General features: G+C 39.2%; 3 protein-coding genes across 5 annotated transcripts; 1 reads left to right on the top strand and 2 right to left on the bottom strand.

Annotated features, from left to right (window-relative positions):
* Window positions 1-43,710: 43,710 nt before the first annotated feature.
* Window positions 43,711-92,743, bottom strand: rnf144a.L (ring finger protein 144A L homeolog). Of its 3 annotated transcripts, none has more exons than XM_018264000.2 (8): window positions 92,662-92,743; window positions 69,992-70,137; window positions 61,266-61,370; window positions 59,818-59,878; window positions 51,060-51,267; window positions 47,599-47,746; window positions 46,512-46,601; window positions 43,711-44,779 (listed from the first exon to the last, which is right to left on the bottom strand). In XM_018264000.2, exons 2-8 carry the CDS (start codon window positions 70,124-70,126, stop codon window positions 44,648-44,650), a joined length of 879 nt encoding a protein of 292 aa, XP_018119489.1. In that variant the 5' UTR covers window positions 70,127-70,137; window positions 92,662-92,743; the 3' UTR covers window positions 43,711-44,647. The 3 variants fall into 3 exon arrangements, with proteins under 3 accessions (XP_018119489.1, XP_041419472.1, XP_041419471.1); XM_041563538.1 differs by having other exon boundaries at window positions 47,599-47,731; XM_041563537.1 differs by lacking the exon at window positions 92,662-92,743 and adding an exon at window positions 92,040-92,203.
* An 18,353-nt stretch (window positions 92,744-111,096) lies between these two features.
* rsad2.L (radical S-adenosyl methionine domain containing 2 L homeolog) lies at window positions 111,097-120,208 on the bottom strand. Its single transcript, XM_018263999.2, is given in 7 exon segments — window positions 111,097-111,549; window positions 112,754-112,786; window positions 114,013-114,162; window positions 115,213-115,442; window positions 117,959-118,120; window positions 119,354-119,706; window positions 119,708-120,208. Coding segments are annotated over 7 exon segments (1,383 nt in total). The 5' UTR covers window positions 119,998-120,208; the 3' UTR covers window positions 111,097-111,384.
* Window positions 120,209-122,282: 2,074 nt separating this feature from the next.
* cmpk2.L (cytidine monophosphate (UMP-CMP) kinase 2, mitochondrial L homeolog) lies at window positions 122,283-134,079 on the top strand. Its single transcript, XM_018263998.2, has 5 exons — window positions 122,283-123,146; window positions 127,494-127,608; window positions 129,254-129,455; window positions 131,196-131,429; window positions 133,863-134,079. Exons 1-5 carry the CDS (start codon window positions 122,421-122,423, stop codon window positions 133,981-133,983), a joined length of 1,398 nt encoding a protein of 465 aa, XP_018119487.1. The 5' UTR covers window positions 122,283-122,420; the 3' UTR covers window positions 133,984-134,079.
* The last annotated feature ends 10,100 nt before the right edge of the window (window positions 134,080-144,179 follow it).

The raw sequence follows: 144,179 nt of genomic DNA, 5'->3' as shown, positions 1-144,179 counted from the left end.
ATATTCTGAAACAACATTCTAAATTGTTGATTATTGACTAAATTCTAATTTGAAACTCATATGCTCCTTGCTCTTTCTCTGTCCATAACCTAGCATCACCAAGGGGCATGTTTACTAACATTGGCGATAAATGTCTCTGGAGATGTTGTCCATAGATCTTTGTTTTTGTTTTCTAACTGATACATTAGATTGCTTTAAGAAGTAGTAGTTAGTAGTTCAAGCCATTCCCAGGTCCTTTCAGCTGCTACTTCAGAATACTTGGGTGTACCTTTTGTACCTGCTGTCAAGGCTAAGGCAGTATAACATGAAAATCCTCATTTCAGTTGGACCCTGGCAGAAGTAACGGAGGAATGGTCTCCAGGCTGAAATATAATGATCAACACATTCAGTTGTCCAGGCTGATACATTAGATTGCTTTAAGAAGGGGTTGGAAGTCTTTTTAGCAAGGGAGGGAATACAGGGTTATGAAAAATAGCTCATAGTACAAGTTGATCCAGGGACTGGTCTGATCTTGGAGTCAGGAAGAAATTTTTCCCCCTCTAAAGGCAAATTGGAGAGGCTTCTAATGGTTTTTTTTTAACTTCCTCTGCATCAACTAGCAGTTAGGCAGGTTAAAATAGAGTTAACTTGATAGACCTGTGTCTTTTTTCAACCTAACTTACTATGTTACTATGTTACTTTTACATGGCTGCCATTGGATCTTATTCAAGAACCTAATAATTTGTTGAAGAAATAAAAAAAGACATTTCTATGTTGCTAATATCACATTATACCATGTTCACAATGGGTATTAGTCACACCACAAGTCTCTTCTTCAAGTCTACCAAAAATCCTTAAAGGGATTTGCCATAGTCATACCCACTGTAGTTCTTGCAACTTCTTGAGTGTCACCAGGGACCTTCTCGGCACCAAGCCTCCACAGTGGAGCCAAAGTTGCTCTTACTAGCTCACACTATCCCACTCCTAGATTGTTCGTCATGAAGGCCTTGGTTACAGTAGAGTTTAATCTTTTTGCCGAGGCCTACTTCAGCAGCATACACTTCTTCCTGAAGTTGAGTCCATAGAGACAGACCCACATGATTCCTCCCCTTATAATGACTAAGGAACAAGAATTACAATCACTAATCTTGGGCCTATTTGAACACAACCCCCCCCCATCTGGGCAGAGTTACACTTCCTAACGGTAGAGATGCTTAACTCCTTATATCACCTACACTGTCTTAGGCATCTTCAGCCAACCTCTCCCAATTTGTTTCTAAACTACATCTTGGACCATCATGTTTTAGCAGATCACATTTTAAAAAAAACACTCAATCAAGAAGATTTTTCTCTCCTATATAATTTAAATCAGTCAAGGTTTGAAGAAAAAACAATTAATTTTTTTCTTATTTTTCTGTTCCTGTATTTCTAAATTCAAAAAGATGTGAGAATATTTCAGATATTATTTTGTTGCTAAAAAAGCGAAATACATGAAGACTCTGTAAGACCTTTTTCTTTAACTGGAATTATGAAATGATGCCTACATGACTCTTTATTAACAGCAGTGAAGTTTAAAAAGTTTGAACAGTAGCAGTAGATAGAATAGCACTATAATGATTTGTTACGTTTTTGTTATAACTTTGTTTAATGCGCCATCTAGTGAGCACAGAGCAAACCTGTGGGATAAAAAAGAGGGTTATGTTACATGAAATGGATATTTCAGCTTTACAGAACTTCCTTCATGGAAACCAAATACGCATATTTGTTTTTGCATAAATTTGCAGGAATCTGTGGGGGGAGAAACACCTGTTGCAAATCCGCTGGCAGAGAAACAAGTGTTCCACAAGGTCACACCTGCCATCTGGAGGGAATGAGAAACCATTGGTGGGATCAGGGTGAAACTTGTGGTGAATTCGTACTAAATATATCCTTGGAAAAAAAAGAGTGTGGTGATGGTTTCAACAATGTTAATATCAAAAAGAAGGTCTTAAATTCTGTGATGTGCAATGGTTAGCACAGTGGTGTACTGGATAGAACCGCTGCCTTGAAGCCTTGTGTCCTAGATTCAATTCCAGCCAGGGCATTATCTGCAAGGACTTTGTATGTTCTCCCCATGCCTCAGGTTTTGGTCCCTAATTAAGAAAAGACAGGTGCATGCGTGTGAGGGACCTTAGATATTGCTGCAGAATGTCTTGGGCTACATAAATATATTAATATATATTTATGTAGCCCAAGGATATATTATAGGATATATTGGTAAAGAAAAACATTTCTGGGGGCATAACAATTTTCCTTTCCTTGGATACCAGCAAACCAAAAGCTGACTTTCTATATGTACGGCATGGAAAAGAGTCCCCTGGAGTTAAAGTGCTACACGTTCCATCAAACTAAAATTCAGCCTTCCAGGGGTCATTACATAGACCAAAAGAAGTAAATAAATATAAACACTAGTATTCCAAGTATTTCACAGTTCCATTAATATAACAACAATCACATTACACAGTTCACTACAGATAAATCCATACTAAAAATCAAAAAAGCTGTCAACAAGCGTTTTTTAAAATACATGAAACCAGCACTACAAGGTATACATTATAAACAGATAACAGGTGAACAAATAACCAAAAGCCACCCCTTCAAAATAGAGGAAAAGAACTTTCATTTGAAGCAACGTAGGGGGTTCTTCACAGTGAGGACAGTGAAGTTGTGGAATGCACTGCCGGGTGATGTTGTGATGCTGATTCAGTTAATGCCTTAAAGGAGAAGGAAAGCTCCAATACAGTTTATTGCCAACATATTAGCCACAATAGTGCAAGCTAGAATGCTATATTAATTCTGCAGAATGTTTTACCATACCTGAGTAAACAGCTCTAGACACTGTCTCTGTTTGTTTAGGATAGAAGCTGCCATATAAGCTTGGTGTGACATCACTTCCTGCCTGAGTCTCTCCCTGCTCACTTACAACTCTGAGCTCAGATTACAGCAGGGATGGGAGGAGGGAGGGGGAGAGGAGCAAACTGAGCATGCTCAAGCCCAGCCCAGAAGGTTTCAGCTGAAAACAGGAAGTCTGAAGCCCATGAGTACACAATTGAAGGAAAGAAATGCTGTGTTTCTTTTGACAGAGGACTCCGAGCAGCATTACTCTGAGGGTTTACTGGTGTATCTATATAGACCTTTCTGATAAAGCTTACTTAATTTTAGCCTTTCCTTCTCCTTTAAGAGGGGCTTCGATGATTTCTTGGACAGACATGATATCCAAGGCTACTGTGATACTAAATTCTATAGTTAGTATAGGTATGGGTATATACTGTATACGGTATGTGAGGGTATGGAGAGGTCAGTGTCAGTGTGTGTACAGTATGTATAGATGCTGAGTTTTCATTTGGAGGGGTTTAACTTGATAGACTTTGGTCTTATTTCAACCCAATTTAGCTATGTAACTATATAACTATAAACAAGATTTTGCCATGATTGAAAACTTGCCTTAACAGCAGTATCCACAAAATGGTGCCTGCCTACTTGCTGCGATTGTAAATTCCAAAACTAAGAGAAATAAGATTTCAATAATTTATGTAATGAAATGTAAGTTTATTTTCCTTGATTAACATCATAAAATATGATTTGGAATTATTTTTAAGGGTTACAGGTGCCCTTTAAATAGTATCCCAAAACTTTTTGTATGATCTCTTCCAACAACATTTCTATCTGCCATGTTAATGAAGTGACTGGTAAATGTATTCCCATTTACTTGGCATTACGGAAAGATTGTGCCCAAAGGGGACCCTTAGTTAAGAGAAGGAGTAATTCCTCATTTCCTGGTATCCCAGGTTTGGCTAGGTGGCACTGTGCTATAATACAAATCCCTCCTGAGCCCACACCATGTGGGTTCAGGAGGGATTCTGCCAAAGGCTTTTTGCCTGCACCTCTCCTAAGTGGATTTGGGCCTACTGTGGAGTCATTCTTAGTCGGGGCTATTAAGGAATATCTAGAGCCTGTCCCCTTATTCAGAGACTTCTGTATCTTGAGTTTTGTGGATAAGGGATGCCATATCTGTAGCATAAGACAGTGCTAAGAACGTACTGTCTCGTTTCAATTCACCGAAAAATTTCTGATTTTCCCACGAAAATTAGCATCAAAATTATTTTGACGCACACCAATTTCGACGTCTGTGGCAATTTTTATACATGCCAACTGCATTAAAATCAATGGGTGTCCGAATAATTTTTTATGCGTGTGGTGATTATTCTGACGTGCGCCCAAATTTTTTTGACACAGTTTCACTAATTTACTCTCTGGCGGCGAAATGTGGTAATTCACCGCAAATTCACGCCTGCGGAATTTATTCGTCCATCAGTGACAAATATGGGAGCAACTGAGAGATCTGCAGAGTTGAATTGATATGGATGCAAATGTTGCAAGTTTTAACACTATTCATTATAGGTACGTGCATCCTAAATATCCCTTGCACTTCTGTATTGAAATAGGGCCAGTGTAGATGCTTATATTTTATTTCTTCCAATAAAAATTGTTTTTAATTCCATATCTGTGGCCCTGTGGATTCCCTAGAGTGCCAGAAGGCCCATTTCTCTCTGTTTGCATAGTCATAATTACCAAAATGTATTGTTATTGTGGTTAAAAAAACATTACAATTTGCATCCATAAATTGCACTTTTCAAACTGCATTGCTAGAATAAACAAACTTTTTTGTATTTTGTATTATGTTTTTAAAGTAGATATCTGTGGAAAGTTGTCTGTCTCCATTGAATCAATACCGATTAAAATCTTTTTAGGTCTAGTATAATGTAGCATTATTGTTTTTTATCCAAAACCTACATGAGGAACACACTGAAATAACATACACAAGAAATAATTATGTATTAGATACACAGGATTTATCCCTTGGATTAAGGATGGGATTATACTATGAAGCCCTTAGAATATGGAGATTTTACCAGGTTAGGTTCATTTATAAAAGGTCGTATTTTAGTGTTATTAGAGCTTTTTGAAACCACGATTAAACTCTATTTCTCTAAAATCATGAATGCCATAAAAGTTATTAAAGGATCATAATATAAAATGTACAAATGGAAAAAAGCACTGATTGATCTGGGAAAAATATAAATATATCAGTTTTTTGGAAAATTACTAGTGAAAAAATCAGAAAATGTCTGTGGGATCAGAGCAGCTCCTATTGATTTCTATGGGACCTTCACTGCTTTTACTTGCCAAAGCTTTGTATTACAGTTTTTGTGGTTTTTACACTTTATAAATCTCAAATTTGTAGCATTTAGAGAAATTTAAAAAAAACTAAAATTTTTAGACAAAAAATGCAATTTGTTAAAAAAAAATCACAAATAGGACCCTTAGTTTTGTCTGCACGTGAAACTATTAGCAGTTCTAGCAAAGAATTAATATATATACTGTATATATTTATATATATTATAGCCATGGACGGGCAAATTCAGGGCTGCAGATCTTGCATATATTGTTGTACCTTCAAGAAGTACTGAAACTTGCATCGCAAATATGAAAGAATGGAAACAAATAATATTAAACTAACATTATTTTCAAATCTAATCAAAGAGGTGATACAATGTCTTGAAATAAATATTTATTTCTAACAAAACTGAAAACTGTATTTTGCCTTAATATGTTTTCATTGGACTATTAATTGCCTTATTCTTTTAATGTAACAGAAGAAGTATCATCTGTCATTTTTGTTTTGGCAGGTTTTTCTCAAAGTAATCAGAGGGCACAAATTAATTTCAGTCCAATCTCTTTTTAAATAGGCACCATATTCTGCAGAGACTATTCAGCAGTTTGTTTGACACTGATAGTGTAAGATGTTTTGCCTGACTGATTATAGTCATAAAAAGTCAAAATAACTTACTTTTAATTTTCTTAAGTTTTGAAGTTTTAGTGGTAATAATAATTATCAAAGAAAAAGCACTTATTGTAGCACCATCATTATGGATAACATTCTGCATAACAGATCCTATACCTGTGTACATTTAAGTTTTCCACAGCATGCATGTGTCTACCTTAGTGAGACTTTTTAGGGATTTAATTTGCGACAAAATTGCAACAATTTTGAATATGAAAATACTCTAGCTAAAACCTGCCAAAATTATGTCGAAGTCAATGGCAGATATACCTTTTAGAACTTGAAAATCTGGAACTGTAAGGTTTTGGGGTGTTTTTGAGGCTAGTTTTTGTGAGACAAAAGATAAAAGAGATTCGTAGTTATGCAACAAAGCAGCAGTTTTTGGGACTTTTCTGCGACTTTTCCCATTGGTGCTATTTCAATTTGATTTTTTTTAAGAAATGTATGACATTCGTGGTTTTAGAGAAACTCTCTAAAACTGTGAAAATTAGGCCTTTAAGGGGGTTATTTATTAAAGGTTGAATGTTAGCGTTTATATACTTAGAATTAACTCAAATGAATGGTTTCTAATTTTAAAAAAAAAACTCAAATGGGAAAACTCAAATCAGCGAGTTCGGGGTTAACAACCCCAGGAAAAAAACTTGAATTGCTCGAATTGAGTTTTCGGGCAAAATCATTCAAAAAAAGATGATCATGAAGGCTATTAACATCTTCAAATGGTTCAAGGGGCCTCTGCCATTGACTCCTAAATGACCCTGGCAGGTTTTAGATGCCAATCAGGGCAGACTCTGCCCTATTTAAGGGCAGTCCTCCTCACCCTCCTGGCCTGAGCATTGACTACCTATCCTAGCACTGTGGCATCACCCCTAGCTAAAGGTTCCTGCTCTAGCCTCCTTTCCTTGTCTTGTCTTGCCTTGTCCTGCATTGTCTTGCCTTACTTTGAAACTTGCCTTGTTACTTTGCCTTGTTTTGATCCTGTCTTGCCATAACCTTATTCTGCCTTGTCCTTACCTGACCTTGACCTGCCTTGCCTTCCCCTCCTGGTTTTGCTCTAGTCCTGCTTTAAACCTTGCCTTGCCTTGCCTGTTCCTACTCCAGTTCCAGTCCTGCTTTGACCTATATATTGCCTTGCTTTAACCTTGCCATGACCTTGCCCCACTCCTTGCTATTTTAAATCTTGCTCTGTTCCTTGCTCCTATACTGACCATGACCTTACCTTGCCGTATTTTTCCTTCTCCTGTCTGAATCTTGTCTGCTTAACCTGATCCTTAGCTATCCTGTCCTCCTGCTATTGCTATCCAGTCCTCATGCTATCCAGTCTGCTCCCGATCTACGCCTGCACTGTCCTGCCCTATCCGATCCATCTTGTCCCGATCTACGCCCGCTCCTTCCTGTGTCGATCTACACTCGCACCGTCCTGTCCCATCCAGTCTGTACCTGTTTTATTCCTGATCCATCCTGCTCTTACCCAGTCTGCTCCTGTCCTGACTCCTCGCCCTCATCTTCCTATCCCGTTTAACTCATCACCCTCTTCACCCGGTCCAATCTGATTCATTGCCCTCTTCATCCTGTTCCTGCATTTCCCTTTACATATTCTGTTTGCACAGCCAGTCCCTGCCTAAAGGACTCATCCTCCTCCTCTGCCTCCACAGTGCCCCCTGCCTAACCCTTGACAGGTAGAAATTATATTATTTCCCTTGCTAGTTCTTGTCTACTGTGCCAATCTGTTCAGCTTTGTATGTGACATAAAAATTACAAATAAACCCCATTGTGCCCAAAAAAAAGTTCCATTTTAGGTGGTAAATTAGTGCCACTAAATAAGAAAAGGAATTTCTTTTACCATTTGTTTGTTGTTCCTCATGTCCTTTCCTTTTTAGTGTCTTCCTATTTCTCTTTTCCTAATATTGTGCAATATAAATTTCACTTTGCTCATGTAAAAAGCTTAAATCATATCAGGGCCAGCCTTTGAATATAAATACATGAACATATACTCAGAGGGAAAAATTCAAGCTCTCTTTCATCATATGGTTGCCAAAAAAAGATGATATCATTGAAGTGCCACTCTTTCCTCCTAGGAATATCTCCCATGCCTGGGAAATATAATTCCAAGTAATCCATATACACGCATATTTAAATATAGAATTATCAGGATGTTAAAAATGTGTGCCTCATTATCAGGAAAAAACATGAGAAGGCTGAGATAAACCTATAGCACTGAAGGAGGAAGATGGGATGAGACAATAATCCACCAGCATTGGCACTGAGAGATATTGGCATGGGAACAAGTATCCTATTCATACCCCCTTGAACAAGGAGACAATTAAAGATTGCATTCGTAATAATAAAACATATTATAAAAGGGATCATTACATGACTTGTCATATCTTCACAGAACAGACTACTTTCCTGTGTATTTTTCAAATTAGCAAAATGAAGCACATTAAAATGATTACATGCTATATGGATTCAGGATTAACCAAGCTTAAAAAATGGGTTGCATCTGCAAAGCAAGTTCTTCATTTCTCAGTATGGTAAACTTTAGCATAATATGCTTCTCCCAGATAGGGTCCTTAACATTCTATGGAGCCTTGCCTAATAAACACATAGGTAGACTTTTCGTGATTTATTATATCCCGAGACTGCTAAAAGTCAGAATCTGAAAATACTCCATCTCCAAACTGTCGGGGTCCTGTAGAAGTCAATGGCAAAGGTGCCATTTCAAATTTGAAGATATTAAGGTCTGCGTTGAGTTTCAGACAAAAAACCAAAAGATTCAGGGTTTTGAGCGATTTCTGGCATAAAACCCGAAAAAAAATTTTTTTTATTACAAAAATCTGAATTTTTAGAGTTTTTTTCTGAACCGTTTTTATTGAGTTTTTACAATGACAAATAAGGTCAAATCATGAATTCGGTCAATTTTTTTTTTAATTAAAAAATCCGAGAAATTCGGATTTTGATAAATATGTGGAATATGAAACTTAAAAAGTAGTTAGAAATGAAAAGGACAACCAAAGCCCTATAACAATATTGGATTCAAAAGTCACATTTATGGTACTGAGCAGCTTAACAAATTACCCTGTACATTGACAATTTTCAGACAATTCAGACATTGTCACCTAAATAAAATGCTTGGAAAAAATGTAAGGTTACTCCATGTATAAAAGTCTTAGGGGTCCATTTACTTGGGTTTGAGTGAAGGAATAGAGGAAAAATAGTTCGAATTTTGAATGGTCGAATATGGCTATTTCGACCATCGAATGGGCTACTTTGACCTTCGACTTCGAATCAAACGATTCAAACTAAAAATCGTTTCGACTATTCGACCATTCAATAGTCGAAGTACTGTCTCTTTAGAAATTTCTTCAACCCCCTAAAACCTACCGAGGCTTCCTAACAATTTCCTGATCGAAGGAATATCCTTCGATCAATGAATTAAAATCCTTCGATTCAAAAGATTTAATCGTTCAATCGAACGAATATTCCTTCGATCGTAGGAATAGCGCAAAATCCTCGACTTCGATATTCGAAGTCAAAGGATTTTACTTCGACGGTCGAATATCGAGGGTTAATTAACCCTCGATATTCGACCCTTAGACTTTGTCCATGTTATTTCTGTGTTTATATATATATATGCACACTTCATAACACTCAAAATCTATAAAGTATACATAGAAATGGTAACCAGCAAAGATAGTACTGCTGAGAAGTCCCTTAATGATTGCTTAAAGCCTTAATGGTCATGCAAGGCTTTTCACTGAGCTACAATAGCGTCATGTTAAATACAGATCCTGTATGTTTTTGGGTCAAAAAAGAGAAAAAGTCAACCCCTCCAAATATACACACACATACATAATATACAAGTATGGGACCTGTTATCCGGAATACTTGGCACCTGTAGTTTGCCAGATAAGGGATCTTTCCTCCATACATTCTCCTTAAAATGCATCTAAACCCAATAGGATTGGTTTGCCTCCAGTAAGGATTAATTATATCTAAGATTGGATCAATTACAAGGTACTGTTTTATTAATACAGAGAAGAAGAAAATCATTTTTAGAAAATGTGGTTATTTGCAAATTTTAGTCTATAGGACATGGCCTTCTTCTGAACTTTCTGGAAAACGGGTTTCAGGATAATGGATCCTATACCTGTGTGTGTATGTGTATTTATATATATATATATAGTTTTATATTCATATAAACCGTCACATATATACAAATAGATACACATACCTATACTAAGGTAACTATAGAAATCATCCAAGCCGGCCTTGAAGCATTAATAGGATCTGCCATCACAACATCACCTGCCAGGGCATACCACAATCTCACTGTCCTCACTGTGAAGAACCAGCTACATTGCTTCAAATTAAAGTTCAGATCCTAAAGGGGTGGCCTCTCTGTCTTTGTGTGAGAAAAGATCACCCCCATCTATTTGTAATAGACCTAATTGTCTAATTGTAAAGAGGAATACTTCTCAAGTACCTTTTCTCCAGATAAAATTATCCCTAAGCTTGACACTCTTCTCCTCATCGTTTTATTTTCCATTTCTTTTAACCAGTCTAGTTGCATTTCTCTGCCCTCTCTTCAGCTTATGAATACCCCTAATATGGCATTGGAGCCCAAAACTGCTCTGGCTACTCATAATAAGGCCTTACCAGAGATCTATAAGGAGGCAAACTTATGTTTCTGTCACCTCTTCTGGCAAGGTAACTCAAACCCCCTCTGTTAGATACATCTAAATTGAAATCAGGCCATCCAAGAGTCGCATACATAAACTTGGGAGTCAAACTTGGGAGTCAAACTTGGGAGTCAAACTTGGGAGTCAAACTTGGGAGTCAAACTTGGGAGTCAAACTTGGGAGTCAAACTTGGGAGTCAAACTTGAGAGCTGCTGTGAATTCAAGATGGAACACACTCTGTATTGTGAAAGTTTGCAAAAGTCTAACATGACTTCTGTCCATCACTGCCAAGTGCAAAAGATGTGTCATTGCTAAATAAAATCTGCTTCATGTATAATTTAAAGGATATAAAATCTATATTTTTCACGGTTAAATTACTTTTATAATGGTTATCCTGGTTACTAAAAGACTTTGAAACTGTTAGTCCCAATACTTAAACCTTTAAACCTGATTCTAAAGTAAGTGCATTTTTACACAGGTTTAAAGGCTCTATAAACTGTTACGGTAACCAAACCAAGGATACAAATATGTGGGTAGAGCAACTGATAATCAAAAAGGTAATCATCTTGGGGCCCATTTACTTAGTTCGAGTGAAGGAATAGAATAAAAAAAACTTCGAATTTCGAATGTTTTTTTTGCTACTTGGACCATCAAATTGGCTACTTCGACCTTCGACTACGACTTTGACTACGAATCGAACGATCCGAACTAAAAAACGTTCGACTATTCGACCATTCGATAATCGAAGTACTGTCTCTTTAAAAAAAACTTCGACCCCCTACTTCGCCACCTAAAACCTACAGAGGTGCAATGTTAGCCAAGGGGAAGGTCCCCATAGGCTTCCTAGCACTTTTTTGGTCGAAGAAAAATCATTCGATCGATGGATTAAAATCCTTCGAATCGAACGATTCGAAGGATTTAATTGTTCGATCGATACTATTTGCGGTAAATCCTTCGACTTCGATATTCGAAGTCGAAGGATTTACATTCGGCAGTCGAATATCGAGGGTTAATTAACCCTCGATATTCGACCCTATGTAAACCTGCCCCCTAATGTTTCTTGAGGTTGTGTAACAAAAGCCCCATTACAACCAATAGGCAGGAGACATTTACTGCAAACATCCTATTGGTTGATCTGGGTTACTGCACCTTTGAAAACATAAACTGTTCTATGGTCAACTCTACTAGAAAATACTGTATGCCAATACAGGAAGATTCATATTCATGTTTTCATGTTCAACTACAAATGCAACTAAAGCCCAGCATTCTTAGATATGTTATTATAAATAAAAATAACATACTGATCAGAGGGGTTCTTCAAATGCACAAATATTTCTGTAGAACAGAATTCTTCCCCTTGACAATATGTGCAGTAGTTCACTTGCAGCCTCCCTCACAATCCACCTGACAGTTGGTCAGAATACCGAGCCACACAAGATAATGAGATCCTGAATCCATCTATACGAGGCACAATTGTCTCTGGAGTATCACAGAAGTTATAAAGCAATTTTTCAGATGTTTTAAGATGTATCAATGTGCAGAGTTGCAATGGCACACGATTTTCATCTTGTATATGAAGGAAAGGATAACTGTAACAAAGTGCTTTCTCTTTTTAACTGTATTTCCTTCCACATTTTGCTTTGTTGTTTGTATTGTTGGAATTGACCCATTGAAAGAAAGGAATGTGCAAGTACTAGGGATGCATCGAATCCAGGATTCGGTTTGGGATTCGGCCAGGATTCAGACTTTTTCAGCAGGATTCGGATTTGGCTGAATCCTTCTGCCCGGCCGAACCGAATCCTAATTTGCATATGCAAATTAGGGGCGGGGAGGGAAATTGCGTGGCTTTTTGTCACAAAAAAAGGTTTCCCCCTTCCTACCCCTAATTTGCATATGCAAATTATGATTCAGATTCGGTATTCAGCTGAATCTTTCACGAAGGATTCGGGGGTTCTGCCGAATCCAAAATAGTGGATTCGGTGCATCCCTAGCAAGTACTGTATAAAATGAAAACAAAGAGGAAATCTGACTTGTATTTCATCCTAAAATTAAGAGCCAAATGAGCTTAGAGAGTAAAAGAAAATAAGGAACCTATCGGCTATGATGATTGATGAGGTAGAAGAGATAGTGTTCACTTAACACTAGTGATGGGCGAATTTATTCGCCAGGTGCAAATTCGCGGGCAATTTGCCAGTTTTGCCGCCGGCGAATAAATTCGTGAATTTGCAGAGAAAATTCGCTGGAGAAAACTTGCCGGATTTTCGCGGGGGTCAAAATCGCTGTTTCGTGAATTTTTCGCCAGTTTCGCGGGAAATTCGTGGCGAAGCGAAATGGGACAAATTCGCCCACCACTACTTAACACCACCAAGTATGGCAGATTCTGTTGTGCGCTGCCTAAATGCTATTAAAACAGACAGAACCATGTGAGTCCTCCCTAGCCCAAGGGTATAAAAGACAGGCAAGGGTCCAAAGGAAGCTAATCAGTCAGACATTTCCATCTTATGGCTATATAGAGAAGACCTTAGCTCCATAGAATAGAATTACTGGAGTTACCAGTATAGGGACCTGATGCGCAAAGGGTATTGGTAAAAGCTAACGAGGTAAGTCTTGATTTGACACACTTTAAAAGGAATTCTGTCACAATTTTTATGATTTATTTTTTACTTCTAAATTACACTGAAAATAATTCACTCTAAAACATAAAATTTAATTCCTGAACCAGCAAGTGTATTTTTTTTTACTTGCAATATTGGTGTGTAGACAGCCCTCTCAGTTCATTGGGGCTGGTCATGTGCTTTCAGAAAGAGCCAGTGCTGCACTATGGAACTGCTTTCTGACAGGCTGTTGTTTCTCCTACTCAATGTAACTGAATGTGACGCAGTGGGACCTGGATTTTACTATTGAGTGCTGTTCTTAGATCTACCAGGCAGCTGCTATCTGGTTACCTTCCCATTGTTCTGTTAGGCTGCTTGGGGGAAAAGGGAGAGGGTGATTTCACTCCAACTTGCAGTACAGCAGAAAAGAGTGACTAAAGTTTATCAGAGCAGAAGGCACATGACTTGGGGCAGCTGGGAAACTGATAATATGTCTAGGCCCGTGTCCGATTTCAAAATTAAATATAAAAAATTCTGTTTGCTCTTTTGAGAAACGGATTCAGTGCAGAATTCTGCTGGGGCGGCACTATTAACTGATGTGTTTTGAAAAACAACAACACTTATTTTCTGCCCTACCTTTTCTTGCAACTACTGTATGGCTATATGGCTGATACACATATATTTTTCTACATCTGTAAACTTGTTATGAAATAATTGGGGCCCTGATGCATTGGTTGGACTGCCAATAGAGGCTTAAACTGATTTTTAACACAATGACAATTTGGGCATTTCACATTAGGCAGCTGTGGCGGAACTACCGGGGGAGCAGGGGGTGCAAGCGGGCCAGGGCCCGCACCCCCTCAGGGCCCCCCGGCAGTCCACGCAGTCCGCACGCCGCTGCGCACATTACCAGACAGTTTCCGGGTGTACGGAGGGGGGCGGGGGCCCGGCTGTGCGTCCTGCGTCAGGGCCCGCCCCCCTCTAGTTACGCTTCTGTTAGGCAGAACCCGACTGAGACCCCTATACTCCTGGGCCCTTAAATGATCTACTGTAAAATATTACAAATATTATTCCAAGTTTATTGTGAGATAAACAATTCCACAAACATTTCAAGCCTTAGATACACATACAACATGTCCTTAGCCATGCTATAGTAAAGGATTAATGATGCTATAGTACATAACTCCTCTGTAGTGAAATAAGTGGTGTTCAAATAGTTATGGAATCTTCCCATGCTTCGTTGTACCATCTGTTACATCTTGCAGTTTATCAGGTCAAAACATTGGTTATTTGGGGGCAAGAAACATTCAAACAGTAGCCATGATAATAATATACATGCATAGATAACATTTCTTAACAACCCTTATAAAGACTTTAAAAACCATCTGACACCTATTACACTGCATTGTTTTCTCTACTAAAAGAACTTTATCATGCCTGACAAATGCTAATACAAAGCCTATGGTTTGTGCTTAGGCTGGCGCCTGGCCAGATCATGCACCTGCATTGCAAAAGCCAAGCTCTTCTGAACACTTCTTTCCTAAACAGCTTGCTTTTTCCCCCACTCATAAGGCATAATTTTTCAAATGTTATTTTGGAGAGTTCATTGGAGCTAATTGTGAGCACCCCCAGAGAGGAACAGTAAGACTGGCCCAAAATGAAGCAGAAATGAGAGAGTTCCAGCAAAGATAGCAGAAGATCTAAAGCCACCTGTCTCGCCTGAAGGGTAAAGCAAGATTTTGTTGAAAAGGAGCAGAGCGAACATCTGTTTTTTGCTCAAGCCGTTCTGACAGTTCCTGCTGTACCAGAAAATCCTGAGTTATCAATCACTAGGAGATAAACCAAATTTTTGTACTCATTTTACTCTAGCTTCTCACATACCTTTGCATTCAGGTGTAAGGTAGCAAAAGACTTTACAACTAAAATGAAATTGTAAATATTAAAACAAAAGGCAAATATAATTTGCAATTGGCTGTGAACCTTTAAAATTAAATTGAAAAACCTTACTTACAACAATGATCTTTTTGTCTGTAAAAACGTTGTTGCCCGTAAAGCTGTTCTGTTGAAGAAGACAAGAGGGGCTAGTAGACCAGTGATACAAATGCTATGGGGATCACTATGCTAGAGTATTTATAGCCCTTAATTTAAAAATAGAAACATAATTTGGGGGACATTTAGAATATTTTGATAAGAGTTGGACTATAATCAGAATATATACTAAGTCTACTATAATAAGTCTAACATTGGCGATTGCAGGTAGGTCTGTAGAATAAAGGAATACATTGGCCATTCTAGCAGATGAATTACAGTATTCCTACAAATAATAATTTCCAATATTAGCCCTTTAATGACACTGGCCATACACTGGCCAATAAAGTCGCAGAGTTTGCCCCTCTAGACTGACTCAACAACTTATCGGCCCCTAAACGGGTTGCTTAGGATTTCCTGCCTGACTGGTATCTGCCTTCAATTTGGGCAGATTTATATTGGGCAGATTTCAAATTCTGATGTAGACCACCTTGGCGCATTAACAGTATGTGGTCTTTTTCTGATGGGTCCCTGTACTGCCACATTATGATACGAATATTGGCCTCTGTGCTCAAGGTCAGACTGGGGCATCCAGAGCCCAGTGGGGCTGTGATTTCAGGGGCCCTCCTTGTGAACACAAGTGCCCTTCTCCCAGTGTCCGCCCCTCTCCCCGGAATACCATACAAAGGTCTGTCATGCAGGAAGTAATATCTAGGTTTTAATTTCCAAAATAACCAATTCAGATGGTTTACTTCCAAGACAATGGCCAGAAAGGCATTCAAAAGCATCTCAGTACTTGTCTAAGGGCTGGACTCCATGAGTGTTCTTGGTAGGATTGACGCCCACTGACAAAACGCACGCGACAAGTCGGATGGAGTTGCATGCGTGAAGATTTAATTGGACTGAATGAAAAGTCGGAATTAACAACTACTCGGTCTGACTGTTGGATGAAGATGCTGCTTTCTGTGTCTACATCTGACAGTCACGTCCCTTCGGATTTAATGTAGTTGTTACCTCTGACTTTTCATTTAGTCTAATTATATCTTCACGTGTGCGACTCCATCTGACTTGTTGTGCACATTTTGATGGCGGGCGTCGACGCTTGTGGAGTCCAGCCCTAATATGAATCCAAGTGCTTTGATTAGACAGTTTGCAAGCAATACATCTGTATTTTCTAATGCTGATTTCTTCTTCTAAGTTAAATACTTAATATAATAGAAAGGCAGTACTTTTGGAGAGCTCAAAAAAACAGCAAGAAAAAAATGAAATGGAGGGGATCTAGCATTTCCTACCAAGGCTAAACAGTGATTTTGCAGGTTTCATTACTGGATCAGTCATTTTGAGGTTTCAGTTATGAAACAACAAGCAAAACAAGTGTTTTAACGAGTTTCAGTAGACAGTGTTTCTGTTAAAGAAGTGAGGAAACCATGCGTTCCAAATCTTCTAAAAGCTATTTTATTTGCTCCAGCTTGTGGGGGCACAGAATCTGGACAGTCCTATGGAAAATGGCACAGTTAGCAGTTTTGGTATCCAACTATACCACAGCTGCGGAACAGTAAATCGCTGTTACATTGTGGACCCTCTGTCACAGCTAAGTTCTCACTAGAAGTATCTGGAGTAAAGGTGGTATTGCTGAACTGTAAACTATAAAGTGCCAGTTCAATATAAAGAATGAAAGGAATGGGCACCAATGTCTCCTAACCATGAACTGACGGTTTATTGAACAGAATAGGTACTTCGAATTTGAATCAAGTTTTACCTCTGAAAAAACTCAAATATCAGGAAGGCAATTAACATATTCAAATGGTTCAACAGACCTCTGCCACTGACTTGTAAATAAACTCGGCAGGTTTTAGGTGGCGAATATTCAAATTAGAACTGGTTCCATTGTGATAAATCTCACATTTAAAGTTACATTCAAATTGATTGATTAAAATTTGAATGTGTGAGTTTTGACACCAAAAAAATTTGAAAATTCGAATTTACTATTCGACCATTAATAAATCTGCCCCAAGATGTTCTCCTTAGTTTTTGCAGAAACTTCCACTGTGTTACACAACTTTAAGGAATGTCCAAGATAACCCTGTCAGATCCCCAGTTCCTTAAATTGCAAAATAGAGGACAAGTGATTTACTGCATCAACTGGAATTCGGCCATTTGTCTTCTATTAGTAAAAATTAATTAGACTTGGAATTAAGTTTTAAGCTGATGTGACACAAGTTACTCCTCAAATAGCCAATAGCTTCTGCTGGAGACAATGGGGTAGATTCAATAAAGGGCGAATTGTCGCCAGCGACCGCTTCATCATACCTTGCACAACTTCGCCAGGCGCAAATGCATTACGAATATGCTAATTCATTAAAATGCTAAGTTTCGTCCCAGGCGCCGTATGCTGGGGACTTTCCACTAGCGTTACTTTGACTGTACGAGCATTTCATAGTGAAGATGCGCTATCACTCCATTTGTGCCTAAAGAGAATTCGCTAATGATCTTGCACTTAGGTCAATTTGCATATGGCGGGTAATTTAAAGTTGTATGGAGGTCTTTATTATAAATGTTGGTGCAAATGCTTAAAGTTACCACCTTTTCAAATACATGTCCAGGGAACCTTAATAAAGACAAGAGAGTTTATATAATGCCCTACACATGAGCCCACTGTAAAATTAATGTTCCATATGTTATGAAATGTCTGGATACAACCGCTTACCCAAAAAAAGTTTGTCAGCCAAAAAAAATTTTGTCAGGACTTTTGCAGGCAACTTTGCTTCAAAAAAAGGAAAAGTCACCAGCGTTATTGGAACTTTCATGTATTTTTATCTTACAGGATATGATGTAAGTGACAGAAGATTGAGGAAGATCTAGCTGCTTTTAAGCACTTCGTCTGGTCTGAGATGGCGATGTCAACTCTGGCGAAAGAGGTAACGTTCATTAAAATCCGCACTTTAGTGAATTTGCGGAGTAACAATCGTTCGCCAAAGCGAAAAGTGCCTGGCAATAAGAGTGCAAATGAACCCCAACTTTTTTGGATTATCCAGCGCAGATCAATGTCAAGAAACTACTTTAGGCACATCTACCAATGACTTCTACATGACCTCAACAGGTTTGAGATGGAGTTTTTCTGAGTTTTTCTGAGTTTTTCTGAGTTTTAGCAGCTTTGGGGTATAATACATTTCCAAAATTTTTTATTTTTTTTCCACAAAAAATTCACGCTTTCCCCTTCATAACCTCAACCAGATAAATTTGAGGTTTAATAATTGGGCCCCTAAGACTGTGAGCACAGCGAATAATACGCTGCAAAAAAAAAAAGTTGTATACAGAATAAATAAAATTATTCGGAAGGTCATTGACTTTAATGCATTTGGACAAAATAGTTGCGCGTATAAAAATTGTCGCAAATTTTTCGGGGAAGCAAAATGGCACAGATTCACCCATCAATAATGAGCACCTAATTTCTACACTATTCATAGTCTCAATGCAAAAAAAACCCAGTATAGTAGCAATCTTTTGTTATCAGTAAAGAATAAGGGTAAATAATTGATGTGGAATCTATATAACTAATTGATGGTGCTTAGTGATAGGCGAATTTCTCCCATTTCACGAAACGGCAAATTTTTTTTGGAAAAATCTTGAAATCGGAAAGTTTAGCGAAAATATTGTGAAATGCGGATTATTATGAAAGTATGAAATTTTCATGAAAAAAACGTGAAAATCAGACATTTTCACAAAAAATCGTGAAAAACGGAAATTGACGCTTGCCTCCAAGCTGACGCTGGTGTTAAATTCAATGGGCACCCAAACAGTGTTGATGCGCGCCTATTTTGACACGATGCCAGCGAATTTTTTAAGGGAAATTCACGACTTTAATCACCGGAGGTGAAACGAGGAAATTCACCGTGAATTTGTGCCAGGCGAATTTCTTCGCCCATAACTAATGGTGCCCTGTACTTGGGTCTATGCACTAACAGTAACACCCAAAAACTCAAACATTAAAATGTATGTTATTACCAGAGGGATGAAAACAACTTCAGCGGCCAACATTCTTCCTAAGCAATTAGGTAGCAGAATAATACAAATATTGTTTATATTAGGCATCTCTGTTTCGTAGCATTTTTTCATGAAAAAATTATGAAAATCTAACATTTTCATGAAAAAAATCATGAAAATCTGACATTTTCACGAAAAATCGTGAAAAACGGAAATTGACGCTGGTGTCCAAGCTGACGCTGGCGTTTAAGTCAATGGGCAGCCAAATAATGTTGATGCGTGCCTATTTTGACGCAAGTGACTTTTCGGATGCGTGACCAAAAAATGTTGATGCCGGCTAATTTTTAAGGGAAATTTGCGTATTAATTCGCCGAGAGGAAACGCGGAAATTCACTGTGAATTTGTGCCAGGCGAATTTCTTCGCCCATAACTAATGGTGCCCTGTACTTGGGTCTATGCACTTACAGTAACACTCAAAAACTCAAACATTAAAATGTATGTTTTTGTATGTTGATGAAAACAACTTCAGCGGCCAACATTCTTCCTAAGCAACTAGGTAGCAGAATAATACAAATATTGTTTTGATTAGGCATCTGTTTCCTAGCATTTTTCCTTTAATTGTGTAATATTTTCTAATAGCTTCTACACTATTCTGTCTCACTTATTTTTAAAGTAAAGATGACAAACATTTTTCCCTGCCATTATTCTTGTGTAGGTTAAGGACTCGGCCATATGGTGCATTTAGAATGCAAAGCTTTAGGCCAACTTTTAGCATGGAGTGAATATACTTATTTTTGCATCCACTGAGCATATGCTGCCACCTATTGCATCTGCAACATGGAACCTCAAGCTGTTTTAGCAAATCACGCAGCAATTTTCCCCCTACAACTAGTTTATTATTCCATTAATAAGGGAATTGCAACCGCTAATGCCTTCTGTCATATTTTACTTTATTTGCCTTTTTTTTCTTAGTTGATTACAAAAAAAAAAGTACTTTTAAAGTTTAAGTGTTCCTAAATAAGTCAAGTGGGAAATTTTAATTAAACCTTATGACAACAACATTAGCCCTGTAGTCACGTTAAAAAAACAAGAGCGCACTAATCATCCTTTAGGGAATATGGTGTCTCTACTAAATCTGCTTATTTATCCTGGAGGTCTTTAAAGAGGCTGTTCACCTTTAAATTAACTTTTAGTATGATGTAGAGACTGCTATTCTGAGACAATTTGCTATTGGTTTTCATTTTTTATTATTTGTGTTTTTTGAGTTAATTAGCTTTTTCAGCAGCTCTCCAGTCTGCAATTTCAGGTTGCTAGGGTCCAAATGACCTAGCAACCATGCACTGATTTGCACAAGATACTAGAATATGAATAGGAGAGGCCTAAATAGAAAAATGAGTCATAAAAAGTAGCAATAACAATACATTTTTAGCTTAACAGAGCATTTGTTTTTTTAAATGAGGTCAGTGACCCCCATTTGAAAACTGGAAAGAATCAGAAGAAGAAGGCAAATAATTCAAAAACTATAAGAAAGAAAACATGAAAGCCAAATGAATATTTGCTTAGAAAAAGCCAGTCCATAATATACGAAAAGTTAACTTAAAGGTGAACCACCCCTTTAAACCTCTCATAAACCTACAAGGTCTCTTTCTAGTTCAGTCCTTGAGTCCTTCCTCTGAGAATCCCGGTACTAGCCACACACACCACGAATACCAATTCTGGGCACTAGTGATGGACAAATAAATTCAACAGGTGCGAATTCATGGCGAATCTCGGCGTTTCGCCGCCGGCGAATAAATTCCGCCGCTAAAAATTTACAAAAAACATTGTCACTCGTCAAAATTATTCGGACGCCCATTGACTTTCATGCATTTGCCAAAAAATAGGCACGCATTTCGCAACCCACCCAGGGCACTTAATCATGGGCTCATGATAAGAGCCCATGATTAAGTGCCCTAGGTGTGTGCGAAACGCGTCAGGTGGATGGAGATGCAGATATACATTTTTAACTTTGTATAAATAAAATCATTTTTTAACTAATTTTTCCCGGTCCTGTGGATCCGTTTGAGTGCCAGTCGCCCCTGTTTTTTCTACATATCCTTTGCCATACTGCTCCCTAAAGCTGGGGGGCTGGTGCACCCGGACCACTTTCACTATTTGCTGAGTCATTTACATTTTATTCTGGAGCACCTTGTTTTCTCCCAACTATTGAACTGCATGGGTTTGCACCTCTCTCAAATTATCAGTGCACTATGGCTATCTATATTAGCAGCCACATTTTAAAAATATCCAAGCCATCAAGCTTCCTGACACTATATTATTGTGGCCCTCACCCCCAGACACATATAATTAGCTTATTCAATAAGAAATTGTAATATACAACAAGTACATCAAAAATGTGATTTCATTCTTCTTCCTACAACTTGCTAATAAATATAATTGACTGGTTGTTATGGGCTACTGCCCAGGTGTAAATATGGCCACTGTCTATAAATGAGTCCCCGATCATTCAATTTAAAAGCTTCAAATTACAGGAACGGGCCATCCCTCATAGAGTCCATTTTAAGCATATACAGGTTTCAGGCAAATACAGGCATTCAGGACCTGTTATCCAGAATGCGCAGGCCTAGGGTTTTCCAGATAAGGGATCTTTCCGTAATTTGGAGATCAGAAACCATTCAGTATAACAAATATGCAATAAAAGAGGAAATGAGGAAGGGGCAAATATGTTGTAACATCACTATTTACTGTAGGAGCTGAAGTACCAGACTTGGTCCTCACCTCACCCACTGTAATGGGCCTGGTGGGGTCTTGGGTCTTGGCATCCTATCTGGTACTCAACTCACCCACTGTAACACAATCTGTCTATCACTAAATATCTCTATCATTCCTTAACACCGGCAGCCATGGACCTGTAATACCTCGAAAAGAGGCAGGGCCTCAGGAAAGACCTTGAACACATGGTGCTAAACCCTTTTATACTTTATACTGCTGCCACATAGTGGACAAACCCTTTAATTACTGTGGACCCAGGAAAAGGGACATAGCTGAATGAGTTAAACCAAAGGACCATTAGGTGTCCTATTACCATGGGGAGACTGCCTGAGTAAAAAGTACCCAAACCTCAGGGTCCCCACATAGATAACAAAGTATGGGTATTTATATACAGTATCTCTTCTAGTGTAGTAAATGGAGGGACCTGTCATTCAGGGGGCTTCTTCATTCAGGACTAGGGATGTAGCGAACCGCCGAGTATGTGTTCGCGAACGCCGTTCGCGAACACCGGCAAAAAATGCGAACAGTTCGCAAACTGTTCGCGAACTTCGAACATCCGAAAATCGTTCGATTCGAACGATCGAAGGATTTTAATCGTTCGATTCGAACGATCGAAGGATTTTAATCGTTCGATCGAACGATTTTCGTTCGAATCGAACGAAAATCGTTCGATTTTAGCGATCGAATGGTCGAATGGTCGAACGATTTTGACGCGAACGCCTATTGGCGAACGTCACGTGACGTTCGCGAACTTGCGGCGGACGCGAACAGTCGAAGTTCGCGCGAACTAGTTCGCCGGCGAACAGTTCGCTACATCCCTATTCAGGACCTGCTTGGCCCTAGATTAAAAGTCATCCTGCATGTATTGGTAGATTCACTGAGGAGTCTGTCCTCCCTAAACAGTTTACTGTTTTTACTTACTGACAGGCTCTATAGTTGGGCTCTACAATAATAACAGTATTCTGTACTTAAAAAAAAACCCTAGTTAAGGTCTGCTGGGAAATGTTAGTAGCTCTTTGGCCTGCACAGTGGAGTGAGATACTCTCCTGCTTCCTTTTTATAGATCTTCCATCTCAGAATAAGGATCCCAAGTGGGGAGTGGTAGGGAGGTGGAATTGCAGTATATATATATATATGCCTTCATGCGTTCCCCATGCACCCTTCATGAATGGGCTACTTTGTACCCTGCATCCTTTTTATTTCCTAACTATTACTTCTGAGTGACATGCAAGTTGGACAATGGGTCACCACACCCCTCATAAATGCAGTAAGTATAGGACTCTTTTACACTGTGTGCACTTTTTGACACTTCCAAAGTCAAATGTTTACTTGCCTCCCACTGAAAACAGCACTAGTGATGGGCGAATTAATTGCCACCGACGAATAAATTTGCGAAAATGTGGCGAAAATTCATCGGCAAAAAACCCGCCACATCAAGAAATGTTGACACGCATCAGAATAGTCACGCGCAAATTTATTCGGACCCCCATTGACTTTAATGCATTTGGAAAAATAGGTGCGCGTGTAAAAAATAATTTTGATGCCCATTGACTTTGCGTTTCGCCAATTTTTCGGAGAAGCAAACTTGGACTATTTCGCCCATCACTATACAGCACTGCTTCTATAATTATGATTTGTACCCTACACTCATTGGCGCTTCCTCACATGTCTGAATGATGAGCACATTAGAGAACTGGAGGGAAGGGCTCCCTCAACAATACAGTGCTACCCAAAGCTGTATTCATAGGAGAAGAGCAGGTCTTTGCAAGCACCTACTGTATGCGCACAGCCACTAATGTTGGGACAGGGTGCTAAATGCAAACATGGAGACCTCCCTGCCTTTAGTAAAAAAAACTCTTAAATTTGATAGTCTGACACAATTTGACCTTACTTACAGTTCAGAACTTTTTCAGGGACTTCTGTACACTGCATTCTCCCTCCTAGAATTGGTGAAAGCAGGACCCGAACTATGGGTCAGCAAGGCAGGCAGGTGCCTTGGGCAAAATTGCTGAAGCTGTAATGAGATTTCTGTATGTAGGAATGGGGAAGGGTGGCCTAACACCAAGCAGGAGGTGGCAGTGAAAAGGCACAGGGGCTGGCAGCAAGTCAGCATGGAGTTGTAGATGGACAGTAGTGGTGGCCAGGGACGGAAATGGTTCAGAGTTTGGTTTGGGCACCCAAATCTGTTGACATGGCTCTGGGTGCAGGGGACACCTTGGTGAGCAGACAGTTTACTCTAATTTCATTGAAGCTGTGCAAGTGAATTATTCAGCAAGCAACTCATTATATGCAGTGGACACAACCTAGGAGGAACAATGAATTCTACAATGCCCTTATCTCACTATTGAATAACTGACACAAGTGCAACGCTGGAGTTGAACAATACAGCCATTGCTCACTACTGATCAAGCTCAGCAGCCAACTGTCTTGCAAATTGAAATTTTTAGTAAAAAAAAACAGGTTTGTGAATCACCCGGACATGCGGCTTGTAAATTTAATTAAACAGCAGGTGTAAAATCGGGTCATATGGTTTTGATGTGCCCCATGTGAGAATGACAAGCAGACAATGATTGGAATATGAAGACATTTGCATACATTTGCATGGTGCCGCACAGAACATTGGAACTTTCACCTTTTCTTGTCATTTGTTTCGGAGAAGTTTGCTCAAAAATGAAAGCAACTGCTGCATTTCAGCTGATAAACACACCACTTTGTTCATTTGAACCAGGCATCTCTCAGCAATGGTAACAAAGGGTTTTGTTCCCTTTCATCTCCATAAATATAATTATTCTTACTGATTTCACCACTGTTTCCTATTGTGCTTTTATCTTATCAGGTTGGAGAACATTTTTTTTTCTAACTTTCTTAATTTCCTACCGAACCTTTAGAATAAATACATTTGCTAAAGAAAGAGAAACCTTTGTTATCAGAGTCATACAAACTGGGTAGAACAAAGTAAAAAGCCTGGAATGCTTGAGACTTGGGGTTTTCCAAATAAGGGATCTTTCTGTAATTTGGATCTACATACCTTAAAGGGGTGGTTCCCCTTTAATTTTTAGTATGTTATAGAATGGCTAATTATAAGCACTCTTCAATTGGCCTCCATTTTTTATTTTGTGTAGTTTTTGAGTTATTTGACTTCTGACTCTTTCCAGCTTTCAAATGGGGGTCACTGACCCCATATAAAAACAAATGCTCTGTAAGGCTACAAATGTATTGTTATTCCTACTTTTTTATTACCCATGTTTCTATTTAGGACTTACCTATTCATATTCTGTAGTCTCTTTTTTAAATCATTGCATGGTTGCTGAAAAAAGTTAATTTAAAGGTGAACAGCCAATTTAAGTTAACTAAAAAGTAGGGACGGGCGAATTTTTTAGACTTGTATGGAGTCGTGCGTCAAAAAAAAACTGCGTGTCAAAAAAAATTTCGCCACACGACAAATTTTTGGGCGTCTGCAACAATTTGCCAGCTGCAAATTTTTGGTGAAACGAAACGGGTCAAATTCGCCCATAAAAAGTAATTTAAACATGAAATAAACCTGCCTGGTTTTACCTCCAATAAGGTTTAATAATATTTTAGTTGGAATCAAGTACAAGGTACTGTTTTATTATTACAGAATGAATTCATTTATAAAATATTGAATTTTTTGGATAAAATTGAATCTATTAGAGATGGCATTACTGTAATTCAGAGCTTTCTGGATAACAGGTTTCCACAACAGTTTACTATAAGTGAAATGAGGGCTTTTTGTACTTGTACACACTTTATCTATCACCTTTCCTCTAACTATTCCCTAAACTGCTCCTTACCCTCTACTTATTTGTACTTCCCTACAACTCAACAATTGGATGGATCCTCCTTTCTTCTCAAGGGATGCCCATGTGTACTCCAGAAAGATCTGCTGGTGAATAAAGCACCTTTGAGTGTCCCAGGGAATTCTGCACCTGCAATGTGCACTTTGTGCTATATTTTCAATTCAACATGTAGAGGCCAATTTATTAGAGATTTACTTTAAGTGGTTTTAGAGATTACTGAAACCACAATTAAACTATTCCTATAAAATCACAAATGCCATGAAAGTTATTAAAAGATCTGAATATAAAAAGTATGAACGGAATAAAAGTGATTAACGGTCTGAAAAAAAAATTGAATATCTCTAAATCCTATAAAAATTACAAGCAAAAAAGAAAATCTGAAAAAACCTTTAAAAGTCTGAATGTCAAGGATTAGGTAGGGGGTGCTGTGGAGACTGATGAGAAAAGGGTGAGTGCTTGAGGCAGGAGCTGTATGTGGCTAGGGAACACGTAAAGGTAAGGCAGGAACAGGTTGAAGAGGGAGATGAGCCAGACTGGAACAGGTGCGGAGATGAACAGGACGGAGAGGGTGAAGATCAGGACAGGAACAGACTGGATTGGGACTGGACGGTGCGGGCGTAGATCAGATCAGGAGCACACTAGAAGTATAGGACAGTGCGGGCGTAGATCAGGATCAGACTAGAAGTATAAGACAGGACAGTGTGGGGGTAGATCAGGAGCAGACTTGAGATTGGGAACAGGAGGACTGGTTTGAAGCAGAGCAAGATTCAGAATAGTAAGGAAAGCTGGGCAGGGCAAGGTCACAGCAAGGTTAAAGCAAGGAAAGATCAAGTTTTAAAACAGGACCGTAGCAGAACTGGAAGGGGAAGGTAAGGCAGATCAAGACAGAACAAGGTTCAGAGCCAGGCAGGACAAGACAGGGAAGGGTTCAGACAAGACAAGATAAGATAAGGCAAGGCAGAATAGGAAGGAGGCTAGAACAGGAACCCGTAGCTAGGAACAATGCCACACTGCTAGGGGAAACAATGCTCAGGCAAGGAGTGTTTGGAGGGCTAGTCGTATATAGTGCAGAGTCAGCCCCGATTGGCTCACTACAAACCAATCAGGCTGCTGCTAGGCTGGGGCTGCAAAGGCCAGTTAACATATAGTAAGCGTCCCTACAGGCTGCTCACCTGGCCAAATAGTTAAGGCATCGAGCCAGCAACACAAAGGTCTCTGGCTTGAATCCCAGCAGAGCTTGACATTGGGTAGTTTAAAAAAAGGTACAACTGGATCAGCACAGTTATGGGACCCTGACTGCTTTTATGTGGCAAAGTTATGTATTAGAGTTTTTTTGTGTTTTTTTACACTTATTTACTAAAATTCTAATTTATCTCATAATCACGACCAAACTCCCATGCCCCATTTTGGCTTATTTATTAATAAAAAACTTGGTTTAATTGAATTGTGGAAAAACTTGAGAAAATCAAGCAAAAACCAGAACTGCTCCATTTTTTTTTGGCATTTTTCATGAATTATTTGAGTTTGTAAAGTTTTAGTCCGAAAACCCTGAAAAAGTCATATTTTTCAGGCTAAACCCAGAGCAGACCAAGAAAACTTCAAATTTAGATTGGTGCCTCTCCCATTGACTTATGCAGGACCTCGACTCGAATTTCGCAAAGTTATTCGCCAGCGGTGAAACACAGAAATTTGCCGCAAATTACCACACGCTGAATTTATTCGGCCTTCACTAGCTGTTTGTCCTTTAGAAACAAAGTCTTCCATGGGAATTTCTAGCCTAAGAACGGTGACTTGGAGCTACCAAACCTTTCCTATTCTTACTTGTCCTTCTGGTGTCACTCCCCCACCTACAATACTTTCATCATCAAGGATTATCCACTGTCTGATAAGCAATTAATTTCATGTAATACTTCTATAAAGCAAGGAATATAAAAGGAAAGGGATATTCAGCGAATTTATTCACCCATCACTAGCTGTTTGTCCTTTAGAAACAAAGTCTTCCATGGGAATTTCTAGATAGATGTCCACCATCCTTCAGCCTAAGAACGGTGACTTGGAGCTACCAAAACTTTCCTATTCTTACTTGTCCTTCTGGTGTCACTCCCCCTCCTACAATACTTTCATCATCAAGGATTATCCACTGTCTGATAAGCAATACTCCATTTCATGTAATACTTCTATAAAGCATGGGATATAAAAGGAAAGAAAAGGGATATTCAGCAAGGAATGACATAACAAGCTTTTCATATATGGTTTATTTTAGTCACCTAAAATCTGGAATTGTTTATTCTTCTTGCCAGCACAGGGACTAGAAGAGTTTCTGTAATAAACAACAGCTGCAGTGGACAATCTGGCTCTTGTGCGGATTTAATTTTAGGTGAATTTGGCACAATGTCCATTTATGTCTTGACCGACTCTTTCCCACATGTGCAGGATTATGAGAGATGTCTGCCGAAATCTGTTGAAACGACTCTTGAGTTCCTGGTTTCTTAAGTCAGAAAAGTATTTATTTGTACAATTATTTTTTAGCTTTGTTGCAGTTTGCTTATTCCTCTTATTCTTTATTAATATCATAAGCAGAGACATATAAAAATCATAGAAGGATCAGATAAAGATGGGGGAGAATGCAAATCTATTTTCCTTTCAGATAATAGAGCAGATGGATATTTTGGCAGCTCGAATGGTTGAAACTGACCTTCTGCTTTGAGCTTTGGGATGACAGTCTGTCACACTGACTTTCCAATGGAACGCTGCACTTGTCTCTTCCTTTGAAACTTAGCAGTGAACAACATATTTTATTCGACTTTTTAAGGCTTATTTTAAAGATTTACAGCTTTCTAAGAGCCCTTGATGGATTGGTTTGGCTTGCAGGTGTTATGAGCGCTCTCACCGACACACATCTGAGAACAAAGCTACACCATGAATCCTGCTCCAACCTAAACCATTTTATTTGTCACTGAACTTCAACTCTCGCTGCACTATTTCAATAACTGTATCGCTCTCATGGGGCAGAAATACTACAATTCATTAGGTTTTTCCATAGGGAAATTAAAATCAAAACTTTATTTTCATATTTATTAAAAGTCATTTTTAGGATAAAACATTTTTCTACATTTTCATGGATGAAATAAATCAGATTTTTTTTTGGCCAAAAGTGCATTTTTTTGTTATCTACTAAGCACTGTTGTAGAGCTATGCTGAGATATGGACCAGCAGTTTTTAGGCTGCCTTTTCTTAAAGGAGCAGAATACTCCCTTGTTCCATTTGGGGGCTTGAGCTGAACATACTTTTTGCCTGTTGTTTTAATTGTTGTGATATTTATTAAGCTAAATAGGACAAACAATGAAACTGAACCTAATTTATGTTTGGTCCTTGTGAGGTTAATATATTTCAAGTAAACAAGCTCCTTTATTCTCCATTTGTCATGACTGTTAAATTAGCAGGAGTCCGTTATGCAGGGAGATTATCTGTGTAATCGAATTATCTCACTTGCACGGACCAAACATGGAGTAGCTTCATTTTCCCTTTTTGTACTGTTTAGCTCTACAAATAACAAAAAACATAGAATTTTTTAATGATGAAAACAAGCAAAGTATGTTCAGCACTTTTTTTTAACTTTAAATATCAAGGTTTTCCTACCTCAGAGAACAATATCATTTTTTATAATTTACAGCAAGCTAAAATTTTGGTTCGACAACAAAAGATTGTCAAGCCTATTTCTACCAGTGCAATAAAATGTAATTTGTCTTGGCTGGAGTGTAAATAATGCCTAACGAGTTTCAGGGGTTATTTTGTTGGGGTTCCCTCTGTCGCCCATTTTTTGTTTTGTTTTTATGACAGTGTTTTTTTATTTTTTTTTGACTCTGTAGTTGAATTTATAAAAGAATGCTTCACGCCATCTTGTTTAGCCTATGATTAAGAAGGGTTCCCAAAATGTGTTAGGCGTCCTTTACACTTCAGCCTCCAGACTTTTTTAATGATTCAATAAATAGTATTTTTTACTTTATGAGGCGGTGTGCCAATTCATTTTTTAGTTTTGGATTATTGCAGATAAGGAGCCCTGCATGACTTTGGGCACACCAAACCCTCTTTAGTCCCTCCAGGACAGCTTGAGAAGGAAGCCTGGGTGAGTCTAGGCTTTGCTATTGTGAACAATATATTTTTTTTGTAATACTAGGATTCTAGAAAACTTAAATTTTTTTTTAATATCTACTTGAATCCCCTCTACTAGAATAGGACGGTGGGGAGATCAAGAGTGTTGTGGACCAAGAGAGAACTATATAGGGATAGACAAGGAGGAGATAGTGAAGATTTGGATTAGGAGAAAAAAGTGAAAAAGATTTGAACGTGATGGAGAAGCAGGACCGACTGGAGACAGATGGAAAAGGACAGTCTGGAGTGGGATATGTGGATCAACCAGTAGTTAGGCAGGTTATTTTTAGACATAAAAGGTAGAACTTTATGTATTTTTTTCATCCCAAGTTTCTATGTTATTCAGTGAACTGATGTTAATTACTGGGGATTTACTGACTCTTTAACCATTGGGCCAGGAGAGCAGCCAGAAAGTTCCTGGAAATTGTAAGATTTTCATCTGCCTTTCCAATTGTGTCTTTGAAATCTCAGTAGCATTGTTGCTATTTAGAGTAATGCTTATTTAAACCCTTTTCCTTCATCACTTTCTGACCTGAGCACTGATGCCAGATCTAATGCTCACTCCTCCTGGTACTTGCCTCTTCTTTCCTTGTAAAGCATTGCCTTACTGAGACCTATTTTTGCCTTATGTGTTATCATTGCCTTGCCTTGTTGTATCATAATTCTCTGTCCTGCTCTGCTCTGTCCTGCTTCTTCACCATGCTCTGGTCTTTCCTGATTCTCCATCATGCTCCAGTCTGTCCTTCTTCTCTGTTCCACTCCAGTCTGTTTTGCCTTTCAGTCCCTTTTCAGTCTGTCCTGCTTTTCCATCCCACTCTGCTCCACAATGCTTTTCAATACTTCTTTAGCCTATCCTGCTTCTCCACCCCTCTCCAGTCTGTCCTTTGCTTTCATTCTGCTCTGTTCTATTATGTTTCTTTTTCTGGCCCACTGTGTCCTGCTAAATTATTGGTTAATCTGTAGGTTGAATACAGAGCAGGGCTGTATTACAGACGGTGCTGGCCATTATAAATAAATGGTGGTGGTCCATTGTTTAGGGAAATATACCAAGTTTTTCCCTTAACCTTTGTAGATCCTCAAAGGCCTCCATTAATCATCAATAAACAAGGTAGAAACCACAGGATAACAAATGTACAGTATTTACTGCATTTATAGTATTTAACTTAGATTTAATTGCAGCTGTTCACCTCTTAAACACATGTACTATGATTCTTATTGCATGGCATCTATCCCTCATATGTAATAAAAAGCACTAAGCTTGCCCAGTAACAGTAACCCATAGCAACTAATAAGATGTCTGCTTTTACACAGGTGACCAGTAAAAGACTGTCCTGACCTGGCCTCCTAAATGATTAAAAAGTCATCCCCTGCTGAGTCACCAATCCATCGACACAGAGAGTCATCCAGGCCCGGAATTGTGGAAAGGCCACCTAGGCCCGGGCCTAGGGCGGCAGGATTTTAGGGGGGCAACATGCTGTCCAACCACACCCACATTGGTTTAAAAACACTGGAGATACAATCATTTTTTTAATTTCCTGTTCGCCAATCCGCATTGCTCCAGTCCAGATGATGAAAATTTGCATGAATAAAGGGGAGGGGGCAGGGGTGACGAACGGCAGTGGGCCTAGGGGTGCCCACTATGTAAATCCGGCCCTGGAGTCATCACAGGTAGTGATGGGCGAATTTATTCAGCAGGCATGGCTTTGCAGCGAATTTTCACATTTCACCACCTGCAAATTTTGTTTGAAAAATGTGTTGACCAAAAAATTGTTGCGACAAAAAGTTGCTCGTGTAAAAATTGTTGTGCGTGTAAAAAAAGTCACAGGTGAGTCTTTACCTGCAATCATCAGCAACATCTACCACTGGTCACTTGAAAATTGCAAGTCTTTTGGGAGGGGCAGGGAGTATTACAATGATGAGACTAGACTATTGATTGGTAATAGCTCTGCTAAATTCTGTACCTGGGGACTACCATCCAGTCAGATTTGCTAGGATGCTTTGTGCTTTATTTTATTGCTATTATTTATTGACTGAGCATTGCTGTTTTTTTCTGTTGGGTGTGAATACAAAGTGGCATGAGAAAGCACCAATAACGCTAGTGTATTTTCAGGCAGAAACTAACCTTGTGTGTGCAGTGATAGTGTAAGTTACCAGCTGTTGCAGTAGCGGTTGCCCGTGCCGGGCGCAGTGGTGTGCAGGGTAATGCACATTCTAGGTGCTTGTTGCCAGTGCACAAGACTTTTCACACACACGAGTGTGCGTTTATTTGTCTGTCACGTTTACGCTACATTGATGTGCAGCGCTGCATCCTTATGTTTGGCGTCAAACTTAAATTGAGGTCACAGGAGGTGAACAGCACTTGGTTTTTTGCTGTTGGTGATCTAAACTGCTTGAACTGAATCCTCGATTATTGACGCAGCTTGTTTACGGATTCTTCTTTGACTTCAGCCTATCTACAGACCTTTGCCTGCTTTCGACTACGTTTGACTTCAGCCTGCCAACCAACTTCTGCCTGTTCCGACTACGCTAACCTCAGCCTGTCTTCTCACTACAGTTTGTTAACTCGCTGTTCTCTATTGTTCTCTATTGGTTATCCCTCTTCTACGCTGCAGTGGACAATCAGTCTGGGACACTTCATTTATTAGACTCTGCAAGTCCTGACAGATAGACAAATGCACTACTGTGACAAAAAGAATGCATTATAAGGCATAAAGCATTTAATAGCATTTGGCTGTCACTGCACACACACACACACACATATGGTGCAGGTAATTAAGAAAAGCAGCCACAAGACAAAATGTTGCATGTATTGGTGCTAATGATGTGCGAGTTGTCTAAATCTAGACTTGCACTCAACCTTAACCCGGTGCGCCCCTTCATTTATATGCCTCCCCCCCACAGAAGGCAGCAGGGCACGGCTGGCGCGAGCATATAAAAGGGCGCGCATGGAAGTGGCAGTAAAAGGTTGCCAGCAGGGTGTGCATAGGCTAAAGTTTAGCCCACACCCACCCAAAGACAGTGTGCGCATGGGGGAAACTCGCAGGTCCCATGGGTGTTGGACCTGCCTGCACATCACTAATTGGCACCATTCATTAAAGGTACAGCTTGCACGTCTAGATAGTTGCCATTGAGTCTGTCATGTTCAGTCATGAATTGCTCACTAGTGCATCTATTGGCATGAGTGATGTGCGGGTCAGGAAAAACTCAACCTACACCTTGTGTGTGTAGTGACAGACAAATGTAATTAAATGCTTTATCACAGAGCATTCTGTCTGTCATAGTATTGCAAATCCTATCTGATCTAGAATCTAAGGGTTCTTGTAGATAACAAGCTGTATAATTCTGGGCAGTGTCATTCTGTGGCTACTAAAGCAAATAAAGTTCTGTCTTGCATAAAAAAGGGCATTAACTCAAGGGATGAAAACATAATTATGCCTCTTTATAGGTCCCTGGTGAGGCCTCATCTGGAGTATACAGTGCAGTTTTGGACTCCAGTCCTTAAGAGGGATATAAATGAGCTGGAGAGAGTGCAGAGACTAAGTGCAACTAAATTGGTTAGAGGGAAGGAAGACAAATTATGAGGGTAGACTGTCAAGGTTGGGGTTGTTTTCTCTGGAAAAAAGGTGCTTGCGAGGGGATATGATTACACTTTACAAGTACATTAGAGGACATTATAGACCAATAGCAGAGGACCTTTTTACCCATAAAGTGGATCACCGTACCAGAGGCCTCCCCTTTAGACTAGAAGAAAAGAACTTTCATTTGAAGCAACGTAGGGGGTTCTTCACAGTCAGGACAGTGAGGTTGTGGAATGCACTGCCGGGTGATGTTGTGATGCTGATTTAGTTAATGCCTTTAAGAATGGCTTGGATGATTTGTTGGACAGATCTGTAGAACAGAATATTCTGTCTCAGTGGCACAGAACCTTCAGTCTTTTTATTGAAATAATGACCCTTTATTACCCTCTGTGACCAGTGACCAACAGCTCTGGACCATGTCCTTATAGTTTCTGAGGAGAAGAGACATGGGAATGCGCATTCACTGCACATCAGATGTTATGTAATGCACATGGTCCAGGGTTGTGAGCTACCAGAATACCAGGCTTGACAATATAGTGGCCCAGTCAGGCAATGTAATGCTAGTATTTAAGGGCTTGACATTCTGTATGTTACAGACTTTTTGCAGTTTAAACACATTATATTCTTGTGGTTATAGCAAAGCTTTGTAGAAGGTAGCATTAACTAGGATGAGTTGAGACAGGGGGCCTGTGACTTCTAGTTACTGCACTGTTACTACCCCTTCCCCTCTTAACACATACACATATACAGTATGCCTTATATTTCATTGCAGTGGGTTATTCCATATGAAGAAAAATAGTAGATACACTGTTTAGAAAGAAATCTACACTGTATTACAAAATTATTATGTATTATGCTTTGGCTCCATCTGCTGGAAAACTGGTATAAGTGAGCATTTATCCTTTCCTGCTATACTATTAAATATTTTATTCATATCTTTATTTCATTCCTAATTAATATTGTCATTCAAGTTGAAAGATACATTGAACATCATTAAAAACCCATAAATCTTATTTTACTAAAAAACAGGGCATTCACTAGAATGTTACTAATGAGAAATGAAATTTGCATTGTAGGGAAATTCTATACAAGAGGGCAATGGACGATTATTTGGGAATCAGCACTTGGAGTGTTTTTAGTATAAAGCAGAGAGTGTATTTGCCCTCAGCCCCAGCATTTCAGAGATCCCATGGGTGATAAAATTTGTGAAACAAGTTATACTGTATAACATGTACTAGTGATAGACATGGTTTGATTCATTTAGCATAGGCAGACCAATAGTGATGGGCGAATTTGTCCCGTTTCGCCAAAAGAATTTGCAGGAATTTCGCGAAATGGCACATTTTGATGCCAACATTTAAGTCAATAAAACATTGGATAATGTTTACGCGCAACGGTTTTGATGCAGACTTGCTCTTCTGTACCCAGTTTTAATGTAAGATCACTGGCTTATTGGCTATGCTGTGTGTCTCAGTTGTCTGGCAAAATTCTAAACTATACAGGTATAGGATTCTTTACTTGGTAACCCATGACCCAGAAAGCTCCGAATTATGGAATGGCCGTCTCCTATAGACTCCATTTAATCCAAATAACCCAAATTTTAAAAAATGATTTTCTTTTTCTCTGTTATAATAAAACAGTAACTTGTACTTGACCCAAACTAAGATATAATTAATCCTTATTGGAGTCAAAACCAGCCTATTGGGTTTATTTATTGTTTAAATGATTTTCTAGTAGACTTTAGGTATGAAGTTCTAAATTACAGAAAGATCTGGTACCCAGAAAACCCCAGGTCCCAAGCATTCTGGATAACAGGTCCCATACCTATATATATAGGTAAATGTAAATGTATAGGTGAAGAATGGCGGCACTCACAGGATTTTCAGGCGAAATAAAGAAAAACATTTTTTTAACTCTTAGTTACTCTTAGAGTTAAATAAAAAGTTTTTCTTTATTTCGCCTGAAAATCCTGTGAGTGCCGCCATTCTTCACCTATATATATATCCCACAGTACCAGCACACAAATCACGGTGTGACCGAAACGTCGGATTAAGATGTATATCACTTGACAAGAAAATCATTTTTTCATCTTCAATACAGTGAGTGTTGATCCTCCTTACTCTATACATATATATATATATATATATATATATATATATATATATATATATATATATATATATATTATATATATATATATATATATATATATAGTCAAATACAAGAGTCCTCTGCACTCAACCCATTATCAATATATTTAAGACAGCGACATTTTGTGCATACTGCTATTAAAAATGCCTTACCCTTTAAACAAAACAGGGATTGTTTGTCCATATATTGCAATATATTTAAGCTGGCCAACTACGTCAAAGTCATCCCATATCTGGCCAGTCCTACGCTTAATTTTCATCTGATTCATTAAGAATTCAATTGCTTAATTATACATTTTACAAAGGGAAATGTATAATTAAGCAATTGAATTCTTAATGAATCAGATGAAAATTAATCGTAGGACTGGCCAGATATGGGATGACTTTGACGTAGTTGGCCAGCTTAAATATATTGCAATATATGGACAAACAATCCCTGTTTTGTTTAAAGGGTAAGGCATTTTTCAGTAGCAGTATGCACAAAATGTCGCTGTCTTAAATATATTGATAATGGGTTGAGTGCAGAGGACCTCTTGTAGTTGACTATATGTATTTTGTGGTCACACCCTCATTGCACCCCCGCCTAATGGTTTTTAAAAAATAGTGGTGAGCACAACTTTCCCTTGTTTGTTATATATATATATATATATATATATATATATATATATATATATATATAGATATAGATATAGATATAGATATAGATATAGATATATAGATATATATATATATATAGCTATATAGTAAAAATCTAGACCCTCACCTGACCCTAACCTGGTATGCACCTTCCTTTATATATCCGCCCTGTTGTGATGTCATGGAAGGCTGTGGGGCACGGCAGGCGTGTGCATATAAAAGGGCAAGCACAGAAGTGGTAGTGGAAGGTTGTGTAGGCTTAAATTCAGCCTACAGCAACCAGAAGACAGTGTGTGCAAGGATTAACCAGGGGTCCCATGGGCTTCAGGCTAGCCCGCACATAACCAACAGGGGTCCCATGGGCTTCAGACCTGCCCGCAGATAACCAATTGGCACTATTCTTTAAAGGTACAGCTTGCGTCTGTCATGTTCGCTCACTAGTGCATCTATTGGCATGAGTGATGTGCAGGTCAGGAAAAACTCAACCTACACCCGTCCCTAACCCACAAAATGCTGCCATTGTGGGACCCACACCAAACCCATTCCTGCGTCTTCTCGCTTTGTACACTATTCCTCTATGAGCCCCTGATTCCAAGACAGGGAAACTTAAGGAGCAGAGGAGGATTGATCTTCCCCAGTCTGACCTGCACCCAATCTGAACCCACTCAGCCTGGTGGAAAACTCACACATGACAAACTGATACTGGTGAACCCTGGGACTTTGCACACTGCTCTGCATTTGTAAATATCCCTTTACTCTCCAAATCCATTTTTTAAACAAAATATATTGCCAGTGTTGCCTTGCAAGCAATCTTGTGGCCATTAGGTGTCGCTGCAGCCTCTTCAATCACCAATAGCTTCTACAGACAGCACTGTAATAAAATAAGTAACAACTTCATACTTGTTTCTGCCTGCCATTAAAGCTGCCCATACATCATACTGTACATGGCTGATACTGTTTGCCAACATAGGTATGTAAGTATGTAACCAAGGCAGATCAAGTTTCTTCTGCATCATCTGCACCAGCCTCCCATCTGGTCTATCACTGGTATAGGGACCAAGGGAACTGACCAGACTGATCTTCCCAACGAGGAATCAAATGTACAATGTACCAGATTAAAGGGATTATGTCATGATTTTCATGATGTAGTTTTTATTTCTAAATTACACTGTTTATACTGCAAATAATTCACTCTACTGTGTAAAATTGAATTCCTGAACCAGCAGTTTAATACTATTATACTATACTATTGGTGTGTAGGTGCATCTCAGGTCATTTTGCCTGGTCATGTGCTTTCAGAAAGAGCCAGCACTTAAGGATGGAACTGCTTTCTGGCAGGCTGTTGTTTCTCCTGCTCAGTGTAACTGAATGTGTCTCAGTGGGACCTGGATTTTACTGTTCTGTTCTAAGATCTACTAGGCAGCTGTTATCTTGTGTTAGGGAGCTGCTATCTGGTTACCTTCCCATTGTTCTGTTGTTAGGCTGCTGGGGGCAAAGGGAGGGGGTGATATCACTCCAACTTGCAGTACAGCAGTAAAGAGTGACTGATGTTTATCAGAGCACAAATCACATGACTGGGGCAGCTGGGAAACTGACAATATGTCTAGCCTCATGTCAGATTTCAAAATTAAATATAAAAAAAATCTGTTTGCTCTTTTGAGAAACAGATTTCAGTGCAGAATTCTGCTGGAGCAGCACTATTAACTGATGTGTTTTGGGAAAAAAACATATTTTCCCATGACAGTATCCCTTTAAAGGAGAAGGAAAGGTAAAAACTAAGTAAGCCTTATCAGAAAGGTCAAACCTCATTGCCCTGGGCAAGAGCATGCTCAGTTTGTTCCTGTTCCCCCCCCCCCCCCTTCTCTACTGTAATCTGAGCCCAGAGCAGGGAGAGACTCAGGCAGGAAGTGATGTCACACCACATTAATACTGCAGCTCCTATACTAAACAAACAGAGAGCTTCTAGAGCTTTTTACTATGTATGGTAAAACATTCTACAGTATAAATATAGCATTCTAGCTTGCACTATTGCAGCTAATCTATTGGCAATAAAATGCCTCCGTAGCTTTCCTTCTCCTTTAATGTCATGTGTGTTCAAGTCCAGAAGATGTGGTTCATTTGTAACCCCTGCAACATCCCCTGTTATTGCACCCATCTAAGCCTACTTCTAAATAGGTAAAGATAAGAAAATGTTGAATTCGTAGTCCAGTACTGGTAATATATTATTTGAAAGGTAATTCAGCATGGATACAAGTAAGCCTTTAACATCAATGCACAGTAGTCAAGGAAACAAAATGATAGTGAGAAGTTGGCGCTTAAAGCACAATACAATTATGGCATATTGCTCAAATTGCAAACTGGAGAGCTGCTGAATAAAAAGCTAAATGACTAAAGAAATCACAAATGATGAAAAATAAAAACCAATTGCAATTTCACTCTCTAAAATCATACTAATAGTTAATTTAAAGGTGAACAACCCCTTTATGCTTGTCCACAAAGTAACACATAGCAACCAATCAGATGTTTTTTTCTGACACCTTACCAGTAAACTCTACTTGCTAATTGGTTGCCATGGGTTACTAGACAAGTAGGAAACGTAAGAGAATTTAAATAGTGATGGGCGAATTTATTCGCCAGGCGCGAATTCGCGGGTTTCGCCGCCAGCGAATAAATTCGCAAAACGCCCGCGAAAATTCGCGGCAAAAACGGGTGCCGGCGCCAAAAACGGGCGCCGTTACGTGAATTTCGGCGAAGCAAAATGGCGCAAAATCGCCCATCACTAAATTTAAAGCATAATTTCCTATAACGCTGTAAATTCACAAATTTTCCAGTGAATCGAAACTGCACAGATTCGCCCATCACTAGCAGTGGGCTGTGCTCTAACACATGTTATCATTACTCCAAGGAAACTGGGCCCCAAAATATTTCTCAGTAGGAGAATCTTAGTGATAAGCAAAAGCATTTTCTGATGCCTCTGGAAACTTGTGTTTAATCCTATCACATTCATCAAGGCCAACTTTATTAGGAGGCAGTTAATCTCACTGTATACATACCTGCCAACTGTACCGTTTTTCACAGGGCGGTCACGATTTTGACAGCTCAACCCGCAGTCCAGGGTTTGTTACTGAAATGTCCCGACTTTCTCTTTGATCTCCTGCACTAAACAGCCAGTAAAACATACAAAGTTTCTAACCTAATTGAGATTAATCTCACCGCTGAATCATACTACTCTGGGTTTGGTCAACAATGTTGTAAATTCAAACAGTTGATGGAACTATTGTAGAGGTAGTAGGTTGCTGGGTAGTTGGAGCAGTTGGAAGATAAACGTAAGATACAACGCAATATTAAGATGTAAAGACCTGCAATCTGGCTAACAATGTTGAGGATAAGGAGTCTAACCACATTATTAACTACAAAATTACCCAGGTTCTCAAATCCTAGGATGGTCTCATAGTCAATTATCTTCTTCTATTATCTTCAAAAATCCCTCCCCAGTTCTAACTGGGAATCCCTGGATATTTGGACCTCCCCCCTAACATTTCCACCACTCTGAGAATGTACATAGCGGTGTAGGCAACCAGAGGATTTTCCACCAGTTCCCTGCTGTCTGACTTGATTATTTTCAGAACAATCAGCTCCTGTGCCTTAGCTTCCTATGCTTGTAACATACTATAGAATGGTTACAGGGAGGGGACTTGGAGGTGGGACTTGGAGGTGGGAGAAGTGCCCAAAGCTTGCTAGGAGCCCCAAGGTTCATCAGGGAATGAATGAGAACCTAGGCAAGCTTGGCTTTGGCACCCAGGCTGCAGTGTGGACCACTAGAACAGAGAGGAATATGCAACAGGTAAGCCTAGTGAGGAGGTAAGGCCTGGACCTCCAACTGCACAGAGAGAACCCATGCTATTGCCTGCTAAGCTGCTATACTTCTAGGAGGGAACTGTATGATTGTGTAAATTCAGAGAGCTGCCGGTGAACATGTCCCCATTGCAGGATTGTTCCATTCTATTAGATGCCCACAGAATGCAGTATTTCTGGTGGAGGTGGCGTGCTGTACAATTCCAGTTTCCCAGTATCTTCAGTTTTTGGTACACCCATAATAGATACTTAGATACTTTTGTAACAATTTAAGATAAGCAGGTCTCTTGGGGAAACTGACTTGCAGCTTAAAGGGCAATACACCTTCATAAGCAAAACTGTAATAACATAAAAAACACAGGGATATGTTCAAACTTTCATAACCCGCCAAATTTTGTAAAATGAGCATGGTAATTAAGGGGTGTGGCCAAAAAATGGGCATGGTCAAAAGATTTCTGCCGTGCTCCCTGTGGAAAATCTTTTTGATCCTCTTTCTATTTTCAAAATGTTGGGAGGTATGTGTAAGTTGTGGGAGGAAACCAACAAAAGCACAAGGAGGTTGCACATCGTACTATGGTTGGAATCGAACCTCGGACCCCAACAATGCAACATAGCAACGCTCACTACTGCCCCACCAACAATTGTTTTTGCATAGGAGTTTGTATGCATGGCACCACAAGGCAACCTGTGCAACGAAGCCTGAGAACAACAAGAACGTTCCAACTGATGTGGCCCCACTATCCCCAACAATTAAAAAAATTACAAAAATCAAACATAAAAATTTCAGGCAAAAATAAACAGTTTTTTATTCTGACAGTATCCCTTTAATGTTCTGTTAGAAATGTGCAGGGTGGCATACATAAACAGCACTATAAAATTAAACGTATAGTAACATAGAAACAAAACAGTGACAGAAAATAACCTCATCTTGAATGAAAGTCATATTTTACTTTTTTCTATTATTAGCATATGCCAGTTATAAACATGTTTATTAGGCTGAATGTTCCCTTTAATTCATATGCTCTTTGTGAAATAGGTCCAATAGGTCAATGAGAAGTTTACAAAGAACAATAACCTCCTATCTGTCCCAAGAGGTGGAGCTTGCTGGAAAGTTTAGACAGATAAGAGGCATAACTGGGGCGGTACACTGAGGAGTAGCCTAATATGCGTATGATTATGTCTGCTGAAATTATACAGTTCACATAGACAGCAATAAACAAGTACACATATCTAGTACTTGTCACATAATACGTTTCAATGTATTGCAACCTGTGCTTTCATATAAAAATATTTTTTTTTAACACAGTGTGTTCATGTGAGGTTTGTGTCCACTTTTACTAACTTTGCAAAAATAGGTTACCACTGCTTGGTAAAAGATTAAGTACAATCACATGATACTTATAACATTCCCCCCAAACCTAGAACACAGACCCTGCAAGCCTGCTTATGTGGAAGAACACAATCAAAGCATGCACATATAATGGGAAGGGAAATAAATTATGGGACTGGGACTGTGGGATAGCAGGTATAGTAGGGAGAGATGGTACTTATAGTAACAGTGGGATAATAGTATGTGGGAGGGAGTGTGACTGTGGGATAGCAGGTATAGTAGGGTGGGGCCTATTGTAGAAATGGGATAATAGTCTCTGGGAAGGGACAGTGGCTGTAGGACAGTAGGTATAGTAGGGAGAGATGGTGCCTATAGTAACAGTTGGATAATAGTCTCTGGGAAGGGAGTGTGACTGTGGGATAGCAGGTATAATAGGGAGAGATGGTGTCTATAGTAACAGTGGATAATAGTCTCTGGGAAGGGAGTGTGACTGTGGGATAGCAGGTATAGTAGGGAGAGATTGTGCCTATAGTAGAAATTGAATAATAGTCTCTGGGAAGGGACAGTGGCTGTGGGACAGTAGGTATAGTAGATAGAGATGGTGCCTATAGTAACAGTGGGATAATAGTCTCTGGGAAGGGAGTGGGACTATGGGATAGCAGGTATAGTAGGGAGAGATGGTGCCTATAGTAACAGTGGGGTAATAGTCTCTGGGAAGGGAGTGTGACTGTAGGATAGCAGGTATAGTAGGGAAAGATGGTGCCTATAGTAACAGGGGATAATAGTCTCTGTGAAGGGAGTGTGACTGTGGGATAGCAGGTATAGTAGGGAGAGATGGTGCCTATAGTAACAGTGGGATAATAGTCTCTGGGAAGGGAGTGTGACTGTGGAATAGCAGGTATAGTAGGGAGAGATGCTGCCTATAGTAACAGTGGAATAATAGTCTCTGGGAAGGGAATGTGACTGTGGGATAGCAGGTATAGTAGGGAGAGATGGTGCCTATAGTAACAGTGGGATAATAGTCTATGGGAAGGGAGTGTGACTGTGGGATAGCAGGTATAGTAGGGAGAGATGGTGCCTATAGTAACAGTGGGATAATAGTCTCTGGGAAGGGAGTGTGACTGTGGGATAGCAGGTATAGTAGGGAGAGATGGTGCCTATAGTAACAGTGGGATAATAGTCTCTGGGAAGGGAGTGTGACTGTGGGATAGCAGGTATAGTAGGGAGAGATGGTGTCTATAGTAACAAAGGGATAATAGTCTCTTGAAAGAGAGTGTGACTGTGGTACAGTAGGAAGAGTCGGTGCCTATAGTGGAAGTGGAGATAATCTCTGTTGTAGGCTTTTCCACTTTTGCAATTTTTTCAAAGTCTTCAACTTTATTTTTCCACAGTGCCGCTGACAAGTCAAGAATCGGCAAAGTGCCAACGTTCATCGCCTACAGCCACACCACCCTGATAGCGCCTGATCTCAAAAGCCATCCAGGGCCGGGCCTGGTTAGTACCTGGATGCGAGATGCCTGTGAATACCAGGTGTCATAGGCTTTTAAAATTTTTGCCATTTTTTCAAAGTTTTCAACTTTATTTTTCCACAGCGCCGCTGAGAAGTCAAGAAGCTGCAAAGTGCCGTAGGCTTTTCAACTTTTGCCATTTTCAACTTTTGCAATAGTATGGCGAGATGGTGCCTATGGTATCAGTTAAGACTATATCTAAATATATGTTGATAACTACACTTTTTATCGTTGTTATCCATGGCCCTAAAGTTGCTGTACTACAGGCTTTTTTAGGTGAACAAGGGATATGGTTTAGATACTAAGCAGTCAAGCTTTATTTAAATAACAGTTTCCACAAAGTCTATTTTGAACCAAGTCACAATAATAATAGCCCTTACGTCAGGATCCTTTTTCTGGCACAGATTTCTTTTGTTAATTAGGAAACTTTAGAGACTACTGTATTATTTGGTGAGGCTGGGTATTCCAAAAGTGGCCTTATGCGGTGATATTATACAATTATCTGCCCCAGATCCCTTAGAATAACAAAAACAAACTTTTGTCCTCATTGAGAAAATCAGCTCTGTGTCTGATGTTTTTGAACATAAAATACTCTTTCTGATTCAATCGTTTCCCAAGGCAAATTATAGACCAAACAGACCCTGTTTATTTAAACTAAAGCAGCTATTTTGATATGATGGTTATAAAGTTCACGAATAGAGTAGAAAAGGCTTCTGTTTGAAGAGCATCAGTCTCTCTTGAAATCCAAGTATATTGAAACATATTTCTGTTAGCATCATAAGTAATGTATTTATTGGATATGAAACAATAATAGTTTGTCTTCATTACTTTAACTTCTGCTGAGGAAGGAACCTCTTCAACGACTAAGTCCATTCATGAGTTGTCGGCTTTACCATGTCCAAATCTAGTTATCAAAGACTAGATACTGCAGAGCCATAAGGAGGCAGGAGAAACATGCCATTAAAAATGGTTACAAAGGGACCAGTTCACCAAACAATGACCATTGCCATAAGAAGGGTTTGTCCTTCTTTATCAGAACTGTTACAACAGTTGGTAAGTGCTTAAATTAGTGATGGGATCTTGTATTAATATGACATGTCTTTCCAGTTGTTGTAAAATTGTAACTCCATATACCCACCAAACATCTTCCCTGGGATTCTGGGAGATGTACAGTAGCTGAAGAACAGCTGGCAGTTGATAAATAGAACCAGATCCAGGTATTTCTGGGGTAAATGTACTTTTATCCCTACCTTGAACTTTTTCTTGGCTTTTTATCTAATCAAGAAACAACCATTTGCACATACCAATATGTTGTCACCCCACAATTTAACAAAGCAATTCTTAAACAAAAAAAAAGTCTTAATATTCACTTATTACCAAACAAAAAAATTAAATAGGAAAAATAGAAAAGCAGAAGGTATTAAATACACAATTGTAGAGAAGCCTTGAGAATCTACTGTGTGCAAGCTCTTGGCCTTACAGGAAAAACATTCCATTTATCTTCTCCTCAAGGATTCCTGTAAATCGCATTAATCCCATTCAGTGATCTCAGCCACCTTACCAAGAATAACGGCTCTGTTTGTGGCTTGGAAAACTGAATGAGATGGGTAAGGCTCATATGGAGGATCCAATATGTAAAGTAACCTTCAACAGTAGTTTCCCTGGGAAGATATACTGCAGCCATAACATAGAAGTTCCTTTTAAGTCGGTAGTGGGTCGTCATCCCCTTTGCAGCATTTACATTTGCAACACAAAACAAAAGGGGTGGCCAGTAACAGGAATGGTGACGCGACCAATAGTAATAGGCCGAATCCTGCAAATATGCCCACAACCTGCAAGAGAAACAAAAGGTGTGAATATGATTGCCATGTCCAGCAAAAACTGAATGGGTAAATCTATTCCTCTGTGTTAATGGGAAGCGGGCAGCTAATGCTACAGTATAATGCAATTCACAAGGCAAATTTGGGGTTATGTAATAAAAGTCACTAAGTTTGCCATGGGGCAGTAACACATAGCAACCAATCAGCAGGTAGTATTTACTAGACACCTGTTTAAATGCAAGAATCTTATTGATTGTTATAGGTTACTGCTCCTGGGCAAACTTAGTGCCTTATATTACATAGTTACATAGTTACATAGTTAAATTGGTTTGAAAAAAGACAAAGTCCATCAAGTTCAACCCCTCCAAATGAAAACCCAGCATCCATACACACACCCCTCTCTACTTTTAATTAAATTCTATATACCCATATCTATACTAACTATAGAGCTTAGTATCACAATAGCCTTTGATATTATGTCTGTCCAAAAAATCATCCAAGCCACTCTTAAAGGCATTAACTGAATCAGCATCACAACATCACCCGGCAGTGCATTCCACAACCTCACTGTCCTCACTGTGAAGAACCACCTACGTTGCTTCAAATGAAATTTATGGAGGTTTGTCTTGTTACAAAGTGGGACTCATTTTGCCCATAGTCGGAGTGCAACATTCCCATTAACAATCTCCCCGTTCCCAATCTCAGTACTGATAATGTGCAGAAATATATGTGCATCTTGCAAATAATGATAACTATGCAGATAAATAAAGCAAATATCTCCTTGCTGGTTTGAGAGAGAAGCCAGATGAGTTTTCAAGAAGCAACATAATACAGGTATGGGACCTGTTATCCAGAATGCTCGTGACCTGGGACTCTGTGAAATCTTCATAATTTAAAGGGATAATGTCATGGGAAAACATGTTTTTTTCAAAACACATCAGTTAATAGTGCTACTCCAGCAGAATTCTGCACTCAAATCCAATTCTCAAAAGAGCAAACAGATTTTTTTATATTCAATTTTGAAATCTGACATGGGGCTAGAAATATTGTCAGTTTCCCAGCTGTCCCAATCATGTGACTTGTGCCTGTACTTTAGGATGGAACTACTTTCTGGCAGGCTGTTATCTCTCCTACTTAATGTAACTGAGTCTCAGTGGGATTTGACTTTTGCTATTGAGTGCTGTTCTTAGATCTACCAGGCAGCTGTTATCTTGTGTTAGGGAGCTGCTATCTGGTTACCTTCCCATTGTTCTTTTGTTTGGCTGCTGGGGGGGGGAAGGACAGGGTGATATCACTCCAACTTGCAGTACAGCAGTAAAGAGTGACTAAAGTTTATCAGAGCACAAGTCACATGACTGGGGAAACTGGAAAACTGACAATATGTCTAGCCCCATGTCAGATTTCAAAATTGAGTATACAAAAATCAGCTTGCTCTGAAAAGTGGATTTCAGTGCAGAATTCTGCTGGAGCAGGACTATTAACTGATGTATTTTGAAAAAAACATGTTTTCCCATGACAGTATCCCTTTAAGTCTCCCTGAAAATCATGTAAATATTAAATAAACCCAATAGGCTGGTTTTACTACAATAAGGATTGATTATATATTAGTTCGGATAATGTACAAGGTACTGTTTTATTATTGCAGAGAAAAAGGAATTCATTTTTAAATTTTTAAAATGGTCTTTCCATAATTCTGAGCTTTTTGGATAAGAAAGCCTATACCTGTATAATATGTCTAACAAACCTGAGTCCTGTGCCATATGACCGATGCCCTGGAATGGCCCAGTTTGTTCCGACAAGGCCCCTTATCATAATGTATGAGTAGGAAATCATCCTATTAAAACAAAGACATTGATATTAGCTATTGTTAATGTGATGGGGGAAAATAACAAAATCGGCATGGCTTTATGAAGGACAGATCATGGCAAACAAATATTAATTAAGTAGGAAGTAGGAAGGAGGTGTTGTGTTAGATTTGGTCTACTTGGAGTTTGCTGAAGCTTTTGATATAGTTGCTCATATATGTCTGCTTTCTAAAGTAAGGTGTATTAATCTTGGTGGTGGTATTTCTAGACAGAGGACTAAATCATGTCCTCATAAGTGACGGCACTCCTAACAGTTCCTTCAAAAAACCTTTACACTCTATCAAGGTGTAGGATAGAGAACTACTGAAGCTGAAGACTTGTGTACAGAGTGAGACAGACAATGGTACATTCTCTAATTGAATAGTGGAATGCATGGTTCTGTGTTATGACCACTTTTATTTTATCTGTTCTGTATATCTCTAATAACACAAAATTATGCAAAGCACTTTAACCCATTCCCGATGTGCCATCCTTGCAGTCCCCAGGAGGAGACGGTAGTTCTTCACATGTAAGGTCCCCCTCTAGAATATGCCCTGCAGTTTTGGTCTCCAATTTTAATGGAATATTACTGTAAAAAAAGAGTCAGAAGAAGTCCAAACAATAAAAATGTTAAAGGGCATGGAAGCTCTCAGAAATTAAGAAAGTCTGGCCATGTTGGGGATGTTTACACTCGAGAAGAGGTGCTAAAATAGGAGATATGATCACAATGTTTAAATATATAAAGGGACAACACAATTAACTACTGTTAATTTGCTGAATAATTCACCAACAGATAATTTCAGAACATTCTAAAATCCTTGATTTTAGAAGAATGGAAACATCACCTTGAGTTATGAAGGTCCCTCCCCAATGTGTTTGTACTGACAGATTCATTAGATAGTCTCAAGAAAGGGTTGGATGTCTTTCTTAGCAAATTAAAACTGACCAGCCCTGTTACGGGAACCCCACAAAAAGCAGAACACTTACATCAAGGGATTCCAGGCAGTACCAGCAGAACGCATGCTTGCAGTTCTTGCACATCATCTGTGCGCAACCTTCATCACGCTCTATATAGACTTTACATTTTGGGCAGCGTTTGATTGGCACGTCATCTTCAAGGCTTTTAAAGACAAAGCTGAAAATAAGATGCAAAAACTTCCTATGTAAATACAAAATCAGTATATTTATTGCACTGTTGCCTTCTAACGTATAGTCTGAAGTTAGAGTAGCAAGGTATAGTAACATGTGTTGTAGTTAGTATAACTTGCTGTGTGCTACCACTAATTCATCTAATATCAGATAACTAAGTGCCTGTGTTACTAGAACAAAAAGTGGATTTCTTTCCATAATAAATAACTAATTTCAAGTAGCCCTCCATCCTGCAAGTGCATTGGCTCTTGTCTCCAACCAATAGGTTTGTAGATATAATGTATGGCCATGTATTTGGACTCCTGTTCTAATTGTACATACATCCTTGACATTTCCATACTTCCTTTTTCATGGTTACACTTCGAGGAAGGCTCCTTCCTTTTTCAGCCAGATAATAACCCGCACACAAAGCGAGGCCCATACAGAATGAATTTGCACATTTTGGAGAGTTGAAGAATTTGATTGGCCTGCACAGAGCCCTGGTCTCAACCCAACTGAACACCCGTGGGATCAATTGGAATTCCAAATGCAAGTCAGGCCTGATCCCCAATATAAGTTCTTAGCTACTAATCTGTGAATGGAAGAAAACCCCTATAATAATGGAAACCTTACAGGAAGAGTGAATGGTACAATTTGTTATAGCAGCAAAGAGAGGGCCAACTTCACATTTAGACCCTTGCTTTTGGGACATGTTGTTGGCTAGGCGTGCTTTAACATACTTTTGGCCATAGCTTGGTTATTATTATTATTAGGATTCATCATCATGTAATATCTTTTTTTAATTGAGTGCAGGTGTTCCTGAAATTAAGCCAATCAATAGCTTTAATAGATGCAAATTTCCTCAGATGTTTTTATAAACAAGGTTGACGTTAATCTTATGTAGCAACATCTCCGAACCCTCCCCATGTTTCCTCTCGTTTTGCTGCTCTAAAAATAGTGAAATGAAAATGTGTTTGCGTGGCAGTGCCAGCCCTATAATTTTTTGTTATGAATATTATTAAATTCAAATTATATTCTGGGAAGAGGAAAGATTTTAATAGGATGTGTCATATTAAAAGTGCATTGGGTATACTGGCCCCCTGCAGTGACCTATTCGCTATTCACATTTTAAATGCCACTCGCACACAGAGGGATTATTATATCGGAAGAAGTTGCTCTGTTTCCATGGAAAAGCTTTTGTTTGATATGATTTTCTTGGTTGCAACTGAGAGGGCAACGTGACTCCTATCAAAGCCTGATGGAACATAGGTAGCACTAAATAATCTGTCTTCATAAAGCATCCTCTTTGATAAGTATATATGAGATGTCAAAAAATGTAGCGTTATGGCTGTTGCAGACATGTCCCTGATACAGGCAAGAAATCTTCTGCTTAGTCTTCTGTCTTCAACCTTCTGGGTAGCTCTGAACGCTGATGTGCAACCCATTTAATTTGGGCATGTTGCATGTAGTGGCTAATATACAAACATAGGTACTAACTTGCCGACATGGCTAGTGCTGTATTAATACAAAGGTAATCAAGGGTCTGTGCCTATAGTTCAGTTTGGAGTCCAAGGCTCTGTGGGAACTGTAGTACAACCACAACAAAAGAACGCATTTCAGATACCCCTGGGTCAGACCCATCAGCTTTCTCGCATTGATAAAAGAAAATGAGTGTCAAAAGAAGCCCAATCTCTCAAATTGCAGTTATATAACCTTTTTCCATTTCTTTCACAATTTCAGTTCCCCTGCGCCAAGGCTTTTATTATGTGCTCCAGTGCGAAGTCAAGATACCCCGCTAGTGATTAAGAAAATGAAACCCAAGCGCAGATCGTTTTAGAGGAGATATTTTACATTCAGCACCACAGTCAAGATGCCTTAACATACTGTTTCCTTTTTATTTTACTCTGCTAGTGAAAAAGATACTCAGCATTCCAGAACTACCCGATGTTAATTAGCAAAGCACCGCAGAGCAATGCAGTCTTTTAGTTGCAATGGGATTTTGAAACTTTTTTTCTTATAAAAGAAAGACAAATGCAATGGTCAGAACTTTCTCTCATCTAGAAATATTGCAAAAGGGAGATAGTATATAAGGAATCTTAAATATGTGTTTAGCCACATTGCACTACTATCAAAAATAAGCCCCATAGGTCCTGGAACCAGCGTGGATGGAGAAATAGCAAGCGTTTGCGTTCCCCCACATGTCCCCAGCGCTGTTTAGGATGTGCGTCACACCAACGCATTTTACATCGTCAGCTGAAGAAGGACCTATAGGACTTATTTTTTTTTAGTGCTAACTATATTTTTTAACATTGTAAGTGCAATATTGGTTTTATAATATATTAAAGTGAGATTTTTAAATTATGTGGTCCTCTTCCTGCTTTCTATGACCTGCGTAAAGGTTGACCTGAAGCAATATTGAGGAATTTCTACCAACAACTCTGATCTACTAGCAACTTTGATGTGATGAGCCTATGCCCTAAAGAAGGCTTGTGAGTACCCATTCACACTTGAACATTTTTAAAAAAAACAACAACACATTTTGCCCTTCTTTCTTCTATTATGTATAGATTGGCGTATGTATATTTTCGATTCTGCTGGATACTACTTTTTATGTATTCAATTTTAATTTTGCTGGCTTAAACAGCAAAACTACACAGATGGGTAATTTTTGGTTAAAAAAATGCTACACTATAGAGAATTATTGTTTTGTTGTTTATATCCCGTAGCCCTGGGGTCCCCAATGTTTTCTTTACCCAGGAGCCACATTCAAATGTAAAAAAGTTGGAGAGCAATATAAGCATGCAAAAAGTTCCTTGAAGTGCCAAATATGGACTGTGATCGGCTATTGGTTGGGGATCACTGCCATAGCCTCTGGCACTGAAGTTTATTATCTGGTTTCATTAGTTTGAATGATTGTTTGGGAGTCCTACAACTTTGGCAGGGATCGTTCTTTATTGTTCTTTGTTTTCCTCCTTCCAGCAAACCTGCACCTGTATTTTAAGATGGGACAGGAAAGAAAATGGCAGTCACCTGGAATACTACCCTAAGCAGGTGTGTTTTTCAGTTTAAGAGAAGCACCAGCCCTGGGCAGAGGAAAGGGATTTTAATTACAGGGTGTGCCTGTTAAAATTGGCATCCACAGTGACTAACTCATTCCTTGTCCTTTAAGCCAGAAAAACAGTCAAGAAATTAAGCCATTAAAGACTAGTCATTATTTAATCGGAAATCTATGACAAATAACAATGTTTTTTGTTTTGCAAAAACTAAAAATAAAAGACAAAAAATAAATATTTTTTTTTTAAAAAAAAGACTATTCATACCTTGTATCTCCTGGAAGAAACGTGATTGGCATGGTTTCTGGGCATCCTTGCCCCGGGTGCCAGTTGGCCTTGCAGGCCGAGCAGAACTCAATGTCGCAGGCTGTGCACTGTACGAGTTGTGGGCTCTGAAGGCCTTTCTCTTGGAGTTTACAAACAGCTTGACATGATGAAGAGGGACACCACGTTCTGCATGGATCCAAGAGAATTTCTACAAAGAAAAATACACGTACAAAATAGTAGCACATTCAGCCAAAAGCGTATTTACTGGACACTTTGATCTTCTGAACATGACATCTCAAGATTTGAAATAATAAATATCACAGAGAACAAAAATTCAATGTAAGATTCAATTTTTGATTAAAAAAAAAAAAAAGAATTGACCAAGGGTTTTAATAGTTTTATAAGTGCATAAAATCTCTTGGAAGAGCCCATTCTGGCTGTGGGTCCCCAGTTGATTTCTTGCCCAGAGCATCTTATTTGTCTCCATATTTTAACTATAGGCTCTTCAGATGCCATAACCTCTCATAAGATATAGCCATTAAATGCCATAAACTGAAAGCTTCTCATATGCTAACACAGGCTAACTAATACAGCAAATCCTGTGGATAAAAAAACAAAATATTTTGCTATCCTTGTGTAGGGATGTGAAAATCTTAGACACCCTTACACATTACAGACAGCCACACATCCCTAGTAATATAGACACCTCAGTGGGTCCTTATGGGGACCTTGTGCTTATGTAACCCTTGTAGTTCACACAGTGTACACCAGATGGCACTGTGCCAGAGTATTAAAGGTTTAGGAACCATGTGCTCTGGGTCCATTGCTTTAGCCCAACCAAGCAGGCTGGAAGGGAATGGGTAGTGCTGACCATAGGCGCCTTGGCCCTAGTAATTAGACAGCTATACTCGTTTTATAGATCGCTCTAGGAGTGATAGAGAGGTTATTTAGTTGAGCAGCTCAAGGCTCGCCGAGGAGATTAGAGGGATTAAGATCCCAGGGTATTACTGACCCAGAGTAGGGAACCAAGTGTTGAGATAGGGATGTCAGGAGCTCCCCTAGTCTGCCACTGGAAGATATCCTGAAAACTGGGCAATACCCATCGCATGCTGTCAACTTACTCTCTGCTGTATATTCCCTAGCCTGTGGGGATTCAGCCTATACGTGCTGTGAGTATATGCTTCCTTTATGCTGCTGTGTATATTCTATGCTCCATTGTGGATCAATGTGCTAAATGATCTATGTGCTATTGTTCAATAAATACTGTTCTTTGTTCAACTGTTAAAGAACTACTGGCGCCCATCATTGTGCTATCGCACCAGGTTACAGTTACACTACACCCTTGCCTCCACTCCGTTGCGAGGGCTTACCCCTGAGAAAGAGAGCTCATCTGTTGTCTCAGCCCACAAAGGAAAGTAGCTAAAACTGCCCTAGCACAAGTCAGTTTACTATAGCGCTACACTTGTATTTCACTTTGTTATATATTGGGTAGAAAAAAAACAGACATTTTTCAGCAAAATCCATTATTCGGGCCTCCCAGGCTTGATAAAGGGCCTGGGAGGCCCGAAACGTTGCCCTTTTGTATGCTGTGGGCTAAATTAATTTTACACTTGAGCACTTTTTGCAAATCTAACAGTGTGCTGCTCAGTTTACTTAAAGTCATGTGTGAATTAGGCTGGAGACTAGAAATCCACAGGCCCTTTATCAAGCATTTATGTGTTTGTATTGTTATGTTTTTTTAAATGTAATTATAATGCAGGAAAGTACCATATTATATGTGGCAGTTCATTTGCAAATGACAGTTTCATTGACTTCAATAGATGCAAAAAGTTATGAATTTATTGGCTTATTCTCTGCTGTTTAAGAGGAGTTTAGAAGTGTTCCTATGAGTGTGAGAAGGGGTTGGGACACTTAAGGGCTTATCTATTATTTTGCCTCCAATAAGGATTAATTATACCTTAGATGGGATCAAGTTCAAGGTACTGTCTTATTATTAAAAAATAAATAATTTGTAAAAATTTTAATTCATTGATTAAAATGGAGTCTATTGGACATAGCCAACCAATAATCCAGAGTTGGATAACGGGTTTTCAGATACCGGAGCCAATACCTGTGCCTTGTATGTTAGCACTTTCTTAATGCCATCCAGCCCAGAAACTATTTAATGTATCTGTCAGTACAGCTGCTTTAGGGAGACAATTCCACGTCTCTCCCAGTAGAAACCCGATTGGCATCTTAACGTCTTCTAATGACCAAAGATGCCCTCATGCACTCTTAAAACTCTATTGGCGCATAAGGCATCAGAGAGAGATTCATTTATGATTAGTGATGGGCCAATAAAAAAGAAAAATCTGCAGCGTCAAAAAAAAATTTCGCATCAAAGTTATTCGGACGCCCATTGACTTTAATGCATTTGGACAAAATAGGCGTGCTTGTAAAAATTGTCGCAGGCCGATGAAATTGACGAGCATCAAAATTATTTTGATGCCCATTGGCTTCAATGCGTCATGCAAATTTTTCAGCGGATTTCGCAGGAAATTTGTAAATTTTCCGGCAAGCAAAACAGGACAAATTCGCCCCTCACTATTTATGATCCCCTTATTTATTTTTACATAAACCTTAAGCACTTTTTTCAAAAAAATTACAATTTGACTAGTTTTTCTTCATGATATACATCTTTCATCCCTTTATAAACTTAGTTGCTTTTCTCTGGACACCCTATTGTAGCAATGTCCTCTTTGAGTACAGGAAACCAAAACTGCAATGCATATTCTAGATGGGTCCTTACCAGTAGAAGAATTATAATCTCTTCTGTGAATAATAACCTTTTTAATAAAGGACAATACCTTGTCGGCTCTTGCCACTGCTAAGTTACCACTGCTTCCTACAACTAAGCTGATTTTCCACAAGTACCCCTAGTCTCTTCTTGTAAGGAACTTACCTCTGGTAGCATCTCTGCCCCTTTTCAAGATGGCGCGTCCGGTCCCGCGCGTCATGTTTCACGTTCGGTGTCACGTCGCAGGCGTCCGGTCTCATGTTCGGCGTCACGTCGCAGGCGTCCGTCGCCGGCGCATTTTCGACGCATTCGCAGTGCGTTTAAAAGGACGCTGAGAACCTGACTCCACTGCGCAGTGATCAGCTCTTGTGGGAAACTAAGCTTTATTTCCTGATTGATTATCGGTGTTTTCGACTTGGCCTGTTTTCCTGGATCCTGGCTTTTCTTGCTGCCTGAACTGACCCCAGCCTGCCTGACCAATCTACCGTTTCCTCATTCCTTTTTTGATGTTATGGATTTCTGGCACTCCTCTACTAAGGTGCAATCCTGTGCCCCATATTCGGTGACTGTTCATCCTACTTAGGAGGTGTAGAAGAGGTCAGCCTACAAATCTCTTCCGCAAAGGTGGTCCTGATACTTCTTCATTAATGATTTGCCTAATTTGAACCCATAATAGGTATAAGTGGCTTCTTTTTTATCCCAGATGCAAAACTGTAAAAGACCAGTAACATAAATTAAAAAAAAAAAAAAAAAAAAGTTTATTGTTAACGAAAAAAACCCACCAAGACAGTTTTCACTTTGAATTCACAACGCTTTTATTAAGAAATTACTTACCAATTCTCTGGTTGCGCTCCTCTTCAGAAACAGCGACAGGCCGACTATCCATTGTGCGACGCTCGATTTCTCCTCCCTGCCTTCTATAGGAGATAGCCAGGGAGGAGAATTGAGTGCCGCATGATGGATTGTCACCCTGTCGCCGTTTCTGAAGAGGAGCGCAAGCAAAGAATCGGTAAGTAATTTCTTAAAAAAAAGCTGTCTTTGTGTTATTTTTTCGTTTAAAAAACGATCACTTTTTTTTTAAAAAAATGTTTGTTAATGGTCCTTTAAATGTATCAACACTGAATCTCAACTGCCCAGTCTACCAGTTTTTACAGGTCCCCTTGCAAAAAAACAAAACATCCTGGCGGTATTCTATTGGATTAAACAATGATCTACTGATGGTTTCCAAATGGATGAAAAACATTTTCCAGCAGTCAAATAATTCTTGGAAAGCATTACGCTGCTACATTTGTTTCTCATTAGCTTTACTTTTTTTTTTTTTGTAGAAAAGAAGTCTGAATCAGCACAGAATCTATTCTTAACAGTATTCAGAGTTTTGGGGACTGGGTTTTTAAAACCCATTTTATTCAACCAGATGGGGTCCCATAAGTATATGTATTGTGTGTGAGAAGGGGTGACACAAAGATAATGTAATAAAGTCATCTGTAATTGGTTATAAAGGTTAAGCCGCAGTTATGTTTAGACATTAGCAACCCTTTGACGCATCACATTTGCATCACGATCGCTGGCATTAAAGCTGTTTCATAGGGCAGATTTGCATATGGTTCTGCTTGTCGGAGCGGGTGACACATAGTGGAAAACTGTCACACAACTGGATATTCTGCAAATTAGACCAGATCTCTCTTCAAATAAAAATGCCATTGGAAAACTAGGCATGACTTCAGATTAACTAAATTTTACTTTCGATTTACTTGGGGAAATGGTTGAACGTGATGATCATGTGTCTTTGTATTTACCCCAGGTACTAAGCAACTATTTACTGTATGTAACATCTTACTCAACTAAATTATTATTATTAGCATTAATATTTTTAGAGTGCCAACATTGATTGAGATTACAAAACATGATATATGTTGTTTTTTTTTTGCAAAAAGTGTTCTGACCTATGGGGTGCCATTTGTCCCAAATACATTCTGTATACAAAACTATCCCTAATACACAGAATGAATGTCTCTCATGTTATATAAGAATTTGTGACCATACACAGAGAAAAAAAATATACAAAAGACTTATTTCTATTAAAGAATGAAAACAAAATCTGGTTAGTGCACAAAAGGATGTCATTATATCACAAACTCCATTCTGTACAGTTTAACAAGCAATCTGTCTCACAAATGAATAACCTCCATGTAACGGACGCACTTATGTGCAAAGTTACTTACAGAATGAATTATGTAAAAACAAACTTGGACATAATATATAATAGTGTAAGTAACTAGTGCTTGTCAAGCTAGATTTGACTGACAAAATAGATATCTGTGACAGAAAGCAAGATTTTATAGTACAGGATTCATTCTTTCCACAAAATGAAAGTTTTGTTTCACAAAACAGATAAAATAACTATTCTGTGAAGCAACACTGTCAGTCACATTCCTGAACCAATAAGAACAAAGCTTATTGCCATATACAAACAAGATGAGAAGTGGCCAGCTCTGCTCCACATGGCTAAGGCAAAGTATCTGACCTGCTATAGAGGGCGCCCTCTAATGTCCCCTGTGCTGCATAGTAATAAACATGAACAAACCTTTCCTAAAAGAGCTGCTGTTAAACACTACAGGTTCATAAATGGAAGTTTTTACAAATGTCTGAGAAATATAATGCTGCACTTCTAATGATTGTAGAAAAAGAAAAGTATGCAAAACATAAATATGATCATTTTAGGTGATATGCCTAGTCTTATTATAGTAATCTGCTTGTGTGGCCATTTTGGTTAAGGGCATTCCTGCTGTTTTGCCATTATCTTATGACTCACTCCTGTTCCTCTTCCTGTCTAAGCTGAGAGCAATAATGGGACAGGCCACAGCCACCTGCCATCTTCTATTAAATGTACCAGAAGTTACTGTGCTTGTCTGGCTGCTTCGCCTGACTCTCAGAGTCAGTTATAAGTTTTGTATATGATAGTTAGACTCCAATGTCTCCTCCTAGCTGTAATCTTGCACCAATTCGCTTGTAGTAGTCACTTAATAATGTGCTTAGCTATAGTTCAACTACTACATAATAGCTTTAGCCAGAGACTATGGACTGATCATGTGCACACATACCTCCCAACTGTCCCTTTTTCAGAGGGACAGTCCCTCTTTTGACAGCCCAACCTGAGGTCCCTCATTTGTACTGGAAATCCCTCTTTTCTCTGCACTGAACAGCCAGAAAAAGAAACAAAGTTTCTAACTTAATTGGCTTTTGGCAGAGAGGCCAGTACAGCTAACAGGTGCAACTAAGATGCTTTATAACAATTTTGAGATAAGAAAATAAGTAATTTTAACAGTTTAGATATGTAGAAATATTTTCAAATTTTTAGAACCTGCCAAACTTTGTAAAATGAACATGGTAATTAGGGGGTGCTGCCACAAAATGGGTGTGGTCAAAAAATTGCAGCACTACATGCAAAAAAATTTTTTGTCTCTCTTTTTACTTCCAAAATATTGTATAGTATGATGTGTAGGTTATATGAGCAGCCACTCCTGAGTACTGTGTATAAACAAAAGGGGGTCATTTAGGCAGGGGCAATTTTAGGGGATCATAATCTATTTATATAGAAGCAACAAGCTATACAATGCTTTATATTTATTTATAACAAAAGACTCTAATGATGCCGTCCTCTTACCTGCCCAGTGCTTAACACAACACAACACTACACTAGAGCAGAGAGCACAACTGCGCCAATGTCACATGCATGTCCAGGGCCACCAGCAGGGGGGACAAGTGTTCCGGGCCTGAAGGGGGGCACAGAAGTGCTGCATTTTTCAAAGAGCCGGGTCCCCTTTATGAGCGCCCAAGCCGTGCGGCCATTTCACATATTACCGAATGCGGAAGTGCCGAAAAGACGAAGCTAAAGTCCCGAAGCGGTGAAAAGACCCGAATTCACGAAAGAAGGTGAAGTTGAAGTCCTGAAGCCTTTTGTTTACACACAGTACTCAGGAGTGGCTGCTCATATAACCTACACATCATACTATACACAATGTGTGATGCACATGATCAGTCCAAAGTCTCTGGCTAAATCTATTATGTAGTAGTTGAACTATAGCTAAGCACATTATTAAGAGACTACTACAAGCTTATTGGTGCAAGATTACAGTTTGGAGGAGACATTGGAGTCTAACTATCATATACAAAACTTATAACTGACTCTGAGAGTCAGGCGAAGCAGCCAGACAAGCACAGTAACTTCTGGTACATTTAATAGAAGATGGCAGGTGGCTGTGGCCTGTCCCATTATTGCTCTCAGCTTAGACAGGAAGAGGAACAAGAGTGAGTCATAAGATAATGGCAAAACAGCAGGAATGCCCTTAACCAAAATGGCCACACAAGCAGATTACTATAATAAGAATAGGCATATCACCTAAAATGATCATATTTATGTTTTGCATACTTTTCTTTTTCTACAATCATTAGAAGTGCAGCATTATATTTCTCAGCCATTTGTAAAAACTTCCATTTATGAACCTGTAGTGTTTAACAGCAGCCCTTTTAGGAAAGGTTTGTTCATGTTTATTACTATGCAGCACAGGGGACATTAGAGGGCGCCCTCTATAGCAGGCCAGATACTTAACCTCAGCCATGTGGAGCAGAGCTGGCCACTTCTCATCTTGTTTGTATATGGCAATAAGCTTTGTTCTTATTGGTTCAGGAATGTGACTGACAGTGTTGCTTCACAGAATGGTTATTTTATCTGTTTTGTGAAACAAAACTGTCATTTTGTGGAAAGAATGAATCCTGTACTATAAAATCTTGCTTTCTGTCATAGATATCTATTTTGTCAGTCAAATCTAGCTTGACAGGCACTAGTTACTTACACTATTATATATTATGTCCAAGTTTGTTTTTACATAATTCATTCTGTAAGTAACTTTGCACATAAGTGTATCCGTTACATGGAGGTTATACATTTGTGAGACAGATTGCTTGTTAAACTGTACAGAATGGAGTTTGTGATATAATGACATCCTTTTGTGCACTAACCAGATTTTGTTCTCATTCTTTAATAGAAATAAGTCTTTTGTATATTTTTTTTCTCTGTGTATGGTCACAAATTCTTATATAACATGAGAGACATTCATTCTGTGTATTAGGGATAGTTTTGTATACAGAATGTATTTGGGACAAACGGCACCCCATACTGACCAGGTGTAAAACAGAAAATATATATGGTGTTTAGTAGTGGGCGAATAAATTTGGCTGGCACAAATTCACTGCGAATTTCCGCATTTCGCCACCGGTGAATAAATTTGCGAATCTCCTGCGAAAATTCGCTGGTGAAAATTCGCCGGCGTCAATTTCTGATTTTCATGATTTTTTCATGAAAATGTTCAATTTGCTTGATTTTTCCTTGAAAACGTTCAAATTGCTCATTTTTGTAATATCGTTCAAATTGCTAGATTTTTGTGAAAACTTTTGAATTGCTCGATTTTTTCATGAAAACTTTCGAATTGCTCGAATTTTTTGTGAAAACATTCCAATTGCTTGATTTTTTTGTGAAAATGTTCGAATTGCACGATTGTTTTGTGAAAACGTTAGAGTTTCAAAATTTTTCGTGAAAATGTTCGAATTTCACGTTTTTTTTGTGAACTTTCCGATTTCAGGATTTTTTGCAAATTTCCGGCCGTTTCACAAATTTTGCGGGAAATTCGCAAATTTTTCGGCGAAACAGGAGAAATTCGCCCATCACTAATGGTGTTATGTAATAAAAGGACCTAAGTTGTCCCACGAGCAGTAACCCATACCAACCAATCAGCAGGTAGCAGCAGGTACTGGTTGTCTGTTTAAAAGCTAATTTATTGGTTGCTATGGGGTACTGCTCCTGGGCCAACTTAGTGCCTCTCATTAAATGAGGGATAGTACTTGAATTTAATTAGCATAACAAAAAAATCCCCTTCCCTTTCCAATAGGCCTAATGAATAGAGCTGAATCAGTGCTGACTCTTACCTTTTTCAAACTGCAACTTCTTATACTTTTGCATAATTTCTGCTGCAACCATACATTCAATCTGATAAGAGAAAGTAACAGAAGTCAAAATCAAACTCAGGCTCTGATTGGCTGCAGACATACAACCAAACAGGAAATAATAAGGACCCCTGTACTAATCAATAATACCTTCAATTCTACCTTTGTTTCAATGCTTTATGGCTAAAGGTATAGTCATGGGGGTTTAGGTGTTCTTTATCTCTGCTATAAAATGGGATCTAAACCCAAACAAAAAATACATTTTAAAGGAACGGTAACACCAAAAAATAAAAGCATGTGTAATTATTTTCTTTTATGTTCTTTCTATGTTAATTTTCCCCATTCCCCTTTTTTCTTTCTGTACCCTTTGGAAAATTTAAAAATGGAATAAAAAGAGATTTAAAATAAAATATAATGTACTGTTGCTATGCATTGGAAAAAATGTATGTGTTTGCTTAAAGAAGAACTAAAACCTTGCTAATAAAAACCCCTACCCTACATAGATGCCCCTCCCTGCTCCCCCCCCCCCCAGCCTAGCTGGTACCTTTGGTAAATGCTCCTAACTCTTTACTTACCCCACGGTGCAGATTCAGGGCATCGGAGTTCACGGGCGCCATCTTCTTCTCTTCAGTAATCTTGGCAATAGAGCGGTGTAATGGCACATGCACAGTTGGATCAATCTTCTGCTTCGTGAAAACTGTGTATGCGCCGAAAGTCACTGAAATTGCAGAAGCGCAGGAAGAAGACCTGAAGATTATTAAAGAGAAGATGATGGCGCCCTTGAACTCCGATGTCCTGAATCTGCACCGAGGGGGTAAGTAAAGAGTTAGAGGCATTTACCAAAAGTACCACCTAAGCTGGGGGGGGGAGCAGGGAGGAGGGTCTATGTAGGGTAGTGGGGTAGGAGGTATTATTAGCAAGGGTTTGGTTCTCCTTTAAGAAAGACTACTATAGTTTATGTAAATAGGCTAGTGTGTAGCCATGGGGGCAGCCACTTAAGATGGACAAAAGGAGAAAAGGCACAGGATAATTAGCAGATAACAGATAAACTCTGTAATAGAATACAATAGGATTATACAGAGTGTATCTGCCCAAATGGCTACACAGCAGCTTGTTTATATAAACTATAGTAGTGTTTATAAAACAAACACACCAGTTGTACCAGTGCTGGGAAACAGTACATTATGTTGTAATTACTTTAAAACATTTTAAGTGTTTTTTTTTTAATATATAAGTCGTTCAAATCGCTAATATCAGTCTTTTGGCTCTGCAGATGACTTGCTCAGACCAAGGGTTAACTAGGGACTACGCAGGCGGCACTTTTTCTTTACAGTCAGGCAAACACTCAAAAGAAGACAAAAAATAATCATTGAATGCAATGAAATGTTTAACACGAATCCTGGCGATTGATTTTGAAGTGCAGTTTTTACCTCGTTCTCTTGTAAGTGACCTCTCTTTGGACAACTAGCATCGGGACAGCTGATTGCAGTTTCTAAGCCTTCCTTGATCAGAAGTTCCACGTACTGTTTTAAACACTGCAGGGGGGGAAAAAACAAAGAGACTTGACAGTTGTCTAAGCACTGATAGAACAGGTATGACAGATAGCTTAGAAATGATATAGGGATTCCCTTGTTGGGATTTGGCAGAATCCCCGAATCCTTTGTGAAAGATTCAGCCAAACTGAATCCGAATCATTATTTGCATATGCAAATGAGGGTCTGGAAAGGAAAAAGTTGGATTTCTTTTTACTCTTTTGCTTAAAGGAGACACAAAAATAATGTAAAATATCTCAAAGTGCTCACTTTTGTAATTTACATATTTAAATATTTGCACTGTAACAAGAGGGCCTACTGATGTTCTGTCCTGCCAGTGGTCACAATGTTTGGCAAAATGTTGTTACATCTCATTCAGTGACGGAACTGAGTGGAGAAGGGTCAGGAGGCTTTTCCTGCATCAATAATTGAAAATCAATATTGATGGGCTAATCTGACCTGTTTCACTTCGCAGAAAAATGATGACAAGTCAATAGGCTACAATCTTTTTGACGCACAACATTTTTTTCACCCATTGGCATCTATGGGTAACATTTTTGTGCATAAAAAAATTCGCTCGTCACTATATAAAACTTCACTAGAACAGAACAACTGGGGCACTCCAGTTACATATTAATGATATTAGCAGTGTGCAACTACTAATTAAACTAAAAAGTGAGGATCAATGGTTTATTAAGTTGTGTGGGTTCGTATACACCCACAGTGGGCGGAAGGAAGGACAACTGATCAGTTTAAAGGGGTGGTTCACCTTTTACAGAAGAAGGAAAGCTGCTGAGGCAGTTTATTGCCAATAGATTAGCCACATTAGTGCAAGCTAGAATGCTATATTTATTCTGTAGAATTCTTTACCATACCTGAGCAACCAGCTCTAGAAGCTCTCTGTTTGTTTAGGATAGCAGCTGCCATATTAGCTTGTGTGACATCACTTCCTGCCTGAGTCTCTCCCTGCTCACTCACTCTGGGCTCAGATTACAGCAGTGAGGGGAGAAGGGAGGGGGGAAAAGGGAGGGGGAGAGGGAGAGAGGAGCAAATTGAGCATGCTCAAGCCCTAATCCTGGAGGATTAAGTTGAAAACAGGAAGTCTGATATGTGTACACAATAGATGGAAAGAAATTCAGTGTTTCTTTTGACAGAGCAGCATTACTTTGAGGGTTTACTGATATTTAAATAGACCTTTCTGATAAAGCTTACATAGTTTTAACCTTTCCTTCTGCTTTAAGTTAACTTCCGATATGTTATAGAACAGTCAAGTCTAAGAATCTTTTCAGCTGGTCTTCGTTATTTATTTACCTTCTTCTTCTGACTCTTACAAGATTTCAAATCGGGGTCAGTGACCCCAATCTAAAAAACAAATGCTCTGTCAGGCTAAAAAGTTATTGTCGCTGCTACTTTTTATTGCTTATCTTTCTATTCAGGCCCTCTCCTATTCATAGTCTAGTCTCTTATTCAAATTAGTGCATGGTTGCTAGGGTAATTTGGACTATGCAAACTGGAGAGCTACTGATTAAAAACCTAAATAACTCAATAAAAATAATAATCAATTGGAAATTGTCTCAAGTTATCACTGTATACATCATAGGGATATTTTGGATTCGGCCAAACCCTGAATCCTTTGCGAAAGATTCGGCCAAATACCGATCCGAATCCTAATTTGCATATGCAAATTAGGGGTGGGAAGGGGAAAACATTTATTAATTCCTTGTTTTGTGACAAAAAATCATGCAATTTCCCTCCCCCACCCCTAATTTGCATATGAAAATTAGGATTCGGATTCGGTTCGGGCAGGCACAAGGATTAGGCCGAATCCGAATCCTGCTGAAAAAGGCAGAATCCTGGCCGAATCCTGAACCGAATCCTGGATTCGGTGCATCCCTAATACATCATACCAAAAGTTAACTCATAGGTGAACAACCCCTTCAATATATTTATTTGTAATTATTTTTAGTACAAGGAACACTCAAGGAACTTCTTAAAAAAGTCATTATTTAAGTGTCAGTTCAGGGAACCTTTTGAGGGAGGTTTTCACTTTCTTGGTAAAGTCCTTCATGTGTTCATTCCCCTCACAGGCTTATCTCTACAATACATAAGTGGCACCTGAGCAAAGTTTTTCTACATTTAATGAACATATGCAGCGGCATTTCATGTGAGTCTCGCTGGAGAACAGGACCATCTGTTTATACCCACTAGATGATGACATTCTGTTGCAGTCTACACAGCGAACCTCGGATAATATAAGCAATCTGTCAACTTTTGCTCCTATATATCCAAACAAATATTAATAGAAATGGCTTGTGCACACAATATGCTCTGCTCTCATCATTTACTCTGCGAAAGTAAAGCCTACCAGCTGCTCGTGTTTGATGGTGAAGATGATGCAACAGATATGAAACATTTGAGCGTATTCATCATGGCTAAAACACATTAGGCATAATTTATAATATTTAGAACATTTTTTCCTCTGGCATGTAACGTTCTATAAATTACGCCATTAATCACTGCCGGCGAAGGAATGCAACAAACATAACATTGGCATCGAAGGCACATTTGCATGAGCATGAATTCTCCTTTGTTTCTTTTGCCAAGAAAATCTTGGCCGAAGAGTTTGATGAAATATCGGGCGCTCAGTGATCCAAAGTGACACCTTCTTAAAATGTCATCGGCTCCGATGAACCTACTATAAGTGCCCCGCATAAATCTCCAGCCTGATGAGTCAGTGTTTGCTCTAATTTTTATTTTGCTTGGTGACCAAAGCTATTAAATGGTCAGGGAAATGGAAAAAAAAAAACCACAGCAGTAAAAGAGGTTTTTCCATGTTGGTGTATGGAAATAGGCAGCAAATAAGTTCATGATATTTGTATACAATGTTAGAAAATATCCTTGACTAATTCTTGGTAGAATTAGATTTATCATTGCCGCATATCACTGCAAGGCAGTACAGGTATAGGTTTATCAGTAAGAAACCTTCTATCCAAATAGTTCTGAATAATGGAAAGGATATTTCCCATGGACTCCGTTTTAATCAAATAATGCTGACCAGTAGAGTAAACCAAAAAGGAGTCCTGACTATGTGTCCAAACCATATATTGCCCATGGTTTCGATCATGGGGCAGTGGGTTAACAACTTCTAGGCGCCGTACCCTTATCTGCATACCTACTGTCTATCTCAAATGCAGGAAAAGGTTCTTTTTAGTGAGTTTATACAGTGAAAGGGGTGGTTCCCCTTTAGGTTAACTTTTAGTACATTATAGAATTGACAATTCTAAGAAACTTTTTAGTTGTTCTTCATTATTTATTTTTTATGTTTTTTTAAATGTTAGCCGTCTTCCGACTACACCCAGCTTTCAAATGGTGGGTCACTGACCCCATCTAAAAAACAAATGTTCTGTAAAGCTACAAATGTATCATTATTGCTACTTTTTGTAACACGTCCTTCTATTCAGGCCTCTCCTATTCATATTCCAGTCTCGTATTTAAATCAGTGCATGGTTGCTATGGTAATTTGGACCCTAGCAACCAAATTGCTGAAATTGCAAACCAGAGAGCTGTTGGATAAAAAGCTAAATAACTCAAAAACCACAGATAATATAAAATGATAACCCATTACAAATTGTCTCAGAATATCACTCTCTACATCATTCTAAGGGGCCTATTTACTTCGTTCGAGTGAAGGAATAGAATAAAAAAAAAATTCGAATTTCGAATGTTTTTTTTGGCTACTTCGACCATCGAATTGGCTACTTAGACCTTCGACTACTACTTGACTCGAAATGATTCAAACTAAAAATCATTCGACTATTCGACCATTCGATAGTCAAAGTACTGTCTCTTTAAAAAAAACTTTGACCCCCCTACTTCGCCACCTAAAACCTACCGAGGTGCCATGTTAGCCTATGGGGAAGGTCCCCATAGGCTTTCTATAAATTTTTAGGTCGAAAAATCATTACATCGATGGATTAAAATCCTTGAATTGAACGATTCGAAGGATTTAATTGTTCGATCGAACGATTTTTCGTTCGATCGAACTATTTGCGGTAAATCCTTCGACTTCGATATTCGTGAACAACCACTTTAAATGCATCTCATAAACTGAAACACTATAGTCCCCTCTAATTGTATTTTTGCTATATAGCAGGCTTAATCAAGGAATTTATTCGCGGCCAGCAAAACACAGAAATTTGCCGCAAATTCGCCCCTGCCGAATAAATTCGCCCATCACTATTGGTAGCAAAATCATTAGTCTTGAATTAGATTTTGCAAGAAAATCATATATTGCCCCGCATATCTACTGTAGAAAAAATATAGAAAAGCTACACAGACCTCAAGGGGTCTGGTATAGGCCCAGCTGAGCACAACATGCTCCCCCCACTGAGCACAAGCCTATTGAAAGATACTTTTGTCTTACATTCTGCTGTCTGTATTCCTTGGTCTCTGTACATTCCTTACACCGAGGAACAAATCACTGCTGTTATATAAAAATTCTCTGCTGGCTTAAAGCATTGCTAAGCAACTGTTAAACCATTATCCATAGAGAGGAACCTCAACAGATGACCTAAGTGAATCAATGCACCTTTAGAATTAGCACTGCATAACAATTACATGTCTATTTAAATTCACTTAGTCATGGCAACGATTGGAAAGTAAATGCCAGAGTTAGTGCATTAGTGGAAGCATGGGGTATCATGTTCCAGGTCAAGCCCAATTAGGTTCAGGGGGAGCTAAACTGCATGAATGGTTTCAAAGCTTTTCTCTTGGTAACAAGAAAAAATCAGCGAGCTTTCAGTGGACCATAAAGAAATAAAATATCTAATGTATAATTAGGCTTTGCATTTATCTATAAATATAATTATTGGCATCTGATGTTTTTATGTCTGGAGAAGAAGTCTTATTTATCCGGCGTTGGACTGGGTTGCCCAGGCTTCAGCCTCAAGGGTCCCCCTTACTAAACTGCCTGCTCTGCGTCACTTATTTTTGACCTCGTTCCTCTATAATTTGCTGCTGTTATTGTGGGGTTGGGAGAAATACACATTATTAAGTGTTATTTTAAATCATTATGAAATTGTGTGTCCCACCAAAAGCCTCTGCCCATTGCCAAACCATCTGGATAGGGGTTTGCTTGGTTGCAGCTAGCAATAGCAACTTCTTAGTCAACTATTAAAGGTTGGTACCCCTGGGTTCAGACTGAGAATTAAAATAGGCCCTGGCATTTCAGATACACAGAGGCCCAATCAGCCCCCACCAGTCCTCTAAATACTGACTTTCTATGCAGTAACGTAACTGGAGGGGGGCGGGCCCTGTTGCGGGATGTGAAACCGGGCCCCCCCGCCCCTCTCCGTACCAGATTATCTTTATTATCTTTATTAGTGTTGATGTCATTTACATTACTTGTTGAAACATGTCTATATCCCGATAACTGCAATTCTTTTCTGGCCAAAAGTGAGTAATGTGGACAAGTGCGCTCAAGAACCCTGGCTGATCCCCTGACCAGGGATATGGGTTTCTATTGTAAGACGCGCCGGGAGATTGTTGAAATCCCTTACCTCCCGGTGAGTCTCTCCTAGACTGGCGGTGTGCATGCACGCACTTCCAGGTTTGCGATCCTGATTGACAACTATGCTCGGTGTCTTGTCGCCACCAAGAGGTGACGGATTTGAATTTTGCTGCCAAATCTTGCTTAAAAGGCTACTCCTCCATTTTTGTAATGCCCAAGCTGGCTTCAGTTTATCTGTTCCTGCTCAAGCATTTATCCTGTCTATTGATAGCCTGGTTTTGACTTCTGCCTGATCTTAAGTTTGCTGTCTGTCTTGAACTTTCGCCTGACCTTGACTACTCCTCTTCATTCCTGTTGGTACCTCGATTACGCTCCTGTTACACATTACCTTGTTGGCTTCCACAGCAGAAAGCCGGGGGCCCCAAAAGGGCGTTGGCGAACACCAGAACCCTCAGCGTTCACCTGTGCATCCAAAGGTACCATTCACTACACAAGGTTCCTAATAACGAGATTGTTACATCTATGAACCATTATATTACTCAGACCCATAGATGGTAGGTGAAAGGGGATAGTAAAAGATCCTTAAATTGTAGGGTGCATATACAAATATATAACGAATACATTTACTAAAAACTGGAATCTGCACAACAAAATTAGACCTGTACACAAGGGTAGATGTCAGTTAACTTGGTTTAAAATTGGTCAAATTGATCAATAATATCTGCCACCTTCTCTTCCACCTATAACGTATACTGATTACCTAAAATTCATTGCATTCTACCCTTCAGTAAATAATATCTAACATTATTGATGCATAGTGATGGCATGGATTTGCGACGAATCTCTGCATTTCGCCACCTGCAAATTGTTTGGCAAAATTGCTGCAAAAATTCACCAGAGAAAGACATTGGCTGCAATAAAAAAGTCGTTTGTGTATAAATTTTCGCGTGCCAATATAATTTTGACACCCATTGACTTTAATGCATTTGGACAAAAAAGTTGAACATGTAAAAATTTTTGTGCGCGTAAAAAATTATTTTGACGCCCCATTGACTTTAATGCATTTGGATAAAAAAGTCGCTAGTTTAAAAATTGTCACGTGTCAATATAATTTTAAATTATTTTGATGAACATTGAATTCAATGAGTTTCGCAAATTTTTTCGGAGTTTCGCAAATTTTTTCAGCCATGCGAAACAGGACAGATTTGCCCATCACTATTGATGCATCTTGTCCAAATGCAACACTCTTTCAACACGTTCTTCTACAAGTTATACCTGAGACTTCGATGCAGCAATATTAATGTTTGTGTGTGTATCTATAATGTGTTTGTGTGTGATCACACAGCGGTTGAAAGAGGTAGATCTGTTTGTTGCTACACTGTGATAGTCTTTAGACTAGGGTCCCAGTAGGCCCTTACTCATATTGCTGTTTCCAGCTGGGAATTAGTGACCGCAGTTTGGGTCTGCCCGATGCTATACTAAAATAGATGCAACTATTTCAAAAAGCTAAAAATAATAGAAAAATACATTCTTTATGTAAATTATATTTCCACAAAATGCAGGATTTTATATTTTTTGGTCATAATCATAAGACAGTTGTCTCAAATTAGAGGCTTCTATGAAGTGGTTTGGGTCGAGAACGTTTAGTTTTTATAGGAGCAAGCTCATTTAGGGCAGTGGTGAGAGTACTATAGTAGACAGAGGTAGCCACATTAGGACATGAGATGGCTGAGATATTAGAGTGAAGAGAGTCAAAGGAAGAAGAGAGATTCCCTAGTCGAATTACACTAAAATAAACTCGAAATTCGAATGCATAAATTTGAATTTTCAATTTGATAAATCTTCCCCTAAGTGGCATATTAAAGAATCTTATCAAACTAGTATATATATTTTGGTAAATATTGCCCTTTTACATCTCTTGCCTTGAACCACCATTTTGTGATGGTCTGTGTGCTGCCTGAGAGATCACCTGACCAGAAATACTGCAGCTCTTAGGGGGTTATTTATCAAGGTCCGAATTTATCTCAATATCGGCTGCTACGAACTCCGATCTAACCCGCTCGGGTTTTTAATGCTTATTTATTATTACATTTTATTACATTATTAAATTTTTCCGAAAATTTGCTTTGCCGGAAAAGCTCAGATTTTCACGATTTTTTGCGTGAATTTTCCCCGAAATCTCCGAATTTTTCCGGAGTTTTCACCCGAAAGCTCCGAAAACATTGTGGAATTGCCCGAACCCCCCCGACACAACCAAAAATCAATTGGACTGTTCCCATTGACTTTTATGCAACCTCGACAGGTTTGAGATGCCGTGTTTTTATATTCGTGCTTTTTAGCCCTCGGGGTTTAATAAATTCCGAAAAATTCGTGATTTTTTTAAAATTCAGATCCTCAGTATCCAGTGTGTGTCTAAAATACGTGCACTGGGAAGCCTGCATGCTAATTAGCTAATTATGACTCTCAGCTGAAAACTATCAGGGTTCTGGCTGGAGTTCCTTCACGCTGAACAGTCACTGCTATCTGGTAAGGTGCATGTGCTCCTCTGGGGCTCCTTGCAATTGCTGTTTCATACATGCATCTAAAGTTCCTTATTGTGAACCTGACTCAGGCATTGGTTAGAGGGGGTGTTTGAGTTACGTTTTAATATGATGTAGAGAGTGATGTTCTGAGACCATTTGCAATTAGTTTTAATTTTTTATTATTTGTGTTTTTTGTTATTTAGCTTTTTATTCAACAGCTCTCCCGTTTTGGCAATTTGGTTGCTAGGTTCCAAATTACCCTAGCAACCATACACTGTTTTGAATAAGAGAGATGGATGTGAATAGGAGAGGTCTGAATATAAAGATGAGTAATAAAAAGTAGCAATAACTATACAATTGTAGCCTTATAGGGCATTTGTTTTTAAGATGGGTCAGTTACCCCCATTTTTAAGCTAAAAAGAGTCAGAAAGAGAAGTAAAATAATTCAAAAACGACAAAAAAAATGAAAAGTTGATTAGAATTAGCCATTTTATAACATACTAAAGTTAACTAAAAGGTAACCCCTTTAATAAGACTTGCTGCACACAGTTAGTGCTATAAAAGAAAACAACCAGAATAAAAGTGTTACTAACCAGGGTACAGAAAATGCACTGGCATTGTGCTATTGTGGTCATTTGTTCGACGGTATATTCTCCGAGGCAAAGTTTGCAGGAAACCAGAGGCTCCAGAGCCAAATCCCACGTAGGCCTGTATCTTGCTGTAGTCATGGCAGATTAATCTGTAATTAAATAAGACATCCATTATTGGATTCAACTAAAGCAGTCAATAAAAATAAAAAAAACCAGTAAAATATAGGGTAGATAAAGCTCAACAAAAGGTACACGAACCGCCAAGAAATGTTGCATTCTCTAGAAATGACCCTACTGTTGCCTGGTGGCAGCACACGGCTGGTTATATGTATATATAACATATAACACCGGATTGCAGCACTGAAATACACGTGTGTCACTGTTTATTTCTTTTTAGCATTTTGATGTATAAGTCTCAGATTGGACTTAACTGTGTATTTTACGACATTGTTGTCTCAAACCCAGCCAATATGGGGTTATACACGCTGTAATCACAATCACCAATGGTAACACTATGGTGTGATGACGTCATCACTTGAATGTTGGCGCCATTTTAGCATTTAAATATGTGTGTTGTGTGTGCAGTTTTCACCTCCTGAAGACGGCTTAAGTTAGGAGCCGAAACGTCGAAAATAAAATAATTTTAGTTTTTTACACTTTACTAAAGACCTGGTTGTGCGGTTTGTTTGCTATATTGATATTCATTATTTAACCAGCACCTAGGCATTGTCTAGTACTTGGGAGTGCTCCAGATCACGAATTTGTGTATATATATATATATATATATATATATATATATATATATATATATATATATATATATATATATACTGTATATAAGTCAATACATTTGTCAAAATGTTTCTGTTGTTGTTATGATTGGGTGCCACCAGAACATCTGACTTTTTTTTGGGAGATATGTAGACATTCTTCTAGACCATTGGTCCCCAACCAGTGGCTCATGAGCAACATGCTGCTCACCAACCCCTTGGATGTTGCTCCCAGTGGCTCCAAAGCAGATGCTTAATTTTGAATTCTAGGCTTGGAAGCAAGTTTTGGTTGTATAAAAACCAGGTATACTGTTAAGCAGAGCCTCCTGTAGGCTGCCAGTCCACAAAGATAACCAATCGCATCCCTTATTTGACATCCCCAGGAGTTTCTTCAAGCTTGTGTTGCTCCCCAACATTTAAATGTGGCTCATGGGTAAAAGGTTGGGGAACCCTGTTCTAGAGTTATTCAAATGATCAACACAGATATCACCATTGCCTTTCTTTTATTAGTGTGTGTGTAATATATGTATCAAGGACAAGGGACTGAAACGTTGGATACAAAATGTTGGAATAAATCACTTTATTTGAAGAAAACTGGAGTCCTTCCCGGTCCTTACCAATACGTCTATAATACAAAGTGACCGTGCACCCAGGAAATAAGCAATGTTATAGTGCAAACACTTGGGGGCACATTTACAAAGCTCGAGTGAAGGATTCGAATTAAAAAAACTTCGAATTTCGAAGTGTTTTTTGGGCTACTTCGACCATCGAATGGGCTACTTCGACCTTCGACTTCTACTTCGACTTCGAATCGAACGATTCGAACTAAAAATCGTTCGACTATTCGACCATTCGATAGTCGAAGTACTGTCTCTTTAAGAAAAACTTCGACCCCCTACTTCGGCAGCTAAAAGCTACCGAAGTCAATGTTAGCCTATGGGGAAGGTCCCCATAGGCTTGCCTGAGATTTTTTGATCGAAGGATATTCCTTCGATCGTTGTATTAAAATCCTTCGAATCGTTCGATTCGAAGGATTTAATCGTTCGATCGAACGAATAATCCTTCGATCGTTCGATCGCAGGATTTGCGCTAAATCGTTCGACTTCGATATTCGAAGTCGAACGATTTTAGTTCCTAGTCGAATATCGAGGGTTAATTAACCCTCGATATTCGACCCTTCATACATCTGCCCCTTGGAATCAGATTTATCAAGGGTCGAAGTGAAAAATTCAAAGTCGAAGTGGATGGTCGAAAATTCAAAGTAATTTTTTGGATACTTCGACCATCGAATAGGATACTACGACTTCGAATTTACTTCGATTCGAAGTAAAAAATTGTTCGAATATTCGACCATCCAATAATCGATGTACTGTCTCTTTAAAAAAAACTTCGACTTCAATACTTCGCCAAATTAAACCTGCCGAAGTGCTATGTTAGCCTATGGGGACCTTCTAGAGCAGTTTTCTAAGTCTTTAGATGTCGAAGGAAAATCCTTCGATCGATCGCTGAAATCGTTCGATTTTAAACTATTTCATCGTACGAACTATTTAATCGTTATTCGAAGTCGAAGTATTTTAATTCGATGGTCGAATTTCAAAGTATTTTTAACTTCGAAATTCGACCCTTGATAAATCTGCCCCTTGGACTAAATAATATATATATTTTGAGGAATAGATATCACAGCAATGTTTGGCAGCACCTGGGTCAATTCCTGAGAACGGAGTGTGGAAGGTACAAGGAGTGTGTATATATATATATCAATTATAAACGGTGAGTTCTGATGTCATTTCTGTCACATGACTCACTGAAACTTGTGTATTATAATAAATAAAATACCCCCACTTACAAAATATGAGGATATTAGAAGTTACCTCGGAACTCCATGACCTGTTTAAAAATACTCGGCCTTCGGCCTCGTACTTTTATATGGTCATGAAACTCCTCGGTAACTTATAATATCCTTATATTTTACAAGAGGGGCTACTTTATTCACTATATATATATATATATATATATATATATATATATATATATATATATATATCACTCCCAACGGCTTGATTATATCTGCCCCTGTTCACGGAACCAATTGCATATACAAAAAGAACAAAAATGCCAGCACCAAGGGTCTTGTGTCCAAAAAAACTTGTATTAAGACATGGTATGTAAAAACCGACGTTTCGGTCCCTCTTGGGACCTTTTTCAAGGCACCTTAGGGACTCAAAAGCATGGTGGATTGTGCTGCTTTTTCTATTTTCCATCCTGCCCTGTGCTTCATAAATTACCCTTTGTGAACTTGTGTCAAAGGCAATTCTCCCCATGCACTGACTATTGGCTTGTTCAGCTCTGACGTGCAGGAGGCATTAATATTTGAGCCCATTGTAGTGCCTCCTGCACGTCAGACTAGGAAGCAGCACACTGGAAATACAACAACTGACAGCTTTACAACTAGTGAGGAACAATCCCTTCACAAACCTTTTTAGTTCCAATGTAACATCGTATATTTTAAAATAAACAAGAAATTCACTCTCGCCTCCCATATAAATTGCTACATATCCTATTATGGCATTGTTATGGAAGAAGTGGAAGATGCATTTTAGCAGGAATAATTTGAGGTGAGGCAGGCAGACTAATTAGGCACGCAATTTTACCGCTGAAGCCTTTTTCCATGTAACACACTGAAGTGCAATTATCCATTTTCATTACTCCGAAGGGATAATTATTGTATCAAAACGAGCCATTATGGACAGCTATTTCTTCAAAACAATTAACAGACTAGAGGGGTTATTAGTACTGCATTACAATAATTGTGGTGGCCAAGGATGAAATGAGTGGTGTTGAACTAGTATACAGGAGGGGAGAGCAGGCTTCGTTAATGCATTGAATTTCTCAGCACCATTAATTATCGGCTGCTTTAGATCATCATAATCTTCCAGGAATTCATATCATGTAAGAGAATGGATAACTGGAAAGAAGCAATTCTGTAATATATATAATTTCTGTAAATCCCTTACAAAATGTTATGTAAATGATATCCTTATAAGAAGTGTTCAGTGATGTCGTTGGTTATTCAGATATGGAACCTGTTATCCAGAATGCTTGGGACTTGGGGTTTTCTGGATAAAGGGTCTTTCTGTAATTGTAATCTCTTTACTAAAATAATTTAAACATGAATTAAACCCAAAAGGCTGGTATTGTTTCCAATAAGGATTAATTATATCTTAGTTGGGATCAAGTACAAGCTACTGTTTTATTATTACAGAGAAAAAGGAAATCATTTTTAAAAATGTGAACTGTTTAAAATGGAATCTATTGGAGATGGCCTTCCTGTAATTCAGATGTTTCTAGATAGCAGATCCCATACCTGTAATTGGTGCTTAGTGATGTAAGCAATGTGACTAATTGAAACCAGTAAAATCAGAATATATAAATATATATATAATACACAAAAGCCATGAATATCCTGTAAATTATATCCTTATAAACGGTGAGTTCTGATGTCATCAGTTATAAACGGTGAGTTCTGATGTCATTTCTGTCACATGACTCACTAAAACTTGTGTATTATAATAAATAAAGTACCCCCAGTTGTAAAATATGAGGATATTAGAAGTTACCTCGGAGTTCCATGACCTGTATAAAAACACTCGGCCTTCGGCCTTGTGTTTTTATATGGTCATGAAACTCCTCGGTAACTTATAATATCCTTATATTTTACAAGAGGGGGTACTTTATTCACTATATATGTATATAACCAGTATAAAAGAGTTATGAATATCCTGTAAATCATATCCTTATAAACGGTGCTGTCACATGACTCACTGAGACTTGTGTATTATAATAAATAAAGTGCCGCCTGTTCAAAATATGAGAATATTAGAAGTCACCTCGGCCTTCGGCTTTGTACTTTTATATGGTCATGAAACTCCTTGGTAACTTATAATATCCTTATATTTTACAAGAGGGGGTACTTTATTCATTATATACTTTACAATAGGCAATATGCTCAAAGTGGTGCATTATAAGAAAAAATGCTCCTCTGCTCTAAATATATGGACAATAAAAGTCAACTTTGGGTTCTAAGAGGTAGTCCTAGAACTGCTCACAAACTTCTAATATCCTCATCATTTTCAACAGGTGGGGGCTTTATTTCTAATACAAATTTAATGTAATTTACTGTATATAGGGGATATTTTACCACCTTTTATAAAATATATGGATTTTGGAAGTCACCACGGAATTCCATGATCATATACAGTTAAAGTGCTTTTGTGCAAGTCATGGAATTCTTAGGGGGTTATTTACTAAACTCCGAATGCAAAAATCATGAAAAATTTCTGATTTCCTTTATAAAATCAGACTTTTAAAAAAAATCACAAATTTATCGGAATTTATTAAACTCTGAGGATGGAAAAGTCTGAATCACAAAATCCGGCATCTCAAACCTGTCGAGGTTGCATATAAGTCAATGGGAGAAGTCCCAATGATTTTTTTTGATCTACGCTGGGATTCATGGAGTTTTAGGGCAAAAAACATAAGAAATTGTTTTCGGGTGAAAAATCGTGAAAATCAGATTTTTTTCCCGCAAAGCAAATTTTTGGGAAAATGTAATAATAAATAAGCATAAAAAACCCAAGCGGATTTGTTTGCTTACAACTGATGACATCACTGAGCTACATTTATAAGGCAATAAGATGTTTACAACTCTTGTGTTTTATAAAATAAAATTTGAGGGCCATGAATAAGACGTAAAATATATCCTCAATATAGCCATGGATATTTTGGAAATGATAGCCTTATAAATTGTGCTTAGTGATGTCATCAGTTGTGCATGACTCACTTAAACTTGTGCATTCTAATAATGTACCACCATGTTGTAAACTATAAGGATATTGTAAATCACCTTGGAGTTCAATGACCTGTTCAAAAGCATTTGGCCATGGAACTCCTCAGTGACTTATAATATCCTTATATTTTACAATAGGGGTGCCTTATTCTCTACAGCAACAACTGAAATAGAAGCATATTACTATTAGAAAGCCTACATATCTGTATAACCACTACTTGAATAGAATCATGAAAATCCTTTAAAATCTTTATATTAGTTTTACTGCTGTCCTTAAATTACTCAATACTTTACAATTGGGGGCTACATCATTCCCTATTACTGTCAAAAGATTTTCTATCCTTATAAAAAGCTAAGTGAGAGGTATTTGAAACTTTAGGGCGAACGCAGACTGGGTGACTTCTAGCATTTAGTTGTTAGCTTTAATACTGGATGGGGGGAATGTACTGGATGGGGGGAATGTAAAGTCGCAAAGAGAAAAACAATTCACAACAATTAGAATAAAAATCTCGCAATGTAATATTGTTCCTTAAACTGTTATTGCATTGCGAATTTAAATAATCTTAAGAAGTGCTTGAAGGTGTCGCAATCTTTTGGAGCAAACTTAACGACTTTTTTTTATTACATTTACTGCGCATTGGTGCAAACGCTCTTCCACTGTCGGAAGTGGTTGTTAAACAGTTTCTAGGTTCGCAAAAGATATATCAAATTCGCACAAAGCAAAATTTGTTAGCGCAAAGGTATGACAAAATTTGTTAGCGCAAAGGTATGACATTTCGCATTGCAAATAGTTTTTCCATTAATGACTTTTATTATATTCCCCCATTACTCTTTTAACTATTAATGGCAAATTGATGATCAAGGGTAATTGATCCTTTCATGGTCGTCTGGGCTTGAATCCTGGCAAAACATTTAAAATCACTGCTATAATGGGAAGCGCTCTGTCCATGAGGATTCTTGTGCCCCTTAGTGCTCTTGCACTTCTGTCCTGGGTCTTAAAAAATAAATAACCTCTTAGGGCTCTTACAGACGAGCGTTTTTACCTGCGTTCCGTTTTTCTGCGTTCAGCCGCAGGGGAGCGCAGGAATAGATGCATTACATTTTTTACAATGGGGCTGTACTCACACAGGCGCGTGTAGGCGCCGAACGCAGGAAAAATGCAGCATGTTGCGTCTCAACCTGCGTTCGGCACCTACACGCGCCTGTGTGAGTACAGCCCCATTGTAAAAAATGTAATGCATCTATTCCTGCGCTCCCCTGCGGCTGAACGCAGAAAAACGGAACGCAGGGGAGCGCAGGTAAAAACGCTCGTCTGTAAGAGCCCTTACAAAAGTAAAACATTTGTTTTTCAAAACATGCGCTTCTTTACCCAATTCATTTATCTGGAGTATCAAAACAAGTACATTCCAAGCAGAGAAAAAAATCTAGAGAAGCACATTAACCAGAACCCAAGGTCTGTGCTCCAAGGGCAGCCAAGCAGGCAGTGAGAGAATCATTGAGGGGTATTGATAAGTGGTTTAAAATAAATATGCAGTGATGCAGAGCAAGGTCACTGTACAATAGGTCCTGCATTTAATATTCTAGCAAATTGGAAATATATATATAGAGAGAGAGAGAGCGAGAGAGTGAGAGAGCGAGAGAGAGACCTGTGAAAGGTACAGCTATCAGAATCCTTCAGCATATTTATAAATCACAGCATCTGTATTTGTGGGGCAATGCTTTTTTTATTATGTACTGTAAAGTACTGTATTAATGAAGTATACAATATATGGGTGTATATATCAAACATACAGATTACATACAAATATTTACTTATAATCCATAAAGGATTCTTCTGCCCAGTAGAGTTTACAATAACAATCCGTTAAATATTCTGCATCGTTTCTGAAATAATCAAGTTTATGTTCACTATCCCTCTCTCAGCATCTGTTTCTCTTCATTCTGTCTTCATGCGACAGTTGGGTGTCAGATAATCATTGACAGTTAGATCCAATATATCTTATAGGGGGCTCCTTTCCTAGCAGATGAATTAGAACTCAATTAAATAACTGGTTACAGTACAAACAAAAAAACTAACAAAATAATTGCCTTTTGCACAAATCCTGCAAGTAGAGATACATGACGTCTGGTGAGCTCTAATACATCTTCTAGGCAAAATGAGCCCCCTATAAGATATATTGGATCGAACTGTCAATGATTATCTGACACCCAACAGCTACATGAAGAGTGATTGAAGAGAAACAAATGCTGAGAGAGGGATAGTGAAGATAAATTTGATTATTTCAAAAACAGTACCGAATTGTTAATTGATGGTATTTAGAAACTTTCTTATTTCAGTATGATGACGCTTATAATTCATTTTCATTTTTGCACTAGTTCCCCTTTAAGTACAAGGTACTGTTTTGTTATTACAGAGAAAAAGGAAATAGGTTTTACAATTTTAAATTATTTAATGTAAATGGAGTGTATGGGAGATGACCTTCCCATAATTCGGAGCTTTATGGATAATGGGTTTCCGGTTGACGAATTCAATACTTGTAAAAGGAGAAGTGGGTATAACACTCGAGGTGTGAGTTTCAGGAGCCTTCAGGAGTTACAGGTAGGACAAATATAAGGGGCCCTATCATTACTGTGACTCTAAAAGTAAAATAGGTTTGATTACACAGATAAGTAAGTTTACATAGTGGGACTTTAGAAGCTCAGTTGGGTTTGCCATTAAGCGCTTCATAAGGTTTCGGGTGGATTCCTTATATCTCCCAACTTTTCATGTTCTGGAATCACAGACCAAAAAAGGGAGTAGGACATGCCAGAAAATAAAATGAGTTTAGAAAAGATGGATGGGGTGGATTTGGGTACACTGCTCAATGTATGTGTGAGTTATAATTCAGTTTGGATAAATGTTTACTCTACTGTTCAGCTGAGGGCTCAGCAGGGGGAGTTACATACAACAGTGCTCTACCTGGAAAGAAACAAGTTTAAATACACCTTTTCCAGGTCGCTACAATCATATCTACTAAAATAATATTATCTGTTTCACCACTGATGTCCTCCATCTCCTGGTCTTCTAATAGATGACATATAAACAATACACTGTATATACTGCTGGTGCTTTGAGGTTATTAGTGATGCTCTGACAATATATCTTGGTATAAAGCTACTGTCTGTGGAAAATTGCAGAAACGTATTTCGTATGGGCTTTAATTAATAATCTTTGAACCCAATTTTGTGTGTTCTGAACTGTGACTAACAAAGCACAGTACTTATAGGCATAGCATAATTATTATATGCATTGTCTTCCCAAGCTGCAATAAAAGATTTAAAAGCTGTGTTATTCTAAAAGAGGACATTTTATAGGACCAGAAATGGTGCAGTGCAAAACTGTTTTTATTTATCTCGTTAAGGCTATATTGACTACTTTGTTTTCATATTCAGTAAAAATGCTGTGTGAGATGCTCAGATAGACCAAATATTATAAAGCCACTGTCAGGCTCTGCTGGGATTCAAACAAGAAACCATTGGTTTTCTGATTCAATGTCTTAACCACTGGGCCAGGTAAACAGCCTGCAGGGTTGCTCACTATATATTACCTGGCCTTTGCAACCCCAGTCCAGCAGCAGCAGCTTGATTGGTTTGCAGTCAGCCAATCAGGGCTGACTCTGCCCTATTTAAGGTCAGCCCTCAAAACACTCCTTGCCTGAGCATTGACTTCCCAAACTAGCACTGTGGCATTGACCCTAGCTTAGGGTTCCTGCTCTAGCCTCCTTTTCTTTCCTTGCCTTGTCTGAACTCTTCCCTGTCTTGTCCTGCCTGGCTCTGAACCTTGTCTTGATCTGCCTTAGATTCCCCTTCCAGCTCTGCTCCAGTCCTGCTTTAAATCTTGATCTTTCCTTGCTTTAACCTTGCCTTGCCCTGCCCATCTTTCCTTGCTATTCTGAATCTTGCTCTGCTCCTCACTTCAAATCTGACCTTGCCTTAACCTTATTCTGCCTTGACCTGACTTTGCCTTTCTGGTTCCTGCTTCCTGTTCTGTTTTGACTTGTACCCTGTCTATATCTTCCCTCCTCTCGCTCTGCTTTCCTCCCACTCTGGCTATCCAGTCCTTTCAATATCCAGTCCCCTCACTATCCAGTCCTCTCACTTTCCTTCCCTACTACTCCAGTCTCGTTCAGCTCCAGTCTCCTTCTGCACTCTATCCCCAGTTTGATCTGATCTACGCCTGCTCGGGCCTGTCCCATCCAGTCTGTTCCTGTCCTGACCTTTGCCCTCTTCATCCTGTCTAGTCCAGTCATGATCTTCGCCCTCTCCATCCTGTTGCTCTCTGCACCTGTTCCAGTGTGACTCATTGCCCTTGTCATCCTGTTCCTGCCCATTTCCTGTCTGTGTCCCGTGGGTTCAGCCAGCTCTTGCCTAAAAGACTCACTTTCCTCCTGCTTCCTCCACAGCGCCCCCTACATTAACCCTTACAGCAGCCAAAGCTTGTGGTTTTCATTTACTTCAACCTTCCATGCAGGGCTATTAACTTGAGAAAACATACAATCTGCACTTATTTTACTCATGAAAGATTAAGCATCCAGCCCTGACAGCCAACGACTATGCAAACAGATACAATGGATGGAAGGTTTCTACAACCCTATAGAATACAGTAAGTGATATTTATGGTTTGAGAATGACACCTATTACGTGCTTTTCAATTGCTGTATTTAATCCATTGTGCTAAATAACATTGAATCTGCTATTGCAATGAGCCCTGGTGTACAAGTGTTTTTAAAAGGGGTTGTTCGCCTTTAAATGAATTTTTATAATGATGAAGAGATTCATCTTCTGAGACAATTTCCACTTGGTTTTATTTTTTATTATTTGAATTTGTGACTTCTTTCAAAGAAGAAGAAGGCAAATCATTCAAAAACTATACAATATAAATGACGAAGACCAATTGAAATCTTGCTTAGAATTAGACATTCTATAAGATACTGAAAGGTAACTTAATGGTGAACCACCCCTTTAATAAGTGGTTCAGAAGAACATGTATATTCTACAATAAACCAACAAAATTGTAACTGCAGACCCCAGTTCTGGCCAAATAAAAACTATAGTTTAATTGTCCCTTGCAGCCCTTCCTCTGATCCCCAAAGTCTTCCCTTGTGAAAAATACCTGCTACCCTTTCCATTATATTTTAAGGGGAATCCCGCTATCTGTGAACCACAGGAGAAAGACAACACCTGTATTCTATGCAACTGTAGGTCACTAGTCTTGCTGATCATTCTGTAGAACTGGTGACCCAAAGTTTACTTTCCAGGGTCAATGTAATTTCAGTGTTGCATAGGTGCCACCTCTGTAGTTCTTCAGAGAAATTGTAATTTTTCAATTTTCAATGAAAAGAACAAGCAAAACACAATCCGCTAAAGACTCATATTTATCCTTTCTATCTAACTTAATTTACTGTTAAATGAAGAAGAAAAAAAAACTAATAAAAATCATTGGCAGTTTTGCATGGAATACGAATAAACTTGAGCAGATCTGTAAAAGGCTGGAGTTCACGTACAGGAGTACAGTTGACGCTGATGATGGCAGAATCCTTGTAACGTTATAAACTTTCAGTATGAAGAAACAATAGCGCTGTCACATAATTACTAAAATCCATCAGGGTCTCGCACAACGATGCGCTGTGATTCTAAATGTAAAAGAAATTCAATGCTAAGAAGTAAAAAAAAACTATTCATTTTGTAAGGGAGAAGAAAATGCTTAGATGGCCTGTTTATATTCATTACTGTTATTAAGGTTTAAAATAAAAGATTAAATATAAAGAGACACTGGATATGGTGGCATCCGAGCACCAATGATTTCAGGACAATTGCGCAAAGGACACATGGAACTGAATTCCTTGAAGTGGGATCTAGGAATAATTTGACCACACATATTGACCTAAACAACAAAACAAAGTGGCCACCCCTTCTAATTATCTGAATTGCCTATTTTGAGTCACACTTATTGGGGCTAACAAGGGTGCCCATCAAAACTGCTCCTGCCATAGGCAGCAGTAATATGACAGTTACAAGGGGCGGTAAAAAGTTAAAGAGCCCAATTTTTGTTTTTTTAACCCAGAAATTCAGCTCCACTAGTGCAGAGCGTAGTATAGTGCTCATTGCACTAGTGATGTAGCCCACTTTTGACCCGCTCAGACTCAGAGGTGTTAAGTGGAGTGGAACGGGGGGCATTGGGGCAGCTGTCTCATCTGGCAGCAGCCACAGGATCTTCACTGGTGCCACTTCATCATACAATAAACCAAATTGTTTGCAGAGATCAAAGTGGCCTGAAATCAATCCAAATGATCCCCCATGGGATGAATTGTAATGTAGACGCAAGACAAGCCTGATCCCCAACACAGTTGCCCAGCCACTTAAAGTAGCATTGAGCGAATTTTTTGCCACACATAGATTCACAGAGAAAAAAAATTGCAGAAAAAAAAAACCTTTTACTTCAATGCATTTGGAGTGAGAAAAAAACTCCCATTAACTTTAATGCAATTGGAGTGAGAAAAAAAGTCGCCCATAGACTCTAATTTATTTTGCTACAAAAAAGTTGCAACAACAAAAAAGTCGTCCATAGACTTTACTTGCTGCATCTTGCTAATTTTTCACCGTTCCATGAAATTTTCAGCAGTTTTGCAAATTCTTTGGTGAAGCAAAAATGGGGCAGATATGCCCATCAATAAAGAAAAGTGGTTGGAAGCAAATCCCACCAACATTTTTGTAGAAAACCTCCACGGAAGAGTGTTTTAGCAGAAAAGACCAACGTCATGTTTGAAATGTTGGAACCAATATCCTTGGTTTTGGAATGAGATGTTGGACACACAGGTGTCCACATACTTTTGGCCATTTACTGGATTCCATCCAAAGGCTTTCAGGGTGTTTTTACATTATTTCTGATTAATTTTGCCTTAACCACGCACCACAGAGAGCAATTCAGATTTTGCAGTAGCACCCACAAAGTACCCCCAACATTTATGCAAGAAGTTTTAGTTCTTATAGACTACAAAACTTATCTACTCTTGTTTTTTTCCATAACTATACGGTTCTGTCAGATTAATCACAAATAATATGTAAAAACACTTTGAAGGACTTGGAATGGAATCCAGTAAAAGACCAAAAGTCCACCTTGTCCAACATCTCCTTCCAAAAACAAGGATGTTAGTTCCAACATTCCAATCATGACTTTTCTGCATCTTTTTTTCCTTCTTTGTGAAATAAACCGAGCAACCCAATAAAAAGTCTGTCATGAATTAATACACCTTGTTCCAAATTACGTAAAAAGTGGTTTATTCCAAACAAGACCATGATGCATTCTGTGATTTTTAAGAAGAACACAGTCATGGCTCATGGCTCACAAAGTCATAAGACTATTTAAAACATCTGTGACCAATCAAATATAAAAAATCAAATGAGGCAATACAAATGCTTGGTGCACAAATCAGAGCAAAGAAAAACAAGAGTGAAATGGTAAACATTATGTAAACAAGTCAACTGGAACATCATTACAAAAAGTAATAACACTTTCTAAATAGAGGCCACAAATTTCATAATAATGAGTAACATGAAATTTACTATTCCTTCCCAAAAGGCTGACTTCTACTTATATATAAAAAATCAATTTGCGTCTTCTTTTAATATCGTAGTGGCTCTGTTACCCCCTTTTAGGCCTAATGGATTTTTTAAGTATTTTGGCCAAATGGAACCTCTTTCTATAGGCCTCGATCTCTCTGTTTCGTATATTGGATATGTGTTTTCTTACCTTTTCCTTGCAGTTTGTCTGACCTACATGCTGTACCTGACATTTATTACACACAATTAGATAAATGACATTTATATAATTGCATTTGAGGTGATATGCTGTTGAAAAGGTCTTAGTAACAGAAGAGGTGAATGTTTATGAACATCACATATTTGTATGACACGCATCTTTTTGTTCCATACTTATACATACCTTTGCTCACTAGCAAAAACGTCTTTTCCTTAGATGTACAATTACTAAGTAGACTAGGAGTACTAAGCAGATAGTAGTAGTATATTATTATTGTAGAGGTAAAACATTTGAGACCTCTGATTGAGCATTGGGTCCAAAGTCAGCATGCGTGGAATAAAAGATCATCATTATTGAGGGTTATCTTTAGTGCAAGTCTTGTTATTGTCTTTTGATACAGAGAATTCATATCAAACTTTCTACCCTCATTTGATTCCTCCCAGAAAGCAATTGAAAGTTGCCTCTTGGTCTACTGAGCAGCTAAGGCAGTATAAGTTAGGGTTGCCAACTGTCCAGTTTTGACCCGGACAGCCCAGTTTATTGAAGGGCTGCCCAGAGCTGGGCCAGTCCTGCTTAGGCAACCTGGCCAGTCGCGACGCTGGCTGGGTGTGCATTCGTGAATAGATGCAATGTGTGCATGCATGAAATTGACGCGATGCTCGTGCATGCACAAAAGGAAGCTCAGAATCACTGGGAAAGATAACAAGCAGCCGGGGAAACAGGGACCAGACATGGGCCAGGCGGCAGAGAAGGTACGTGCCTGGTGCCCCTCCCCCAGCTTTGTGCCCTAGGCACGTGCTTACTCTGCCTACCCCTCGTTCCAGCCCTGGGGCTGCCTGGGTCAAAACTGCCTGCCTGGTTTTCCAAATTAAGACACATCACGGCCAACCCCCTGCCCGGAGTTCCACTACAAAGAAGGTGGCAACCCTTGTTCATGTCCCCCTTAGATGTTCAAGTTTTGGTCATGATCACCTTTAGCTCATAACAGGGCTACAGATTTAGAAAACATTGGTGTATCAGATTACAATTCCAAGAATATCTAGGATGTAAAATACGTTTTTCACCCCAAATCATATACTAACTTCAATTTAAGCTTTCAGGTGTATCTAGGACAGTAAACAACAATTCTGCCAAAATCTCACCAGTACTGGCTTTCTACTCCAAGCCCAAAATTCTGGAGACCATTGAGCTAAAGCAAGTGAAGCCAATTCAGGGTTAAGGATACTAGGAGTTTTATATAAAATACAATTTAAATTCCTGGAGTAGTTCCCATCATATTGCCCAATGAGCAGCAACATCCTCAAAACTGCAAGGCAACCATTGCCCCTCAAAGAGGCTACTTTACTTTAGGCTACTTTACAATTTTTATGCATTAAAGAGAAACTGTCATGATATAAATATTGCAAAGTCTTAGGAAGCAATTCATTTCCCTCTTGTTTAAATTATAGACATCTACATAAGGTTTCTTTCTTTTTGTCAACTACAGTGTTACTTTGAATAACAGTAAGGTTGCCACCTGTCTGGTTTTGACCCAAACAGCCTGGTTTTTTGAAGGGCTGTCCGGGTCAAAACTGCTTGCCGGGTTTTCCAAATTAGGAAAATCAGGCAGGAATTCCTATGATTGACGTGTCGACAGGGCCGAATTTACATAGCCCCTAGGTCCACTGCTGTTCGTCACCCCATCCCCATCCCTTTAATTCGTGCAAATTCTCATCATCTGGACCAGTGCAAATCAGATTGGTGCATGGGAAAATAAAAATAACTATCATATCTCCTGCGCTTCTGGGTGAGGTTGGACAGCATGCCGCCCCCTAAAACCCTGCCACCCCAAGCCCGGGCCTTGGTGGCCTTTCAACAAATCCAGGCCTAAGTGCCGTTCAGCCAGTTGCTGATCACATCATAGCTCAGCCCCTGACATTATGACCCATCCCTGTTGCTTCCAAGACTCGCCTCCCTATTACGTTGCAGCTCCGCCCCCCCTACCCGGAGTTCCACCTCAGAGAAGGTCACAACCCTAAATAACAGTAAAGGTCAATTTGTACTGCAAGGACACATGCCATGGACACTTTTGTAGATAACATAAGAGTGATAAGGCTGGGGTGTGAAATTTTATAAATTATATTACAGTGTAAAATGCAGTGAATTATCCTAACTATTTTTGTGGTTTTATTTTATCTGTTGACATTCATAATACGTACTCGGTTTATGAAGCGACAAACTGAAATGATCACATGTGCGGGTCTGTCTCAGCTAACGGTTTAGAGATGAACCATTTGTCTACAAGAGGCCAGCCCACTGACAAAGTTAATGGAGAAGAACTTTTTTTTGTTATTTTATGCAGAGCTAAAACAAAAGTTCTACTGAACTATTAACTCTGCGTCTGTGTGAATGAAAACCTCTATAATTAAGCGTAAAAATGGAACAATGAAAATGCCGAGTGTGTCCTACAGAAATGTGTTACCATGGTGACAATTCTTCTGTGTTTTCTGACAGTAAATGTGATGTTGCCCACGGAACATCAAGGATGGCCAGGATGAATGTGCTCATCTTTCTGTTTAAACTTCTCCGTCGACTGCAACCCAAGCTCGAAATCGTGTTTAATAGTAGACAGCAGTGGCAGTTGCAATTGATAAATGTATAATACCAGTGACCCTTGTATGGAATTAAAAGTAATACTTAAGGGTAATGTAGGGACTAGTGATATGCGGGCCAGCCTGAAAACCCAGGAGGATTTGGGCCGGCCACCCCAAAAAATCTTCAGGTTGAGCACTCCCTTATGCTCTCCCTGCCCGCGATTTCACACTGCCAGCTTCCAGCCCGTTAATTTATAGACTCGCGAAAACTTAACCCATCACTAGTAGGGACCCATAGGGTTAATAGCCCCTATAGCTTTAAATGCCTACATGTTCAATTCCCTGGGCATTTTACTGGGCAGAAGGGAATGTATCTAAGATAAGTTAATTTGCATATGTATGCTATTGGCTAGCAGGTAGGGTGATCACTTCCTGCCTCACTTTGATGTAGTGCTGGAAAAGGAGTGGCACTTCCTCTTTGCCCCCCACCTTAGGAACGTGGTAAAGGCCCAATGAATGAGGCATTAGATAGTGGCAGGTGTAGCTCCAACATACACTCTAGGAATGTAGGCCAGTAAGGGTTGAGCTAAAAAGAGCAGTTCTGAGCTCCAACATAGACGTGGCAGTTTTGGAAGTATCTCTCCCAGACCATATTACCTGTAGTATAGGGATCCCAGTGGAGAGGGAATCACAACAGATTATTTCCCTGAGGTGATCCAGGTCACTATGGGGATATTTCGCAGAGGTGAAGTGGGATTCCTGCCAAGTCTGTCCGCAGGGAAGTGTCAGCCTGTGTCACACTCTGCATGTGATGTTACTTGTACCACTTGCCTCTGAGAAACTGTGCTGTGAGTAAAACCCCTGTGGATATTTGTTTCGTTGTTTGCAAGACCTCTGGTGCCCTCTTTTTTTTTTATAGCAGCAAGGGAGGTGTAGTGGCTTAACTACCTTCCACTTCCGCTTTACAAGGCCCACTCTGGGTGAGAGAGTCCAGTGTAACCCATGTTCTACTGGTACTAGTCTGGGAAGGCAGTTATTAAGACAAAGTAGAGGTTACAGTAAGTTCTACTAACGTTCCTTTCTTTGACTTAAGCCCTGAGATCAAAAGATGGAGGCTATCTACATCAGGAAAGGGAAAGCTGTAGCACCCCAGCTCCTGGTTTGTCAATGGAACACTAGGACTTGTAATTCATTAACATCAGGAGGCCTCATTTTACAAACGAAGCTAATATTTTCTTTGTCTAGGGTCATTATCCTATCTCAACTGTCCCAACCACCAACCTGCCCTCCTAGGTACACTGATTTTTAAAGAGATCCTTTTTCTTTCTCCACATAAACTCAGTCACTCCAGCCTCCCGTTTTTCACAAATAATCACTCAAGCGGTGACATTGATTTTAAAATGTCACCAAGACAACCATTAACCATGTCATTAGATCTTGTGTCATTAATGAGGCTTGAGAAAGGGTCCTGCGAGGCCCGAAACGTTGCCACATGTCTGCTTGTATTTGAGCCAATAAAGCACATCTTTATATTTACACAAATTACAGTGTGCTGCAGTATATTGGATTTCATTAATGAGCCTGTGACGGAGCCTGGTTTTCAGTATCATGGAATGTTAACAATCTGGCCCTTTATACAGAACTATGTCCTTCAGATCCCTGAAAAGAAGTGATAAAGGCATTCAGGGATTCTCCTGAACATCACTGCGAAGTGCTTATGTTCTCATACAACCTGTTGCATCTGGTTAACCATTGAGTGTGATAATTATTATAGTAGGTCACAATTTAATAGGGATGCACCGAATCCAGGATTCGGTTCGGATTCGGCCAGGATTCAGCCTTTTTCAGCAGAATTCGGCTGAATCCTTCTGCTCGGCCGAACCGAATCTGAATCCTAATTTGTATATGCAAGTCACTTGACTTTTTGTCACAAAACAAGGGAGTAAACCATGTTTTCCCCTTCCCACCCCTAATTTGCATATGCAAAATAGGATTCGGTTTTGGTTCTGTATTCGGCCGAAACTTTCACTAAGGATTCGGGGGTTTAGCCGAATCCAAAATAGTGGATTCGGTGCATCCCTACAATTTAAAGATTATTTATTTTATTTATATGTACATTATGCATGCTATTTCATGAACTTCTGTGTGGTATTGACAAACCTAAAGCCCTTTAGCACTGGGAATTGTCGATTAAAGGAACCCATGCAACTACTTTACCTCTTCTGTACTCTGATTGTGGAGAGAGGGGGCTGCATTTTACTAGAAGAGCATTATTTCCAGTTTAAAAAATAGAATTTCAGCTCTTAAAGTAGAACTAAAGCGTAATTAAAGAAGTAGCTAGAAATGTTGTACATTATGTTTTGTGCTTCTGTACCAGCCCAGAGCAACCACAGCCCTTTAGCAGTAAAGATCTGTGTCTCCAAAGATGCCCCAGTAGCTCCCCATCTTCTTTTCTGCTGATTCACTGCACATGCTCTGTGCTGCTGTCACTTACTGAGCTGAGGGACCCACTCACAATATACAGTACACATAGAATTGAAATGTCCCACTATAAGGCTGATTAGTAATTAATATAGATAATTACTACATGGCAGCAAGAAAACCAGTGCAATTAGCATCAGAATTTAATAATCAGCCCTGTAGCATCAGCTTATATTACAGACCAACCTCATTTTCTGCTGGATAATTAGTGACGAGCCCTAAGCTTAGCTTCTCAACAGCTGCTCAGAGCCCACTGAGCATGTGAGTGTCACAGACACTTTCCAAGATGGTGACCCCCTGTGACAAGTTTGAAATCCTGGATCATTGCTGCTATTGACAAGCTGAAACTTAAGGCTGGTGCAATAAGTGCAGTATAGAAAACATGGTATATTTAGCCATACTTATGAACAGCAGGGGGAGCCACCGCCTTACTTCCCAGCCATGCAGAACTCAAGCAGCTTTGTTTATGACAATCCCTAAGGAGCCCAGACCACACTGAGCATGTGCACAGTCTTAGTCTTGCAAAGATGTTTAACAAAGTTACAAGATGGTGACCCCCTGTGGCCAACTTTGAAAGCATAAATTATTTTGTTTGATTAGGCTTGTGGTGCAGTAAGTTCATGTTTATGTTTAGTATACAAAATACAGCATTTCTAGCCTTATTCTATTTTAGACTTTACATGTTCTTTAATAGGGACTTCAGATCATATTTGGGAGTAGAAGAAGGCAGAGAATCAAATAACCAGTCCACGTATAAGGAACTCCTTATCTATTGGCCACTGATCCTTTGCCCAGGCAATGGAGAAAGGATGGGCTTCTTTAGACAAAGTTTGAAGTAAGGATAAAAACTAAGATCTGTTCTGCTTTTTAATGTAATAAAGTACAAAAACTTTTTTAAAAGGGGTGGTTCACCTTTAGGTTAGCTTTTAGTATGTTATAGAGGGTAATTGTAAGCAAATTTCTAATTAGCCTTCATTGTTTCTAATTTTTTTTTGTTAATAGTTTTTGAATTATTTGCCGCTTTCCTCTGACTCTTTCCAGTTTTCAAATGGGGGTCACTGACCCCATCTAAAAACAAATGCCCTTTAAAGCTACAAATGTGTTATTATTGCTACTTTTTTTATTACTCCTCTTTCTATTCAGTCCCTCTCCTATACATATTCCAGTCTCTTATTCAAATCAGTGCATGGTTGCTAGGGTCATTTGGAGCTTAGCAACCAGATTGCTGAAATGTCAAGCTGGAGGCGGGCTAAATAAATAGCTAAATAACTCAAAAACCACAAAAAATAAAACATGAAAACCAATTGCAAATTTTCTCAGAATATCACTCTCTACATCCTACCAAAAGTTAATTCAAAGGAGAACTGCCCCTTTAGCACAATGTATTAATAAATGATTATGCTCATGTTAAATACAGTTAGATATTTCCCCTTTAACAAGAGCCTGCAGACAAGAAGCCCATTCTTTGCATTAAGATTCACAATTCTCTGTTGATTCAGCAGCTGTCTAAACTGATTTTCTTTCAGAAAGTATATACCTGCCCTATCTAATAGCAGCGGTTGGTTTGCTCATTCAAGGAAAACGTATCCTTGAAACACACATTCATATTGTGCTGTCCATTTTGAACCATTTGATTTTATTCTATCTTCTTTAAAGGGGTAGTTCACCTTTAAGTTAACTTTTACCATGTAATAGAATGGACAATTCTAAGCAAATTTGTAATTATCATTATTTATTTTTTTAAAGTTTTTCAATTATTTGCCTTCTTCTTTTGACTTTTTCCACCTTTCAGATGGGAGGTCACTGACCTCATCTCAAAACAAATGCAACTGTCCTGCTTTTAGAGGGACAGCCCCTCTTTTGACAGCTCAACCCGCAGTCCCTCGTTTGTACTGGAAAGTCCCGTTTTTCTCTGCACTGAACAGCCAGAAAAATAAACAAAGTTTCTAACGTAATTGGCAGAGAGCTCAGAACAGCCACAGCAGCAGATAAGATACTTTTTTACAATTTCAAGATAAGCAAATAAGCAATTGCAACAAAATAAGAAAACAGGTCCCTTGGGAGAAGTTAGACTCACAGCTTAAGGGTATTTCACCTTCATTAGCAAAACTGTAATAACCAAAAAAAAAACAAAAAACAAAGAAATATGTTAAAATTTTCATAACATGCCAAATTTTGTAAAATGAACATGATAATTAGGGGGTGTGGTCACAAAAATGGGCATGGTCAAAAAAATTCAAAAAAATTTCAAAAATGTTGGGAGGTATGCAAATGCTCTGTAAGGCTACAAAATAATTGCTATTACGTTCCATCCAGGCCCTCTCCTATTCATATTCCTGTCTCTTATTAAAATCAATGCATGGTTGCTAGGGTAATTGGGGCCCTAGCAACCAGACTTAAAAATTGCAAACTGCTGAATAAAAAGCTAAATAACTCGAAAAACACAAATATTAAAAAATGAAAACCAATTTCAAATTGTCTCAGAATATCACTCTCTACATCATACTAACCATTAGCACAAAGGTGAACAACCTTTAATCCTTTAAACCCTTTAATACCTTGAAATAAAGATTGGCACCATTATTGTGCAGTTTTCTAAAACTTCTAATGGGAAAGAACTGCACCCATGTCCCCCCCTGAGGTCCCTGAAGCCTGAAACACATCCCTGTAAACACCAATGCAAATGAATGTCTGCCTATTAACCCTTTATGTCTGCTCCTTAATCCTCTAACGGATATTTCACATGGCCTGACCGCTGCCAAAGTAAAGCACAATGCTCGGCGACCCATTCTATTACACAGGATACAGTTCCCTTATCTCACAGAACCCACTATTGTATACAAACAATGCCCAATGGTCACTTCTCTGTTCATTCAGAGCTTCAAGGAATGTGAGCCACCATTTAACCGTATGTAGTTGTGGTTCCTCTGGCTGTTGTTGAACTGTAACTCTCAGCCAAAGGCTGTTGGTTGGTGCTTGGCAGTGATACTGTAGTTTAGCAACAGCTGGATATCTATAGTAAACAGCATCTGATAAGCTAACAGTGATATCCTTACACAAATAACAGCTGCATTACACTTCACCGAACAACGCTGTTATGTGCGGTCCCCTAATTGTATTTTCTAAACCCAGTCTTCTGTTTGCAGAATACACATGAATAATGCATATACATGAATGGCACATTTCAATGGTTATTTACAGAGGGCAGCTGCAGTTGAACCCAGGGATAACCTGTTGGGTTCTGCCTCTTGAATGTAGCCAAAGTTCGCTCTCCTCCGGTGTCTGCTAATCAGCTGCTTCTGCTCCACTGTTTCAGGAGTCAGAACCAGCAGTGTGGAGAACATAAACAGCCAGACAGATCCTGTTTCAATAACAACTGTGGCTAAACATGACTTCATTGGGTATTGGAAAGCTGCTTTGAATTACGGGATGCAATTTACAGTTTCTGGGGTGGACTTCCCCTTTAAATAACCACACCAAATTAAATAAATACGCCCCTACAGAGCTTGCAAGAAGCCAATCTCCCATCTTTGTTGTCAAATCATCTCCCATAGGATAAAGCATCTCCAGGAAGAAAACTTACCTTCAAAGTGCTTTCAGAGACACAAACAGCCTCTTGGAGGGACGCTGTCGCTTTAAGAGGTTGTGCAGAAGTTACAAAGCACCCATTTCTCCCCCTTCCTCATGTGATGACCTCACCATTGCTGCCTGCACTTCCATTGAGATGGGAAGGAGGAGAGCTTGGCATTCAGCAAAGTGAAGGATAAGGAGGGGGGGCGATAGATGGTTTAACTGTTGATACCCAAATCACAGATTCCCTGCTGGATGAGAGCTCAGCGATGCACTGCTGGCAATGATACCTAACAATGTAGGGATGCACGGCTCTTGTTACATGGTTGCACAATGAGCTGTTACATTCCCCCCCTGCTCTGTGCAACTGTAACACACAATAAACATGTATCAGTCTCAGGGAGACAATGCTGTGGGCATCCAGGGAACCGGCTCCCCCTTAACCATCAATATAATAAGCACAGGCAGAGAATAATGAAGCTTAAGGGAAGCTCAGCCTCACCAGGCAGCAAGAGACCAACTGTCATATGTAAGTATACAGCTATAAGCCTCCCTCCTATTGGGGCCTCCCCAAATATCAATGTCTCCCTCCTCCCCTGCTTAGTAACCAGCTCAAGTCCAATTGGGGTACTTACCGGCAGGCATGGGCAGCACTACCCTGGGCACCAGCAGCTTGATGCAGAGAAGACTCCAAGTGGCACATGCGCAGTACTAGATGCTCTGCCACTGAGAAAGGGGCTTGTGATGCTGTGGAGGCAGGGCTTGAGCCGACAGGAGGGATCTGGGGGAGGCCACACAGCATGGGCCACACCGTGGGCTGAGAGCTCAGTCTAGTGAGTGGGATGTGCTGTATATACTGCTCGTATGCTTCCCAGAGGGCGTCATTTGCTTTTGTTTTGTATCAAACCTGCAGGTACAGTTACACTGGGACTAGGGAAAACAGTTCATATGCATGCGATATACATAAAGCTTGTCTCAGGATACTTTTAACCCCACAGCCACCGATATTTTCTCACTTCTTTTTGTACAGCAAATAACAGTTTATTGTTTATTTATCCATACCTCCCAACTGTCCCTTTTTCGGAGGGACAGTCCCTCTTTTGACAGCTCAACCTGCAGTCCCTCATTTGTACTGGATTTGTCCCTCTTTTCTCTGCACTGAACAGCCAGAAAAAGAAACAACGTTTCTCACTTAATTGGCTTTTAGCAGAGAGCCCAGAACAGCTAACAGGTGCAAATAAGATACTTTGTAACAATTTTGAGACACAAAAACACAGTTTAGATAAGGAGAAATATTTTCAAACTTTCATAACCTGCCAAATTTTGTAAAACAAACATGGTAATTAGGGGGTGTGGCCACAGAAAGGGGGTGTGGTCAAAAAATTGCTGCGTTACATGCGGAAAAAAATTTTTTGTCCCTCTTTTTACTTCCAAAATTTTGGGAGGTATGATTTATCCACACAGTCTGTATATTCAGTACAAGACTTTCTTCCTATAGTGCGTGTGCCATTTGCTTTGTGAATGCGAGAATGGAAGTGTGTGTAAGCTCTGTTGGACAGGGCTCCCTTTACCTGTTGTATTGGTGATTGGTGGTTTTTGTGTATGTGTAATGTATACACTTCTCCAGGCATAAATTCGCTAGTAGAGCGTTAATTTCCCTAAAATCCAAAGTTGTGTCCAGGGCGATGAACGCTGACGAAGTTGCGCTATTGTTACTTTGGCAAGCAAAGCGAAGTTGCTCTAGCGCTGGCTAATTTGCATACGGTGGGAAGTGAAAGTTGAATGGACTTGTATATGTTGCAGCAAGTATATTAAACTACACAAGCCCAGGGAACCTTAAAGGATCCGTAACATAAATTTTTTTTAAAAAAAAAATTGTTAGTGTAGAACGAAAAAAACCCCACAAAGACATATTAAACTTTTAAATCGCTAAGTGTTTATTGAGAAATAACTCACCGAAAATCTGCTTGCGCTCCTCTTCAGAAAAGGCGATCCGGCGATCCATCGTGCGGCGCTCAATTTCTCCTCCCTGCTTTCCTTATAGGAGATAGCAAGGGAGGAAAAATCGAGAGACACATGATGGATCGTTGCTGTGTCGCCTTTTCTGAAGAGGAGCGCAAGCGGAGTTTCGTGAGTTATTTCTTAATAAAGACTTAAAAGTTTAATATGTCTTTGTTGTTTTTTTTTTTCATTCTACACTAACAATTTTTTTTTAAAAAATTTGATGTTAATGGTCCTTTAATAAAATAAAATAGAGTTGTTATAATGCTCTACACATGAGCCCAGTGTATAGTTTATGTGCCATATGTTAGGAAATGTAGGGGGGAACCCGGTTACCCCAAAAAAAAAAATTTTAGGTCTTTTGCAGGCTATCAAAAAAGGAAAACACGCCAGTGATTTTTGGGACTTTAGAAAATTTTTTAACAAAAAATTGAGGAAGTCCTATGCACTTCGCCTGGTCTGAGGTGGCAAGGCAAGTCTGGCAAAAGAGGTAACGTTCAGTAAAATGTGCATCTTAGTGAATTACGGCCAGAGCAAAAACTCGTCTGGAGTTAGAGTGCGAAGCAACGCTAGCGTCTAGCTCCTTCACTAGCGAAGTGATGCCTGCACCCCTTAGCGAAGTGGCGAAGTACCGAAATGACGTCACAATGGCGAATTTTCGCTAGCATTAGTCACTTCACCCTTTAGGGAATCTGCCCATAGTGTTTTTATAAAGGTCATTTAACTCCGAGGTGACTTCACAATATTATCATATTTTGCAATAGGGGGCACTTTATTAATTATAATACACACGTTTCAGTGAGTCAAGTGACAGAAATGACTTCGCTAAGCACTGTTTATAAGGATATAATACACAAAAGCTGTGAATATCTTGTAAATTATATCCTTATAAACAGTGAGTTCTGGGGGCACATTTACTAATGGTCGAATATCGAGGGTTAATTAACCCTCGATAGTCGACCCTCGAAGTTAATTCCTTCGACTTCGAATATCGAAGTTGAAGGATTTAGCACTATTCGTTCGTTCGATCGAAGGAATAAACGTTCGATCGAACTATTAAAGCCTTCAAATCGACAGATTCGAAGGATTTTAATCCATCGATCGAACGATTTTCCTTCGATCAGAAATTGGCTAGAAAGGAAGGTCCCCATAGGCTAACATTTTAGAGGGCGATGTAGGAGGTCAAAGTTTTTTTTAGAGACAGTACTTCGACTATCGAATGGTCGAATAGTCGAACAAATTTTAGTTCGAATCATTCGATTCAAAGTCGAAGTCGAAGGTCGAAGTAGCCAATTCGATGGTCGAAGTTTTTTTCCTTCTAATCCTTCACTCGAGCTAAGTAAATGTGCCCCCTGATGTCATCAGTTATAAACGGTGAGTTCTGATGTCATCAGTTATAAACGGTTAGTTCTGATGTCATTTCTGTCACATGACTCACTGAAACTTGTGTATTATAATAAATAAAGTACCCCCAGTTGCAAAATATGAAGATATTAGAAGTTTTCCTCCTGAGTCCTTATATTTTACAATAGGGGGTACTTTATTCACTATATAATTTATAGGATATTCATGGCTCTTATGTATTCTAATAATATACAGTTTACTCTCTCAGTTGCACTCAAGGGTTAATTCGCACAAGGGGGCAGATTTATTATGTGGTTTAAAAACGGTGGGATCATCCACCACACGTCAGGCTTCATTTATGCGTTTTTTTTCTTAGTGACTTCTGTCGGAATTTACTTACAAAGGTCTGAAGTAGTGTAAGTTAACAATGGCAAACCTGGCGTTAGCCATTCTTAAATCTGACCCATTTTGCATTGCCCAAAATTGTAAAATAGTAAAAAAATTGCCAAAATTCATTAAAGTCTATGGGCAACAACATTTTTATGCGCACCGCAATGCGTCAAGTTTTTTCACCCATTGTAATGTATGGGCGTCATTTTTGCAACTAAACTAGGGGACACATTTTTCTCATCACTGTTAAAATTCTCCATTCATTGTACACAGCTTTTTACACTGTTTTTTCTGCGAATTTTGTTTTACACAGCATAATAAATATGCCCCAAGATGTAAGACATCTGCGGCACACTTACAGGCAACTGCACAGCACAGGTGAGTTCCCTATGGCAGGGTGCAGGGTGCTGCAGGGCTTTCTTCCTGACCAGTATCAGTGGGAGCAACACCCTCCCTGTATTTCCATTCAGTCTTTCTGCTTTCTTCTCCATGACAGCAAAATACTGTGGCTATTTATATGGTGCTGCTCTTCCAGCAGGGAGAAAACTGCAGGGTTCTACTGTGCATGAGCATTCTCCTATGAGGCTCTCAACATTCCCTTGGGTGCTCATTTACACTACACAACTAATATGCAGTTTGGCTGGCTTATATCTGTGTCATGTACTGTGTGTAACTAAAGGCTAAACTATAGGTTAAATCACTTGGGGTGCCAATATGTCCAGCACACCCTACTGAAGTCATTTGCTAACCTTGTGACATGGTGTACATCTCCATATGTCATAATGCCACCATGTATGATCAGTTATCCCCTCAGCTCTGTTGACTGCTGCATGTTGCAGGATGGTGCACTTCATGAGTGCCACGTTGCTCAATGTGTGCTTCACTGGGGGTGCCCAACATATTGGCACCCATAATATCTCCTCTAAACACTCTTTATTTGCTATACACGTGTGCAACTCCTTCAATGAATACTTGGCAACAAAACTTGCTATTGGCCAGAGAATCATTAGGGACTGCTGCAGAAAGAGTGGTTACCTGGCATACGTTTCTGGTTACCTGGAGTGTTTATCTTTCTGTTTCTTCTTTCTTCTGCTCAGTTGTCACCCAGAGGCCATTGAAGAAGAAGAGGATGGTATTCACCGAGAAGTATCCTAGGTCGCTGCAGTTTCTACTAACTGGAGCACCGGTCTGGGGTATCAGGTAAGTAATTATGATCAATGCGGGATACCTAGCTTTTGGCACCCCCAGTGATTTAACCTTTCCTTTTCCATTTATGAAAGCTAGTGCAGTGTGCCTACTGACGCAGCCCACTCTGGGAACCCTGTTGTTACCACCACGTTTATGGTGGCGGGAGCTCCATGGTTACCCAGTGACTATAGGTGCACTTGCAGGCTAATTAGGGGTTGCACCGAATCCAGGATTCAGTTTGGGATTTGGCCAGGATTCAGCCTTTTTCAGCAGGATTCAGATTCAGCCAAATCCTTCTGCCTGGCCAAACCGAATCCGCATCCTAATTTACATATGCAAATTAGGGGTGGGAGGGAAATCTCGTGACTTTTTGTCACAAAACAAGGAAGTAAAAAATGTCTTCCCCTTCCCACACTATTCGTTTTTGGTATTCGGCCGAATCTTATGCGAATGGCTCGGCCGAATCCAAAATAGTGGATTCAGTGCATCCCTAAGGCTAATAGACTGGCACATTAGCATTTGGTTCAAATATGCACAAGTGCAAGTAGAGTGTTTAGGCACCTTCATGAATTACATCAATATGTGCAAAATGTGCATCTATGATTGTAAATGAGCCCTGTGAGTAAGTTTACATATAATTTGCATAGCATTCTATAAGCAAATGATGCTGGTGATGTGCTAGAGATCATGTTGAAGATAAGCAGAACGATTGTGGAAATTAAAATTTAACACAAGCTTCATCATACTGAAATAAGAAACCAATTAAGAATTCTGTACCGTTTCTGAAATAATCAAGTTTATCTTCACCATCCCCCTCTCAGCATTTGTTTTTCTTCATTCTGTCTTCTTGCAGGAGTTGGGAGTCTAATTTTCATACACAGTTAGATCTTATAGTGGCGGACTCCCTACAGGAGAGACAGGATTTGTGGACATTATAAAAGAGGGAGCTCTGATATATCTACTAGGCAAAAGGAGTTCCCCTAAAAGATATATTGGATTTAACTGTCATTTGAAATCAGACTCCCATCTCCTGCATGAAGAGAGGCAGATGCTGAGACGGGGATAGTGGAGAGTAGCTTAAATATTTTAGAAATTATTCTGAATTTGTAATTGATTTTATTTAGAAAAAATTGTATTTCATTATAATAACGCTTATATGAAATTTTAATTTTCGCAATAGTTCCCCTTTAAGTAAGGGGCCCACCAATAGTGCACTACCGCACTGCACCCCCGTATCTAAGGAAGGGCCCACTGCTCCGGCACACCACCTAAAAGTTCCCTTTCCAATAATTACCATTGCCACTAGCGTTAATATTATTGCCACCGATTCCAACACATTTTGGCCCCCTCATGCTGCCAATGTACTGGGACCAGTGGGGCCTAACAGGTCCAGGGCTCAACGGGTGTTTTTTGGTGCTCTGTAGGCCAGTCTGACCCTGAAAAAAAGACACATCAATCGAGTTCCACGTCAATCTAGTTCCACTTTTTATGTATATATAAAGCCTGTCCCTGGATCAACTTTGTATTCAACTTTTGTTCCTCCCTGAAGCAAATTGAACAGGCTTCATTGGATTTTTTTTTCGCCTCTCTGGATTAGGTTTTTATAGACAGAAAAGGTTGAACTTGATGGACATGTGCGTTTTTTCAACCTAACTTAATTTTTTTTTTACTATGTAGTCATTCAATAACTAGTGATGGGCGACTAAATTCCCCAGGCATAGACTTGCTGTGAATAAATTCGCAAAACTGCGGCAACAATTCACCGGGGGAAAATCCGAAGCGTCAAAACATTTTTTTTAGCCCTGTTGCACCAATAGAGTATCCGGTTCAAATCTGTTAAAGGGGTTGTTCATCTTGGCTAATTCCAAGCAACATTTCCACTGGGCATTATTTTACTTTTTTATAGTTTTTTAATTATTTGTCTTCTTCTTCTAACTCTTTCCAGCTTTCAAATGGGGGTCACTGACCCCATCTAAAAACAAATGCTCTGTCTACACATTTATTGTTATTGTTACTTTTTATTACTCATCTTTCTATTCAGGCCTCTCCTATTCATATTCCAGTCTCTTATTCAAATCAATACATGGTTGCTTTGGTAATTTGAATCCTAGCAACCAGATGGCTGAAATTGCAAACTGGAGAGCTGCTGGATAAAAAAGCTAAATAACCGAAAAACCACAAATAGAAAATGAAAACCAACTGCAAATTGTCTCAGAATATCACTATTTACGTCATACTAACACACAACCTCTTTGACTGGTCTAGTGAAACAAATACAAAAACTATACAGAGGACCCACAATATATTTATACTTCCTAGAAACATGAATCACCAGTAGGCTTGGGGACGAATTGGACCTGTTTCGTTTCACCAAAAATTTGCGAAATGTCGCTGACACCCATTGAAGCCTATGGGCGTCTACATTTTTTTGACGTGCGACGCCATACATGTCTATGGGCTTCATTTCTACTGCGAAACAAGGCAAAAAAATCCGCCCATCCCTAATCACCAGCAGCAGCATTTTATTTCCAAATTTTACCAATTTTCATGCTGGATGTGGCCCTCCTAAGGCAGGTTTATGGCCACTAGACTGTTAAAATACATGGATTTCTTTATTTTAAATCTTCATAATTTTCTTAGTAAATGAGTTTTCATAGGGGCTTTTTAAGATATTGATGCCATCCACTGTAATCTTTGGGCCATAGTCAGAAGATTTGAAAACAAACTGTCTCACCATTCGGGAAGTCAGACAAAGAGCCAATCTTCATGTGAATGTCCATCTGAAAATCATGTAGAGTAAAATAATCTGTACAATATAATGTGGGTTGGGGGGTGAAATCTATTTAAACCTCTTGGCTGGATAAAATTCTACCCAAATGTAGCTTTGATTGCTTGCTGAGCACTTTGAATAATCCACTTGGCAGCACCGCTTGCCCTGTAAATGACAGATTATGGAAACATGAAAGAGGCCACAGGGCTGGAAGCTTTGCAAAAATAACTGGTATTCTAAAAACAGTAGTCAAGCGAGTTCCCTCCAGCAATAATTACAGTTACAGGAAAACTTGGTCTCTTATGCCTGAATAACTTGACTTCTGAAGCAGACTTTATTTTACTTTACCAGTAATAAGACCAGCATTGCATGCTGGCTTTTCAATCACCATAATTATTGCATTACTGTTATTGCAATCTGCGGTTCTTTGGGCATTTAATGTAGAATGTTGGCAGGAAAAAATGAAATATAGGTATACTAATACTGAAAACGTACTAAACTGACATGGTGTTAATTGGGGAATTGAGCTTTAAAATGATATATTTACCGTACTTTAAAACTGACTTTTTTGTGTTACATAATATTCTATGTCCTTTCGGGTCCCCTAAACTGGCCCCTGATGAAGGGAGAAGTCTGGGGTCGCCTTGAAGAAGGTAGAAAGCTGTTTTAAAAGTGACTGTCCAACAAATAATACACAGAAAAGATCTGCAAGAACAAAAGAGGGAGGAATAGTCATTATAAAGTGGATGGCAAGAATAGTAATTAAACCTGGGGTAACAGAGGATAGAGGAGCAAAGGCAATACTGAAGTGGTCGATCCTGTTGCTCATTCAACTGTCCTGCTGCAAGGAGCTAATGGCGTCTTAAAGAATAACAAAACCCTCTTTTCAAACCTCAGACTTCATCCATTGATCCTCTTCCCAGCTCCCTCAACGAACCACCCGTTACTGTCTAAAGTTTCTAAATTTTTGTACCTGCTATAAAAAATGTTACACAGGGAGGTTTGAAGGCACCATTTCTCACTGTTTCAGGTCCTGTTCTTCAGATCACTGTCCCGTATGGCTCCCTAAATTCAGAACAAGTGCTAAGCTCCCTGGTTAGGACTCAATCTTCCGCCTGTAGCAACCGCCTTTGGCCTCGGGAGGAGCCCTCAGCTACTCAGATGCCGCAAGGTCTTACTTTGAGAGCAAAAAATCAGATATTCTGAACGAGCAAAGGGGCACGTAGGTTTCCAAGGTTTTGGACAGAAGGCAACAGTTCAGGGAATAGAAAACAGGCCGGGGTAGGTACAGGCAGAGTTCAAGCAGGGTCGGACAGGAAGTGGTCGGTACAGACAGCGTTCAAGCAAGGTCAATCAGGCTGGGTCGGTACAGGCAGCGTTCAAGGAATAGTCAGGCAGGCAAGAGCAATACCGGTAGATTTCAGAATAGTCAGGCAGGCAAGAGTAAGGATTAGTAACGTTCAGAATTGTCAGGCAGGCAAGGATCAAAACTGCAATCGAAACAGTCAGGAATCGCACCAGATACAAAACAAGTTAGACCTAACAACGGGCAATGGGTTTGGACTCAAAGCCCCTTTAAAGGAGAAGGAAAGGCTTGCAGCACTTGGGTTTGCCAAATGTTAGGAGTCCAAAGTTAGGAGCTCATTTAAAGGGGTTGTTCACCTGAGTTAACTTTTAGTATGATGTGTAGAGTGTGATATGCTGAGACAATTTGCAGTTGTTTTTTTATTATTCATGATTTTTTATTATTTGTGGTTTTTGAGTTATGGAGCTTTTTTTATTCAGCAGCTCTCAAAATGGTACAAAATGACCCTAGCAACCATGTATTGATTTGAATAAGAGACTGGAATATGAATAGGAGAGGACCAATATAGAAAGATGAGGAATAAAAAGTAGCAATATCAATAAACGTGTAGCCTTACAGAGCATTTGTTTTGTAGATGGGGTCAGTGACCCCCATTTAAAAGTTGGAAAGAGTCAGAGGATTAAGGCAAATAATTAAAAAAATGATGAAAACTCACACCTCTCCCTCCCACTCTCCCTCCCCCAGTGCACACACCAGCTCATATTACCCTTCTTCACTGGATGGGGGAGAGTGGATGTCTGGGCCCACCAGGATTTTTCCTGGTGTCCTACCGGCCCAGTATGACACTGTAATTAATGTTTCTGTAGCTCTTTCCTCACATTTGGATGTAGGGATGTACAGAATAGGGTTTCCTTTCTGGGGACATTATTATGTGTTAATAAATAGGGTTACACCTACACTTTCTTTCTTCCAGTACGATAGGTCTAGATTGATTTGGTTGGGGCATAACTGGTGCCAACTTTATACAGATATGGGATACATTATCTGGAAACCCAAAAGCTCAGAGTTCCAGGAAGACAACCCCCCATAGACTACATTTTTATCAAATAATTCAACGTTTTAAAAATGATTTCCTTTTTCTCTGTAGTAATAAAACTTGTACTTGATCCCTTCTTGGAGGTGAAACAATCCTGTTGGGTTTAATTGATTTTTATATTATTATTTAGTAGATTTAAGTTATGAAGATCCAGATTACAGAAAGATACATTATCAGGAAACCCCCGTGTCCTGAGCATTCTGGATAACCGTTCCATTCCTGTATATACAATACTGACATTCCTTATAGCGGAGAATTCTTGAATCAGTATAGCATAAATCTAGATAAGTACTTACTGACACTGGTCGATATTTAATTGAATGTTCCCATGAATTTTTAATTGCCTGATTACTGAACTTTTTCCTCCCAGTGGCACACAGACAATACATTAATTAACGAAACTATGACTGATTGGCAAGAACAAGTGGTCATTTTGCATTTATGCACTTTCACTTAACGCTGGAATTGTTGGGCTATGCCAGTGCACATCAGATTTAGCCCTGCATTGTTCACACTTGTAATCTTATGTATTTTTCATGTGTTTAAGAACCTACATTGCTCACATCTGTAATAACTTGTATTGTTCGCACCTGTAATACCCTGCAATGATCAGACCCTGGACTGTCAGTGTTCACATTTTTCACCTGTTCACACCTTACACAGACTGTAAGGAAAGCACTGACATTATGTCACTGTATATAGTACATACTGATCATCAGGGCGACAGAGCGCCCTAGGCACCCAGTCAGATACCCCTCCCCGTATGCGTGCACACACTCGCAACTGCGCATATGCACGAGTGCACACTTGCCAAAAGAACACAAGGCACAGTAATGAAGGGAAGGCCAGAGGAGGGAGTGGAGGAGAGTGAATGATGGAGGGGGGAGTGCTAGAGAGGCGGAGGGAGGCGGAGGGCGAAAGCAGCAGCGGAACGAGTCACATGGACTAGGGGTAGGCAGAAAACTTTTGAATAGGTACCTGCCCAGTGCCCCCACATCTTTGCACCCTAGGCACGTGCCTCTTCTGCCTACCCCTAGTTCTGGCCCTGCTGATCATCTTAGAGTGATCCTGATATGTTTCCTTGTCTCCTATCCAGCTCTGCCTGCTCCACACTACCTGCTTGCCCTGTGCTGCCTGTGTGTGCCGTATTCTCTCTGCCCTATGATGCCTGTATGTCCCATATTCTGCCTCAACTATTCTGCCTGTGTGTGCCAAACTCTGTCTGTGTGAGGTAAGCCTGGTGGGGCTTGTAGCATTGGTGAGGGGTAGCATTTGTAAATACTTGTTAAGGGGTCCCCAAAGTGTTTATTCATGTGCTTGGGGTTGCTGTGTTATCTACAGCACAGGAGGATGATATGGATTTAAGGGTATGTCCACATATGAGTGATGAGTGATTTCCCTGCAGTGAGCACCAACCATTTAGTTTTTTGGGGTGATACCACCATTAATATGGGTACCATCTTAACATTTCTTGTGATAACATAGGTGTGGTTAAAAAAAGGGAGTGGGCAACACTGGCTTCCATTATCGGCCCTCTACCATGTAGGCTTGAAAAATTTTATCCCTCTGTACCACAGAAGTTGGACAGCACTAGGGTACACAATAGAAATAACATTTTGGGAATGTGTTGGACTTTGTTTTTGGTCCCCTACTAATTCCACAACCTCTGCAGTGTTTTGAATACTTAAGAATTCCCTACCACGCTGTTATCCTTATCAATCTCCAAGGTAACGTTTAGGGATGGACCGAATCCAGGATTCCGCTAAGATTTGGCATTTTTCAGCAGGATTCAATCCAAGTGCCTGGCTGAACCAAATCCGAATCCAAAAAATGGTGTGACTTTTCATTACACGAATATGGAATTCAAAAATTTCTTAACCATGCGAGGAGAGTGTGGTTTTGGTTCTCCATTTCCCCCCTAATTTACATATTCAAATTATGGTTCATATTTGGTTCAGGATTCGGCTGAATCTCTCACAAAGGATTTGGAACTCTGTCGAATAATAAAATTGGGCATTTTGTCCATTTCTGGCTCCCTAAATTCAGAATAAGTGCCAGGCAGCCGCCTTTGGCTTCGGGAGGAGCCCTCGGCTACTCAGATGCACCAGGTCTTAATTTGAGAGGAGCAAAGTGGAGCCGAGGATGAGTAGAGTATAACAGTGCTTTATTACCAGGCTCATGTAGCCATTATACAACAGTAAGCAACTCTAACACCACAAGCTGTATAGAAAGTATGCACAGTATAAGTCTTGAGCACAGTGACATCTACAGACCATTTGTATAAACACCACACAAAGTAAGAGTTCTGAACAAGCAAAGGGCCACATTTGTTACCAAGTTTTGGACAGAAGGCAACACCAACTTCTCAAGGAGTAGCCAAAATAGTGTGGTCAGACAGGGTGGGTGTTGGTACAGGTGGAGTTCAAGAATAGTCAGGCATGTCAGGGTCAGTACAGGCATAATTCAGGCAAGATCAGACGGGCTGGGGTCGGTGCAGACGGAGTTCAATCAAGGTCAGACAGGCCGGGTCAGTACAGGCAGAGTTCAAAAAATAGTCTGGCAGGCAAAGATCGGGATTGGCAGAGTTCAGCAAAGTCAGACAGGCAGCTATCAAAAACCAGAGCAGAATCAGATAAAAAAGCACACCTAGGAACTATTAGAATAGACCTAACAATGGGCAATGAGTTCTAGCCTGAAGACCCTTTAACTATTCAAACTTTGCACCAAAAAACCCGGAAATGCACGCTGCGCATGCCACAGGAGTACCAGGCGCTGGAGAGAAAAGATCATCCCAAAAGCACAACAGCCAACCCACTAGACCACCAGGGTGAGTCCTGACAATCTCTCGTAAAATTTAATTTGTAATTCTTTGCTGCTTTTATACACCGCTTTAGAAACATGGCCCATAGTATTTTCTCAAGGAATCTCCTTTTTTTCCCAAGTGACACAAATGTATGCCCTGAGTAGAGAGATAGAGATTTAAGTAGCAGCAAAGTAAGGAATTACTTGTGTATGTCTCCATAGATCATTGCATGCCTTTGGGGATTCTTTGGATACATTTATGAAATGATTAGATGTGCTTTAAGCTGTTAAAGTCGTCTTGTCTAAGGTTACTGAGGAAAAATCTAATAGCCATGATGGGATCTGAAAGCAATTATTTATGTTAACCATATAAGATCCCCCCAAAAATATTATTAAAAACATCTGGTTTTCTATGTGCTCACAATTTGACAGTAAAATGTAACTCTGGTGCACCATCTGCTGGTCGAATTCACACATCGGGATTGTTTTATAAACTGAGCAAAATGAAGGCTTGCTGGATTAAGATTTTGGGGCACATTTACTAAAGTGTGAATTTTCTCCTTTCGCCGGAAATTCATGATACTGTGAAAATTTGACAAAATGCATTAAAGTGTATGTGTTGGACATTTTTTTCTCCCTTTGGAGTCTATGGGCATCATTTTTGCGGCAAAACTTGGCGAAAAATTTCACTCATCACTACTCATCTTACTACACCAAAGTTCACCTCAATTCAACAATAATACGTTCAATTTATAAGACCTATTTCTAACATAAGCCTAACCTACCCTTAGCTAGCTCTTTATTAAAGTGCAAATTGGAATACAGGTATGGGACCTATTATCCAGAATGCTCGGGACCCGGGGTTTTCCAGATAAGGGATCTTTCTGTAATTTGGATCTTCATACCTTAAGTCTACTAGAAAATCATGTAAATATTAAATAAACCCAATAGGCTGGTTTTGCTTCCAATAAGGATTAATTATATCTTAGTCGGGATCAAGTACAAGTTACTGTTTTATTATAACAGAGAATAAGGGAATCACTTTTAAAAATTTGGATTATTTCATTATAATGGAGTCTATGGGAGACGGCAATTCCGTAATTCAGGGCTTTCTGGATATCGGGTCCCATACCTGTACCAATATTCTTTTAATCAGTCAATGATGTACTCTGTGGCACTGTATCAATTCATATTATGACAACCCCAAGGTCTAGGTTTCTGCTCACCTCCTTGTAGAAGACCATTAGATTTGTCACTCAGGATCAGTTGCATATGTATTGAATATCAAAATATACTTTTGCATAAAAAAATAATAGAAGTCACAGAGCTAAGCTCCTTTTGTATCATATATCCTGGATTTTTGTTTACCTTCACATTATTTAGCCTTTAACTTGATCCTGAGTAAATCTGCCACTTATTAAACTTGCCCTATTAAAAGTGAATTTTTTATCATGGTTCTTCATTGGCATCAGCAGAATTTTAAAATGGCAGGTTAAAACCTCGGCCTTCTCCCTGTTTCCATATGTTTTTATTATCAACCAAATTAGTCTACATCAATAACAAGGTTCACACATCCTACTTTCTTCATTGTTTTTACTCTTGATACAGTAGACTTTGCAAAGATAATATGGATGTCTTCAACGTATGCTTTGCTCTTACAAGTCACCTAGTTAACCTTTCTATTAAGCCATAATAATTACAACTTGACCTAATTTTCTTCCCTTTTAAAGAGAGTTTTGTTAAATATTCCATTGATTTTTCCAAATGGAATCTCTACTGATAAAGTCTCCACACTGTCTCCAGTTTTAGTCTCTTCAGTGCACAAATTTAATCCTGGTGTAACAAAAACACAAACAACTCCACATTTTTATGTCCTCTGTCATTCTTCAAAAGGTTGTATGTAAATTCACAGCCTAGATATGTGATTCATCCCATTAGGTCTCAGTAATACCAGTTATACCACACTGTATATACAATTCATTCTAGCTGTCCCATTTTGCCTGACAAGTTCTGTGCATGTGCAAACAGTCAGAGGATATTGTGACTTTTTGCTAATTTATTTTGCACATTGAACCGGAATGTTATACAGGTATGGGACCTGTTATCCAGAATGCTCGGGACCTGGGGTTTTCCGGATAATGGATCTTTCTGTAATTTGGGTCTTCATGCCTTAAGTCTACTAGAAATTCATTTAAACATTAAATAAACCCAATAGGCTGGTTTTGCTTCCAATAAGGATTAATTACATCTTAGTTGGGATCAAGTACAAGCTACTGTTTTATTATTACAGAGAAAAATGAAATCATTTTTAAAAATTTGGATGATTTGGATAACATGGAGTCTATGGGAGACAGCCATTCCGTAATTCGGAGCTTTCTGGATATCGGGTTTCCAGATAAGGGATCCTATACCTGTACATATAAAAAAAAAAAATTATACATATAACTTAAGACATATGCTATTGTAACCTACATTAACCTAAGACATTGTCAGCAACACAGTGTTGCAAACTGACTCTTTGAATTGAATTGAGTTTAAAACATTTCATATTACTATGTGAGAAGTTGACTCTCTGCATTAATGATTTCTTGAACAGAATAAACATGACATATCAGCAATACAGTGTAGGAAACTCACTCTTTGCAGTGAAAAAAACCTCAAACATGTAAGTAATACAGTATAGGAAACTGACTCTTCGCATCTTAAAAACCTCAGACATATCAGCAATACTGTGTAGGGAATTGCCTATTTGCGTTAGATAAACCTCAGACAAGTCAGCAATACAGTGTAGAAAAATTACTTTTTGCATTTAATAAACCTTAGACATGTCTGCAATACAGGGTAGGGAATTTTATCTTTGCATTAAATAAACCTCAGACATGTCAGCAATATGGTGTAGGGAATTGACTCTCTGCACTGCATACTCTTTGGACCTGTCAGCAATACAGTGTAGGAAACTGACTCTTTGCATTTAAAAACTGTAGGCATGTCAGCAATACAGTGTAAGGAAATTGACTTTCTGCACTGCATAAACTTTGAACCAGTCAACAATACAGTGTACAAAACTCACTCTTTGCATAAAATAAACCTCAAACCTGTCAATAAGACTGTGTACAAAACTGACTCCCTGCACTGAATAAGCCTCAGACATGTCAGCAATAGTGTAGAAAATTGACTCTGTGCCAAACATTAAAGAACTTGGTGCACTATGCCAGTGACTGTACCATTATAAATCATAAAGAAAAAAAATATCCAAAGCAATGTAAAAAAAAATACTCACAGTTCACCCCAGTCCATGGGTGCAAATATCTGGAACAGCAAAAAGTTGTGAGTTTTCCACAAAAAGTAAAAACCAAAATTATAATAAAAATCCAATTCATTTATTAGGACATACAATTGACCGCCTAACGTTTTTCGAGCCTATGAGTAAGTGCCCCAGTAGGGCACTTACTGTATGTCCTAATAAATTAATTGCATTTTTATTATAATTTTGGTTTTTACTTTTTGGGGAAAACTCACAACTTTTTGCTGTAATACAGTGTACCAGAGTCCTTGCATTGAAAAAAATATACATCAGCAATACAGTGTAGTAAAGTGAATGGTATGCCAGTGATTCAGATCACGTTAAGTGCTTTAACCCACACATGTCAGCAATACAGTCTATGGCAGGGGTCCCCAACCTATTACCAGTGAGCAACACTGCAATGAAAAAGAGTTGGGGAGCAACACAAGCATGAAAAAAGTTCCAAGGGGGTGCCAAGTAAGGGTATTGATTGGCTATTTGGTAGCCCCTATATGGACTGGCAGCCTACAGGAGACTCTGTTTGGCAGTACAACTGTTTTTATACAACCAAACTTGCCTCCAAGTAAGGAATTAAAAAAAAGCCCCTGCTTTGAGGCCATTGGAAGCAACATCTAAAGGGTTGGTGAGCAACATATTGCTCACGAGCTACTGGTTGGGGATCACTGAAGAAATAGACTTTGTGCATCACATGACCCAAATGAAGAAGACAATAAAGTCAATGGAGGTGAGCAACATGTTGCTCACAAGCTACTAGTTGGGGACCACTGGTCTAAGGAATAGACTTTGTGCATCACATGACTCCATTTAGGCCAAAATTAAGTAAACAAAGAAGACAATAAAGCCAATGGAGAAAAATAAATCTTGTTTATTTAAAAGAAAAACATTATTATTTGTGCATACCAAAATATTTCACAAAAAACAACTGACATGTTAGAGAACAAAAATACTGTGTCTGTACAAATTCGCTTTTTTGTTTATAAATTAACATTACTACAAAAGACAAGATACAAGACAAAATATTTTCTTTTTTTTGTGATCCTTCTTTACAATTATTGCCCAACATGTGACCCTCTGGATGTTGCTAAACTATACAGTGCTACGAAATGCTGGTGTTTCTTATGCTACTTTCTGACTTTCTACGCTACAGAAAGTCAGGAAGGTAAAAGCAATACTGGAAAAATATGAACAATATTTACTTTAAAGGGATACTGTCATGGGAAGAAACATTTTTTTCAAAATGAATCGGTTAATAGTGCTGCTCCAGCAGAATTCTGCACTGAAATCCATTTCTCAAAAGAGCAAACAGGTTTTTTTATATTCAATTTTGAAATCTGACATTGGGCTAGACATATTGTCAATTTCCCAGCTGCCCCAAGTCATGTGACTTGTGCTCTGATAAACTTCAATAACTCTTTACTGCTGTACTGCAAGTTGGAGTGATATCACCCCCTCCCTTTTACGCCCCCAGCAGCCAAACAAAAGAACAATGGGAAGGTAACCAGATAGCAGCTCCATAACACAAGATAGCAGCTGCCTGGTAGATCTAAGAACAGCACTTAATAGTAAAAACCCATGTCCCACTGAGACACATTCAGTTACATTGAGAAGGAAAAACAGCAGCCTGCCAGAAAGCATTTCTCTCCTAAAGTGCAGGCACAAGTCACATGACCAGGGGCAGCTGGGAAATTGACAAAATGTCTAGCTCCATGTCAGATTTCAAAATTGAATATAAAAAAATCTGTTTGCTCTTTTGAGAAATGGATTTCAGTGCAGAATTCTGCTGGAGTAGCACTATTAAGTGATGCGTTTTGAAAAAAAAACTTGTTTTCCGATGACAGGATCCCTTTAAGCAAAAAAAAACCCAGAGGGCAGGGATTTTTTACAAAGTTGGCTTTGGAAAGGTGGAAGGACCTCTGAGGGACAATTTTTTTTTCTCTTTGCTACAAGTGGAAGTTGAATACAATACAAATAAATTTATACATAATTCAGGTATAGGATCTGTTATTTGGAAATCCAGAAAGCTCAGAATTACAGAAAGCTATCTCCCATCGACTCCATTTTAATTAATACTTCCTTTTTATCTGTATTAATAAAACAGTACCTTGAACTTAATACCAACTAAGATATAATTAATCCTTAATAGAGGCATAACCAGCCTATTGGGTTTAAATGTTATATGATATTTTAGTTGACTTAAGGTATGCAAATCTAAATTATGGAAAAACTCCTTATATGGAAAACTACAGATCCCGAACATTCTGGATAAAATGTCCCATACCTGTATCCAAAATAAATGGAAATAAATGTGAACGCTAGTGTGACTTATTCATTAAAGGGATACTTTCATGGTAAAAAACATTTTTTCAAAATGAATCAGTTAATAGTGCTGCTCTGAAATCCACTTCTCAAAAGAGCAAACAGATTTTTTTATATTCAATTTTGAAATCTGACATGGGGCTAGACATATTGTCAATTTCCCAGCTGCCCCATGTCATGTGACTTGTGCCTGCACTTAAGGAGAGAAATGCTTTCTGGCAGGCTGCTGTTTTTCCTTCTCAATGTAACTAAATGTGTCAGTGAGACATGGGTTTTTACTATTGAGTGCTGTTCTTAGATCTACCAGTCAGCTGTTATCTTGTGTTAGGGAGCTGTTATCTAGTTACCTTCCCATTGTTCTTTTGTTTGGCTGCTGGGGGGGGAGGGAGGGGGTGATATCACTTCAACGTGCAGTACAGCAGTAAAGAGTGATTGAAGTTTATCACAGCACAAGTCACATGACTTGGGGCAGCTGGGAAAATGACAATATGTCTAGAACCATGTCAGATTTCAAAATTGAATATAAAAAAATCTGTTTGCTCTTTTGAGAAATGGATTTCAGTGCAGAATTCTGCTGGAGCAGCACTATTAACTGATTCATTTTGGAAAAAATCTTTTTCCCATGACAGTATCCCTTTAAACTGTCTATGCAGATAAAACACACTATTAAAGTTCATAGCTGTGACACTCACACTGTACATGTTAATTAATACTGCTACAAATATCATACATGAAACAAAATATACATCTTATTGTAATAATGGATAATAAAATACACATTTCTTTTATAAACAAATAATTTACAGTAGTGCATAGTCCTTTCAGTGAGAAACGATCAGCTTCACCACTCAAGCCTTAAATCCGCTTTGCTCCAAACATATTTTCCACCCCTTTTGAAAAACATTTTCTCGTCAAATCCACTGAATTTTATAGCATTTTCAACCCCAACATCCAGGACGGATTTAGACGGATCCTTTCTCCCATTTGTACAGTCCAAAAAGCGCATCTAGAAAAGAGAACATCTTGCTTATTGTCAATGCACTAGTAACCAAACATTTTACCCAACCGGCCAGGGTCCTATGTTCTATCTATCTATCTATCTATCTATCTATCTATCTATCTATCTATCTATCTATCATCTATCTATCTATCTATCTATCTATCTATCTATCTATCTATCTATCTATCTATCTATCTATCATCTATCTATCTATTATCTATCTATCTATCTATCTATCATCTATCTATCTATCTATCTATCTATCTATCTATCTATCTATCTATCTATCTATCTATCTATCTATCTATCTATCTATCTATCTATCATCTCTCTATCTATCATCTCTCTATATACTATCTATCTATCTATCTATCTATCTATCTATCTATCTATCTATCTATCTATCTATCTATCTATCTATCTATCTATCATCTATCATCTATCATCTATCATCTATCATCTATCATCTATCATCTATCTATCTATCTATCATCTACCTATCTCCAAATAAGTCAGATTTTTAAAAAGAATTTCCTTTTTCTCTGTAATAATAAAACAGTAGCTTGTACTTGATCCCATCTAAGATATAATTAATTCTTATTTAAGGCAAAACAATCCGATTGAGTTTAACTAATGTTTAAATGATTTTTTAGTAGACATAAGGCATTAAGATCCAAATTACAGGAAGACCAGTTTTCCGGAAAACTCCAGGTCCCAAGCATTCTGGATAATAGGTCTCATACCTATATGTGTGTGTATTATATATAATCGAACAACAATGTCTGCACTCTCAGGTATTAGAAAGTGAAAAGGTTATTTATTAAAAAGAACTGATGTTTTGGCTAGCACTCTAGCCTGGTGGCCGAAACGTCAGTTCTTTTTCACTTTTTCACTTTCTAAGACCTGAGAGTGCGGACATTGTTGTTCGATTGTTCGATATTTTATGACTGCACCTAGGCACTTTAATTTTTTTGTAACGTGAGTGCTGGCTAATTTTGATGCTTTATATATATATATATATATATATATATATATATATATATATATATATATATATATATATATATATATATATATATATATATATATACACACACATATATATTTCATGATTCCCTCTACATTAAATACTTAATAATGCAATAGTAACATGACAGCATACTCATAGTAATATACATTGCAATACAGTAAATATATAGTGATAACTTACATATTCATCCAAGATGAGATAAGAATCACGCATCTGCAATATAATAATAAAGATTAGTACGGGGCACTTGGCACAGTTTTTATGCATGGCTGAATAACTATTAACTTGAATGGGATCTGTTATCTGGAAACCCGTTATCCAGAATGCTCTGTATAACGGAAAGGTCGTCTCTCATAGACTCCATTACAATGAAATAATTGTAAATTTAAAAAGTGATTCCCTTTTTCTCTGTAATAATAAAACAGTATATTGTACTTGATCGAAACTAAGATTTAATTAATCCTTATTGAATGCAAAACAAGCCTATTAGGTTTATTTAATGTTTAAATGATATTTATAGATTTAAGACACAGAGATCTAAATTACGGAAAGATCCCTTATCGGGAAAACCCCAGATCTCGAGCATTCTTGATAATGGGTCCCATACCTGTGTAATTAATCCTTATTGGAAGCAAACCCAGCCTATTGGGTTTATTTAATGTTTACATTATTTTTTAGTAGACTTAAGATATGAAAATCCAAATTACGGAAAGACCCTTTTTCTGAAAAATCCCAGGTCCCGAGCATTCTGGTTAACAGACTCCCTCCAGCCAAGTTATGGCACAACTAAAGATGTGGTCAGAACCGAGAGCCCAAGTATCTCTATTGCTTTACTGGAAGGCAAATCAGATCCAGTGCTCCCATTGGTCAGATATGGGTACTTGCTACTTGGCTCCAACATTTGAAGTACAGCTATTTGTTCTATAGATCCTTTGAAGAGCAAACTGCCATTGGAGAGCATCTGCCTCCAGAGATTGTGGACAGGGGGAGCAAGATTGTGCACAAAGGATGAGCCCAGAGTCCACAAAGTAATGCCTTCCTAAACTCTGAACTTGAATTGACCCAAGGAAATATTAACTCACTTCTGAACTACAACATCCATAAGTCATGGAAACAGTAGACAACCTGCTTGGCTTTCCCCAGAAGAAACTTTGAAACTAAGCATCTCTCACAATGTAAATATAATTTATAGAGACCTTGTACTTATCCATTTTGGCTTTGCACAGTTCAACTGTCTTTTATGCATTCACAAAGCCATAATGGATCAGGTACAAGGTCCCTATAAAATAAAAAAGTAGTTTAGCTGCCATGTTAGGTTTACTTTTGGATTATTCGCCCAACTGGAAAGAACTTTTGTAGTTTTGATGATAGTATAGTGCTTTACTAATGCTGCATTTCTGGCTATAATATGTGTATGGTTTGTTAAATACAGTCATTACCTGCTCGTTTGATTCAGGTACCAAACATTTGATGTTTCTGTGGCGATCCAGAAAACCTTTGAATTCCTTGTTGCTGATGACAAACGTCTCGGCCTGCCTCAGAGCCTCTTCCCCGGCATTTTCTCCTTCAATAATTAGGCATTGGAAAACCTGTACATGCAGAGGGTTTCATTATGTAGCTAAATTCAGAAATAATAGAAAGAAAATCATGTTCTGCCTTGTCTAATAAATGGAATGGCTGGGCCCTCTAGTTACTGCATATGTTCCCTGGAACCCTGAGGATAGTTCACCAGTATGGATGCCAGTCTTATGGACAACTAGCAGGAGTGATACATTCATTGAACATGTGGAACAAAAATACTTCACCTATTTTCTACTTTTCCCATTCAACTCTCACTTTAGTTCTATTATCTCCCTATATAAACAGACTCCCCTACTTACACAAGGCCTAAAACGCTTGTTGGTTTAAAGAAGTGAGAAGGTGTAACCTGTCTCTCAATAGTGTCCAATCTGTATAATTTCTCTAACTGCTGGTGGCCCCATAGGTGGTACAAAATTAAGGCGGGAATAAACTATAAAATCAACGTATTTAACGCTCAGCAAGTGGATCTTAACTCGATTTGGCACCCAAAGCACTGGGCCAAACTGAATGACTTGTCAGATCATCATAGCGGCCTTGAGAGACCTGTCAATGCAGTTTATATTTGATGGGATTTGCTAAACTGTCTGATAGATATCTGGACAATTTTTGGTCAGGTATCGATGGGGCAGGCTGTCAGAAGGGTACCATACACACAGGTCTGTATTTAGGTCTGATACTGCCCTAGGCACTGGACCTAAACACGCCCTCTACGTGACGCGCGTGATGTCACACACACGGATGTCGCGGAAGTGATGTCATGAGACGTATGTTGGACCCTAGAATCCAGATAACTTGTCATATGTCATAGTTAAAGTTAATTTAAACAAGAACAACCCCTTTAATCCTTATTGGAGCAAAACAATCCTATTGGGTTTAATATTTCAATATTACATTATGGAGATCCAAATTATAGAAACATCCCTTTCCGGAAAACCCCAGGTCCTGAGCATTCTGGATAACAGGTCCTTTACTTGTAGTTCTAACTAATATGAACAATAAACACTGGCAGATAAACATGACATCAAGTAGAAGTAGCTGAGCTTGTTCATGTAACGTACCTTCCAGCGTATGGGACTAATCCGAGAGAGTTCTTCGTTCATGTCTTCATCGACATTGTAGCGGTTAATGACGGAGTTTATTTTAAAGGCAACATTATAATCCCGGCACCACTGTCTTATTTTTATCAAATTTTCCACGTGATTTTTGTTCCCTTGTCCTCTTCCGATTAACTTGTTCACATCCTCGTTAAAGCTGTCGCAGGACACAGCAAGGATGTCCAGATATTCCCCTGCGGACAACACAGTGTTGATTCAATTGAAGGCCCCACTGTTGTATGGGAATGTTTCATTTCAAGTGAGCTTTTCAATAAACAGTTCGTACTTAAATTGCACATGGTTATAGGACAGGGGTCCCCAACCATTTTTACCTGTGAGCAGCATTCAGATGTAAAAAGAGTTGGGGAGCAACACAAGAATGAAAAATGTTCCCTGGGTACCTAATAAGTGCTGTGATTGGCTATTGGTTGCCCCTGTGTGGATAGGCAGACTACAGGAGGCTCTGTTTGGCAGTACACCTGGTTTGTATAAAACAAAATTTGCCTCAAATACAGGTATGGGATCTGTTACCTGGAAACCCGTTATCCAGAAAGTTCTGAATTACGGAAAGGCCATCTCGCATTGACTCCATTTTATCCAAATAACCCAAATTTTTAAAAACAATTTGCTTTTTCTCTGTAATAATAAAGCAGTACCATGTACTTGATCCAAACTAAGATATAATTAATCCTTATTAATAACTAAGCCAGCCCATAGGGCTTATTTAATGCATTCGTGATTTTCTAGTAGACTTAAGGTATGAAGATCCAAATTACAGAAAGATCCATTATCCGGAAAGCCCCAGGTCCCAAGCATTTTGGATAACAGGTCCCATACCTGTATAAGCAGCTTTGAGGTCACTGGGAGCAACATCCAAGGGGTTGGTGAGAAACATGCATGAGCCCCTAGTTGAAGATCACTGTTATAGGGGTTGGTATAGGTAGCACAGTAATGGTACATTTTTGTACATTTGCTTCTCTTTGGGAGCTGCCATGTTGCTGCTCACCCACAACTTAAACTGGTCACACATAGTTACATCTGCTTGATTGGTAAAATTGCCAAATGAAGGTATCATTGCTTACAAATTGGTGGGAACCATCATTTGATCCCCCTTTAATTCAGATCACATGTGGGACCAGTGCGTGTTTCATGCTAGAATCATGGGTGTTGACAGGGTGCCATCAGAAAGCATGGGACCCCTACTACTTAGTTAGCACACCCCAGCAGGGCCCTCCCACCCCAGCTCACCCGAGTTATCTGCCATCATGGCAGAGGCTGTGCCAACTAAGTAGAATAAAGTTCCAATGATAAAATAAATTCCCAACCAACTAAATTGCAGCCTGGCAATGGCTCTGATGGGCCTTAAAGTGATACTGACAATAAAAACTACTTTTTAAAATATTAATGTACATTAAAAGTTACCGATAGGTCATGCTTATTGCTTTTTGCTGAGAGGTTTGTTTTTGTAAGTATATGTTAGTTGAAGTTCCTAAACCTGATAATACTCACGGACGCCTGCTGCACAAATATGGCAGCCCCTCATAGGCGATCACAAGGAGTCAGATAGTTAATGTAATAGCATTGGGCAAATACTTTATGGCAGAATTTTAAGAAGCATACAAAGTCAATTTAATGGTAGATGTAAAAAAAAGCATAATTTCTGGTATCGCTTTAACATGCCCACAACATGCCGACTATCTGTCCAAACCCCTCCCAATTACCCTGCACTGCCTCCACTTTGCAGCCCTCAAATCAAACTTTTGGGACTTGTAGGGCTCCTCTCAGGTACATGGCCCCAGTCTCACAGTGTTGGTCAAATTAACTGGAACATGCCATAGTGAATAAAGGGGGGGTTCACCTTAAAGTTAACTTTTAGTATATTATAGAATGGCCATTTCTAAGCAACTTTTCAATTCATTATTTGTATTTTCTAGTTTTTAAATAATTTTCCTTCTTCTTTTGACTTTTTACAGCTTTCAAATGAGGGTCACTGACCCCTTCAAAAAAAAACAAATGTTCTGTGAGGCTACACATTTATTGTTATTGCTATTTTATATTGCTTATCTTTCTATTCAGGCCCCTCCTATTCATATTCCAGTCTCTTATTCAAATCAATGCATGGTTGTTATCGTAATATAGACCCTAGCAACCCAATTGCTGAAACTGCAAACTCGGGAGCTGCTGAATAAATAGCTAAATAACTCCAAAGCCACAAATAATAAAAAATGGAAACTAAATAAAAATTACATCATACTAAAAGTTAATTAAAAGGTGAACAACTCCTTTAAAGTTGTAGTCACATGATTGAGTATCACATGGGATGGGGACAGGTATAAAAACAAACCTAAGGCTAAGGGCACACTAGGCGATAGCGCCGCGATTTGACTCGCGGCGACTTTTCGCTGCGACTTTTAATCCGCGGAAATCGCGTCAAATCGCCTGCGTAAAAACACACGCGGCGATCTTTTTTCTATTGTCGCTCGAAATCGCCTAGCGAGGCGATTTCGAGCGACAATAGAAAAAAGATCGCTGCGTGTGTTTTTACGCTCGTGATTCCCCATAGACGCCAGCGCAAAAGTTTCCACAGCGATTGCGGATTAAAAGTCGCCGCGAGTCAAATCGCGGCGCTATCGCCTAGTGTGCCCTTAGCCTTAAGACACTTGTTGCTGTGGCCAATAATTGTATTAACATAAGTATTTGCTCTACTCACCATACAGTTTGAACCACCTCTCTGTAATCAGACTCCCATTGCTCACAATACTGACGCTCGGCAGTTTCAGCCCCTCTTTGCAGAACTGGACCAGTTTTCCCACATAATGTCCTCTCTCTTGTAGGAAAGGCTCCCCGCCGGAGAAATTGATCTTTTCCATGCCTGCAACACAGAATGAATGGAGACAATAGTGAGTGCAAGTCAAATGTTCAATCGTTATTAGACCCCACTGAAATAAATTCCCATTGAGGAAAAATTATTAAATGCTCGCTTAGCTTTAAAGGAGAACTAAAGCATAACCAAAGAAGTAGCTAGAAATGTTGTACATAATGTTTTGTGCTTCTGTACCAGCACAAGGCAACCACAGCCCTTTAGCAGTAAAGATCTGTGTCTCCAAAGATGCCCCAGTAGCTCCCCATCTTCTTTTCTGCGGATTCACTGCACATGCTCTGTGCTGCTGTCACTTACTGAGCTTAGGGACCCACTCACAATATACAGTACACATAGAAAGGAAAGTCACAATATAAGGTTGATTAGTAATTAATACAGATAATTACTACATGGCAGCACAGAAACCAGTGCAATTAGCATCAGAATTTAATAATCAGCCTTGTAGCATCATCTTATATTACAGACCAACCTCATTTTCTGCTGGATAATTAGTGACGACCCCTAAGCTTAGCTTCTCAACAGCTGCTCAGAGCCCACTGAGCATGTGAGTGTCACAGACACTTTCCAAGATGGTGACCCCCTGTGACAAGTCTGAAGTCCTGGATCATTGCTGCTATTGACAAGCTGAAACTTTAGGCTGGTGCAATAAGTTCAGTATATAAAATATGGCATTTTTAACTGTATTCATTTGTAGGGTTTAGTTCTCCTTTAAAGGGGTGCTTCACCTTTAAGTAAACATTTGGTATGTTATAGAACAGCCAATTCTAAGAAAATTTCAGTTGGTCTTCATTGTTTATTTTGTTTAGTTTTTTAATCATTTATTTTTTTTCTCTTTCCAGATTTCAAATGGGGGTCACTGACCCATCTAAAAAAACAAATGTTCCTTAAGGCTAAAAAGTTATCATTATTGCTACTTTTTATTACTCGTCTTTTTATTTAGGTCATCTCCTATTTTATATTCCAGTCTCTTATTCAAATTAGTGCGTGGTTGCTAGGGTCATTTGGATTCTAGAAATCAGACTGCTGAAATTGCAAACTGGAGAGCTGCTGAATAAAAAGCGAAATAACTCAAAAACCACAAATAATAACAAATGAAAACCAATTGCAAATTGTCTCAGAATATTCCTCTCTACATCATACTAAAAGTTAAATCAATGGTGAACAACTGCTTCAAAAAGCAATAATTATCGAATAGAGCATCTTACCAACTTACTCCTGACCTACCTGCTGATCTGAGCATAGTCAGTCCTCGCTTGGCTTCTTCTATAGGCAGCACAAAAGACGTCTTTGCCGTGTGGAAGCAGAAGCCACATTTGTAATTGCACTGCCTGGTAAAGTGATAATTCACACTGGTCGGAGTCACCATTGTGTCATCTCCAGGCTCCGATCTACTGCTCACGGGTGATATCTTTGGCCTTCCGAAGATTTCCAGCCAGCACCAGAATATATTTAGGCTTTGTAAGAGGCTCCTGAAATTCCCCCAAACAGCGGAGAGCATTTCCATCATCCGTAGAGTAAGGAGGGACAGCATCTTGCTCAGAGGTTCTGCAGTATCAATGCAGTGATGAATTCTCATTGCTTTGCAATGCTGTGAGTGGAGTATAAATACCTTCAGGACCAACCCAGAAACTGTAAATATGGTCAGGCATTATCTGGTTAAGTTTCACATTCCATTCCTCAGAAAATGACAGTAACATAAGCAACAGGCAGTTTCGGTTTCCCAGGCTCTTTGGAGCACCCAGTGGCCACTTGTTATGGTCAGGGTGTGACGCTGAATTGCTCTGCTGGTTTCCATTCTTGTTTTCATACGTAGCAAAGAATTTATATGGGTATAGCAAACAATCTGTTTCTTTTATTCTGCCCTTCATATGCCTGTTATCCTTATCCCAATATTAGCATTTGTTTTGACTGGCCAGGGCTTGTTGGAAAACGAATGCACAGGAGACACTACAAGGTTAATGTACAACCAACATCAGACTGGGGAGGTCTCACCGGGGCCCCCACACCACCCCCTCCCCCTGTGCAGCTTTTTTCCCCTTTTCTGCTCAATCGAGTGCCCTGAGCCCTAAAACTACCACCTCCCTAGCCATGCCAGTCATTCCCAAGGTGGGTTGGTTAATCTGACCAATCAGATGTCAGCTTTCCATGGGGTACAACAAAATGCAACTATAAATGTACCTAGGAGCTTTTAAAAGTGCTGCGCTTCAATCTACCATCCATTTAACTCCAAATCCCACACTTATTATCTGATCCTATGGAGTGTGCCCTCCTGCCTATGAGACAACTATATAGAATTTTTACTTACAGCCTGAAGAGAACTAGAACAGGAAGGCTAATTATAAAAAATTATACAAAATTAATAATAAAGATCAATTGAAAATGTACTTAGTCTTGGTCCACCTATAATGTACTAAAGCTTCATTTAAAAGTTAACTTCTCCTTTATATATGTCAGCCTTACACAAACAAAATCAAGGATGTACCAATAATACAGGAGAAAAGCTGCCTAGGGCTGGGTACATATGGGAGATGGAATCCCCTTGGGCGGTGTCATTGGAAGAGCAAATTGTGGGTTGCAGGTGGCTCAGGAAACGAGTGAGTGGCTAATAAGTCTCTGGGCACCTACAGATGTAGCACTGATATAAACTTATTGGCAGGTCCAAATTCATTACTTGTCTTCAGAGTAACTGGGGGGCTGCGTCAAAGTCAGACAGTGAGTAGAAAGGAAAGCTATAGAAATATTCAGAAATATGGCTGGTCAGATTTGAAAATACTGCCTGACCAGGGCTTCTACGGCAACAGATAATTCTGTGATCCTGGTGGATTCTATGTATTTATGGAACATTGTTGCTCGTCACCCAAAATGAGCTGCAGTCACTTTTGACCTCTTTACCCCTCCCGACTGATTGGATAGGTATTGTAGATTGGCCACTCTATGGCCACCTTAATCAAATAAATACAAGCACCAGATTCAATTTAGGGGGTTATTTACTAAAATCCAATTTTTTTCTCATATTAGATCAAAGTAGATAAAAAAAAAACACAGCCAAACTCTCATCCACGATTTTGCCTCATTTATCATTAAAATAACTTGAATTAATCCGGAAAACAAATCAATAAAATCGAGTGAAACCCAAATCGTACGATTTTTCAGGACTTCTTTCCCGAATCACTCGAAACTGGAAACCCCAATTTTTTTCCTATTATTAGGCTAAACCCAGCACAAACCACAATGGGGCTCATTTATCAACACTGGGCAAATTTGGCCATGGGCAGTAACCTATAGCAACCAATCAGTGAGTGGATTTCTTCAGTCAGCTGCAGGTAGAACAATGAATACAACAATTTGATTGGTTGTCATGGGTTACTGCCCACGGCCAAATTTGCCCAGTGTTGATAAATAACCCCCCATATCTTCAAATTGGCACGTCTCCCATTGACTTATACTTGACCTCAACAGGTCTGAGATGGCGGATTTTCGGATTCAGGCTTTTTGCAGCATCGAAAATTTCAGGTTTTTATCCATGAAAAATTCTAGTTTTTAACCAAAATGTCTGACTATAAAAATTCATGTTTTAGTAAATAAGCCCCTAAATCTTCCACTCACACAGGCAGGAGGACACACTCTTGGAATGATGGGAAACAGTTGAGTGCAGTCTGGAGTTGGAAGTGCCTAGAAGTAAATCCTGTATTTGCTGTTTTAATAAGCCAAACCTTATATCTGTAAGTAAACCTGTTACCTGCAGCGTATAGGGGCCAGCGTGGGATTAGGTGAGTCTGAGAACAGGCAATTGAGAGAAATAACTATATGACAGTGAGAGAGAGAAAGAGGCTCAGCGGAATGGGATTATTGGAGTTTCTGAGAGTTATAGTTCACCCACGCTGAAGGCCTGCATAGTGTGCATTCTGAGTATAGTTAACATAAATAGCAATTAGAAAATAATAGACATTAATATGTCCTTTGTACTTTTACCACGACCCCCATATGACCCCTCAGGAACTAAGAGCCCAAGACATTATACCACTACCCGCCCCCACCCCTTTATTTGATAACAACTCGAGGTCAGTTTCCCTTTAGCCGCTCTGATATAGTTGGGAAATTAAGTTTCGGACCAGAGAAACGAAACCAGGCAGTTGGAAAGCGCGAGTGACAGTAGGGAGTGAGTGGGCGGAGCTAAGTGTCTCGGGAGATAAAGACTGGGGATTGGGAACCGAGTTGCTTTCACTTTCCTTTCCTGAACGAAGTTGTTAATGAGAAATCCCGGAGCCATTCAGCCTGTGTCACTACTTCCATGATATTGGGCTGGAGCTCAGCCGGGCTCTTGTGTCGGCTCATGAGCCAAAGGCCAGCTGTAAGGCGGCAGATAGACATAATAATATCCAGTGCTTATTATAGACACATCATGGGCCCTTCTCACAGCCCGGGCAGGTCAGAATGGGAGCACAGGATATTTGCAGTGGACGCCGACCCCAGCCTGGGCTACCATGAGTCTTTCTATTTCACAGCACTGGCCAATAAGGATGGAGTTTCTTCTCCTGCCACTTCCAATGAGTGGCCAATGCTGACACAGGGGGTCACTGCCCTCTCAGTGTGTGTTACTGACCCCCACCCAGTTAGTGCTGCCAGACTGCATAGATCCCTGGGGCAACAACTTGCCCAAATATTGTCTGGCACACACCACGTGCTGAAGCTCCTCTCCTACCTCCCCCAGGACCCCCATCATTCCCTGCTCAGGGGCTTCTTCATCTGTGACCCCCAGAACTGCAACAACACTTGGCACAAGCTCAAGCACCTGCTCTGCGAGCACAGGCAGCACATCACTTCTTTCACTCACCGACAGGAGCCTCGGGGGGAGATCTGGCAAAATGTATTGGAACTGAACGGAGGGGAACAAGAGACGGGGGGACGGTGGCCACTAGTGAGAGTGGGGGAGCCGCAGCCATCGCCATTTGCGCTCAATATCCTGCACTCTGCTGTGTTCTACTCACTGAGTAGTGCCCGCTCTGTCTTACTACAGGTCAGTGAGTTTCGCATAGAAAGAGTTAAAAGGCAATAAAAGGTTTAATTATGGCTAGTGATGTGCGAATAAATTCGCCTGGAACGAATTTGCTGAGAATTTCTGCGTTTCGCCCCAGGTGAATAAATTTACGAATCTCCAGTGAAAATTCGTCAATTTACGATTTTCACGATTTTTTTGTGAAAACCTTCAAATTTCATGATTTTTTTGTGAAAACCTTCAAATTTCACGATTTTTTTGTGAAAACCTTCAAATTTCACTACTTTTTCGTGAACTTTCCGATTTACAGATTTTTTGCGGATTTTTCACTGTTTCTCGAATTTTGCCTATTATGGCAAATAACTAGGGATGCACCGAATCCAGAATCCTTCTGCCCAGCCGAACCAAATCCTAATTTGCATATGCAAATTAGGGGCGGGAGGGAAATCACATGACTTTTTTGTCACAAAACAAGGAAGTAAAAAATGTTTTCCCCTTCCCACCCCTAATTTGCATATGCAAATTCGGTTTGGTATTCGGCCGAATCTTTCGCGAAGGATTCGGGGGTTCGGCCAAATCCAAAATAGTGGATTCGGTGCATCCCTACAAATAACTAACAAAAAGGAAATGATTCACTTTCTAATTTACTGACACAAATATATGTGCTGCTGGCATCTAAGTTGTTTTGTCTTGTGTTATTTTGCGACCTCCAGTGGGTATGAGTGGTACTGCATTGTCTCATAAATACTGCAGGGAATCTGGAAATGTTCTGTTGCCTATACAGTGTGTTCCCTATGCACAGAAAACCTTAAAGGGATATTGTCATGGGGAAAAAATGTTTTTTTTTCAAAGCGCATCAGTTAATACAGTTAATAGTGCTGCTCCAGCACAATTCTGCACTGAAATCCATTTCTCAAAAGAGCAAACTGATTTTTTTATCAAGTTCAAGTTTTTAACTTTTTTTTAATCTGCCTAACTGCCAGTTGATCCAGAGGAAGGAAAAACCCCATCTGAAGCCTCTCCAATTTGCCTCAGAGGGTGAAAAATTCCTTCCTGACTCCAAAATGGCAATCGGACTAGTCCCTGGATCAACTTGTACTATGAGCTATTTCCCATAACCCTGTATTCCCTCACTTGCTAAACGCCATCCAACCCCTTCTTAAAGCTATCTAATGTATCAGCCTGTACCACTGATTCAGGGAGAGAATTCCACATCTTCACAGCTCTCACTGTAAAAAACCCCTTCCCAATATTTAGGCGGAACCTCTTTTCATCTAATCGGAATGGGTGACCTTGTGTCAGCTGGAAAGACCTACTGGTAAATAAAGCATTAGACAGATTATTATATGATCCCCTTATATATTTATACATAGTCATCATATCACCCCTTAAGCGCCTCTTCTCCAGCGTGAACATCCCCAATTTGGCCAGTCTTTCCTCATAGCTAAGATTTTCCATACATTTTACCAGCTTAGTTGCCCTTGTCTGCTCCCTCTCTAATACAATAATGTCCATGGGGCTAAACATATTGTCAGTTTCCCAGCTGCCCCCAGTCATGTGGCTTGTGCTCTGATAAACTTTATTCACTCTTTACTGCAGTATTGCAAGTTGGAGTGATATCACCCCCATCCCTTCCCTCCACCCCCAGCCTAACAACAGAACAATGGGAAGGTAACCAGATAGCAGCTCCCTAACACAAGATAACAGCTGCCTGGTAGATATAAGAACAACACTCAATAGTAAAATCCAGGTCCCACTGAGACACATTCAGTTACATTGAGTAGGAGAAACAACAGCCTGCCAGAAAGCAGTTCCATCCTAAAGTGCTGGCTCTTTCTGAAATCACATGACCAGGCAAAATGACCTGAGATGGCGCCTACACACCAATATTATAACTAAAAAATACACCTGCTGGTTCAGGAATTAAATTTTATATTGCAGAGTGAATTATTTGCAGTGTAAACAGTGTCATTTAGAAATAAAAACTAAACCATAAAAATCATGACAGAATCCCTTTAATAAGGACACTAAAAGTTACTGGGCTCCCATAACAAAATAAAAAAAATTGTAAATAAGACATTTTTTCATAAGTATAATGAAGCCTATTACCTGTTGATGCCCAATTGGCCCCCCTATTCTTCCTGCCCCCCCCAGCAGGCACAGGGTTTGCTTAATCTAATTTATTCACCTTGGTGGGAGGGCTACCACAACCCTACTGCAGGCAACCCAGTTCTAGAAGCAGCCTTAAAGGGGTGGTTCACCTTTAAGTTAACTTTTAGTATGTCATAGAATGGCCATTTCTAAGCAACTTTTCAATTAGTCTTCATTTTGTCTTTTCTATAGTTTTTGATTTTTTTGCATTTCTCTTCTGCCCCTCTCCAGCTTTCGAATGATGGTCACTGATCCCGATCTAAAATCAAATGCTCTGTAAGGCGACAAATGTATTGTTATTGCTGCTTTTTATTACTTATCTTTCTATTCAGACCCTCTCCTATTCATATCGCAGTCTCTCATTCAAGTCAATGCATGGTTGCTAAGGTAATTGGGAACCTAGCAACCATTTCTGAAATTGCAAAGCTTCTGAATAAAAAGCTAAATAAATTAAAAAAACACAAATAATAAAAAAATGAAAGCCAATGGCAAATTGTTTCAGAATATCACTCTCAAGGGGAACGACCAATTTAAGCAAATAAAATAGTATATAATCTGAGCCACCAACCCCAATAGAGACAGCATAGGGATGGGCAAATTTTCCGCCTTGTTTCGCCGAAAAAATGACGCATTGTGCGTCAAAATAAAAAGACATGCGTCAAAAAAATTTCGCCGCGCGACAACAATTTTTTGACGCCCATAGACTTTAATGGGCGACATTTCAGCGGCGGCAAATTTTTGGCGAAACGAAATGGGTCAAATTCGCTCATCCCTAAATTCGCCAATCCCTAGACAGCAGTAGTGAGCTGTGCCTCTATATTATACATAGTATTAAAAAACCACATAAATACACTGCTGCCTGTACTCACGAGGGGCAAGTGGGGGAAAGGCACATAGACAACCCCTATCCCACCCATACCAATCTTTTAATGGGATGATTTAAGGACAGGGCTTCCTTGCCCCGACTGGAGCTCCACCTGCTGCAAGTCCAAATGAGTAAATGAGTAGTAAGGGGTGCAAAGTGACTAACTCTAGCGAAAATTCGAAAATACTAACGGGCGCTGGCGTAACTTCGCTAGCGAAGGCGATAGACTGTAGCGCTACTTTGCACTCTAACGCCAGGCGAATTTTTGCTCTGGCAAAGGAACGTAACTACGCAAATTAACTAAGTTGCGGATTTTAATGAACGTTAACTCTTGCGCCATACTTGCCTTCGCCACCTCAGACCAGGCGAAGTACAATAGAGTAGATAGGAATTCCTCAAAAAAAAATTTGAATATTTTTCTAAGTCCCACAAAACGCTGGCGACTTTTCAGTTTTTCAGGTTGATAGGCTGCAAGAGATTAGGTACCCGGCTTCCCCCCTACATTTCCTAACATATAGCACAAAGACTATACACTGGGCTCATGTGTAGGGCAATATAACAACTTTATTTTATTTTATTAAGATTCCCTGGTCTTGTGTAGTGTAATGTATTTGCTGCAACATAAACGTCCATTGTACTTTAACTTCCCACCGTATGCAAATTAGCCAATGCTTGGCGCAACTTCGCTTTGCTTGAGAAATTAACGCTAGCGAAACTTCACCATCGTTCGGTGCCCTGGACGCAACTTTGCACTTTAGTGAATTAGCGTTGTCCTGGCGAATTTTTGCCTGGTGAAATGTGGCGATGTGAGCGAAGCCGATGCTGGCGCATTTCTGGAGGTTAGTGAATTTGCCCCTAGATGTCGAGTTTCCTCCCCATAGGCAGCAGGTATATAGTACAGGTATGGCACCTGTTATCCAGAATGTTTGGGACCTAGGGTATTCGGATGACAGATCTTTCTGTAATTTGGATCTTCATACCTTAAGTCTACTAGTAAATTGTGTAAACATTAAATAAACGCAATAGGCTGGTTTTGCTTCCAATAAGGATTAATTATATCTTAATTTGCATCAAGTACAAGCTACTGTTTTATTATTACAGAGAAAAAGGAAATCATTTTTAAAAATGTGGATTACATAGATACAGTTGAGTTTATGGGAGACAGTCTTTCCATAATTGGGAGCTTTCTGGGTTTCCGAAAAATGACTCCCATACCAGTACAGAGTAACAGAATGCCACCCACTATCACTCTTCCTTTGCCGTGTTTTTATCATTCTCTGTAATTAGTTATATCCATGAATGAGCCATTTATCATGTGTATTTTGACATTTGAACTTTCCCACACGTTCCAGTGTTCTGAGTGGATCCCAGAAGCCACACGGATTGTAGAACTTCTGGATAAGTGTGACACCGGCACTAAGAAAGGGCATTTTCCTGTTATTGTTATTGAGGGACTCGACGCCACAGGTGAGCCGTGTTCTGGAACTGGTATATACATATCTAATAAGTGCATTGGGGTACTGTCTACAAGTCATATGTTAGGCATTGGTAAGCAACTTTTCAGTTGGTCTTCATTCATTATTTTTTATAGTTTTTGAATTATTTGCCATCTCCTTCTGACTTTTTACAACTTTCAAATGGGGGTCACTGACCCCGTCCAAAGGAAAAAGGCTTTATAAGGCTACAAATGTATTGTTATTGCTACTTTTTATTACTCGTACTTCTATTCAGGCCTCTCCTATTCATATTCCAGTCTCTTATTCACATCAGTGCACGGTTGCTAGGGTAATTGGGCTGATTTGGTTTTCATTTTTTATTCTTTGTGGTTTTTGAGTTATTTAGCTTTTTATTCAGCAGCTCGTCCAGTTTGCAGTTTCAGCATTCTGGTTGTTAGGGTCAAAATTACCCTAGCAACCATGCACTGGTTTGAATAAGAAACTAGAACATGAATAGGAGAGGGTCTGAAGGAAAAGATGAGTAATAAAAGTTTGAAAGCTGGAAACAGTCCGAAGAAGTCAAATAATTAAAAAATTATAAAAAAAAGAAATAATGAAGATTAGTGATGAGCGAAATGTTTCACTTAAATGCACCAAATGATGACAAAAAAATTGCGCGTCAAAAAATTTGTAGCGCGTCAAAAAATAAAATAAAATGTTGTTGCCCTTAGACTTCAATGCATTTTTTGCAGAATTTTCGCCATTTCACAGATTTTTGGCAAAGCAATATGGGTCAATTGCTAAGCATTGGCCATTCTATAACATACTAAAAGTTAAGTTAAAGGTGACCTCAAAAGGGTGATTTGTGAACTATACAGAGGTGGGATAATAAAACAGCCCTAGAACAATAGTATGTGCTTCAGATGTATACCAACTTGTGGCTTTATTAAACAAGGGCCCGGTTACCTTTCTCCAATGTAAGGGGGTTATTTTTCAAAGTCCGAATTTATCTCAATATTTTCTGAATAAAACTCAGACCAAATCCGCATGGGCTTTTTCGGCTTATTTATTAATACACTTTCAAGAAAATGTTGTTTGCGGGGGGAAAAAAAATCTGAAAATCAAATTTTCAAGTTTTTTTCAGATTTTTCATCCGATTTTCACGATTTTTTTCGGATTTTTCACCAGAAAACTCAGATTTTTTTTGCAGGAAAACCCAGCGCACATCAATAAATCATTGGGACTTATTCCATTGATTTATATGCAACCTCGACAGGTCCGAGATGCCGGATTTTCTGATTCAGATTTTTCCATCCTCTGGGTTTAATAGATTCCGAAAAATTCATGATTTTTTAAAAGTCAGATTTTATATAAAGAAAAATCACGATTTTTTTTAGTGATTTTTGCATTGGGAGTTTAGTAAATAACCCCCTAAGTGTTTGTTTCTAGGGATTTTAGTGGTACATTGTCCATGATTCATGTAAGTTGTTTACCAAAGACAAGTTAATAATGTTAAATAAATGACTGCACCTTGAAGGCATGTCTCATACCTACACAAGCCGTAACCCTGGCATTATATTCTACAAAAGAAATCAATAACCGGTGTTTCTATTTACCCATGATGCACCTCGGCACTTAAATGGTTCTTCGTATTACGTTTTCATTTCTTTTTGAAGGGAAAAGCACACTCACAGAGTCCCTGAAGGACTGCCTTAAGGCAACATTACTCAGGTCACCACCTGACTGCATTAGCAAGTGGCGGAAAACATTTGATGATGAGCCGTCACTTATAAAAAGAGCATATTATGCCGCGGGCAACTACGTCGGAGCCTGTGAAATAGCCAAGGCATCGATGGATTCTCCGGTCATTGTGGACAGGTTAGTTAAAACAAATGGCTTTTCTATCTGCTTCTAATCAATTAGAGTGAATCTGACACGTAGAAATCAATATGTTGATTCTGCTGGGGTTGGGGAAAGGACCATAATACAGATAACGTGCCGTTACTTTACCAGCCTCCTATGTTACTATGTGGTCTGTTATCCAGACTGTTTAGGATGTGTATTGTAAAGATACGAGGATTGGGGGTCTTTCCATTCTGTTGAGTACCATGCCTTAAGGCTACAAAATATCAATGGAACGTTAAAAGCCTACAGTATACTTCTGTAGCTTTTTAACGTTCAATTTATATTTAGTAGCCTTAAGGCATGGAACTCAATAGTGATGAGCGTATTTCTCCCGTTTTGATCCAGCGAAAAATGTGCGAATTTCCTGCAAAATTCGTGAAATGGCGAAAAATTTGCAGAAAAATCATGAAATCGGAAAGTTTCACTGAAAAAATGTGAAATTCAGACATTTTCAAGAAAAAAATTTGAAATTCTGACATTTTCAAGAAAAAAATCATGAAAATCAGACATTTTCACAAAAAATCTTGAAAATCGGAAATTTTCACAGGAGATTTGCGAATTTATTCACCAGGGTGAAACACGGAAATTCGCCGCAAATTTGTGCCAGCTGAATTTATTCACCCAACAGTAGACTCAACAGAATGGAAAGTCCCCCAATCTTTGTTTTAAAGGAGTAGTTGACCTTTAAGTTATATTTCATATACAATGGGTCATTCCAAGCAATTTTTAAGTTAGCCTTCATTTTTTCTTTTTAATTGCTTTTTTAATTATTTGTCTACTTCGTCTGACTCTTTCCACTAACCTCTCTATAAAAGCAAAAGCTCTGTAATTCTACAAATGTATAGATATACTTTATACTATTCCTTTTTGTATTCAGGCCCTCTCCTATTCATATTCCAGTCCCTTATTCAAATCACTGCTTGGTTGCTAGGATAATTTAGACCCTAGCCACCAGATTGCAGCAATTGCAAAGAGCTGCAGAATAAATATATAACTGAAAAACAACAATTAATAAAAAATGAAAACTAATAGGCAATTGCAAATAGTTTTAGAATACCGCTCTGTACACCATACAAAAAGTTATTTTAAAGGCGATAAACCCCTTTAATAAGACTTTATAGGGACATGAAATGCTAGTTAGTGATGGGCAAATTTCTCCCGTTTCGGTTTGCCGAAAAAATTGCGAATTTCCAGCGAAATTAGCGAAACGGCGATAAAATATGTGAAACTCAAAAATTGCTGCCGGCGTCAGTTTTGGATGCATGTCCCAAAAGTTTGCGTCAATTTTGACGCTGGCTTAAAGTCAATGGGCGTCCGAATAGTTTTGACACGCGGTGATTTTGATGCAATCGACTTTTTGACGCTGTTGAATTTTCGCGGGAGTTTTGCAAATTTATTGGCCAGCGGTGAAAATCAGAAATTTGACACAAATTCGCGCCAGGTGAATTTATTCAGCCGTCACTAGATGTAGTTCAGGGTTTTCTGGATAACAGGTTTCTGGATAATAAGGATCACCAGCCACTTATACAATGGCTTATAGCATGGCAGACAAAACTGTGACCTCATACATTTGAGAGTTGGTTGCACAGGGATGTTAACAGAGCCAACTGCCAAATCCAAGATAAACAGCAGCAAACTACAGGTATACAAGGTATATTTTCTCTGTATGGTCTACACTCATGGATTGTTGATTGCGCTTATCTGTTTGATTAGGTATTGGCACAGCACAGCGGCATATGCCATAGCTACAGAAATAGGCGGAAGCATTCACAGCCTCCCCCCATGCCATCATGACGTTTATCAGTGGCCGCGGGATCTATTAAGACCCGATCTTGTCATTCTGCTGACTGTCAGCGACGAGGAGAGAATGCGACGCATGCACGGGCGTGGACTGGAAGAAACCAAAGAAGAAAAGGAGTTGGAATCTAATACCATGTTCCGGCAAAAGTATGTTATAAATATTCCCTGCTTGTTGCTTATGGTTCTGCTGTTCGTACAGCATCTGAAACCTGCTCAGACTTACTTTTAATAAAGGAAGTTATTGGTGCAATTTATATATGTTCTGTCTGAGTCCTAGGGGGGTTCATTAGACTTGTGATCAAATAAAATGCTGGAGTGAAATAAATTGGTTAAGAGCATCTGCTTAGCTCAGGGCTGTCCAAAGGGGCCCGACAGGCCATGTATTAGGATTACCCTCAATTAAAGCCAGAGGAGCCAGACAAAATGAAGGAATAACTGAAGACCCTACAGAAATCAAACATTATTAAACCCATACTTTGCTATGGCCCCAAGGCTTGTACAAAGGTCCTCATTTAGCTCACTGCTCAATACACAAAGCTTGTGTGACAGTTTCACTGATTCTGGAGGCTTTGAATTACAAGGTGGCACCTTACACACATGTACATGAAATGATGTGAAGCTTACAAGCTGGATGGAAGTTCAAGACTAAAGACTGCCCCACTTGGGACCCCTTAAATGAGTTAATTTGTAGTTATGGTCTTTTGTAAAGGAAAGTAGCTCAGTGAAGTTGGTGGGAGCCATGTCAAACTGCTTTAGGTCCTCCTCAAAAGCATGTGCAGTTGAAGGCAATCTGGGCCTGGCTTCTCCAGCACATGTTCAGTGGTGATGGTGCCAGAGAAGAGGATCTGAAGTAGTGTGATGGTTGTGCTTTACAGAACAATGTACAGCAACATATTTAGGGGGTCTCCAGTGGTGCTGTTTGTGGGGAGGATGGACGTTCTCTGGAAGACCAAGGTATTCTGCAAGGTTTTGTTGTTCTCTGTAAAACATTGTAAATTGTATTGTAGTAGGGTTTAGTTATCCTTTAAAAGACTATTAAGGGCAAAGGCCACAAAAAGATAATCAGGCAATGGACACTTAGGGGCAGATTTTGAGTTCATGGGAAATTGTAAAAACTCCCATGAACTCCAAATTCGAAAAAAAAATGATCAATCGAATTTCTTCAGATTTCAAAATTCAAATTCAATTTTTTTTTAAATACTGGAATCAAATTTTAACTTTTCCCTAGTCAAATTACACTAAACTAAACTTGAAAATTCCAATTTTTAGATTAGAATTTTTAAATTTGAATTTGAATTTTCACTTAGCCCCTTGATAAATCTGCCCTTACTGTAAATAGAGTAAAAATCAATTAGACCAGTGGACAAAAAGAGAAGGAAATGAATTATATAAACAACCGCTTTGCTGCACAGCATTTAATGGCACCCTGTAGTGTTACGGAGGTGTATGAGGGTAATACATGGCTGTAAATTTCCAGTCTATGTGTCTGGTCCCAATATTGTGAACAGGAGCCTGCAACTAGGGTCACAGTTTTAGGAGGTCAGTGGTCATCTCTCCCTCTCTCTCTCTCTCTCTCTCTCTATCTAAATAAATAAAATGTTTTCATAAAAATTTCCTAGCCACTGGCTGGACACTAAGGGGCCCATTTACTTAGCTCGAGTGAAGGAATGGAGGAAAAATAGTTCGAATTTCGAATGTTTTTTTTGGCTACTTTGACCATCGAATGGGCTACTTCGTCCTTCGACTACGACCTTCGAATCGAACGATTCAAACTAAAAATCATTAGACTATTCGACCATTCGATAGTCGAAGTACTGTCTCTTTTAAAAATTATTCAACCCCCTAGTTCGCCACCCAAACCTACCGAGGCCAATGTTAGCCTATGGGGAAGGTCCCCATAGGCTTCCTAACAATTTTCTGATCAAAGGAATATCCTTCGATCGATGGATTAAAATCCTTCGAATCGTTAGATCGTAGGAATAGCGTTAAATCCTTCGACTTCGATATTCGAAGTCGAAGGATTTTACTTCGACGGTATTCTTTGACTCGATATTCGACCCAAGGTAAATGTGCCCCTAAATCTAGTGGTGGATTTATGGGGGGTTTCTACTGCCTAGAGCAGTTGTCCCCAACCAGTGGCTTGTGAGCAACATGTTTCTCTCCAACCCCTTGGATGTTGCTCCCAATGGCCTCAAAGCAGGTGCTTATTTTTTAATTCCTAGCATGGAGGCAAGTTTTTTTTGTATAAAAAACAGTTGTACTGCCAAAATGGGCCTCCTGTAGTCTATCAGTCCATATAGGGACTACCAAATAGCCAATCACAGCCCTATTTGACACCGCCAGGAACCTTATTCATGCCTGTGTTGCTCTCCAACTATTTTTACATCTAAATGTTGCTCACAGGTAAAAATGGTTGGGGACCTGTGGCTTAGAACATTAGTGACCTTAAATACAGCAATATATGACTATAAAATAAAACATTCATATCCAAAACTTAAAATATAACAATACTGCTAAAAACAGAGTTCCGTCTGATGACTTCTCATTATGGAATTTGCTTTTCTCATTTCTGTATTTCAGGGTGGAGGAGGCATATAAGAGAATAGAAAACCCCCGGTGTGTGATCATCGACGCCAGCCCTACAAAGGAAACCGTTTTAAAGGAAACATTAAATGTAATAAGGAAACACTGTGCCATCTAGCTTGGCCTTCAGTTAGCTTGCCTTTGGATAAATGCATATATTGTAAAGATGACCTCAGATTTTTCTTTAACCAAATACATTTTTCTCCATGTTAAACTTAACTTGTATGAATTTTTTTGTACATTTCTTAGATGTAAATCCTCATTGCTCCTGCACTTCTGCCTGGGGGAATTATAAATGATAATAAAAGGGAGGCCATACAGCAGGCATAATGCAGCCAGATGCAAAGTCAATAAATTAACTGACCATTTGGTCATCTTTTTGCTGGGCCAAATCAGGCTGATCGGATAGCTTGGCTCCACTCAGATCACAATCAGATCATAAGATGGACCCAGGGCCGCCATCAGAAATCACAGGGCCCCACCTACAGGTCTGCCCTCCCCACCCCATAGATCCAGCCCCCACCACACACTAAAAAAAATTGGTGGCCAGCCCCCCCCCACGTTATAAGAAAATTGGTGGCCAGGGCCCCCCTAAATTGTCCATGAAAAAAAACTTGCCCTCCCAGAAGTTTAAAAAAAAATTGGTGCCAGGGGCCCCACCACACAACAGGGACCACAAAGGGTTACCTTTAGGGAGGCCCTGCCATGTTACACTTACTTCATTAGTGTGGCCCACCTGCTGTCAGTGAGCTGCCAACTACAGAAGGGAGGAGGGGAGCACAGGTGGCTGCTTCTTCTTCCAGTGACAGCATTTTCTTCCCTTATTGGTCACAGAATTTCAAGTCCTGGTAAAGCTGCGTGGTGATTGGATGAGCTGGAGGGAAAGTTCAAACCTCAGCTATCCAATCCCTGAGCAGCTCAACCGGGACTTAAACTCAGTGACCAATAGGGGACAGTAATGGACAGAAGATACCTCCCCTTGTGCTCCAACCCTGCCTTCCCGAAGTCAGCAGCTCTCAGAAAGCAAGGGGGCCCGGCTAATCAAGAAAGTGCAGCGTGGCAGGGCCCCCCTTACCCACTGGACCCCCTACAACTCTCCCCCCTGTCCCCCCCTGATGGCTGCCCTGGGTGGACCTACCGTATGCAGAGCTGTCGCAAGAGAACTTCCAACCGAGTGTATGTTCTTACCTGCCTGATAGATATCTGCCCAGTTTATTGGTCAGGCGATATACTCCAGGCACGGTGTCAGACAAGACCCATATGATAATAAGCTGCTTGGTTGCTCTTGGACTATTTGATAATCTGTTGCTCTTTTTATGGTGCCAAAAACAGGTTCCCACTGATTTGCCACCTCTTTATTGAGATTTTGTTTTCCAAAGGAATAGGACTGAGGAAAATGTTGTACCCTTACAGTGTACCTGTAATGGTAAAGGTATGGATCCATTATCTGGAAACCTGTTATCCAGAAAACTCAAAATTATGTGAAGGCCATGTCTTATAGACTCCATATTATCTAAGTAATCCACATTTTTAAAATATCTCTGCAATAATAAAACAGTACCTTGTACTTGATCCAAACTAGGATATAATTAATCCTTATTGGAAGCAAAATCAGCCTATTGGGTTTATTTAGGGGGTTATTTACTAAGCTCTGAATTTATCTGGTTTGGTTTTTTCGGGCAAAATTCTGATTTTTATTTTCTTAAAAACTCAAATTTTTCGAGATTTATTAAAGCCAGATGCTACAAAAAGCCAGAATCCAAATATCCCCCATCTCAGACCTGTCGGGGTTGTGTATAAATCAATGGCAGAGGTCCCTATCCTATTTAAAAAGTTTCTGTGGTCTGCGCTGGAATTAGCCCAAAAATCCGTCCATTTCAGGATTTTTGGGCAAAAATCAAAAAAAAAAAAATTTTTGGGCTTTTCGGAATAAAGCTTGAAAAAAATCGAGTGATTCAGGAAAAAAAAACCTGAAAATATAGTACGATTCAGGTTTTCGCTGAATTTTATCAAGTTTTTACCCGAACCAATTAAATTGAGCTTTTTTGATAACAAATAAGGCATAACAAGGTATGGGAGTTTGGTTGTGTTTTTTTTTATATAAAAAATTAGATAAATACGGATTTTAGTAAATAACCCTCTTAATGTTGACGTGATTTTCTAGCAGACAAAGTATGAAGACCCAAATTACAGAAAGATCCATTATGTGGAAAACCCCAGGTCCAGAGCATTCTGGATAACAGGTCCCATACCTGCATTGTATTTGCAGCAGAAGCTCTTATACCATTTATATAAATGATATATACGGTACTGGGCACACTCAGGTCATGTATCCCATCCCCACATCTTGTGCCTCATACTGACTGAGGATTGTAAGAGCCCTCAGTATTTGTATGTAATTGATATGTTTGCTGTATACGCTCCTTTATAAGAATTCTAATAAAGCTCCATATTTTGTGATAAATATTATAAAAATCCCCCTTTTCTGTTTCCTTAAATGAGTGTGTGTTTACCTAATATTTTAACTTTCAGCTTTTTATATAAACATTCCCACCTCTTCATACTTCTTTTCTGCCCTGATCTTATCTTCAACCGTGACCTGTAACTCCTTTGTAATTCCATGTAAAGTGCCGCTCGTTCCTTTTGTACACCCTACTTGGAATTTTGCATTCATAAAGTGCAACACCTGCTACGGCTCACACAGCGGGCAGCTGCAATTTTCTCCAGTTTTATGTCTTTCCCTTTGTCTCTAAATTTTTTGATGTATTGCATAATTTGTTAATCTGCACAAGGTCCCCTGCCGGTAGCTCTGCTGCATGATTCCATCAGTTCCATCAGTATTTTCCACTCTCTTAAGCCCTAATAAGCTACTAGGCAGAGATACAGCAGGATACCGCATTATAAAAAAAGCAATAAATATATATTAAAAGAGATGATACACTTAAAAGTCACGTGTAATACTGGAACCACTAACACTGGATATGTATGTATACAAGGTCATGTTAACCTCTGATGCTATAGTATCCATTTTAATGAAATGTATAAGATTTATTAGAGGGAATGAAGAAACTGCAGTTTTTAGTAATCTTCATAGACGGAGAGCAATTTTGCCACAGCTTTATAACTTAATGACATTTCTGAGAATATTTTTTTGGTCCTTCGTCTCCCTTTCCATCAGATCCAGATGAATTGGCAAAGATCCCGGCACACGTGCGTTACTTTATGCGGCAAAAGAAATTGTCCTTCAAGCTGAGTGTTGCTTTTGGTCTCCAAAAAACATCAGGGATTTTCAACACAAATAGGAGCCTAATAACAGTAATGAACAGATGGCTTTCATCTTACTTCATGCTTAGTTCAAGCCTTGCGACTCTAAGCTTCATAATTACCTAGAATTCCATGTGTGATTGCTTTGCATCGAGATTTCAAAGAGCTTTGTAGAAGTAAATCAGCAATTTATTACACTTTAAGCACTGTGTTAGAACCCATTCTGTAGCAATGCCATTAAAATACAGATGCATGCATGGACATAAAACATTAAAGGAATGGGATCAGGCCAGAATCAGTTGTTGGAGGTGGACTCGAGGGTAACATTAGGAAGCTCTACTTTACAGGAATGGTTGTGAAGTCCAGGAATAGCCTTCCAGCAATATTGGTAGGGGGTATAAGAAAGGCAAAGTCAAAAGCAAAATATGGTGTCAGTAGTTGAAGGGTAGAATGTAAATGGGATTGCCATAACTATGGAAAGTCTGATTCTGCCATCCTGAATTAATCTAATAATGCAGCTAGCATGGTAAGTATTGTTAATTATTAATATCTGAATATCCATATGAGTAATGATGATGTGAGCAGTGAGGAAACCACATGGATACACCTCTGTATAAATATATATATATACGTATATATATATATATATAGTGTAAATTCTGAATATGTGAATAAGAGACATATAATTAATAATTAGGGGCAGACTTTTCAAGGGTTGAATTGGGAATAGTCCAATTTCAATTAGAACACCTAATTGGTGTTTTAGCCTATGTGGGACCTCCTTCAATCAATGTGAAGTCGTTTGGTGGACTTTCGAAAATCCTTTTTTTTTTTTTAAAAAAAATGGACTTTCGAAAATACTTTAAAAAAAAAAAAAAAAACGAACCAAATTCGATTCAAATTTTGGATCATGGGAGGGACTTGGACATAATGGACATGACTGGGGCTGTAGCCAGGAATACAATTACTAGGGTATTTCTTTTCTATGGTGGCCCCATTCAGTGCTGGCAGGGCCCACTTCCAAGGGAGCTTGGTGGGCAGTTGTATGATTACCTAGGCTGATATTTGTGGAAGGTCCAGAAAAGGCAGAATCATTTTAGGGGCGGGTCCCACTCCTTAATTCCTGCTGAAAGAACCAAGGAAAGTGAGTACACGTGCACTCAAGGAGGGAAGATGTTTACAGGGAGCGGATGGACATGGGCTGGTCTAGGGGCAATGGGACTACTTCCCTTGGGAGGCCATACTCAGGAGCGCTCCGCCAATGAGGCGAGTTGAGGCACTCGCTTCAGGCGGTAGTGCCCCCTGGTTGCCAGGGGCTGCAAAAATGCTGCTCCTGGTAATTAAGAGCAGAATTTCTGGTAACTGCGCTCTTTGCACATGTGACGTGGACCCACGTGAAGGCCTCCTTGGGTGGCAAATTGGATAGGATCGCCCCTCGCCATGCTAACTTAGTAGTATTGAGACCCATAGTTCCTGAAGGCAGCCCTGTTAGCAGCACATATGATGGTAGATTTTTTTAAAAAAATGTAGGGGTTTTTAAGTATAACTTCTATGTAACAAAAGTGGTAATGAAATAAACTGTGCATCAGGTCTAGTGACCTAAGTCAACCAATTAGAAAGTAAAATTTAGAGGCCTTTTATTATAACTTTATACAGTATATATAGAGCTAAATTTAAGAAGTGCTTTACAGAGATTATGTACAAGTCCCTGCCGCAGTGGAGTTTACAATCTCAGATCCCTCCTAATAACATGCAAAGGTCAATTTTATCAAGAGCCAATTATGTTACCTCCTTGCGTGGGCAGAAACCCATGTATCAATAAGGAGAATATACAAACTCCTTGGAGATGACCCTGGCTTGAATTGAGCCTATGGCTGCAAGACAGCAATGCCACCAACCACTGAGCTATTAAGCTTAGCAAAGTGGTCATCTTGATATTAAAAACAAGCAATATTGCAGTGTGAATAAAGAACCCAGATTCTGCTGAGGACAAGCCAGCAGCTACTATTATCTAGTAGAATTAAATCAAAGGCAACTTGACATTTAGGGGGTTATTTATTTTTTATTATTTTATCTCAACATTTTCTGCTACAAACGCCGATCAAATCCGCTTGGGTTTTTTACGTTTATTTATTATTTCAGGGTATTGCACGAAACCCAGCACACATCAAAAAATCATTAGGACTTCTCCCATTGACTTATATGCAACCTCGACAAGTCTGAGATGCCGGATTCAAACTTTTACATCCTCTGGCTTAATAAATTCTTAAAAATTTGTGATTTTTTAAAAGTCTGATTTTATAAAAAAAAACAAAAACACTTTTTTCTGTGATTTTTGCATTTTGAGTTTAGTAAATAACCCCCATCTTGAACACCTTTCACCACACATTTTAGTGGCTTCTTCAGTTCACCTGAATTGTTAGGGAAAATCCCCGGCATTTAAACCCTTAAGGGTAGTAAAGTCACACATATCCAATCACAATGGTTCCATTGAACTTCAGTAAGGTGTTGGCTGAAACACACAGATCTGTAAAAGTTTGATCCAGTCCCAATGGTACCATGATTTTCGTTGAGGCAGGTGTTGAACTTTCAATGCACAAGGCTGGAATTGAGAATTTTTGTGAAGACACCGGGGCAAGGATGTCAAAGCGCATTGTATGTTGATAACAATCTGGGGCACATTTACAAAGCTCGAGTGAAGGATTCGAATTAAAAAAACTTCGAATTTCGAAGTGTTTTTTTGGGCTACTTCGACCATCGAATGGGCTACTTCGACCACGACTACGAATCGAACGATTCGAACTAAAAATCGTTCGACTATTCGACCATTCGATAGTCGAAGTACTGTCTCTTTAAGAAAAACTTCGACCCCCTACTTCGGCAGCTAAAAGCTACCGAAGTCAATGTTAGCCTATGGGGAAGGTCCCCATAGGCTTGCCTGAGATTTTTTGATCGAAGGATATTCCTTCGATCGTTGTATTAAAATCCTTCGAATCGTTCGGTTCGAAGGATTTAATCGTTCGATCGAACGAATAATCCTTCGATCGTTCGATCGCAGGATTTGCGCTACATCGTTCGACTTCGATATTCGAAGTCGAACGATTTTAGTTCCTAGTCGAATATCGAGGGTTAATTAACCCTCGATATTCGACCCTTGATGAATCGACCCCTCTGTGTTGCAGGTCTCCTCCTCTGTTCAGGGATGGTTTTTCCACTTGAACGACCTCTTTCACACCTCTTTCAAACCATCTGTCCTCTATATCCAAAATGTGCACATTGTTGTCCTCAACGGTACGAGATGTAGAGAGACTGCTGAGTCTAGTCCTGAGGAGTTAGCCCTTCTATGTTGGGCCATTCTCTTACAAAGCGGTTGCAAAGAATGCAATGAAGCACTTTGTGTTCACAGTTTTCCCTTAGAGCTGGCAATTGGAACAATTTATTAGAATCTCTGAAGCAAGGCTTTAGGTAGAATTTCATGACTTCTTATTTATACCTTTCAATTAACCTTCTGGAAGAACTCAGGGAGTATCACTTTTTCCTCTTTTGTATTATTTTTCACGCCTGTAATTAAATGAAAATACTAACATCATTCTATTTTTCCCTTTTGCAATTATCAAGTCTTTCAGATTGAAATCGGATAGGCTTTGGTATGTGAAAAGTTGATGGGTTCTGTGCTGAGGTTTATAAACTTGCTCATGTTCGGTTTTTAATGCAGACTGTCAAATATAGACGTAGCTTATTGATGTGTGGAGGTTTTATCTAAATATCTCAGTACAGCTATGTCTGGGTCTCAAACTTTACAGTGACTTTCTTTCAAGGAGAAGGAATAGTAAAATCAATGTGAGGCACCTACCAGTAATTCTACTCACTTACGTGTTACCCCACACTATCCCCCTTAGCTTGGGCAAGTGCAGAACTTTTTTCCCCCAAAATTTCAGTGCATGTGTGGAGGGTGGAAAAAAAGAAAATGGCAGTATGATGCTCAGTGAACTGCACCCTGGGCTAGAGTTTTTACTGCTTTTTTTGCTTTAAAGCCTACCTACTTGCAAACATTGTTGTGAGCAACCCAATGAGTGAAACGCGTCAGAAGTGACACTATCAGGAAAACCTAGGAAGAATGCGGTGGAGAGAGGAATTAAAAAAACTCCCAGAGTGACAGGGCTGCCTTTGATTTTTACCATTTGTCAGTGCAATACTTTTTAAAATAATTTATTAAAAAAAATGTTTTCTACTATGTGGTGTACTGTTCCTGCTCCTGTCTAGAGACTGTTTCATACAACTGGCTGATACCATAGATTGAGATCTTCAATTAACTCATATGCACTACATTGCATGATGATTTTGTGAGTCTCCATCTACACGAATATCATCTTTGCTATATTGTGGAGCTAATTGGGATTTTTCCTTTGTATCTCCTGGTTTGCTTCTAACCTGTTGGGCCTGAGAACACAAATTTTTTATTAGCTTTAAAATTTTATACATGTTCTCTTTGGTAACTTTGGTAGAAAACTACAAAAACCTTTTCTTTTTCTCACTTTTTCGATTGTAACACTAAATTCTACACTATATTTAATTTTTGCTTACATTCCCCCTAGCTACAGTGCTGGAGATAAAATCACTCTTTTTTAAACCTTGTGGTGAGACTTCATGGCATCGTTGTGTTGGCTACTTTCCACTTTCCATCATTGTTGCTGGATCTTTGATGTTAAATTTACCTATACTGTCAAAATGGCAAGGTCTTCTACTATGGTTCATGTATGTGTCCAAACTATACTGGTATCTCATAATTCAGCTTATCATGTCAGTCATTCCAGGTATTTTGATACTTACTGATTTGCCAAGGGTTCTGGATCTATAATGCAGCTCCTGTATTTCATAAGATGTGTTATACGCTAACTAGGAGGTTGTTGTCTGACCAACCAGCAATGATGTTGCTTATGAAAGTCATTACTAAATAAACCATTTAATAGTTACTTGACTTCTGACACCTTCTTGGCCATAAAACGAAACTCATCATATACTAAATGACCACAAGTTGAACTCACTAATATCTGGGAGAGCAAATAGCCATTCTTTCCAAATATCAGTCCACCAAGCCTCTTACCCACCTCACCATGGATTCATCGTTAAATCCTACTATTTAGAATCTCATGTTTCAGCTTGTATAGCCTTTTCAGCCTACACTTTCTCATGTTGCTTCTTAGCATTTGACAGTTTAAGATGAACATTGCAATTTACATAGGAGCCCACTTGAGGTCAGTATTTTGCCATGGAACGCTCCAGACATACTATAATGAGTGCAGAATTCCAGCTGAAAGTAATATTTGTATAAATGGTTGGCACTGGTGTCTGAACATCTAAGGAAATGTTAATCCCTTTATTTGTTTTCTCTTAACTTTTACAGCTAATATTATTGTTGGTGTGAATCTAAAGTTCCGGTGGGAATAAAACAGAATGTTGGACAGTGTGCAATGCAGAACCCCTGGTCTGTGTAAGCTCTTCCAAAAGATTAAAAAAATAAATAAATAAATGGGAGCATGTGCAACTTCAAAGGGGGCATGGGAGAGGCATGTGCATTGCCTGATACACTAACAAGAAGCCTTTGGAACTCTGAGCCACATTAAAACAGATGAGACACTCAACATAGATATTCATATTGCCCATGTAATGAAAAATAAATTGAGAAGGATTTTGAAAAGGGGTTACAAAAAGGACAGGGTCTCCAGCTGTTGTTGAACCACGTCCTGAATTTGGCCAGTGATCAAAACTTTTGTGACTTACTGTAAAACACTTCCCATTAACATATTGGGGAGTTCAACTAGGTCTGTACAGGTTTTCAGGTATTAATCTGGGGTGCAGGATGTCCATGCTTTAAATGACTTGCAATGGAAAGAGACCCACAGTGAGTTGATCATACTGCTTAGTGGTCCATAAGACTTAGGCCTGTTGCCTGATTCACGAAATTGAGGTTTATAGAAGCAGGAGGGGTCCTGTCTCTGACACAAAAGGTTTAGTATAACATATAAAACACAAAACATGTTTAAAATGGTACTTTTAATGTAAAATGTAGGATAAGTTTTTAACCTTATTTAAAATAAAAACAAAATCCTAATGCTCAGATTGAGTCTACTGACAACACTAGTTTTAATGGTACTCACAATCAATGGGGCATGTTTTTAAGCAAAGGGCAGCTTTCTTTGGTCATCTGCAGGTAGAACAACTAAAGCAAGCATCTGATTGGTACCCATGGGTAACTGCCCAGTTGCAAATTTACCCAATGTTTATAAATTACCTCTAATTGTATTCATTTTTATAGCCCCACAATTTATGTGGTGCTTTACTATTATCCAGTAGGAGAAGGCACAGGGGGGCAGTCTTCCCGGATTTAAAGTTTAAAGGGGGGTCTGGCTGTGCTGTACTTCCCGAATTTGCTGGCCCCCCCTTAAGCAGACACAGGAACAACATTATCTGCCAAAGAAGCAGCTGAATCTGCCAAAGAGAGCCAAAGCCTCTGAAGGAAGCCAAAGCCACTGAAGGAAGCCGAAGAAGCTGTAATTACTAAAGAAAACAAAGAAGACCACCTGTTGGGGAGGTAGAAGCATGGCAAACTTTTTAAAGGCAAGTTCCACTGAACACCAATGGTTTTTTCAACATGTAGGGGGACCATGGGCACCAACTTGGGGGAGGAGGTGGCCACCAGTTTTCTTTTATATTTTGACCACCAATGTTTTTTTTGTATATGTGTAGGGGGACCCTAAAAACAATTTATGGGTGCCGCTGACCACCAATGTTTTTTTAACTTTAGGGGAGGCCTGACCACTAATGTTTTTTTCAACTTCTCACCAATGAACTGGGATTAAAACAAATGGCTCTTATTTGTACATTAGAAATGCAAATGATAAAACTAAGTGCAATTTAGGGTACAGTAGGTACCTTCTTAAAGGAGAAGGAAACCTAGTCAGCGCAAAAACCCTCCCCCCCTCCCGTGTGTTGCCCCCCCTCCCTCCTCCCCCCTGGCCTACCTGTCCCGCTGGGCAAATGCCCCTAACT

The sequence above is a fragment of the Xenopus laevis genome, chromosome 5L, assembly GCF_017654675.1.
Source record: "Xenopus laevis strain J_2021 chromosome 5L, Xenopus_laevis_v10.1, whole genome shotgun sequence".
Taxonomy (NCBI): domain Eukaryota; kingdom Metazoa; phylum Chordata; class Amphibia; order Anura; family Pipidae; genus Xenopus; species Xenopus laevis.
The sequence above is the reverse complement of the archived record's forward strand: the minus strand, read 5'-3'. Positions and strand labels throughout refer to the sequence as shown.

Bases quoted from the DNA above. Each gene is read 5' to 3' on its own strand.
- rnf144a.L (XM_018264000.2), bottom strand. From the start codon at position 70,126: ATGACTACAGCAAGATACAGGCCTACGTGGGATTTGGCTCTGGAGCCT. The intron at 61,371-69,991 runs GTTAGTAACACT...CCCCCCCTGCAG, and splicing joins AGTGCATTTTCTGTACCCTG to TGTTTAAAACAGTACGTGGA. The intron at 46,602-47,598 runs GTAAGTGTTCTG...TTGTTTTAATAG, and splicing joins ACTGCCTGGAATCCCTTGAT to GATGATTTCCTACTCATACA.
- cmpk2.L (XM_018263998.2), top strand. From the start codon at position 122,421: ATGATATTGGGCTGGAGCTCAGCCGGGCTCTTGTGTCGGCTCATGAGC. The intron at 123,147-127,493 runs GTCAGTGAGTTT...CACACGTTCCAG, and splicing joins CCCGCTCTGTCTTACTACAG to TGTTCTGAGTGGATCCCAGA. The intron at 131,430-133,862 runs GTATGTTATAAA...TCTGTATTTCAG, and splicing joins AATACCATGTTCCGGCAAAA to GGTGGAGGAGGCATATAAGA.